The sequence below is a fragment of the Mauremys mutica genome, chromosome 9 (genome assembly GCF_020497125.1).
Source record: "Mauremys mutica isolate MM-2020 ecotype Southern chromosome 9, ASM2049712v1, whole genome shotgun sequence".
Lineage (NCBI taxonomy): Eukaryota > Metazoa > Chordata > Testudines > Geoemydidae > Mauremys > Mauremys mutica.
In genome coordinates, this window is record NC_059080.1 from 103,187,712 (window position 1) to 103,323,045 (window position 135,334).

Genomic DNA, 135,334 nt, shown 5'->3' on the forward strand with positions numbered 1-135,334 from the left:
AGTAACCATGCAATTTTCAGCTTCACTTCTTGTCCTAAGCCCTGATCCCCTCAAAAGTTATGCACTTGTTTTTGCAGCATGATGTGACTAAACTCACTCATTGATAGGCTGTGGCACTTGGCATCTCAGTGTGCGGGCTGCCACTTCACTTCATATTTGTGGGCCAGACAAGCCAGCTTCCCCCAGTCACCATCTCAGGAGACTGATGGGTTCCCAAATCTGTTTAGGGGCCCATGGAATGTTGTCACGTAATAATGCAACTGCTGTGCATTGCCGCTGAGCAAGCCTATTGCATCAGCCAGTCACAACCCAATGGCATCAGCACAGCACCATGTCACCGCCGCATGATGCAAAAACTGCCCATCCCAAGTGTTCAAGAATCAGGCATTTACGAGCCTGGCTTCAAAATCAGCCCCTTTTATTTGCCATTTGTTTATTGTGAGATGTCGGAGTGCGCTTGAGACCCACTGTCCCACTTTTCTCCTCCCCCACAAGGCCAGAAATGGCCTCCTCTGTACACAATGAGAGCCACCTGTGGCACTCTGTACCTTAAAGCAGCACCTTGGAACCCTCATCTTTGCCACTGTCATGTAATTATGATATATTTCATACAAAGCATGCCATGTAAGATATCATACGAAAGGTCAAGATCTGCTGAAACCCATTGTTCTGTCAAAATACATATATCAATAGTGCATATCAAGTTATGAGCTTTTCCTGCATGGCTGTTTCTGAAATATGCTGTAAATTTGCTAGTAACACACACAGCAGGGGGATTGCTCAACCGTGTGACTCAGCAAAGCCCACCAGGGCATGTCTGACCTGGTATTTTCCAGACATATGGACTGAGGGTATAAAATAGGGGACAGTGGCATTGTCCCCTGGCCTTTCTCCTCCTCCCACCTATGCTGGAAACAACAAGAACTCTGGGAAGCCAAAGACTTGAACTGAGCAGATCAGTCCCAGGCTGAAAGGGGAAGGCTGTAACTTAAAAACTGAAATGTCCAGTGGGCTGAGAAAAGTGCTCGGTCCAAATACTGCCTAGTGTCATAAGGGGTAAGCGTTAAACTGTGCGCTTACCTTTTCTTTGGTAACTAAACCCTGACCTTTTAGGCCTACCACTTATAATCACTTAAAATCGCCCTCTGTGTAGTTAATAACCCGGTTTTATATTTTACCTCGCCCAGTTGTGTTTTGGTTGAGGTGCTTGGGAAATCTTGGGTTACAAAGGCTGGTGTGTGTCCCCTCTGCACAGGCAGGGCAGGCGGACGGGTAATGAACGTGCCCTGAGCAGGCTGGTGACTAGGGCAGGATGTGCAGCTCTGGGGTGCAGGGTGGGGGAGCTGGGGGGATGGGCTGGTGCCTGTGTGTGATTCAGGAGCGGCTCAGGGAGCAGTCTCGCAATGAAGTGGGGTGTGGGTAGGGTGACCAGACAGCAAATGTGAACAATCGGGACGGGGTGGGGGGTAATAGGAGCCTATATAAGAAAAAGACCCCAAAATCGGGACTGTCCCTATAAAATCAGGACATCTGGTCGCTCGAGGTGTGGGGCTCCCCAAGCCCAGCGCGGGGTCACTAGCAAAGCCTTGTGGAGCCGGGCCAGGCTGGACCGACCCCCGCACACCCCAGGACACTCTCAGCCCATCCCAGGACTCCCGGAGCCCAGGCCACCCACCCCACAGAGCGGGGACAGCCTGGGGCGCCGCCCCAGAGCCTGGCCGGGCACAGCCGGCCGCACCGCGCAGCCGCCCCACCATGCCCGCAGTCGTAGCCAGGCACCCGGGGCGGCTCTAGCCATTTCGCCGCCCCAAGCACTGTGTCATGCGGGGGGGGGGGGGCGCTCTGCCGGTCACCGCAGCCGCGGGACAGGGGACTCTCCGCAGGGACGCCTGTGGGAGGTCCGCCGCAGCCGCCTGCCGCCCCCCCGGCCACCGGCAGAGCACCCCCCTTCCCCCCCGCAGCATGCCGCCCCTAGCGCGCGCTTGGCTGGTTCTTGCCCCACCGCGGCATCCCGAACTGAGCGGCCGCAGGAGCGACGGGAGCGGCCCGGAACCTTTCTGGCGGCGGCCCGTGTTTCCGGCCCGGCCGCGCTTGGGGACGGACCGCCGCGCCCGGAAGCGGCCGGACGGAGCCGGTAGCGCTGCTCCTGGCTGACCCTGGGCGAGGCGCTGAGGCGGGGCCCGGGCGCACCGTACCCCTGACCCCGGCTCCAGGATGTGGCGGGCCCGGGCCGCGGCCGTTTGGTGAGTGCGGGGCGCGCCCTGGGGCCTGGCACAAGGGGTCCTGGGGGCGAGCGGCCTGAGGGAGCGGGCCGGGCCGAGGGGCTCATAGGCGGCACGGGGGGGTGCCGGGCTGAGGGGCCCCCGGGCGGGGCGCGGCACTGGGGGGGGGGGTGCCGGGCTGAGGGGCCCCGGGAGGATAACGGGTGCGGGGCGACGACGTTCCTTGGAAACCAGCTGGGGACAGAGCGACGCCCCTCGGCCAGGACCCGCCACCACTGGGCGGGGGGAGAAAGGCACAGGCCTGGAGCGGGACAGAGTCTGCCGCCCGTGGGGGTTGGAGGCAGCCGCAGGCACAGTCCCAGGTGTTGTTCAGCCCCGGGTAGTTGTTGTCCTGCTCTGAAGCTGCTCTAGTTCTACAGTTTCTGTCATGAGGTGGGATGGCCAGTACTGCACACAGAGGAGGCTGTACCAGTGAGGGATATAAAGGCATGATAATGTCCCCGTATTATCTGTCCGATTGTTTACACCAGGGGTTCTCAAACTGGGGTCGGGACCCCTCCGGGGCTTGTGAGGTTATTACATGGGGGGCCATGAGCTGTCAACCTCCACCCCAAACCCAGCTTATCTCCAGCATTTATAATGGTGTTAAATATATTAAAAAGTGTGTTTAATTTATTGCGGGGGGGGGGGGGGTCGCACACAGAGGAGGCTGTACCAGTGAGGGATATAAAGGCATGATAATGTCCCCGTATTATCTGTCCGATTGTTTACACCAGGGGTTCTCAAACTGGGGGTCGTGAGGTTATTACATGGGGGGGCCATGAGCTGTCAACCTCCACCCCAAACCCAGCTTATCTCCAGCATTTATAATGGTGTTAAATATATTTAAAAGTGTGTTTAATTTATTGGGGGAGGGTCGCACACAGAGGCTTGCTGTGTGAAAGGAGTCACCATTAAAAAAAGTTTTGAGACCCACTGGTTTACACAGCGTAACAGTTTGATTTTTTTAAATTACATTTGTGTGTTTGAGCAGAGAGGTTTGTCCTTGAGCTTTCCACAGTGATGTACAGGTACCGTTTCTTGAGTATGGTGTTTGAGTGATAACTTTTTTTCTCAAATGTGCATTGCTTTGCATTTATCCATGTTGAATTTTATCTGTCATTGTGTAGCCAATTCCTCATCTCTGAAGTGCCTCCCAGTCTTTTCTGAACTTGGCTAACGTAAATAACCATGTGATCTGCAAATTTTGCTACTTCACTGTACACCCCCCTTTTCCAGATTAATAATATTAAACACCACCAGACTTAGTGCAGAACCTCGAGGCACCCTGCTATTTGCCATAATGAAAAGTGACCATTTATTTCTGCTCCTTGTTTCCTGTCTCTTAACTGGTTTTTGATTCATGACAATATTATGTCTCTCACCCTGTAATTACTTAGGTTCTTTAGTAGTCTCTTCTGAAGGACCTTCTCAAAGGCCCTTTGAAAGTCTAAATAAATGATGTCAAATGATTCTCTGGTTCCATTGCCCAGGTAGACACAATCTCACTTATGCACACAGAGACAGATACAAATGTCAGCCACTCTCCTACCCAGCTTATTTTCACATATGAATTACTTTCTACCATTGTGTTTTCTTTGTGCTTTGCTTAAGAGTTCTCTCTTTCACCTCAACTCCTGCTTGGCAGGTATTTAAGATTTTTGAAATTACATTCCCTATAGTTACTGGAAAGTTCTCTGACTCTTCTCTCCTCTTCAGATCTTTTGGTTGCTGGAAAATAAAAGGGATAGATCTTATCTTCTCTAACACTAGATAATCCTTCTTGAGTTCTGCTCACCCTGTGAGTTCCTCCACTGTCTGCTTCTGCAGCCCATCCAGTAGCTTTCCCAAGCAGTAGCATGAAATTAACACCATTCTTGACTGTTTCCTGATGCCCTCTTGATTCTGAGTGATGGTGAAACTGAACAGTCTTGTTAATTTCATGCTGATGTTCCATGGCAAAGTTGGAAATAGCAGCAGAAACATTAGTGTTGTTCCGCAGCAGACTCAGGAAGAAAATGCTGTCTTTATTTATATTTGGTTTACATTTGGAAGGTTAGCTTTGCAATCATATGAACTAAAAAATTGCTTAGAGCTTAAATTCTATAGAAATTGATTGGTCATGTCTTGCCTCTAGATGCTGGGTGTATTATTTTTCAAACCTTGCTCATAGCTGAAAACAGTATGTTAATGATTGACGTTTTACAGTTATATTGACTTTCATCCCAAGTGCTTAGATATGATAGCAAAGGGTACTGTATAAGATCAGAAAAAGTGCTTTACATGTATCCATACAACACAACTGGATTACAGCAGTTACTGAAGTGGCAACCAGGCAGACACCAACAGTAGAACTGGTTGGGAACTGGAAAGCCAAAATTTCTCATGAAATGAGTATTCAGAAGAAAACTTGAATTGGTGCCATTGATATGTTTAGTTTCTATATAACTTGTGTATTTTATAATAGATATAATATACACTATATATCTGGAAATATCTATAAATATAACACACTCTTAAAATGTTGTAATAATATAAATGTTGAAATAAAATTAAACAAAACAGCATTATTGAAACTAAATGTTTCAGCTTCCCATTAAAAACTTGTATCAATCAACAGGTTCTCACAAAACATCTTGGTTTTGAGACAACTGCATTTTTTTATGGACTTTTTCTGTTGAGAACAGTTCTAACCAACAGTATGTGACAGCTAAGAGGATAATAAAGATCTTGGCATGGCACTGGAATATACCCTTACTTTTATGAGAAGTGTCATGAAATCTTTACACTTTAAAGCAGAAGGGTTTTGATATTTTTGGTATTCAAATGACAATATGATTGTCAACTAGTTCTAGTTGCTGTGATATCTAATGGAATGCAACTTGAATATAGGACGAAAAATAAACATGCAGGATAAATAAAATTTCATTGTCTGATTTTTATTTCAAATCTAGGGTTTTTTTTTTTAAATATGATTTTATCGTATGTCCTTTTAAACTAGGTTCAAACTAACAACTAGAGGTGGCCATCAGATCACTATTTACTATCTTTTCATCTCTGCTGAAAAGATTAAATATTTCTGTACACTGAGTGTAGGCCCAGAAAATGAAAGAGCTAAGTGCAGTCATAAGCTTCCTTATGGATTGACCATGTTCAGTCTCAGTCATTGGGTTATAAAGCAGAAGGAATTAAAATATTTCTGGTGCTGTGGTCATCTTCCATTCTAGAAGCACTTTCATATCAACTATTCCGAAGCCAAAGTTTCTGTTAAAGTCCTAACTGACCAGTTTTAACCCTGTTATGTTTTCATTTCGAGGTGGTGATAGTTGGGAAGGAAGGGATTATGGGACTCATTGATTGTGCCCCTTGCCGGTTGCTAGATGATTACTTAATTATTGAGGCACAGCTTCATAATTTATCAAAATAGAAATAATTACAGGATGTTGGTTCTCAAAGCCATACTGAATTTTAGGAAAGTGGACTGTTGGTGTGTCTTAGCATTTAGTTATCGTCATTGAGAGTTCTGTGCCTGGTGTGTCTGAAGAATTGAGTCCTTAGAGAAGAAAACACTTCCATTCAGCTACATTTAATTCCAGTCTTCTAATCTCATTGCAACCATAAAAGCTCAATTTCTGGTTCAAAGGTCCTTTTGCACCTTTGTCTTCTTTCTAAGGAAAGTCACTTGAGTGGTAATGGGATGTTATGTCTCCAGTAAGAATACATCCATGAAAGGAGCAGAACATCAAATGTTCCTTTTCTAGTGTCCAGAATAATATATTGGCAGATGTTAAATTTAGCCAATTCACCACCACTATTCAGAGAACTAGGTAGGTGAGTATGGAAGGAGTTGGATTTACTCTGGCAATGAGTGGATCATGTGTGTTGTTACAACAGCCTGGACAGATGGATGGAGAGAGCAGATTAATATAAAAATGTGAGGGGGAAATATAGGGTATGCAAAGTATTTGTAAGGAAATGGAAAAATATTGGTTTGGTTCTTTGATGCTTTCTGATATAAAGCATCTTAATATTGATTCCTTTCGTGTTGTGAATAGTTGGGTCAGTGATTTCATTGCTGGGTGATAAGGCATTTCTGCTGTTCTCCATCCATTCCCACTAAATGGAGTTCGGAATCCTGAAGAAGGCTGAGAATAAATAAGTGGTTGTTTCTAGTATTTTAGTATTCAGATTTTGGATTATTTTAAGTGATGTATCTAATTTTCACTGCTGTGGGTATGGCCAGATTGATCGTTCCTTGAAAAGCTTTCTACTCTTCCCTGAGCTAGCAAAATAGTATTAAAAATAGTTTCCATAAACGTTTACAGGTTTGTTTTGAACGTCCTGTAGAACACTCATGTAAAATTAACAGTGAAAATGTATACAGGGCTTTGTTCCATCCCACAGATAGCTACCCTTGATTATAGGCAGCGCAGGTAGTGATGCCTGTACTTCAGGCTGTGTGGTGCTTTCCATGATAAGACCCTGTTTTCAGTTGCTTATGACTTTGCCAAACTTAAACTGTTGATACTGGGTGTTTGCCAGAGACTGAATTATTCTTGGAAAATTTTAGCTAAAATGGTTCAGCCATTTCCAAGCACGAGACATGGGTAAGATAAGTGATTTTGCCCATGTTTAATTAAAAAAAAAAAAAAGTCAACTATTTTGTTGACAAGCTGTAGCATGTAAAACAGTGTGTGGTCGTGTAATTAAAACTATCATAATGCTTATTCACAAGGGGGCCGAATTAGGGTTGCACAGACTGGCATTTTTTAACGTTTGAGTGCTTGACTTTGTGACCTTAATAATGATCTTTTAATGTAGGGGTTTTGAATGCAGTTCTGGGTAAAGGTAGTTAGATAAACTCTCTATTATATGTGTCTTCTCATGTGAAAAGATTTTTCTTCCTTCCCTAAGATGGGAGTGGAACCATCGTAGCTATGTTCCTGTATAGGCTTTCCAGTCCTGTTGAACGTGCACAAAGCCAAGTTCTTGTGTACCTATTCACCAATTTCAGCTACAGAAATTAAATTTATAAGACAGCAGATGTCCTAACCCAAGCGTTGATACTTATTTCTGTCCTTCAAATCCTTGTTAAAAAGTAAGAGGTTTTTTATCCAGTAAGTATCCTTTAAACCAAAGTATTTTTATTCAATTCAACATTTTCTGTAATTAGGATACAAATATTGATGAAGATGATATGTCATTTTAATATGTCAAGCTAATATGGGGGGTGCTAGCAAATGTAGTGTTTAAAGTAACAAAACATAACTATAATTCTGTTAAATAAAAACTTTATGGAATATTTAAGACTTGATTAGAGAGCCATTGCACATTTTTTTAAAGTAATTGCAAATGTTAATTCTATTCAAACGGCTGTAAGCACCCACAGGATCTATGTTGGCTAGTAGCCGGGAAGGAATTTCCTGTATGGTAAAGCACTGTAGCTTTGGAATGATGCTCTACTTTATTTTTCATCCTCTGTAAATCAGTCTCTCTCTCTCTCTCCCCCTCTATGTGTGTATATATACATAAATACACAGTCACAGTCTCTCTCTCATATTTTGTGTGCTGGAGGTAGGATACAGGACTAGTTGGACTAAAGGTGTTTTGAGTAGAGGTGTCACATAATCTTAATTTGTTTCTTTATTTTTCTATTTTCTTTCAGTGTTGTCTGCCAAAGCTTAGCAAATAGCAGCTATGGAGTAAAAGGAAAATCACCATTGCAAAAATTACACCTTGTTTCCCGAAGTATTCATCATCCCCATTATACAAGTTCAAAGTTTCAGAGACCTCCACTAAGGACATCAATTCAACAGTTCTCCTCTCTTAATCGTCTTCCCTTACGGAAAACCAAACTTTTATCTGTAAAATATGGATACTTGTCCCATAGAAATTTCTGGGTAGCTAGACTGGCTTCAAGGCTTCTAAAACTTCGCTATCTTGTACTAGGATCTGCTGTAGGTGGTGGCTATACAGCAAAAAAGGTATTTATTTGCAGAAGACACTTTATATGTTTCATATTGCTTGACAGGCATTTCAGAATAGTAGTTATTGCTGCAGTCAGTAAAATGTAGAGTTCCATCATTTGATCAGATAAAGACAGCGGAGAATATGAGGGTAGAGGGAGGGACAAGTTATTTAAATTACTAGAATAGATTTTATTGGACAGAAATGGGATTGGGTTTTGACGACTGTTTTGTAGATGTTGTGACTAAGCCACAAAGCCAGTGTGTAAGATGACAAGCTAGCGCAATAGATTAGTAGGTAAATTCTTTCAAGTAGAACATTTTTATGCTTCTCTTATGACTTTTTTTTTCCCCTGTTTTTATGTTAGACGTATGATCAGTGGAAGGAGATGCTGCCTGATCTCAGTGACTATAAGTGGATTGTTCCTGACTTCATTTGGGAGCTCGATGAACACATTGACTTTGGTATCATAAAAGCTAAAATATGCTTTGATTGCTAAAGATCAGCGTATGCCATGCTTAGATTTAAGAACATAGGTGTTCAGAAGCTGGTTGCTTCTATACAAATGTTCTTATAACATGATTTTAATAAGATAAGTGCTCAGGGGTGTGTCTTAGGAAGGCACACATCTCATATGTGTATTCTAAGAGGAAAAGATCACATAACATTTGGTGCTGGTTATTCCAACATCTATCCTGCACATAGGTGCATTGCTTGAGACTAGATGAAAAAATTGAATTATGGAATAATTAATCATACACTCTCAGTGATGGTATTTAAAGTATGCTGTCAGCCTGAAATCTTTTTGTTTGCTTGCTTTTTTAAAGAAAAGAATTAAAAGTAGCTGCAGGTGCTATACTTGGCTCTGGGAACCCCTGCAGTTTTTTTGTTGTTATCAAATTCTTGTTTTTGTGAATATTTCTCTTTCTGGTTGCTATGTGAAAGACATACAAATAAAAGGGATATCTGGCTAAGTATGCAGAAGGAACTGTGAAACTGTCTAGCCACAAAATGCTGTTGAATGCACCAAATAAACTGAAAAATAGGAAAATACTGTAGTTGAAATGTTTGTTACAGTAATTGTGTTGTACAGATTCTCTCTTGGTTTCTCGCTTTCATATACATAGAAACATAAACAAACATTAAAATATAGAAAGAGAAGCATTTTGATTCCTGACACAGAAAAATGGAATGAGCATGTGAATGTTTTTATTTGTAGATAGTTACTAAATTTTACAGTGCAAACTATTCTCGCTTACAAAAAACTCACCTTTTTATACTTTTCCCCTAGAAAAACTTAGCAAAGCCCTTCCTGATGCAGAAGACCTCGCTAAACTTCTACCTGACTTTGACAAGATTGGAGAGAGCCTTAGTTCACTGAAGGGCTTTTTCTCACCTGGTGAGAACAATTTTTCAGCTTTGTTTTACTTATGAGAATGTGTATTGTCACAATGTGAGATCACAACATGTCTTTAAACAACAACAAGTAAAAGGTTTGTGGAAATTGTGTGCTGTTTGAGGAGTATCTCATTTGTTTTTTAAAAATAAATTGTGATAAATACTTGGTGAGAACTGAGAGATGTGAAACTGAACAGCGAATTGTAGAATCACAGTCAAACTAAAACCAAATAGATTGAAAATGTAAATGTTTCAGTGAGGTGTAGATGCTGGAGCTATGTTGCCAGTGAAGGTGCGAGGAGAGGTCTAGCCAGTACTCTTTAACAATATATCACTATGCTCATGGTAGGAGAAAAGAATTTTTTTGTTAAAGAAACGTGCTTCAGGCAGTGGGTGATTTTTTTTTTTTTAAACTACCAAAATATCTCCATTTGCGTTGGGTGTAGCATTAAGTAGATGCAGAAGATTTGTCACTGACCTAGTAGTCTCTCAGGGGCTCAGCTGACAATTTTCTACTTGAGAAAAATTCTGATTGAAGTTAGTGGGAGTTTTGGCTGTGTAAAGACTGCAAGACAAGTTGAATGGAACAAAGAATGATGAATGAGCTCTAAAACCCAGATGCTACATGGCAAATGGATGGCCATATTATCAAATTTGCACACCCTATTGATTGTCCATACCCTACTGAATTTAATCTTTAACCATTTTCTCATGTTAACCAAATTCTAAAAAGGTATTCTGGCAGTGGAAATTGATAGATTTTAAGGCCAGAAAGGATTACAGTGGTCATCGATAGTGATTCCTTCTGCTCTTTAGAATCTATGAATCTAGTCTGATTTTCTGCATAGCACATGCCATAGACATTCACCCAACCATTCCTGCAGTGGAGGGAAGTCTCCTTCCCTGCTACACAAGTGAGATATTATCAAGACCCCTAAACTTGTGGCTGAACGCAAGGTTATCTTTTATAAACATATCTAATCTTGATTTAAATATAGTATATTGTATATTTAGAGAGAGATATAAAGATGTAGATGTACATATAAAGTTTCATAGCGATCACATTTTTTTCATGTAAGTGTGCTTGAAAATACTGTAATTGTTCTAGGTCTATTTGCATGTTCATAACAAGCTTACTTGCATTGTCTGAAACAAAACTTTTAATATTATTAGAACGCATAATATATATAAACAACTTTACAGAGAGCAGAATCTAAATGGGATTCAAGTGTGAGGGTGATGAGAAGGGCAATATCAGAAACCAGAGACAAGTAGATGAGACCTCCTATGTGTTGGGGTTTTCTTAACTGGAATGTAATTTTGACTTTGGTGCAAGTTACTTGTTATCCATTTTAGCTGCATTTGTTAGCATACCAAGATTGGTTATGACTGCCCGGTCCCTGAACTCTGAGACTGAAATCCCTCACATCTTTGTTTTGCCATTTGTTTGTATTTATAATTTTTATTTCCCCTTTTTTGCTGGTTTTTCACAGGTTACAATTTGGTTAGTGAAGTCATAGGAGCTTCTGATCTGCTTCTCTTGTTAGGTGTGTAAAAAGCCATTTTTACTGCCCTTAACGTGCCTCTTTAAAATTAATTAATTAAACAATGATACACTAAAAAAAAAAGGAGTGAATAACAATGCAAATGCAATTTATTGCAACAATTTAATCTTGAACTGAAAACATTTTATAACTACTTTAAGAAAACTCAATTCCCACAGTGTCAATGAAAAGCCAATTGCTCACTGTCAAAACACTAAACAGATGCCTATAATTCAGGCATTTTTCAGAAGTTTGTTCAGAAAAATATTATTTACAATATGCAGGAATATTTTGTTTCTCATCACAAATGATAATATAACTTATGTCCCGTCATCTGATGTCTAACACATGCAGTCATTTCATCAGCAAAAATGTCTTCAGAACTTAAATGATCTAGTTGAGGTTTCCTGTTACCTTTTATAGTAGCCCATTCAGTTTGAGTTGGATGTTAGATTGGTACAGTTGTTAACAAATCAGTTTTAAGATGTTTCTGTGCTTATTTACAATAATTTGTAGAATGATTGCAACTTCAGAGACGTTATTTGTATAGTAAATACCTGGGTACTGAGTTGTACTAAAAATTGGACCTCCTATTAGACATAGTTTTGGGTTTTGAACAGGGTACTAAGGCATTTCAGTACGTTTCTGTAATTATTTCCTAGGTTCCCAAGGAGAAACAGCATTCAGAGCTACAGACCAGGGATATGAAAATGACAAACAGTACAAAAAGGTATATTTGAAGAAAGTATTTAGTTATTCAATCACAAAGCTTTTAAAAAGATTAAAATCTGTGTTTTTTTTCTGTAGGAGTTAATTTTTTTTAAAAGGCACTTTAATAACGAACTGTAGATGTAGATTTAAAGAGGCTTGAGAGAGCTGAAATGGTTTAGTATATTGTATAGAGTATATTGTAATTTAACAGCTAGACTAACAGTTAAAATATTTTGTGGGGAAGAAGGGAGTAATATAAAGTCCTTTAACCTTCTGTCAAAATGATATTCTCTAAAGATTTGGGTTGTAATGGGCATGTTACTATAGTCATTCTGTATTCATTTTCAATTTCTATGCAGCCTGAGGGACTGATCCTGCCAACACTTACTGCTTGTAACTGTGACAGTGTTGGCTGGTTCAGGCCTTAATATAAAATTCAAAGTGCTGCATCATGCACTAGCTTCAGTTATACATCTGAAAGTATTGCATCTTATGACCCTTTCCCATTTAGACATCATATATCAAGCTTTGGATTTAATTCTTTTTCTGCTCAAAACTTAGTGCAGCAACTGTTTTTATGGCCTGCTCATTTTCTAGAAAAGGAGGGTTTTTTGTTTTGATCTTAGAAGATGACTTCGCTGTGTGAAATGTCACATCAGCTGGTTAATAAAGTTCATTAGCATGCATGTTCAATTTTTGCCTTGCAAGTGAGGAAAGTAAAGTTCAGCATTACACACTTCTGGATCACAGATCTTATTTTTATTAGTGCTGTTAACCACCAAATAGCATCTCTGATTAATTTCATTTTATAGTCATTTTCATTTTTGCCATTGTACACTTTAAAAATTTCTGAACAAATCGGAATGAAATCTAATACATTCTGAGAACTTCTTTGAAAAATATTTGCCTCGTGTGTGAATCTAATGATCAATACTGTGTATACCTCACAAATGGGAACATTTATCATCCCAGTCTTAGCAAAACTGTAAATAACACTCTTATTTTAAACACGTCGGTGCATGCAGGCATGTATGCATGTGCGCTGCATTTAATGCATGTGCACACTTACTGCACATGCCTACAGTGAAACCGGTACAAGAGATCACCTTTTATTAGGCAACCTCCTTAGGCTGACCAGATAGCAGGTGTGAAAAATCGGGACAGGGAGTGGGGGGTAATAGGAGCCTATATAAAAAAAAGCCCCAAATATCGGGACTGTCCCTATAAAATCGGGACATCTGGTCACCCTAAACCTCCTGTCTTGGACCACCTCAAAGTCTCCACATTTGAAATGGGCACCATTCTGTTTCCCCTTTATTAGAAGCCTACCTTTGCTTAGCAACAGATTTTTGTCTGCCTTGAAAAGGTTGCTTAAGACAGGTGTTCACTGTTGAAAAGTCGAAAGTGTTTCACTCTCGGATTGTGAAGTAAAGGTCTTCTTACCTATTGTCTTAACAAATGATTTATGAAGCTAAGCCAAATTACTTGCTTTCATATATATTTTGTTGAATACCGCACAAGTAGTGAATGCTTATTAAGCTTGGTTTCTAAATGCAAATATCAAGTCATAAAACAAACCAAGGCAATAAGTGGTTTTATAATAAATCAGTCTTAAGAAGAATATGTTTCTTTCATACCTTTTGGTGGAAAAGTCACTTAGATCTGAATGAAACAATTGATTAACTGCCCCGAAATCAGACAAAATGCTATGGCTACTCATCTGAATTCCCAGTGATAATTCTTGCAAGGATCCTCTCTTCATATGCAGAGTTTCTTCACCCATGCCTGTGACTGGCTAAGCTCAGTGCTATATTGCTGGGGACTTGAAAACAGATGAAGAAGAGTGTACAAATCTTTATTATTATTTATTGACTTTTCTGTGGCATTCATTGCCGTAGCATTTGGGTGGTAAACAATGTTAAGGTCACAAGAAAGCATTTTTAAACTTGAATTTGCTGCTTATGGGCCTGTTTCAACTGTCACAAAAGTCCGTGGGTATCTTTTTATTGACTTCAGTGGAGGTTTTATGGAAGGCATTAGGATTTGAATTCCGGTCTCCAGTAAAAGGCTGTGTTACTGCGCTTCTGACCGTCCTTAGTGAGTTAGCAATGGTTTGTTCTGAATGTTTTAATTTTATTGCCTAATTGCTTCCACTTGCTCTTTCCTTTTATTTGTACCCTGTGAGCAGTGGAATTATTCTCATGCTATTTTCTTGTTCACCTTGTCCTGCTTTTCTGGGTACATCCCTCCTGTGCATCTCTGCTCTCCTGTCTCATTCTGAGGCCTAAATTGGCTGTGAGGAAGAGGTGCTGGCTCTAATGAACATTAAAATTGGGGCCCTGTTCATACACTTGTGGAAACGGGAGAACACTATACTGGACCTAGTATAAAACAGTACCTCTGTTTTGTTCAGTGTGTGAGATCTGCTTATGCTGTCAGGCAGAGCATGCTGATAGGCAGTCAGCTGTAGTGCAGGGGCAATAAGCAGTAACACAGCGTGTAGCTACTTTGAAGGTTTGGGATATCAGAAGAGAGAGGGAAAACCCTCTTGTTTTTAATGCATTTACTTGTGACCACAGAACTTTCAGTTTGTCGCAAAACTCATGACCGTACTGCAGAAAACATGGGCCCTGATTAAATCTATGGGCCTCCTAAAGTTCATCTTAGTTTTGTTATCCAGCAGCTCTGCTAATGGAATAGCTTTCTTACTGCAGGGGAATGATGCCTCAAAAGGGAGGGTGAAAGGTCTCATGGGTTTTCAGAACTGTATACTGTTGTGGTGGTTGTGACTGAAACCAGACGTTCACTGATGGATAATGAAGATAGCACAGCCACTTGGTTTATTGACAACCAAAATGTTTTCTAGACAATGGGTTAGATGACCTTTCTTCATACTGTGCATTCCATTTCTTACCCGCAATAGGTTGCATTCCATTTCTAGTCAATATTAGGCTATGTTAAAGATTGAGAGGTAGTATGCATACCTTAATAGAGAAGTCCCTGACCTTGGTTACTTCCCTGGTTCTACATCAACGTGTTTTTGTTCTCATAAGTCTGCCTGCCTGGAGAGCACAGATCTGAAATTATTGTTGCTGATGTCTCTATACATTTCTGTTTTTAAGGGTTTAAAAATTTCAAATTGTATAGGTCTGACAGGTTGTCAGTCTTAAGGTGATTTTGATTTTATTTTTGTACTAATTATTTTAGTAAGTCCAGTGACTTCTGATTTACTTGTCTTCATGAAACAATTCTGACTACTTTAGCACAAAATCTTTTTTTTGGTCAGAGATCTCAACTTAATGTATAGGTCTTCTCTCATTAGGCACTGTGGGTACGATTTTCAAAGGCACTTAAGTGACAAAGGAGCCATAATCCCATTAACTGTCGTTGGGACTTAAGACCTGATCCTGCAGAGATTTATACATGTGCTTAACTTCACCATCGTGAATAGCCCCATTGAAATAATGGAACTGCTGTAGAACCTCAAGAGTTACAAACACCTCGGGAATGGAGGTTGTTCGTAACTCTGAACGAAACATTCTGGTTGTTCTTTCAAAAGTTTACTTCTGAACATTGACTTAATACAAGTTTGAAACTTTACTATGCAGAAGAAAGATGTTGCTTTTAACCATCTTAGTTTAAATGAAACAAGCACAGAAACAATTTCTTTATCTTTTTAAACTTTCCCTTTATTTTTTAGTAGTTTGTTTAACATAGTACTGTACTGTGTGTGTGCTCTGTGGGGTTTTTGGGTCTCAGCTGCTGCCTGATTGTGTACTTTCAGTTCCTAATGAGGTGTGTGGTTGACTAGTCAGTTTGTAGCTCTGGTGTTCGTAACTGTGAGGTTCTATTGTACTCAGGGGAGCAAAGATAAGAATGTGTAAATTTATGCAGGATTGAGGCCTTAGATCGGGGTGGGCAAACTTTTTTGCCCCGAGGGCCACATCTGGGTATGGAAATTGTATGGTGGGCCATGAATGCTCACGAAATTGGGGGTTGGGGTGCGGGAGGGGGTGAAGGCTCCGGCTGGGGGTACGGGCTCTGGGGTGGGGTCATAAATGAGATGTTCAGGGTGCGGGAGGGGGATCAGGGCTGGGGCAGGGAGTTGGGGTGTGTGGGGGGGTGAGGCCTCCGGCTGGGAGTACAGGTTCTGGGGTGGGGCTGGGGATGAGGGGTTTGGGATGCAGGAGGGTGCTCCAGGCTGGGACCAAGGGGGTTGGAGGGCGGGAGGGGGATCAGGGCTGGGACAGGAACTTGGGGTGTGGGAGGGGGTCAGGGATGCAGGCTCAGGGTGGCGCTTACCTCAAGCAGCTCCTGGAAGCAGCGGCATGTCCCCCCTCCAGCTCCTAGGCACAGGCAGCGGCTCGGCGCGCTGCCCTGTCCGCAGGCGCCGCCCCTGAAGTTCTCATTGGCCATGGTTCCAAGCCCATGGGAGCTGCAGGGGCGGCGCTTGGGGCGGGGGCAGTGTGCAGAGCCCCCTGGCTGCCCCTACACATAGGAGCCGGAGGGAGGACATGCTGCTGCTTCTGGGAGCCACACAGAGCCATAGCAAGCCATGGACCTCACTCCCCGGTGGGACCTCCAGGGCCAGATTAAAACATTCGAAGAGCTGGATGCCGCCCCCGGGCCGTAGTTTGCCCACCCCTTCCTTAGATGCTTATGAAAATGGGGCTACAGCTCCTAAGCCATTAAGGTTCTTTTGAAAATGTGGCCCCATATAACTAAAGCCTGATGGATTAAGTTGAGAAATATGTCTGTTAATGTAAACTACTTACTTATGTGTTATGAAGGGGAAGAAAAAGAAAAGGTCATTTGTAATAGTTGGAATCTATGCCGTGGTTCTTCATCATTCCGTGCGATTGTGCATCCTCATTCCCTCTGTGCGATTTGTACCACACACTTTGGCAGCAAATTTGTAAAACTGTCTTGATCTTTATAACAGAAGTAGCATTTTAATGATTAATTCAGTGTTTTTCTCATGCAAAATCCCATGAATAGATTTTAGTGATAGTTAACTTTGTTAGGAGAAAACAATGGCAAGTTCAGTGGAAGGAGGGGTGGTTCTTTGAGCATGTGTCAGTGTAGATTCTCCTGTAGGTGTGCATGCAGTATTAGTCTTTTGACTATCAGTGTCTGTCTGGGTCACGCATGGGCATGCTCCTGTGTGAGGACATAAAGGGTGGAACAGCCATGACCCTCCCTCCATTCCCTCCTACTGCCTGTGGGCAGCGAGATGAAACCTAACACTGTCTGACCCATTTCTCTGTTGTTGTTCTCTATCTTATTTACAAATTTAATTGAAGAATTCAGTCTTCTAGTCAAATTGGCCCTACTTGGACTTTCCCCAAACAAAATATATAAAAAAAGAAAAAGGACATCCCCCCTGTCCAGAGGGGATTGAGGGTCAGCTCTGACCCACAGGAAATGACATCCACCAAACTGGAGCCAAAAAACTCATCCTCAGCTAGTGCCCTTCCCAGCAGACATCCCATGCCAGGATTCAACAGCAAGGAGCAGAGAAAGACGCTGGCACTAGCTGTCCCAACATCAAAGCCCAGCACCAAAAAGCAGGCCAGACAGAGCATAAGTATAACTCCAGGCACCATACCAGGCCATCTCACAAGGAAGGACCTAAACACCAGGTGTCCCAGAAACAAATCCCCTACAGTGTCAAGGGCTGAAGCTGTGAGCTCAACCACCTGCACAGCCCAAGGAAGGAGTGGCCCAGTACCAGCCTCACCACCAGTGCCAGCGTTGGCACTGAGGAGCAGGCCCATCCCGGTCCTGAGACACATACTGATTGAGGATTCTGTATCTCCACTGTGGACATCCTTCACACTGAGACCACTGCCGGCACCAGCACTGAGGCCACACCCACCTACCTGCGCTACCATTTGAGGAGCTGTGCTTGCTGATATTAAGCCAGGATTTGTCTCCCATACTATCAGGAGGGGATCTCACTGAAAGCACTAGAAGCTTCCAGTTCAGAGAGACATCCCAGGCGAAGCACAAGTGGCAGTGGGCTAGTGGTTCTCAATCCTCATTGTAAAATGCCATCTTGGCCCTTCAGGCCATAGTTGGGGCTATCCTCACATGTCCTGGAGCAGATCTCTCTCCCACACGGCACGGAAGAGGTGGAGAGCTCATTCTCCAGTGTCACCATTAACCAGTCTCCCATGCCTGAACCATATGTAGCTCTCCATGAAGAGGTGATATCAAAGGAATTCCAGCAACCTCCTTCTCCAACAAAAGAGCTTCCTTCAGGCTGGCCTCTGATGACTTCAAGGTGTTCCAGTACCCTACAGGCTCTTCAACACTAGCCAGGCTTGCTCTCCCTTTCAATAAGGATCTGCTCAAGCACTCTTCTTCTGATCAGAGAATCAAAAAGAGGCACCAGGTACCATAAAAAGGCTCTAAACATTTCTGTGCCCATCCTAATCCAAGGTACAGAAAAAAATCCAGGTCTGCAAAGGGCATCTCTGAAGAGGAGAACCCTAAGAAATAGAACCTCTTCAGGCAAAAGCATGTTCCTCCATCTCATTGCAGCTCTCTATCATGAACTATCAGGCCCTAGTCACAATACAGTTTTCTTACATGGGGGAGAGTGGCCCTTTTCCTGACACAACTCCCACAGGATTGTAAGGAGAATTGCAGCAGTCTTTGCCTATCCTTCTGTTTAATTGTACTTGGTCTTTTCTTGCCCTATGGCATTGAGGTTTCTTAAAGTCTTATTACATGCTTACCAACTGGTCAGAGACCCCAGTCCGACATGGTCCTCAGTATTGTCCTTCTAAATCTCAGGGAGCCCCCACCCGCACCTTTGAGCCTCTTTTAGAATGCTCTTTGCACTCTAAGATCATCTTTACTTCGTCCCTCAGTTGATCTCAGAGTTCCACCTGAATCAAGCAATTAACTGGCTTGTCTTTGTCCCAAAGCCCCACTATGCACCAGCAGAGGAAGTGCTACACACTCTGGATGTCTTTAGAGCCTTACATGGGCAGAACCCAACTTTACTTTAGACTATCTCCTCATTTATTTGTAGTCATAGACAGCCTGTCAGACTGTCCGAGCAGATAACAGTGTATCTCAACATGTCATCAGATGGCTTGTGTATCTCTTCCACTTAGTGTTAAGGCTCCACCACAGCTCAGTGCCAATATCAGAAATCTATAAGGCAAAAATGTGGGTTACCCATTGACCTTTGTTAAACACTGTGCTTTGGAGTTAGCTGACAGGTCAGATGCCAAGGTCGGGAGAGCACTCTGCAGTCACCGTTCGACTGATGTAGCTGCAACTCCTAATTTTCACCATTCAGAAGTAGTTGCCAATCAACTACAGTGGGATTTACACTGACACATTCGTGGCAGAAAGAATGGTTACTTATCCTACAATAACCGTTTCTTTTGAAATGTTGTCATGAGCGTGGATCCCACAGCTGCCATCTGTCCTCACTTCCAGAGTTTTCAGCAGACATGGGTTTTGGATTGTTAGGGAGTCTGAGGGAGGGTTGCTGCTGTCCACCATTTATGCCCTCTCAAGGGAGGGTGTGTGTGTGTGTGGCTCCGGCTGACACTGCTGTTCAGAAGACTCCGAACTCTCACTCATGAAGAGCATGCACACTTACGGTGGGACTCTCACAGACAGCAGCATCTCGAAGAACCTCTGTTCCTGGCAGGTAAGTAACCATTCCTGCCTTTTGTTGTCTATGCCAACAGAGTTGTTAGTGTGCGTTATGGTATTCAAAGATTTCTCTTTCAATCGTAATGCAGTCATTAAAGACACGAGAAAGCCAGAGGAAATGTATGTGAAATAATGCTATGGGTCTGATTATAAACAAAGGAAAGGAAGTTATATTTAAAACAGTCTCATTCCTTACACTGCCACCATTTCTGCTTTGATGTTGTACTAAAGACAATTACTTAGCCTCAGAAGTTTTTTCCTTAGTTCCTCAGGGAACAGCAGGCCCGGAGAACTGGTATTGCGGCAAGTAATCACAGATTAAACAAAAACTACATTTGAGAACATGGAACAGTGTTACACACTGTGCGACACCTGTTTAAACACTAACGGGCAAGCTAAGGCTTTAATTCCATATGTTCTTCCTTTTGTAGAGTCTGACCCTTAACATAATTTTTAAAGGGACACTGTCAAGTCATTTTGAGAAATTCTTTATTTGGTACCAGTAACAACTTTACTCAGCAGAATTCTAAAAATATGCATTATTTTTCACTTGTTAGCTTTTTTTGTCTTGTTGGACAGTGAAACTTGATGGATCCGTTTAATTTCTGGTTCTCATGCATTAGCATGGTGCATTTGTGTTTGGTTTTCCAGCAGTGCAGAGATTTAAAAAAAACAAACACAAAACAAAATAAAACAACCTCTCCCCTTTGTATTTATTGAAATATAATTATGAAACTGTTTCTCTTCCTACAAAGATGGATAAAGCTTTTTGTTTGTTTGTTTAAACCCTCTAGTTTAGGCTTTATCCTATTGACAGTGTCTGTTTATTTTTTGTATCCATCCATATAGTGTGTGTCTGTACTTATGTGTACATACCTATGTATGTGGGATTTTTTGTGCAGTATATGTATAGTTTGATGATACATGAGCTCTGAAGAACTATTTTGTTTTTCTTAAAAAAAAAAATTCTAATTCTGATATTTGAGGCTTGTTTTTAAACACTAATGTATGTTTTGAAACTGGTAATGCTATTAAATGTTTTCTTTAATGAAAATGTAATGTTACATTTGAGCAGAATATTGTTCAGACTTTTTAGTGTTTTTTAAATAGGTTAATACATTTAATATTAATCTCCAATTTTTAAACCTAGTTGTATAAGAAATTCCAGTGGAACTTAATTCACACACTATTTCTGAACAAATGTGAATTTTTAAGACATGTGGCTATTAATAGAATAATTGGGCAAAAGAAAATCAGGCACTTTGTTCATGGAGAAACTTGGAAATTAGCATGACACATTTCTGCAATTCTGGAGGGGTGAGAGGAACTATGCAATTTAACTAGACACTGCCAAGGTGCTATAGAGCGAGAGCTTTCTCACTCTCTTTCTCTCTCCCTATATACCCGGCCAAAAGTCTTTCATTCCTTCAAGTCTGGAGGTTGAGCAGCAGGGCAAATCCTCTTTTGACAAACTATCCAAGCAGCTGAGGTATTTAAGAACAAAAAACCCTTGTTTATTCTCAGCAAAGTTGAAGGGGTGAACTGTTACACATACAGCTATATGTACAACTTTGTGAAGAGCATCCAAACTTCAGGTCTTTTTTTATTGAACTTCCTTCTACTTGTTTAAAAAGAAAATGCTGATATCTGAAAATACTTTTGAAGTGACTAATTGAGGATGCGGTGCCAAAAATCTCCACAAAGTCTCTTCAAACAAGGCTAGTTTAAACCTTTTTTAGGATTTGGACACTTTTTTTTTAAATTGACTTTAATTCTAAAATGTAGCCTGTTTGTTGTCCTGTATGACCTACAGGCTGGCCAGCTGTTTCCAGTCCCAGTTGGCTAGTAATAGCTGTTGAAATAGATTTTCTTTTTTGTTTGAACTGACCCATTCATTCCTGTCTTTCATCTGTTTTTATGTAACACTCTTTGGTTTAACATTGTTTTCCTCCCACCCCCAATTTTCCCCTTTCTTCTCCTTGTTGTAAACTCATGGCAGGGCCTGCTTGGTGAACTCATTCTATTACAACAGCAAATCCAACAGCATGAAGAGGAAGCACGCAGAGCTGCTGGCCAATATAACACGGGCTCTTCCCAGCAGAAGCGAAAGGTGATGGTTCAAAGGGCACTATGTACTATATTCATATTAACCAAGTACTTCAGCCTCCTTCATTTGATGTAGAAGAAGCTAATTTTAATCTGATCAGAGACCTAAATAATTATTACAAAAATCTTTTTGCAAGAGCCCGTGGTGTTAAACTGATTCTGCTTCCTGTCACTCTACCTGGGGTGCCATTAAATGACTGTGGATATTCTGGGGGTAGTCTTATAAGTAATTTAACATCTGTTTCTGAAACCTTTGTTTTCTTCTAAATTGACCTGTATTTTAAGTTAATATATTTCTAGAAACTGGATTTAGGGAAGCCAAAGAATCCTAGTCAGCCTTAAACTGAGTGCATGCTGATTTAGCTTCCCAATTCTGATCTCAGACGCAGTATTTAGAAAGTATATCTCAGACATATCCTAGTTCAGTTTATTCCCAGTGGGGTGATAATTCTATCTAAAACAACCTGTAACATTGTATTAGGATGAAACCATAAACATTAAACTCCCCGATATAGTTGCAGTGATAAACAGCCAATGACAAAATTAGCAATAACACAATAGTGAGCATTAGCCGGTTACCAATGTCTGATGGCTAATGCCTGGGCAAAATCTGATATTCATAAACATAAACAGGAATGTCAGGAATGCTTTAGATCATACTTAGTCCTGCCATGAGTGCAGGAGACTGGACTAGATGACCTCTCGAGGTCCCTTTCAGTCTTATGATTCTATGAAACCTAGTACACCTCTACCTCGATATAACGCGACCTGATACAACACAAATTCGGATATAACGCGGTAAAGCAGTGCTCCGAGGGGGTGGGGCTGCACACTCCGGTGGATCAAAGCAAGTTCAATATAACGCGGTTTCACCTATAACACGGTAAGATTTTTTGGCTCCCGAGGACAGCATTATATAGAGGTAGAGGTGTATATGTATCTCAATAGCTTTCTCTTGCCTAGCTTCCATCGTAAATCACAGTCCAAGCAATTTGGCTGTTGGTCATCTATACGTTATTTTACGTGGTGCTACAGTTGGATTTTTAGCATTAGCATGTTGCTGACATATTGTTTACTAGATTGTGATGATTTTAGTAGTCATGGGTACTTCAGAGCTAATTTTTGTAGCCAGTATAATCACTTCTGTGACTGTGAAAACACAGTTATCTGTAGTTCCCATGTCCACAGAACCTACAGTTCATTCTGACTTTTCACAATTCCATAGCTTTGGAACTAACCACTGGATACACACCTTTAACACTCTCTGCATCTGAGGTTCAATCCGAGAGAGAGATGGAGAAGACTTGAAATAAAGTTCTATACATAATGTTGTACATAGCCATGGTTTTCACCAAAGGGTCTGAAGAGGTTTAAAATCCTAAAACACGTCACATTTTAAATGTCAGTACTCCAGTCTGTCTCCAGCATCCTTTGTCAAGCTACTGTTAAATGTTAAGCGAACATTCTTTGCCACGTTGCAGCTCAAGAACTACCCTTCCTCCTCCTCTGTACAACTATGGGAAAGATGAGTAGTGAGGGAGAGAGGTATGTTTCTTTATGTTTCATTTTTAGCTCATGTAAGTAGTGTACCTTTGTGGCTTAGAGAAAATTGGCCAGTCCTGCCCTCAACGAGACACCATGATACATAATAAAGATGCTGGAAGTGTAACGCACTGGAGTCTGACTACTCTGAGAACAATTTGTCCAATAGTACAGGGGTGGCCAACCTGAGCCTGAGAAGGAGCCAGAATTTATCAATGTACATTGCCAAAGAGCCACAGTAATATGTCAGCAGCCCCCCATCATCTCCCTGCCCCACCCCCACCCCAGCTCCTAGCACCTCCCACCCACCGGCAGCCCCACCGATCAGCGCCCCCCCCATCGCTCCCTGCACCTCCCAATCAGCTGTTTTGTGGCGTACAGGAGGCTCTGGGGTGGGGAGGGGGAGAAGCGAGGTCATGGCAGGCTCAGGGGAGGGGGCAGGAAGGGGTGGAGTGAGGGCAGGGCCTGTGGCAGAGGCAGGGGTTGAGCAGTGAGCACCTCCCCTCCCCCCAGCACATTGGAACCTTGGCACTTGTAGTTCCAGCCCTGGAGTCGGTGCCTATACAAGGAGCCGCATATTAACTTCTGAGGAGCTGCATGTGGTTCCGGAGCACAGGCTGGCCACCCCTGCAATAGTAGGTTACACAGTCCTTTCCCACTTCCCGTCCAGAGCAGTGTTGCTGGTAAAAACCAGAGATACCTTCAGCAGACTAAACCTGCCTGTTTGTTTACTGATTCCTTTACATAATAAGAGTGACTCCTTCCATTCCTTTTTCAGGTAGCATGCAAGTCTGTATTTAAGCAGAGCTAGGTAGTTTTTTGTCTTGAATGCAATGTGTTAATTTGACTGTGCTGAAGAGACTACATTCTGAAACAGAAAGCACGAACATTTCCACAGAGTAATCCCCACTTTTTTCTAAAGCCTTTTAAGAAGACTTTCTATTTGTGTAGCGTTGGATGTATGAAAACTTAAACAGTTGCTGGAAAGGGAATACAGTACTTGATCTTTAAACTTTGTCTCCATTTTTTGAGGAACTAGCAAAGAATTTATTTTTTCAGGATTAATCTGTTTCTACAGAGAATTTCCCATCATTATTTCTCTTTTGCAACTAATTCCATGGTGTTGGAATTGCAGAAAAGATTTGATGTCTAGCGCAGTAAATAACTTAGTCCTGTAAGGGAAAGTCCTAAATTTAATGTCCCAAATGCTTGATCATCACATTCTTTGCAGAAGTATCAAAGCCAATCGTAACATTTAGATGTGGAGTTTTGTGTGCTTTGATGCATGCCAGTGGCAAGGAATGATGATGTGGTTTATTTTGCTGCAACTAACCCATTTGTTGTGAAACAAATTGAATGGCTGGGTAAACAGAGCACTTGCTGTACACACCTTAAAAATGAGGATGTAATGTAAAGATTCAGTCATTGGGCCAAACTCTGTCTTGGCAGAAACAGGTGCTTCTCCCATTGAAATCAATCAAGTTGCTCCCACTTATGCCAGGGCTAAATTTACCTCGCTTTTCTTTTGCAAGCTGATATCTTACCTGTCTACTTGAAAATATGATTGTTTCATTTCCATTCCTCTAAGCCTGGATATTACTGTTCCTTTCCTTTAATATCTCATTGACATTGTTGTCAGAATGTGTAATGAACAAACCAAGCAGCAGGACTTGCATGCACCATGTTATACAGATCCTCCTCACAGTGATATAAAAATAATTCAACTGCAGAATCTAAATTTCCCAGATTTTCATCTTCAGTCTAGAATGTTTCTATAATGTAGATTGTCTATTTTAGATGGAAATTTATTAAAATATTACAAAAAGGACACCTGATAACTCATCTATCATTTTTAATACCCTCATATGCTTGTAATTCTTTTCCTTTAGATTTTTTTGACCACTTGGCAAATACTATATTCAGCTGAGGGGTTTGTTGTATAGCAAGAACTCGTATGGCTGCATCTCTCTGTGCATTGACATTTCCAGTGATGCCACTGAGAATTGTTATAGCTCTTAATGTTTAACCAAGAGATGTTTGTGGTTTGGGGCTGTTTTGTGATATCATGTCAAAATAGTGACAATCTCCCAGATTTTTAAGGTACTTAGGTACCTAAAGATGCCAATAGGTGCCTCCTGGGATTTTCAGAAGTTCCAGGACTTGGTCCCTATATGGCCCTATGGTTTTTTTTTGTCATTTATGGTTTTTTGGATGAATTGGAATGACAAAAAATTTATCCACAGAGCATTTGAAATAAGATCTAAAACAAGTAATTAATGGATTTGTATGTTTTGCAAACAAGTTGACAGTTTCTTTAGTCATGTCAATTATCATCAGGCATGGGTGACCATGTTATTACTTTGTAATTTGCTGGCAAATAGTGCAATTATGACTAAGGCTTCGTTTTAGTTGTGTGTATTTTTAGTAAAAGTCACAGGCAGATCACGGGCAGTAAACAAAAAGTCACGGCCTGTGACCTGTCAATGACTTTTACTAAAAATACCGGCGACTAAAACTTGGGGGGAGGTGCTGCCTGAGGGCCCCGCTGCAGGGGGGTGGGGCTGGTGGGGTGTTGGCAGAGGCTCCCTACCTGGCTCCGTGCCCCCCTTCCCCCCGAAAGCGGCAACATCCCCCTCGCTCAGCTGCTAGGCTCCCATTGGCTGCCTCCCAGCCTGAACTGCTCCTGAGCCAGGTGCACCGGCCACTGCAAAAGTCATGGAGGTCACAGAAAGTCATGGAATCTGTTACCTCTGTGACAAACTCGCAGCCTTAATTATGACCAGTGTAGAAATGCTTGGGAATATTGTCGTGAATGAAATATTCAAAGTGAAAAATATGAAGGTGCTAACTACAGCCAGGCATAGAAACGCCAAACAAATGAACCACGGAACTTAATGCACATGAATAGTTCCATTGAAATCAATGGGACACACAGGTTCAATGGGAAATCAGTGGGACTGCAGATTTCACTGTAGTGTTCTGCTGGTGCACATTAGGCCTTGTCTACACTACACAGTTAGGTCCACCTAAAGCAGCTAACGTCAACCTAATTATATCAGTGTACACACTACTGCCTTGTCCCACCAGTGCCAGTGTCCTGCTACCCCATCATCGTAACTCTACCTCCACAAAAGGTGTAGAGCTTATGTCGGGTGTAGTTAGGGTGATGCAGCGTCTGTGTAGACACTGCGTTAATTACATTGGCTGTTGGCTGCCTTGTTGTCAAGAAGGCCAGGCAGCTAGAGCCCGGCTGCAGGGAGGTGAGAAGCCTGGGGAGGGGGGAGAGGAGCTGCTGTGCGCCCAGCTGGGAGCTGCATGGAGCCGAGAGCCCTGACTCTCAAGCCTGGTCTACACTGGGGAGGGATCGATTTAAGTTACACAACTTCAGCTATGTGAATAACGTAGCTAAAGTCAATGTACTTCACTCCCCCCATCAACTCTGCCTGTGCCTCTCACTGAGCTGGAGTACAGGAGTCCACGGGAGAGCGCTCAGGGGTTGATTTATCGCATCTCTGCGATAAATTGATTGCTGCCCTCCTATCCGGCGGGTAGTGAAGACATGCCGTCAGCCTCCCACACTGCCCCTTTGCAGTTGACGGCAGCACTCCTTGTGAGGACATGCACCACTGGCAGAAGGAGGGTAGTGTGGACATCTGCCCCCTGCAGTAATTACTGCTGTGGCTGTAAGTCGACCTAATGTGGGTTGATTTAGGGCTGTAGTGTATACGTGTCCTTAGTTCTGACATACGTTACTGCTAGAAGTGTCTCAGTGCTGGGTATTTTCCTTCTGTATATTGTGGCACATCATTAGAGGGCTGCTTTCTAGGAACTAGATTAAGGCTACCACAAACCGCTCCTTTGTGACCGACAGCAGGTTTCATCCTGTGTCTACTGAAAAGAGAGATTAGTGCATTACCTGCCCACCTACTCCTGATGTGTAAAATGCCGTTAATGGAGAAAGGAGAGTTGTGCCCCACTTTGAGAGCATTCTTAGGATTCCAAAAAAGCATTGTTTATTTTTCCTAAAATTCCTCAGGCATTTTCAGTAACCGTTTCAGGGGGAGAATATTGAATACTTGTCTAGATATCAGTGGTATATTTATAGTGAACAGAATGAAAGGATGCCATAACAATGACTGATGTAATCCCCTTCACCGTTTCATTAAAGATTTATCAAACCTCCAGGGAATACTATTAAAAAAAAGCTTTCTTAAATGCTTTTGAGAAGAGGGACATAACTGTTCTTTGGATGTCTGCATTGCCCAGAAACATTTTCTGTATTCCATTTTTTTTCCTGTTTTCCTCTTTTCTTCCTTCACTGTTTTCTTTGCTTCCTGTCCCGGTCTGCCCCATTATATCCCTGCGGTGCTTTCTATTTGGGTGGGTAGATATATCTCTGTTTGTTTGTTTAGACATACCGTGTATTGCTAAAGGCATCAAGCCACCTTCCCTCTGTTGAACTCTTCTTAGTGTCTGTCATATTCAGGTGCTAAGAGAGCATGTTTTCTGTGCTGTTGGTCCACTGGTGGAAACAGAAGGTTGCCCACTTCTAGCACTTTATTTTCAAGGATCAACTAATGAATAAGAAAATAATTGGATATAGAGAGCATTGTAACTTGGCATTGCCTATTGCAAAGTTCATACTTGGTCATGTGTATCTTATAGGTTATGTAACTGCAATAAGCCAGTTGCCATGAAGAATTGGGAATTATTAATCTGCCAACAGTTACTATGAAATTAAAGAGTGACTGCATTGGTTTGTGTCCTGTAAATGACACATTATCCATGCATTAATTGATATTCTCCTTTGATTTTTCAAGCTAATTTGTTTGAATTGCAAATATTTAGAGTGACTTCATTTTAAAGCTGAGTTGAATTTCTTTATATTGATATTATTACTTCATTAACTTTTCATTAATCATTCCTTCTTAATTGTCCTTTAGGCTTTACATTAGTTTTAAAATACGTGCACGATGCCTATTTTTAGTATTTTATATTGAATTTGTGACCTTAATTAGGAAAAAACAGATTGAAAGTTCCATCTGTTTTTACTTTCTTTTATAGATCTACTTTACTTTACAAATTCATTTTTTGAAAGGATTTGACTAGAAATTCCTTCATGTTTGGGCAACTATAGTAAGATCACACTTTAATTCACTGGACACTGAAAAATTTAACATTATTTTCACTCTTCTACATTGTTTCCCACATTTTAATACTGTCTTAATGACTATGCATGCTAATGTAAAGCATCCCATCAAGATTGCATGCTGACAAATTAAAACAATGGAACAGTAAAATATACATAATACTTTTGCAGAATACAGTGTTCCTGTTAGAACTTGGCTACATAAATAAATTAATAAATACAGTGCTCAGTTGTGTACAAGACACAAAGAATGTGATCCCTTTGTCATTTATAAATCTTAAATATAAACACCTGACAAGAATGCACTGCACGATCTATAGGATGCTGATAGTTTAGAAAGATTTTATGTACTGACATACCTGGGGGGAGTAATGTTGAAACCAAATTGATACGAGTTAAATATCAGAGGGGTAGCCGTGTTAGTCTGGATCTGTAAAAGCAGCAAAGAGTCCTGTGGCACCTTATAGACTAACAGACGTATTGGAGCATGAGCTTTCATGGGTGCATCTGACAAAGTGGGTATTCACCCACGAAAGCTCATGCTCCAATACGTCTGTTAGTCTATAAGGTGCCACAGGACTCTTTGCTGCTGATACAAGTTAGTGTTTGCATCTTCAAAGTGCCATACTAATTAAACAAATAAATATTTAGGCCCAGACAATTTGGCCACGTGACTTTCAGTCCCTTGGTGGGGGAGAAATTCTCAGAGGAAGCTACTGAATTTTATTTATCATTAAGCCTGATTTCTCAGAATCTGATCCTGAAGGTGTTAATTTTTCTACTGGCTTGCACAAAGATTTAGACTTCATTGTATAGAATCTTTCTGCTTTCAATGGAACCTTTAGCCACTTTAAATGCCAAATGATGATTTGATTTAAGAATTTGATTTGAATGGAAATGCATGCTTAATCAGTTATTTTATGTTTAATAAAGGTTCTGGTTTGGCATTCAGTTGCACCCTGAGGATAAACTAAACATATGTGCTGTATAACCAAGCAATGGTCGTGATTATGTCTCTTAATGTTGTAGGTCTCTGACAAAGAGAAGATTGATCAGCTTCAAGAAGAACTTCTGCACACACAGGTACGTACTGTAGTCCTAGTAACAAGGAACCAAAATTCAGAGGCCCATACGTGCAAAACTCAAATTTACTAAACAAAAATGCACTTAAGATATAAGACATTTTGCAGAAATTGAAGGAATTTTTTTAAGATTATGTCTGGACCAGAGGCTTCTACAATACAATTGATACTCCATCCTGAACTGGACAATGTGTTAGATTTACCTTTTCTGATTTTAGAGTTTTGTTGATTTGTCTTTATTTTTAATGTTTGTTTAGCTGGCACACTTTGCTATAGAAAGGAAATGGGATTATACATAACAAGATGACATTTTAATCTCTTAATCCGTGAAAAGACATTTCTAGGAGAGACACAAAGCTCTTAAAATGCATTAGACAATCAAGCACCGGGGATCTGAGTGTGGAACAAGAGAAAGTTCTGTAATATTAAAAACCACAGAAGGTAGTGTGCTATTCTGTTTATAGTCATAGTAGAATTCACAAAAACCAGTATGTTTCCATTTCTTCCAGAAGAAGAGTTGCATTGTTGGCATAGACACAATTAGAATATTTGGTTCTCTTATCAGACTAGTTTACGCCAATCAGTAACCATTTCCCTCCCATTTAAAGCTGTTTTTATAAGAGGTATTGTGATATCCTTTCTGTGTGAAAAGCTGCCAATGGCAAAGTTACAGAATGTTTTCCTTGGGATATTTTTGTCCATTTATTGATGGACTTCAGTAATCTGAAGCCGATAGAAGCGCTCAGGAAACTATTTTAAAACCTTGAGCCATGCTGACAACTACTGGCAGAGCTCTTAAATTTTCCACCCTTTTCAGATGACCAGCCCTTTTTAATTTTTTTTTTAAACTATAAAGGCTTTAAAAATGCTCAAAACCTTGATATTTTACAACTTCTAAAACTGCCTTTTTCCCCCTTGTGCTGTAACAATTTAAAATAGCCTGCCTTTCATGTCAGCCAGGAGTGAATCGGTACAGTTGTTCTAGAAGCTGTGACAGGCAGTAGGGCCACAGTGTTCAATTACGGACCTAAAGCGGGCTTCTAAAGCCACATGCAGACTCTGAATATAAGGATCTTTTTCTTGGTGATGGTGAGCACCCACAGCTTCCACTGATATGTTAGTGACATCTAGGGAATTGTGGGTGCCCAGCAGCTATGAAATCCAGGCTGCTCATTTTAGATGTTTAAATATGAATTTAGATGTTGCAAGTTTGAATATTTTGACTTAGTTCCATGGTTCTAAAATAGTCTGATGCCAGAAGTACCTTTGGCTTCTGATAGCTGAAAAATATATTGTCTAAAGCAGTGGTTTTCAACCTGTGGTGTGCATACCCAGGGGTCCACAGACTGTGTCTAAGGGGTCCGTTAAAGGTTGTCGTTACCGTAGAATAGTGGTTTTCAACGGACCATGTCTGATATTTCCAAAGGGGTCTGTGCCTCCATTTGAAATTTTTTAGGGGTCCGCAAATGAAAAAGGGCTGAAAACCACTGCTCTAAAGCATTTTTGTAAAGTGTATGCAATTTGTAGAAGAAATATCAGAGAATGTTGCATTCCTGTCCCTGCTTCCCTCACCATGAAATCCTGCATGGATCATAGTTTGATAACTTCTGGTTTAGACTCTTGTTACATCCTCTATATCTAGATTCACTAAGAATGGAATATCAAATGAAAGGACATTTTAAATAAGGTCTCTCTTTGTTCTCACCTATCCCTGACTTTGATGTGTTTCGAGTGTTTTTTTGATTGTTTACAAATTTTCATTTTATTCATGATGGAAGGTATAGTCAAGTTGGTTCTTCAATCTCTCATTTTTGAATAGTTTTTGCTTAGTTACGTAGGATTTTAACAAGCTTTCAGTGGTTAAATATTTTCTGTGGTGTGGAAGGACTTGTTTGGAGAGTTATTTTTTTCCATTTAATAACATTCTTAGATAGGGAAAAGTTTGCTGATCTGTGCATACTGTTTTCCATGATTACTCTATTTGTATTACTGTTTTGTAGCTGAAATATCAACGAATTCTTGAGCGCTTAGAGAAGGAAAACAAAGAACTAAGAAAGCTGGTGTTGCAGAAGGATGACAAGGGCATTCATCAAAGGAAGCTAAAGGTACTGTATCGTATAATTACACAGTTGTCCCTCAGAAGTGTCAGACCAGAATTAGCCCATGAGCTCCACAGTGCTTCATTAATACTTATTTAGCAATTGATCTTTTAACACTATAAATGGATCTTAACATTATTAGCTATTGATGAGTGGACTTTACATTTAAGGATACTGGTTAAGCAATTTGAATGAACCTCATTTCTAACTGTGCTTTAACTGTATGTAATTACATGTGTTAGTAACTTCATAACAAGAACACAACTGAAGTTACTAAGTTTATCTTGAAGGTTACACAAATTAAAAAGTTGGATTTGTGGTTTGTGTAGTATTATGTAAGTAAAATCTACATTATTTTTATTTAATTATAAAAATATTCTTCTAGCTGTTTGTATACAGTTCTCTAGCACCTCCATGGTTTGAAATAGGATTTTGAAACTTGGCAGAGGGGTAGTTCTGAGATTGAGGAAGCGTCTTTTGATGGCCCCATATAAATCCATGCAGATTTAACTAAGTAAAGAGTTGTTTGAAAAAAAATCGCCATTTTCAAGTGTTTTGCAGAGTATAGTTTGTTCTTCGCTTGCTGTCTCAGGCTCTGAGCATTCTGTCAACACTGTGCATGCACCACCCCTCTGCAGTGTCCCTCATGTAGAGTACTTCCAAACGGGGCACAGACAAAATGGATCTTCCTCTTGGGAAGCAGGAGATCATGAGTTCGTCTCACTTGTGCCGACTGAGGTTATTAGTTATTGGATTCGCAACTCTTGTGTTCGAGCAAACCCTCTACACAAGCTGGAAATTGAACCTAGATCTTTTATATGGAAATCCATCACTCAGTCACTTAATTGCACTATTTCAGAATCTGCCAAGCCTAAGTACTTGGCGTGCTGTCTGTAAAATGGGGCATGTCGTGTATATGTCCCCCATTGTTTCAGTAAGCTAGAAATCCTCCTGCACAAGATATCAGACTACTGCTGCTGCCAGTTATTGTAGTTAATACTTTAGCTAAAACGGAGAGCGCTCAGCTGCGGCACGGGAGGTTTAAGGCTCAAACCTTGATGAGAGTGTAAGCACACAATAATCTTCTCTTCTAGGACTTCAAGGTGAAAACTGTTGGCATTTGGTCTTAGCTCTTTTAACCAGTTGAGTTTTCTCCCCTATATTTCAATTCTTTTTAGAAATCTTTGATTGATATGTACTCTGAAGTTCTAGACATTCTGTCTGACTATGATGCAAGCTATAATACCCAAGATCATCTACCTCGGGTAAGTCAGTGAAGTCTTAAAGGGTTATGTTGCTTCATAGTGTGACTACTATAGAGTGCATGAAAAAGTTATAAGTATTGGTTTGCAGACCCCAGATTAAGTGTTAGGGGTGATTTTAATCTTACATGCAGAAAAAACAGCCTAGACATTTAATCTAAAGACCTTCGTATAACCCAGAATGATAAAAATTAGAGCTAGTCCATTTGCCTGATAATGCAGGACTTTTCCCTATAGTGTAGTTCTGAATGTTTTGTCCATTTCACTTTTAAATGGTTGGTTAAACCAGCAGCCCTGAATATGAACCCCTACAAATGCTGGGTGCTGGTGTCATTTTTGGTTTTGAATTTCTGCATCCATATATACCACTGCAGTTTAGTACTAATTCAGATCCAGATTGAAAAAGGCTAACTTTCCAATTCATATGTGACCAAAGTCTTGCGAGAACAGACCGTGTGGCTTCATCACCATTGAACCAAACCCTGAATTAGCCTTAAATCATAGACAAAGCCTGATCCAGATCCAGACACTGTTACTTTGCCCTATCACTAGTTTTAAATGGCCGAAGTAGAAAAACTTTTGCATGAATAAAATCTGTTGTTAATCTATTAAGGAATTCATTATTTGTGGCAATAGTTTTGTTGTCAAAACTAATCAAACGTAACCAGCTCTAATATGTGTTCCCAATTGGTTGCTACAGAGTATTGTTTAACTAAGCTGTCCTACTGAAGAAACTGCCTTAATTATGAAAAGCCAGTGACGACTACTACTACTTTCATTTAAGGTTGTAGTGGTTGGAGATCAGAGTGCAGGAAAAACCAGTGTGCTAGAAATGATTGCTCAAGCCCGGATATTCCCTCGAGGGTCTGGGGAAATGATGACACGTTCTCCTGTTAAGGTAAGAAACAGTATCCTAACGGTATTCAAAATGTTGTAAAGTATCCAAGTACTATAAATTCACTTAATGTAAGCTAAGTTATCTTTGTTTGAATATCTGATTATTTTAAAAGCATTCATCAAAAATGTGCTGTTGCATTGTTACTACTGATGGGCTAAATCCTGCCAGTTACTTACTATTAGGGTGTAGCAGTTACTAATGTGAATGGGCCCATGGATTTCAACTGGAGTTACTCACACTAAGTAAACACTCTACCTAGATGTATTTGAAGAATTGGGGCTTTAATTTTTAAATGAAGAAGAATAATACATAAATATGTGCTTCCAATGTCTGTACACATTAGTTCTGCCTCATCCTCTGTTTTGATGAATAGTATTTTCCTAATTCCCGAGGTGTTGTGAGGAGAAATGCATTGAAAAGATTATTAAGCGCTGTGCAATATGCTGATGAAAAGTGCTATAGCAGAGATAGGGGGTGTTGTTAGTTGTATTATTATTGTGCAGAGAGCTCCTATGACATCAGTGAAGGAAAGTGAAAAACTGCCTTAACAAAACTTGCTGAAGGTAAAAAGTTACTAGAAACTGATTGTGCAGATGGCAAAAATAGATAGTTAAAAGTATTCTTTATTTGCTTTTTGGATGAAATGCCACAAATATGAAAATAACACCTGTCTGGCTGTTAGGAACCGGCCCAGAGACCAACAGACAGGTGTTAACACTAATCAGCACTCACACCAGAGACACCTGCTGGTTGAATGAGCATGGAGACAGAGCCAGCCTCCTAGTCCTAGAGGTAGTCAGTGCAATCATGGCTGAGACACAGAACTGAAAGCCTCTATAGCCATTGTCCATTCCCAGGCCTACAATTTTGGCATGGAAACTTTTAGTTAATGGCACAGTAGAGGTGCAGGAAGAAAACTAAAAGGCAGAGAAAGGTCACCAAATAATGTATTTTTACCTGTTGTCTTTAACAAGGAAAAGCTATACTTCCCTCCTTTTAAACAAACTGAATCAAATGCATCAAAAATGATGCTTTAATCCTTGTTGCTACTAAGAAATATGACATTAATGCTTTCCTCCCCCGAAAAAATAATTTAAACAGTGACTTTTGTTGTTGGTAGTATGTTTGGTTACAAAAGAAAAGAACTGATGCCAAAACAGTGTACTGTTTTGGGTGGGAAATAACTGTGGATTATATAGTGGGGGTGCTGAAAGGTGAGGCCCGGGAGAGTGGCAGGGAGGTTGGAGAGAGAACCCACCCCTTACTCACCCTGCAGCGGCGGCTCCTGTCCTGCAGGCTGGGTCCATCTCCCCAGTCCAGGCATTGTGACCTGATATACAGTCACAGAGCCACTCTGGTTTAGCATGTCCACCCCTCCGTCTCCATCTGGGGGCTCCAGAATGACCCCACCAGCCTGACGCTCTGCCTCCAGCGCCTGCTGTTCCCCCCACACATGTCCAACCTTCCTGAAACCCCTGATTCCTCTTCCCCCCACCATCCCTCTCTCCCCCACACTCTTTACCTTACCCTCCCTGCTGGCCAGCCCGAGGCCCTTAGGTGATGGATTTGTCCAGATTCCTGGACCTGGCTGGTCCCCGGTGCCAAGAGTTGCTGCTGTCTTGGTTTTGGCAGGTGAGGGCCTGGCCACCATCATGCAGCATGATGCAGAGTGCATCCCACATGGCACATTGCATGTGGCATAAACCAGAGTGGATGCCAACCTGTAGGGCTGGACCATAGCATGTTCCCATCCAGCCACGTTTTAAAAAGTTGGGGGAGAGGATGGCCCTTTGGTTCCACCATTGCTGGTGTCTCTACCAGCCCCAGCCCCACAAGACAGGAGCTGCTGCTGTGGGATGGGCTTGTCACGGACTTTATTCAAATTCATGATTGCCATGAACTCCGTGCCAAAATCTTAGCTTTAGCCAGTTCCAAGAGTGTCTAAAGGATTTCCATTTAGAGAGCTGTCAATCAAGCATCTTTCTTAGGTAGTACATTCCTTTAAATAATAATGGTAAATGTTAAAAACCCTTATTTTGTTTGTTTTTGGGGGGTTTTCTGTCTTGCAAATCTTGGCTATTAAGATTTTATTAGTTACACGTCTCCTCATCCTAAATATTAGGTAACACTTAGTGAAGGTCCCCACCATGTGGCTTTGTTCAAAGACAGCTCTCGGGAGTTTGATCTGACCAAGGAAGAGGATGTAAGTATAAGAAATGTCTGAGATGAATGTAATCTTGATCACATTTTTGTTTGGAAAAATAGATGTCTGTAGTGGATGTTGCCCACTGAGTATAGGGATTAGAAGACTGTTGAGCAAAGAGGGGCACTTTGTTAAATGTTACACTGTGTTTCAGTGTCATTGCTATCTAGAGTTGAATGGCAATGAAGTGGGCAATGCATGTAACAACTCCTGCTCCCAGGTACGCTACTGAGTTTTGCGAGTCCTAGAGCAAATCAGTAAACCTTTCTGTGCTTCCGTTTACCAAACTATAAAATTGATATTCTGCTTACCGGCTTCTCTCGCGTGTACTGAGGCCTAGTCAATGATTGTAACAATGACCTTTGGATAAAGGGTGTTATATGGCTGCTGAGTCATCTTGTTTACCTATGTTGATGTTTGTTCTTGATTATTCAAGTAATATTTGCCCGTGATAAATATCATCTGATATCTTTGTCAAAACAGCTTGCAGCCTTGAGAAATGAGATAGAGATCCGAATGAGGAAAAGTGTGAAAGAAGGATGCACTGTCAGTGCTGAGGTAAAGCTCCCCATTCATTTCATGCAGAGTCTCATTTGTACTTGTCAATTATGAGGCTATGTCCAATCAGTTTGTAGCTATTTCAAGATCTTGAACTGTATAAAGAAATGTATTTATACCATAGCAATTGTTCTGTTCTCAGGCAGCATAGTCATCTGACCTCCTTTAAAAAAAAAAAAAAAAAAAAAAAGTCATACCCCATGGTGAAAAGTTTCATTCCAACTTTGTTTTACAGACCATCTCCTTAAATGTGAAAGGTCCTGGTCTGCAGAGAATGGTGTTGGTAGATTTGCCTGGTGTCATTAGTGTAAGTATAGAGCAGTCAGTTAATATACTTTTACCAAAGGAGAAAATCTTTCATTCCAATCTCTTTTTAAAAAAAAATATGTTCTATTTTTTTTAAGACTGTGACATCAGGTATGGCTCCAGACACTAAGGATACTATCTTTAGCATCAGCAAGGCCTATATGCAGAACCCGAATGCCATCATCCTTTGTATTCAAGGTAAATTAGGACTCTAGTCAATAATCAAAATGGCATTTGCTTGTGCTAATTAAAACCTTGCAGTGTATTCTTTAGATCATTCATCCCGATTTCTAGAAAAATGACCCTGAACAGAAGTCAGTTCTTAATTTCTCAGTGCAGTTTTAGGAAATGCTCTCTAGGTAGGTCATCTGAAATATTGTGGGAATTTGCACTGTGGGCCCCACAGTATACTCTGTGATGTCTTTATTTTTTCTTAAACTCATGACATTGTTTGACCCTTTTGCCACTAATACAAAGAAAGCTTACATTTTTATTTCTTTTAAAATATAACCAAGACAGTGGTAGTACTGTTTAAACTCAAGATTTCCCCAAAACAGGGTTCCTAAGCTAACAGTCAACAGTAGAGAGATTTTTATACTGAGAATTGTCATGTACTTTTTCCAAACAAAATTTTAGTGAATAGTTTAAAGTCTAGATGTATTTTAGTTTTGGTGGAAACTTATTTTTATCATTAGTCACTAGAGGACAAGGATTTTTTGCTGCAAAGAACATACGCAAATTTGCACTGCTTGTGCCAAAAGCTAAATAGTGAGGGACATTCTATCAATAATATTTTTAACTTAAACGATTTGCTAAAAAATAACTAGTGCCCACTGAGTAGTCAGAGTTCAAAATGCTGTATATCATACAATAGTTCTTGAAATGGCATCTTTAAAAATCTTTTCAGATGGGTCGGTGGATGCAGAACGCAGTATTGTCACTGATTTAGTCAGCCAAATGGATCCTCATGGGAAAAGGACAATCTTTGTTTTGACCAAGGTGGACCTTGCTGAGAAAAACGTGGCCAGCCCAAACAGGGTGACTATACCAGCCTTCTGTTCTTATGCCACAGCATAAAGAGGGACACTTGTGCAGAAACTTGTGGTGCAAATACAAACATAAAAGTGCATCTAACTTTTTGGGAAGGTTTTTAAAAGAAAAAGATGTCTGTTAGGGTATCCAATATGAGGTTTTTATTATTTTTAATCTGTCCAAGTTTCTGCTTTTACTGACTTCTGCTACATGACCCTGGTCAAGTAATTTCAGCTCTGTGTCTTATTTTCCCCATCTGTAAAATAGGTATAAGGATATTTACCTTCCTTTGTCAAGTGCTTTTTGATATATGGGAGTAAAGTGCTAACTAACTTGCAATTATAATTTATTATTATTTTTTTAAGTAATATCCAAGACAGTCAAAACATTTATTAGTTATAGGTTCATGTAAGTCTAATTGTTATAAGAACCTGCAATCCAATCAACATTAAATTTCAAGTGGCTTTCTATCTTTTAGCTATGTACTATGCATTTTTTATTACATTTTTCCTATATTTGTGTCTTTCCTTTAACTATAATTTCCAGAGTGCAGTAAAACCTCTCTGTAATCTCTTAAAAAAGTGTTAGTCCTGCATAATCTATCTTTATATATTGTTTAGATATTTTAATATTGCATTAATGAAATGAGAGAAGGGATACAAGATCAACATATTTTTGTACTTATTTGCATAGATACAACAAATCATTGAAGGTAAACTCTTCCCAATGAAGGCTTTGGGTTACTTTGCAGTCGTTACAGGAAAAGGTAATCAAAGTTCTATGTCTGGTTCTTTTCTATTTGTTGATACAGAATCAATGTCTAAACGGAATTGTTGTGGCACTCTTTCCTTTCTCCAGGAAACAGCTCTGAAAGTATCGAATCTATTAAAGACTATGAAGAGGAATTTTTTCAAAATTCAAAACTGTTGAAGTATGTTGCTATTTATACTTTATTAAAGTGAAACTCATCATTAAATGCTAGCATACATTCCCGGGGCTTAACTTTGTTGCAGACTTGTAGCGTGAAAGCATTGTGTGTGTGTTGCAATGTCTGCTAATCCTCAAAGCTTTGGGCAGCAAGAACTATTCTTTCAGACATACAGCTGTGCGGTCCACCTTCAGTGAACTGAAGAGATTCTGCTGACTTAGCAAACTTACACACCTTATCTGCGGAAAGAACTATGATTCATGCTGCTTAGACACTGAAATCCCAAACTTCCCCTCCGGGGTTACAGGGTACATAGTTTTTTTCTCATAATTTCAGGAGAACTCCAAATACAATTATGTACACTGGATATTTTGTGGAGAGAGTCAAGGTTTTAGGATGATGCATGTTCTCGTGTTAATTTGTTCTTCAGTATAGAAAGCTAAGATTTATTCCTGGAGTAACAGCCTTGAAAAGACACTTTAAAAATACTGCTATGTACGGATGTATCTCTCTCTTTACAGGACATGTATGCTGAAGGCACACCAGGTGACGACGAGGAACCTAAGTCTTGCTGTGTCAGATTGCTTTTGGAAAATGGTGAGAGAGTCAGTGGAGCAGCAAGCAGATGCTTTTAAAGGTAATATTGTTTAATGTAATACCCCTGGAGGCAAAGCCTCGTAATATTGGCTAGAGTTAGCCATAATGTGTCCAGGAACTTTGCAAGTTTCCATTGCACGGCTCTGTGAATGATCTGTAATTCCAGTGTTTGGCATCCTCTGGCCTGCACATCTCTCCATAACTCCTTGTATGTAATCATTAATAAGAAATTGCCATGTCATGTTGCTTTGGGGATCTCAGGTGAAGGATAGTTCGTGGCACAAAGGTCCCAACTTTATTAAATAAACAACAAGAATGTAAATAAATGAAGGAGAGAAATGAACATAGCTGCTTGGCCAGAACATGAGTCTTCCCTCATCCTGATTGGCAGATCTAAAGCTCAAAATAGCTTCCTGGCAAAAGACCCCATCGAACCCACCCATGACTGGACATGTGTCTTGCACCAAGCCATGCTGCTGTGTGGGACAGAGTCCAAGTGTTCTCTGCCAGTGAGCCTTTCGATGAATCCTACAGTGCTGGGAGATATCCTAATTACACACTGACTGTCCCAGCCCAAACAGCCGAAAAAATGTATCTGCCTCCAAAACCTGCATCTGCTTCAAAGATGTGACATAATGTAGTGGAACCGGTGGAAACCTGACCACAGTTCTGGCTGGACCTGAACAGAAAAGAGAGCACAACGGAGTGTTAACATCTCGACATCATACCTTCAGCAGTGAAATGCCAGAACAATCTCCTCGAGACGAGAACCACTGGGCATATGCCCTGCCCTTGTTACTGGAGGGATAGGAGGGAAAACCTTGGTGCAGTAGGAGGAGAGATTGAATGGCCCTCTGCTTCTCTTCCAGCTCAGCTAAGAACAGGAACTCTGTCCTTCCCAGCCAATAGTGGTCTGTCTGCACTGCAGCTGGCAGCGAGCCTCCCAGCCCAGCTAGACAGATCTGCACTAGCAGGGCTCGAGCTAGCACACTACAGATAGCAGTGGGGTCATTGCAGGGGACGGGGAACAGAGGGGTTGGATAGGCGTGGGAGTCCCGGGGGGCCTGTCAGGGGGCGGGGGAGTCGGGACAGGGGGGAGGAGGGGGTTGAATAGGGGGTTGGGGTCCCAGGGGGGGCAGTTAGGGGTGGGGGGTCCTAGGAGGGGATGGTCAGGGGACAAGGAGCGGGGGGGTTGGATGGGTCAGGAATTCTGAGGGGGGCAGTCGTGGCGGATAGGGGGTGGGGGCCAGGCTGTTGGGGGAGGCACAGCATACAGTTTCCGAACCCGACGTGGCCCTTGGGCCAAAAAGTTTGCCCACCCCTGCCTTAAGTCCTTGGTGTTGGCTTATTCATTGTCGTTTCCAGGTCACTGTTATCATTGCATCCTGAGCCTCTATAGGCAAGTCTGAGTCTAGTCCCAACATAACAGCCTGATTTGCCTCAACTGTTCTTGTTTCTTGTTGTACTGGAACGGTCTGTTGCTCTGTCAGCAGTGCAGTGTAAAGGCATGAACACAGAATCAGTGTTATGACATCCATTTTCTTTTCCCTGTTACTGGGATGGCTCTCTCTGGTCCTGCACTTCCTCTTTTGTGCTCAGTGTCTCTGCCTATGGAGAAATCTCTCTTTTCCGGTACAGCTGACATGATAGAATTTATCTACTTTTATTTTTTCCTGTTTGATCCTAATTCTGTATACAGAGGAATTGAGTCTATCCACAATATAGTGTGGCCCACTCCATCAGTTACATAAATTGTGTTTCAATACAGCATACGATAGGAGTGTAACCTCATCTCCAATTTCCCAAGCGTTCTCTCTTTATCTTTATCTTGGTCTTTATCAAAATAGGCTTTTGCCTTCCGTTTACTTTCCCAATTTAACAGCTACCTGCAAGTGAATCTGATTAAGATGTTTCTGTCATGTTTGCATATAGGTTTCTAGTTTAACTTCTTCTAACTGTATGGTACTGGTATGTCACAAAAGGTCCTCAGGCATTCACATAGTTCGCCCAGTCACCACCTCAAAGTGTGTGTGATCTCTGGAGGCGGCTGGAGTTGCCCTGAGTGCCAGTAAAATGAGTGGAATCGGGGTATCCCAGTTGTGTCCATTAGCAGTTAGTCTCCTCAAACACTGGTAGATTCAAACCAACAATGCCCTTTAGTAGTTCTGTGCAATAATGTGCTGACTCTGTGCCAGCAGGTCACTATCAAACTCTGTTCCCAAAGCTGGGCTACCATAAGTGATGCCAGTGTACAAACAGCTGCTACTATGATGTTCATTTTAGTTCTGTTGAAAGTCCAACGCCTTGCCTAGTTGGGCAGGGGTGAAAGGTGGGGAATGACTAGATTGGAAAACCTTTGTAAAGGACTTTGATGGGGTGTAGGGTCTTGTGCTTACCCTCTGTTGGAGTGAGTTTCACCCAGTGTTAGTCTGATTCTATTGCCATTGAAGTTGGTGGGAGACTTTTCCTGGACTTTAATGAGAGTTTGTTTGTCTCGACTCTCTACCTAGGGAATAGAATAGAAGGTAAGAAAGCACTACCAACAATGGAGAGTTAAAAACAGTACTGTTTAATAGCTTCTGTTGAAAATAAGATCTTACAACATATATTTGAAATGTTAATAAGCTTCTTTAGATCATCTGAATCGTAAATGACGGGTAAAAAGAAAAATTATAAAACTACGTTATTGTGAAACTGTTTTGATGTTGTGCTTTTTCCTTTTTTCATGTTCCATAACTGTTGCAATTAGTAACTTTTAAAAATGGATTGAGTAATCATGAAATGATAGTTAAAGCCACAGAGAAATCATCTGCTAAATATAAAGTTTCAGAGAAATATATTTGCTTAACATTAAAGCATGGAAGTGAAGGACAAATCTTAGAACTGCTTTGGATAATGGAATTGTGAGTTGTCATCATGTAACCATTGGTCACTAAATAGCTTTATGGTCAAAAATGCCCAAATTTTATTCCCTTTCTGTTATGGCCTTTCAAATTTGCCTGTGCCTGAAGAATAAAATACATGATTTTTCTCAGTCACTTGATTTACTTGAAATGTCAAATGCAAGATTGATTTGTCACAAATAAGTTTCATGGGAATTTAAAGAACAGGCGAGTTCTTGGAATAGCCAGGCATTCTGAACAGATTATAAAGGAGTCTTAATAAATGTATGTCTCTGATTCTTCTTTTTCTTTCTATAGCAACACGTTTTAATCTTGAGACTGAATGGAAGAACAACTACCCCCGGTTGCGAGAGCTTGACCGGGTAAATTCCATTACACATTTACTGATATGTTAGAAAATGTTTATTAAGATTATGGGTTAGAAATTGAGTCTTATTCTCATTTGTACTATGGCTCCTTTGCTTCACTCTGGCATTGTAAAGGGACCTTAAAGATGGCATAATTTACTTTTACATCACTCTTAAGACCTCTTTCAGCTACCAGAATTATGTAAATTGACCTTAGTGTAAATGAGAATCGGGCCTTATGTGATATGAAATCAGTCTCTTCAAAAATTTAGTCATTTGAGTTTCACAAAACATAAATCTCAGTTTTCAAATAGCTGCAGTGCTGTTAAAATCCTATAATCGCTACGGAGTTGATCTACCTGCCCAACTAACAAGAAATGATGTTTCTTTTAATGATGTAGGTTATTGTTCTGTCAACTCTTCTGTCTTCTCTGTCCTTGTAGGAAGACAGGAGCTGTGCAGAAAGCATAGCATGATACACTAGGACAGCATGTTACAAGCATAAATGCTGGCCAGAGCACAACTGGAAGGTTTCGTTTTAGGTTTACAAGCCATGAAAAAGTATTCCTTTGCACCTCATAGAAAATTAGTCTAGACATATTCAAGGTAAAGTCATCATCACAGAGTCTTCACTGACCTTCATGCTTGTCTTTTGCATAGAATGAACTGTTTGAAAAAGCGAAGAATGAAATCCTCGATGAGGTTATAAGTTTGAGCCAGGTCACACCAAAGCACTGGTACAGTAACTATTTACTTTCAAATTTATGCTATATGTCCCTCTTCCAAAAACAGATGAGGGTTTTTTAGTTTATATTACAGATTTTTGTTTAGATTTAAAATAAAAAATGGTAATTATTTCCTAACCTTCTGATAGAATGATTTCCTTTGTCCACCTTTCCACCATAACATGTTTCTTATTCTAGATCACCAAACTTGTTTGTAGTCTCTGGTCAATATAGTACATTTTTCTGCCCCCTAAGAAAGAATTGATATAACACACACTAGACAGATCCAGGAACATGAACAAGAAAAGCAAGGATGCTTTTAAACTATGATAACGACTCAACAATTGGTCATGTTCTCATTAAATATGAATTTTTGTAATCACCCTAATCTTCCTGGTTTGGGTTACCACCAAATATGCTGAGATAACACACGTGTGTGCGCATATACGCAACCTTGAAAATATTAAATTCCGTATCGTCTTTGAGAATCAGAGATTTGGAGTTGAAAGACAAGATAATTCTTAGCCCTAAAGTTGGCTTAACGGTCCCTGTGACAGAGTGCTAGGTATGAAACCCTGAGTCAGCACTCTGTTCACAGCACCTCCTGTGAACAGAGTGCTGACTCAGGGTTTCATACCTAGCACTCTGTCCACAGTCCCATTGAGGATTCCCTTGGCTAGCGCAGAGTCACTGTGCTACATCCTATCCATGTCCTGTCCCAGTAAAACTGGCGAAGCCAGGTGAAAGAGAGCATAGTCCAAACATTCCTACATTCTGGCTTCAGCCACTTTTGCACCCTTTACCTCCTGAACTGCAGCTTAGTCACAGTTTAGAATCTAGGCCAGTACTAAGAGTCCAGTTCATTTAAAGAAAACAATTCCCTTAAAACACATGTAGGCCCATGAATGTTTTCTGTGCAGAAGATTTTTCTGAGTTCATATTCTGGCCTACGATTTCAGAGTTCAGTGCATTCGTTGGGTAATCTGACCCATCACTTAGTTCTTCTGTTTGACCCAGTGTATCACGTGTGTGAAATACCAGTATTGCTATACTTGTGATCTGTCAGAAGTTAATGTGTCACCACCATGTTCCAATTTTATTATAAAGAGTGCACTATAGATGATAGGAAAACTTGAAACCTGGGCCATAAAAATATCCTTGTGTGAGCCATTGAGTGCAGAGTGATCTGCATCAAGTGATCAGTGCATCTGATGTGATAGTGACAAGTTGCTGAGGCCTACACATTTTTCTGTCATATGTTAAAATTTTCCATTATGTCCTGGGTAGGGTTGATTTGTTGATTTGATGAAACTGGCATGACAATAAGGAAGATCTTGAGATTGCATTTGCTCATAGTCACAAGATCCTGCCCCACTTTGTGGCTCATTGTAAGGAACAAACACCAGGCCTGATGGTTCCAGCACTGGCCTAAGCAAAAGTATCATGCAATGTCATCACTCTTAGTGGTGGTGGTGTTCTTGCTCAAATAAATGAGTTTGTTTGAATGATGAAGCAATTACCTTGTTTTGAACAAAAGCTTTTAAGGAAACCATCATTTTTGCCAGAGACAATAGTAACTTTTATTTACTGATAGTAAATTTTCCAGAATTCTTTCCTACTTTTTAAATACTTGTACTTTTTAAGTTCCTATGAGTAGTTGTACAAGCTTTGAAAACCTATTTAAGGCAAAAGGCTTTTCCAGCTTTAAAGAATTGAGTGACTTCAGCCCCATCTATATTGGCTTGGCAGGCAGACAGTTCTGAAGTTGGGGAGAATAAGGTTATTTAATAAAAGTGAAGCACAGATTTGACTTATCATTATGTTAGTGAGTTGAAAGGAGCTGAAGTGACTCTTCTGAAAAAAGAACAGGAGTACTTTTGGCACCTTAGAGACTAACAAATTTATTTGAGCATAAACTTTCATGGGCTATAGCCCACTTTAGTGTACACTAATTGAATCTATTTCCCCATGTTAAGTATCCTCACACCTTCTATGGGTCATGTCGATTATCACTTCAAATTTTTTTTTCTCCTGCTGATGATAGCTCATCTCAATTGATTGGCCTCTTACAGTTGGTATGGCAACTTCCACCTTTTCATGTTCTCTGTATGTATAAATACCTTCTTGCTGTATGTTCCAGTCTATGCATCCGATTAAGTGGGCTGTAGCCCACAAAAGCTTATGCTCAAATAAATTTGTTAGTCTCTGAGGTGCCACAAGTACTCCTGTTCTTTTTGCGGATACAGACTAACACGGCTGCTACTATGAAACCTGACTCTTCTGAAAAATTCCTCAGTCATTCCTCCTGAGTTGGCATATCAGCTGGCCATGAGACTGCTGTGTCCTGAAAATTTTAATGACAACTCTGCCCTCTCTAGCCCATATAATGTTAAATCTTCCAAAACATTTTAATACAGTGTCATCGTAGCCGTGTTGGTCCCAAGATATTAGAGAGAGAAGGTGGGCGAGGAGCTGAATATGAGCTCTAAGTACTCTCAAAAGTTTGTCTTTCTTATCAACAGAACTTGGTTCAATAAAAGATATTACATTACCTCACCCACCTTGTTTCTCTGAAATGTTTTAAAACCATATTTAAAAAAAAATATTTTGGGGGTTGAATCATCACTAATATAGTCTTTATTTTATTTAATTATATATTAACTGTCTGTGCTGCAACACAAATAGGAGAAATGGTTGTTAGCGCCATAGCGACATGAGAAGCTAATTTGACACGTGAACTTTGACATATATTCATGATAAGATGGACTTGCAGGTTGGAATTCTCAGCTACTTTCATCATTCATCAAGTCTATGAATTATGGGTAAAAATTCCAGACACCATCTTTGTTCATTCAGCAGAATGAAAGTAGGGAGAAGTTCATGGTTTGAGGGTTGGTGTTAAGAATAATCAAAGTACAAGAAGACATCTGTTTTGTCAGTCTGTTAAAGTACTGGCCATATAGATTAGAACTCTATGGACTGGAAGTTATCACATATGTTATACCTTTCAATTTAGGGAGGAGATTCTTCAGAAAACATTATGGGAAAGAGTATCTACTCATGTGATTGAGAACATCTACCTGCCAGCAGCACAGACTACAAATTCAGGGACATTTAACACCACTGTGGATATCAAGCTGAAGCAGTGGACTGACAAACAACTGCCTAATAAAGCAGTAGAGGTTAGAACTCAATTAGCTGAATGCAATTTAGTTTTATAAATAAAAATATCTCCTTGCTTTCATATTTACCCCTCTTTATTTTTCTGTTGGAAGCCTGTTAAAAGGAAGGTTACGAGTTGTAAGTAAATGGCAGTAGAGGAGCAGTTCTTCTGATTCCTGATGTCCGTGCTCATGATCATTGCAGCCAGTCACTAGAGATTGGCGAGCTATTGTCATCCAGGTGTGTGCGCCACAAAAACCACTGGAAACATTATTTGGCTGTCTCACTAAATATTTTCCAATAAAAATCCCTCTTAAGTGGCAAAAAGCTGGAGGCTGACTACACCTCTACCCTGATATAATGCTGTCCTCGGGAGCCTAAAAATCTTACCGCGTTATAGGTGAAACCGCGTTATATCGAACTTACTTTGATCCACTGGAGTGCACAGCCCCACCCTCCGGAGCACTGCTTTACCGCGTTATATCCGAATTCATGTTATATCGGGTCGCATTATATCAGGGTAGAGGTGTATATCCATATTTCCCCTCCTCCCAGCAGAAGAATTCACCTTTGTGTTCATTTGTTATTGCTGCTCAGTGAGCAAAGTTTTGTGTTAATTTCTCTGTGAGCCACAAAAGCAAATCACTGAATTCTAATATCTTCTGTTTCTTGGTGAGTGAGTATTGCTGTCTGCATACTTGTAAGATTATGTTAGTGACTAATACATATAGCTGTTCACAGTAATGGACTGCTCCAGAAGGTAACTTTCTCTTATTAATTTTCTAGGTGGCATGGGAGACTCTGCAGGAAGAATTTTCTCACTTCATGACAGAAAAGAAAGGAAAAGAGCATGATGATATCTTTGATAAACTGAAACAAGCTGTCAAAGAAGAAAGTATTAAACGACACAAGTGGAATGAGAGAGCAGAAGACAGCCTGGTATAGTGTAGTATTTGTTCACATGGCTGCCAAACCAGTTGCCTTTGAAATCATTTTGATTTATGATGAATGTTCATTGGGCTTGCATTTTTTTGGTTAAATCCCTAATAGTGTTGGAAGAAATCATAGGAAATGTATCTATCTCTGCTTTTGAATGTCATGATCTGAATCAGTGGTTCTCTTTGGTTTATTATTTTATTTTATTCTTTATTACCTTTCATGGACCAGCTTACCCTCCCAGTATTCAATAATCTCACTATTTGGTTCTCAGAGGTTTTTTCTGTGCCCATGGACCACAGCCTGAAAATCACATCCACAAGTAACATGAATTAATAATATAAAGCCTAGAAGTGTGGTAAAGTAATAGCATTTTCCTGCCCCTCTGGTAGGTTGGTTCCATGCTCCAGTGGGATTCAGTGTTGACATTCTTGACATTGTATGCAGTGTTGTTGTAGCCATGTTGGTCCCAGGATACTAGAGAGACAAGGTGGGTCAGGTAATATCTTTTATTGGACCAACTTCTGTTAGTGAGAGAGACAAGCTGATCGGTGCATTTCTTGTGTATAATTATCTGATCAGCCTCAATAATGCAATCCTACAAACAACTATATAAGAAACCCACAGATCTCCACAGGTACCTTCATAGCTACAGTAACCGCCTCAAACACAGCAAGAAATTGGTTATCTACATCCAGGCACTCGGATACCACAGAAGATGCTCAGAGGAGAAAGTCTGGCATATACACCTTAACTCACTCAAAACTACCTTCACCAAACAAGGATACTTTATCAGAGAAGTAGATCACATCATGGAACGGGCCCCTCAAATACCCTGAGAGAACCTGCTTCAATACAGAAATAAAACCCCCTCTGACCTCACACCGCTAGTTGTCCCCTACTACCCCTCACTGGAACCCATACAGGGTATCATCAAACAACTACAACCCATACTTGATGGGGATCCCATCCTGAAAGAAATCTTTCTTGAACCCCCTCTTCTGGCCTTCAAACAACACCCCCACAACCTCTCCAAGCTCATCATCAGAAGCAAGCTCCTCACAGACCAGGACGCACCAATTCAAAGCGGCACCAAACCCTGCCAGAACAACAGATACAAAACCTGCAGTCATATCTCCACTGCTACGGTGCTCAGCAGCCCCCTCAACACACCTTTTGAGATCCACGGATCCTACACGTGCCTGTCACAGCATGTGGGGTATCTCATCCAGTGCACTCAGTGTCCCAATAACAACTCTGTGGGCAAAACCAGACAATGGGGGAGGGATAGCTCAGTGGTTTGAGCATTGGCCTGCTAAACCCAGGGTTGTGAGTTCAATCCTTGAGGGGGCCACTTACAGATCTGGGGCAAAAATTGGTCCTGCTAGTGAAGGCAGGGGACTGGACTCGATGACCTTTCAAGGTCCCTTCCAGTTCTAGGAGATTGGTATATTTCCAATTTTTATTTATTTATTTATTTATAATCACTGCGCTCTCGAATGAGCTGGCACAGAAAAATGATAAAATATAAAAATGCCATATCACTGTTGGTGAAAGCTTTTCATAAAGCCATCGCTCTATCAGTCCTCATCCTCAAAGGAAAGCTGCACAACGTTTTCAAAAGACAAGCCTGGAAGCTTAAATTAATTACTCTGCTAGACGCCAAAAATCATGGACTGAATTACAATAATTTATAACCCACTAACACTCTTCCCCCTGGCTCACCCAGTTCCTCCCCCCCCCTTATGATTGGGTGGGTGTTAACAGTCCACTTCACCTTAAGTGGTCTCTTGAAACATGCCTTAACTACTTATGCCAAACAATCTGTCCCACTTTGTATTTAGTTGTGACACTCCGAGTATGTTTCCCAGATGTGAAGAAGAGCTCTGTGTAGCTTGAAAGCTTGTCTCTCCCACCAACAGAAGTTGGTCCTCACCCACCTTGTCTTTCTACTACATGATAGTCCACATATTCGCCTCCTGTCAGCAAGACACAGCAACATAAGGGGCTGAACTTCAAGGCAAAACATTGTTAGGTGATGTGCAGAAAGTTTCCCTTACTGGAGTAACACACAGGGTAAGTGCTGTGTCCACAGAGATGTTCTAAATAGCATATACTGCCAAAACTGAGCTGTCTTCAGAAATCACTTTTGAGTGGGGCATATTTTCATTATAAGAAACAGTGTTCTGAGTTTGACTTTTTGTTTGCTATTTTCTGTCCTGAAGGTAGGTTCTAAATATTAATTTATTTGGCAATTAAAAAGATGGGCTGTAAAACCTAAGATTTGTTTTTTGCATTGCCAGCGAGTGATACAGCACAATGCTTTAGAAGATCGGTCAATATCTGATAAACAGCAGTGGGATGCAGCTATTCACTTCATGGAGGATACTCTCCAGAGTCGCCTCAAGGACAGTAAGTGCTCACACTTTATATTCTATGATAGGAAAAAGTTATCTATGCAGTGATGTATGTGTATGTAATCTCAGTTACATTTTGTGTATAGTACATTTCAGACTCCTCACTGATGATATAGTCCTAGCACAGTTAGTTAAAAAATTGATGAAAGATATGTTTCCAGAAAGCCTTTGACAAGGTCCCTCACCAAAGGCTCTTACGTAAATTAAGCTGTCATGGGATAAAAGGGAAGGTCCTTTCATGGATTGAGAACTGGTTAAAAGACAGGGAACAAAGGGTAGGAATTAATGGTAAATTCTCAGAATGGAGAGGGGTAACTAGTGGTGTTCCCCAAGGGTCAGTCCTAGGACCAATCCTATTCAATTTATTCATAAATGATCTGGAGAAAGGGGCAAACAGTGAAGTGGCCAAGTTTGCAGATGATACTAAACTACTCAAGATAGTTAAGACCAAAGCAGATTGTGAAGAACTTCAAAAAGATCTCACAAAACTAAGTGATTGGGCAACAAAATGGCAAATGAAATTTAATGTGGGTAAATGTAAAGTAATGCACACTGGAAAAAATAACCCCAACTATATACAATATGATTGGGGCTAATTTAGCTACAACGAGTCAGGAAAAAGATCTTGGAGTCATCGTGGATAGTTCTCTGAAGAATGTCCACGCAGTGTGCAGAGGCGGTCAAAAAAGCAAACAGGATGTTAGGAATCATTAAAAAAGGGATAGAGAATAAGACTGAGAATATATTATTGCCCTTTAATAAATCCATGGTATGCCCACATCTCGAATACTGTGTACAGATGTGGTCTCCTCACCTCAAAGAAGATATTCTAGCACTAGAAAAGGTTCAGAAAAGGGCAACTAAAATTATTAGGGGTTTGGAGAGGGTCCCATATGAGGAAAGATTAAAGAGGCTAGGACTTTTCAGCTTGGAAAAGAGGAGCCTAAGGGGGGATATGATAGAGGTATATAAAATCATGAGTGATGTGGAGAAAGTGGATAAGGAAAAGTTATTTACTTATTCCCATAATACAAGAACTAGGGGTCACCAAATGAAATTAATAGGCAGCAGGTTTAAAACAAATAAAAGGAAGTTCTTCTTCACGCAGCGCACAGTCAACTTGTGGAACTCCTTACCTGAGGAGGTGGTGAAGGTTAGGACTATAACAGCGTTTAAAAGGGAACTGGATAAATTCATGGAGGTTAAGTCCATAAAAGGCTATTAGCCAGGATGGGTAAAGAATGGTGTCCCTAGCCTCTGTTTGTCAGAGGATGGAGATGGATGGCAGGAGAGAGATCACTTGATCATTGCCTGTTAGGTTCACTCCCTCAGGGGCACCTGGCATTGGCCATTGTCGGTAGACAGATACTGGGCTAGATGTCTAAATCCCCTAGACTGCTTTGAAAATTTCAATCATTTGAAAAGTGAATGTGAAAACTTTTTAATTATTGAATTGCTTTGAGGGTTCCATAAAAGAGGAGTTAGAAGTCTACTTTTTGATCATACTTAAGGTTTTGGTTCAATAGACGTCTTACCTAGTAGCATGTATTTTACTGAGTGATATCTAATATCTTGTTTCCTTTTCTAGCTGAATCTGTTATTGAAGACATGGTGGGCCCAGACTGGAAAAAAAGATGGCTGTACTGGGTAGGCCGCACTAAAGAACAGGTAAAAGCAAACAGAAATATTGGATGTCTTGCAGCTGCATATTCTTGTGGTGAGCATGGTGATTATTAATGACTAAATTTTAAAATTATGGACCTGTGCACTCTAGTGCTTTTGCACATGCCAAACAGTTAATTGTGTATACAGTTTGCAATTTCCCAGTGATCATTTCTAAGCTTTGTAAATGTTAGCCCAAAGGACATGATTTCTTTTGGATATCTGGCATGTGCATAATATAAGCAATTGTAAACTTGTTTCCTTTCTACTTCATTGGAATTATGTCTTTTATTGTTCAGTCGTTAAACTGAATGTTTGTAGGAAAGTTCTTCTCTTGGTAGATAAACCAATATGTAAGCAGGATGTTAATTAATTTAGTCTTTCGCACCACATAATGTAGTATCCCACCATGGCTAAATTATGTCATTTCAGTAATGAACTACAGTATTATAGGTGGCATGTTACTGATAGCTATAGTTAATGTTGCCTGAACATTTCTATTCTAACCCACTCTTCCAAGTTATGAGCAAGTGAGAAACTTTCTCCCAATGAATTTAATGTGTCTGTTGGGTCTCTGCCCAAAAGGGAGTTATTTTTAGAATATCTGTATACAGTCAAACCTCAAAGTTACGAACACCAGAGTTCTGACCGGTGAACCCCACACCTCATTTAGAACCGGAAGTACTCAATCAGGCAGCAGCAGAAACCAAAAAAAAGCAAATACAGTACAGTACTGTATTAAATGTAAACTACCAACAAAATAAAGGGAAAGCAGCATTTTTCTTCTGCGTAGTAAAGTTTCAAAGCTGTATTAAGTCAATGTTCAGTTGTAAACTTTTGAAAGAACAACCATAATGTTTTGTTCAGAGTTACGAGCATTTCAGAGTTGTGAATAGCCTCCGTTCCCCGGGGTGTTCGTAACTCAAAGGTTCTACTGTAGAAAGACCTAGGAGGGAGGACCATGCTATAACATAGTACAGGTAGGAGACTGAATCACAAATAATATTTAACAGCATCAAGATAGATTGAATTTTGAAGATTTCCCAAAAGGGGTGACAGAGTTAATTGATGCATTTTCTTTCCTTTGATTACTTTCTTTGGCATTCAAGATCCAGGATGATTCAAAGATAGCTGGTTCTGTGAAAAAAGTTCAGGCTGAATAAAGAGAGACATGGTACTTTGTCTAAGAAGGAGATATCAGGCTATGAAGTTACAATGCAGCTAAGAGCTGATTTGAGATTAGATATCCAAAGGTGAACAGAGAAGAAGTTGAGGGACTTGTTGAGTTGGGTGGCAGCCATGTAGAACTGATGGTCAAGTGATTGTCAGCTAGGTGGAGTTTTAAATGCAGACCTTAATTAAAACCATTACTGTCAAGCAGTCTACACTTCAGCCTTTTTGTCCATATTGAGTATGTGATATATTTATTATTACTACCTAGACTACTACTACGTAAAGGTTTTTGTAGTCTGGGCTAATGACATAGACAATGGTATGCTATGCAAGTTGAGTGACATCAAGCTGGGATTCTTACCTTTGTGGCTCTTCACACGAATGGTGGTGCTGGGAAACTACCAACTATAAATAATGTGGGAATGTCTGTGTTTGAATTTGAACCTCTTCTTTTTTTTTTTTTTTTTGAGACTATTCGCAATGAAACAAAAAATGAACTTGAGAAGATGATCAAATGCAATGAAGACCATGCAGCTTACCTTGCAAATGACGAGGTGACAACTGTCCGAAAGAATCTTGAAGCAAAAGGGGTAGCAGTGGACCCATGTTTGGTAAGATGTAACTTTGTAGCAGAATGTATGGAAGCTTTGTATGGTCTTTCTAGCTATCATAAAAATAACTGTCTAAACTGAATTTGTAATCCAGATGTTTCAGAATAAATTAGTAAATGAATGCTTGCATGCAATGCACACATTTTTGTAGGGCCTTATTTGTTGGCTGTCAGACAACTGTAGTACAGCACTTTTGGATTTGACAGTGGAATCAGAATCTGCTAAGCAGATACATTGCCTGTGATAGAGGCCCATATTGTGACATGTCTACCCCTAAAGTAATATTATCCATACAGTGTGTAGTGGAGGCAAACCTTCCACAGGGGACAGAGGAATGATTAAACCTATTCTGTGTTATTTACAAAGACTTTGTGAATTGTAGTTAATTGTATGTGCAGTCGAGTTTGGCTGATTCATCTCATGGATATAAACAGATGAACTTCAGTCAAAGAGATTGAAGTTAACTCTATCAAAAGGGAGCATCTTTCGTCAGGGGACTGTGTCACTGGGGTGAAAATCTTTTGAAAATGGTTTACAATTCTAACCATGTAAGGTTCTTAAAGTAACCAGGCACTTCATTTCATTAAACATGCAGTTTAAAAACTAGTTGTATAAGAAAATTCAAATATTGTCAATATTAGGTACATGGAGATTTTCTATAGTTCTGTGTTGTTTTTGTAGTAACTTTGGCCCCAATCCTACAAAGACTTATGCACATACTTAACTTTACTACCATGAATACTCAAGCTAAGTACATAATAATAATAATACTTAGCTTTTATACAGCATTTCTCATCAGAGGATCTCAAAGCACTTTACAAAAGGAGGTAGTAGCATTATCTCCTGTTTAAAGATAGGAGAAACGGAGGCAGAGAAGTGAAGTGACATGATTTGCCCAAGGCCACTCAGCCAGCCAGTGGCAGTCAGGAACAGAATCCATTTCTTCTGAGTCCCAGAACAGAACAGTGCTTCATCTACTAGAACACGCTGCTCTAATAAAAAACCAGAGTACACACATAAGAGTTTGCAGGATTGGGGTCTAAATAAACCTAATGAAGAAAAGTTCTAAATGTGTGTGGTTTCTTCATAAATCTAAGACCCACTAATGTACTTCTCTGTGCCCTTTTCTGGCTAAACAGCAAGTTAACTAATGTATGGCATTCAAAGTGCTTGATCTGTTGTGCTCAAATGACAGTCTTTGCAGACTGTGACCTGTAACTTGCATTTAACTCAGAATAACAGTGTGCCATTTACAAATGCATACAGTGTCTGTACACAATTTAAACTTCTGGAGGATGCTGCGAACATTGAAGAATAGAAATGTAAACATGCTATTTGACAGAATCCTTTTTAATGTTTGCCTTGGATTCAGTTAAGATGTTGATTATATGTTTTATAGCTTTCATTAATTTACCAACTAATAACCGCATAACATTTAAACGTATACAGGGAAAGGGATTGTGCAAATCAATTCTGTACTTTTTTCATGTGCTTATGGTGAAATGTGATTATTAAAATACATAAAATATTAACTGGAGAATGCTTATGCAGTTTATCCATGAATTTTAACTACTTTCTTCTTAGATTAAAGACACGTGGCACCAAGTTTATAGAAGACATTTCTTGAGGACAGCTTTGAGCCACTGTAATCTGTGTCGAAGAGGCTTTTATTACTACCAAAGGCATTTTGTAGACTCTGAGGTAAATTGAGGAACATATGGATACTGCCGTTTGGGGAATGCGAACAGCCTCAATGTCTACAAAGATCTAGCCAAAAAGAAAGCAACCATTTTTATATTAATCTGTTTCTTTATATGCTTTAAAATATTCAGTATGGTATTTATAATCCCAGCTGGCTATGTCTGCTTTCAATGGACAAAATTCCATTAAGTGGTAATTACACAAAATGTCCACTAGATGTCAGTCATCAACTAAGCATCTCTGTTCCTGACTCTGTAGCTCTTCAGTGTGTTATGACAATTTAATGTTACAACAGCCCTCAGGACTATTGGCATCTTGCTGGTATCCACTTATTTGCCCCCACTTCTCCCATTAATGTCTGCTTTCCTTATTGACTTTTAGATTTCAAAGCTGTAGTGGAGGAAAAGCCTTAATACTAAGAGAATGGCTTTTCTGTGACGAGGGTGGAGCAGTAGTGTTAGAAACAAAAATAAAAGTTAATATTTGGCACAATAAAATGTGGGCCATATGCAAGTAATTTTCATTTTTAATAATCAACCACAAAGCTAGCAATCAGGCCTCCTCTATTGAACCTTTTAGTGTATCTGTGGAGCCTCCAGTATTTGTAAATGGAAGGTTTAGAGAGAAATGGCAGTTTTGATCTGATGCAAACAGTGTTTTGGAAATCTGTTTTTGATCCTGATAATGGACGTCATCCCTTGAGATATGGAAATGGCTCAATGCGTATCACAGATTTATACTTAAAATGATGGGATGATAAAGATGAAGAAAATGTCCAAGATGTTTAGAGAGCCACCTTTTGTAACTTCATGTATGATTTGTATTTTAAACAGTTGGAAGTTTGATGATTGCAGTGCTGCCTGCAGCAGTACAAAGGGAAGGGCTTGCTCTTTAATCAGTGTGTTGAAATAAAGAAGAAACTGCCAAAAAAGCTAAAAATAAAGGAATCTCCCTATGATTAAGGGAAAAAATCAACATACATAGTCCAAAATCCTCCTCGTCCCTACCACAGAAGCCTCTCTACAGGACTGCTGTAGTTAGGGCTCTGTGGCACGGGATGGGGTCTCAGAGAGGAGCTGGGAGCTGCCATCCTGTGGCACCAGGCATGCAGTGAGGAATACAGGCAGCAACCCAGCTGGAGTTCAAATATCAACTCCTCCTCTGTGTTATACCCTCTTTGGAAACCCCGCTACGAAGCTGGAGCTTTCGGTGGGCCTGGGGTATCTCCTGTAAGCACTTGTGCAAGCCCCTAACTCCCACATGTTTTTCATAAGCTTTTGTCAGGCAGCAAGACAAAGTTTGGAGTATGTCTGTCTCCTTCCAGCCAGTATAATACAGCCTTGAGAGCACCATGTGCCCAGACCCAGTTTGTATGTAGTGCCTGCAGGTCGCTTTCCTGGGCTGTCCCTTCATGACCCTTCCCACTGGAGAAAGGTGAACAACTGGATGCAGGGGGAGTGGGAGACCTATTTAACAAGACTGGGAGTGGCCTTTGGCATAGGAATTTTGGGTATGTTTCTTCATCATGCACAGCAAATCTTTTCTATATGTTTTTGCATAAGTTAATGCGTACATGCTGTAGTCACTGTGTTCAAGAGTGTATGTCAGAGCAACCTCAGTTTTCTATTTAAGGGACTACACGGTTCGTTGAACCTCCCGTGGGGAAGGAAGGAAAGGAAGCGCTAACACCTTCCTCTACCTGTTTCAGCTTGAATGCAATGATGTGGTTCTGTTCTGGCGCATACAGCGAATGCTGGCGATTACAGCAAACACACTGAGGCAGCAGCTTACTAACACTGAAGGTGAGGCTTATTGCGACTGCCCTGTTTGCAACACAGTGCTAAGGTTAATAAGCTTCTAGTGCTATCCCATTCGGATGTCACTTTCTAGTTCATTAGAATAGAAGGCTGGTTTTGGTTTCATGTTTTGGTGGGTGACGAGGTGTCAACTATTAAACTGGGCTTGATGCAGGTAGTATGTTAAATATTTTAAACCCATTAACAACTATTTTCAGGTGCTAGCTTGTTATACAATGCTGAAAAGGTTGAACTTTGCTCTGAGCAAGCAAGGAGGATGCAGGAAGAAATGAGCACAAGTGTATATGGTATAATAAAATGCTCCGTAAGGAATACAAGGAGAACCATGACAATACCTGAGTGTGGCCTGAGGAGATTATCACAACACTAAATTACTTGATTCCAGAGCTGGAGTTCTCCTTCCACTGATTCCTCTCGGAAAGAGCATCCTAAGCCTACTTGTTTAACGTGTTTATTATTTCTGATGTTGGTGATGTATATATGAGGCTATTAAAGCTGCACTGCCATCATCCTGTTGCTATCATCCAGCTCTTGACATCTCATACTTCCTACACCGGAAGTTCTCTCAGCTTCCCAAGCATCTGGTCTAGATGAGAACTAATCGGCTAAGACTGTGCCCATGTAAATCAAGAGAGCCTGAGGAAATGGTGCAGGGAACATCGGACCCTTACACTTCAGGAGCTTTTCTCAAACAGTTTGCAATCTAGTGGTTCTTTTGGCTCTAGGATCCTGTTGGATGCCCAGATAACAGTGGCACCCAAGAGTACTTTTGTCTACCTTCACTGGTTGAAAGAGATTGAGGCTTTTTCTTCTGGGCATTTCACACACTGAGCACAATATCCTTATGCTCCACAGGATTCTAACAGCCTTCCTTGGGGGAATCCAAGCTATAGTCCCTTATGGTTAGGTCCTGTGTATTTTAGAAACAACCTCTCTTTATGCACCAAGCCAGCACTGGAGATCAGCTGAGCCATTGGAAATGACTGTCACTAGATTTGTCTATTTAGGGATAAAATCTGCTATGTGGAGAGTATGTTGATTTTTTTTTTCAGGGCAAATGGCAGGGTTTATCTGTTTGCTCAGGCTTTCCCTGAGAGGCTGTTTGAGGGGAGCCTGTGACTCATGGCTGGAATTTCATTATTAGTAGTTGTCATGGAATTTATTGATTAATGCACAAATGCGAGTTTCTAGGGAATACCAGGATTTGTAAAAGTGTCTAGATACCACGTTTCATACACTAGAAATTAAGTGCAATTAATATTTTAATACCAAATATGTAGGTTTTATGAAACTTCTGGCAAGATCGGCTTGGGAAGCTGAATGCATTATTTAAATTGTCATGCGTGAACTCAGCCTGCCCATACCTCCCCACAAACTTCACAAGTCCAAAACACCAGGAATTTTTCTTTTCTTTTTTGGAGGGGATGAAAAAAGTAGTGTTTGCAAAGAAGAAAACACATTCCTTTGATTTTTAAACGGTTATGTGCCAAGACTACATCTACCCCTGCCTTTCCTACCAGCTCGGAGCCCCAGCACCCCGTCCTGCTGAGCCAGACACTCCCGTCTGCTCCAACAAAGACCCAGGGTCTGAATTACTTGTCCCAAAACTGCAGGTTTACCTGAAAGCAGCTCACAGAAGTGTTCTTGTCTTTAACACTCAGATGCCCAATTCCCAGTGGGGTTGAAACCTAAATAAATCTGTTTTACCCTATATAAAGCTTATGCAGGGTAAACTCAAAAATTGTTCACCCTCTATAACACCGATAGAGAGATATGCACAGTTGTTTGCTCCCCCAGGTATTAACACATACTGAGTTAATTAATAAGTAAAAAGTGATTTTATTAAATACAAAAAGTAGGGTTTAAGTGGTTCCAAGTAGTAACAGACAGAACAAAGTATATCACCAAGCAAAATAAAATAAATGGCACAAATCTATGTCTAATCAAACTGAACACAGATAATCCCAGCCTCAGAGATGCTTCAGTAAGTTTTTTCCTCAGACTGGACCCCTTCCAGGCCTGGGCACAATTCTTTCCCCTGGCACAGCTCTTGTTCCAGCTCAGGTGGTAGCTAGGGGATTCTTCATGATGGCTCCTCCCGCTTTGTTCTGTTCCACTCTTTTATACATCTTTTGCATAAAGCGGGAATCCTTTGTCCCTCTCTGGGTTCCCACCCCCCCTTCTCAATGGAAAAGCACCAGGTTAAAGATGGATTCCAGTTCAGGTGATGTGATCACATGTCACCGCAAGACTTCATTGCCCACTTGCCAGCACATACAAGTATACAGGAAGACTTACAGGTAAAACACAGCCATCTGCAGACAATTGTCCTGGTTAATGGGAGTCATCAAGACTCCAAACCACCATTAATGGCCCACACTTTGCATAATTACAGTAGGCCCTCAGAGTTATATTTCATATTTCTAGTTCCAGATACAAGAGTGGTACATTTATACAAAGAGAATGATCACACTCAGTAGACGACAAGCTTTGTAATGATACCTTACAAGAGACCTTTTGCATGAAGCATATTCCACTTACATTATATTCACTCATTAGCATATTTTTATAAAACCATATAAACTGCAATGTCACACGCTTCCCTATCAAAGAATTCACTAGTCTTTTAACATGTATTTTTCACAGTCAGACGTTTGGAGAAGAATGTTAAGGAAGTGCTGGAAGACTTTGCTGAGGACAGTGACAAGAAGGTTAAGTTACTAACGGGCAAAAGGGTCCAGCTGGCGGAGGATCTCAGTGAGTAGCTGTTTTACTAGTATTTCACATACAACTTGAAAGGAAACAGATAATGCGGCCGAGCCCTTTATCACATGAAATTTTGATGCCTATTTGCTGACAATACGAAATGTTAGTACAGATCCTTACCTGTAGGCCAGAAGGTCTGGGTCTTACCCAAAGTGCTGACAACACCATGCAGTGCTGGAGGACTGGTGTGTTGCTTAAGGTGGCATCCTTCTGATGAAACTGTAAACTTAGATCCCGTATACATGTGTCTCGGGGCTGTCAGGATGGAAGTTTTAACATCTGGCTTTTGCTTATCGGGGGAACAAAAGCTGCCTCTACTTTTAGGCTGCTTAATGCTTCAGATAATAATAGATTCTTACAACCCTTTCTGAAGCACCCTACACTCTATTATTGCAGCAGGCCTTTCGAGTATGGCACAGGGATGGTCCTGGTGTCAGGGAAGTGCCTTTTGCTGGCCTCATGAAAATCTGCTCAGAATTGGCCTAGTTACAAACTGATGAAAATTGCCATTGCCCATCTGTTTTTCACACAGCACAGCTTGGTTTTTTTGGCAGCATACCAAAATCCTTCAAAATTTCATGAGCACTGCGCTCGCCGTGCCCCCGTACCTCGCTCCAGCAGCCTACAAGCAGAGTAGAACCTCCAGAAGGGAGGAAAATGTACTGTGCAAAAAAGTCTGATCACATAATTGAAGACTGTGTCATAGTGCACATGCACAAGGGGGCCAAATTCAGGTCACAGGAAACGTTAATTTTGGCATTTCCTAACTTCGCGTGCTGGACTTCGCAACTACATAACTTTCTTTTAACATAGCTTTTGTGTAAGTAGTGTAGGATATCGAGCGTGGCCTAGCGTGCTGGTCAGCGTTCCCTCACTCAGTCAAGCAGTTCTACTCTTGTAGATAGCTGAGCATATAATTGCTGCCGTATTTTCCTAGTATATATACATTGTTTTTCTTTAGCAAAAGGTTATGATCGCTGACAGTGCTATATAAAAACAAATTCTTTATGCTTATTGTAAACTGTAGGCTACACCACCAATCCATATGATTACATTGAGAACCTAGAGTGTTGTCTTTAAATTAAAAGTGTAGATAATTTTGGGGGGGAGGGGGAGATTCTGTAGAAGGTGTTGCTGTAGGATTTTAGGATTACAGAGAATGAGAACTTTTATTGGATGTTGAAGTGGCCTAGTCGAGATCTTTTTAGTCTTTCTTTTTCTTAGCATCTGTGTGAAATAGCAGCGATCTGGTTGTTGGCACCTGGCTATCAACACAAAATATCAGTATTGCTTCAGAAGACCCCTGTCAGTCCTGCTGTAATGTTACTCTTAACGTGAAACGGGCTTTAACCAGGGCTTGCCCAGGTTTCTCCTCTTTGTCTTCATGCTGTGTAAAGAAAAACAAAGCTATTTGGTGTTTAAACTAAGAGTAGAGTATGAGTGTTTAATGGAGAAATTATTTCCTTTATTAGCGAGGGGGCCTATGCATTTTCTGTTGGTAAATGTTGTCCTTTTAATTCTCGTTTTGCTGCTTTAATACCTATACATTATTTTTCTTGTTTGCAAAAGCTTTGGCTCATTGCATGATTCTTTGCTAGCACTGGTTTATCCTTCAGTATTCAGTGCTGTAAAGCTGATATTATTTTTTAGAAAATAAACAGTATTTATGTAAAACTATAATGCTTAGATAGTTTGGTAAATTAATGCTGCAAAGAAGAAGAAAATTGAAGCCTTGAAGAGGTGACACTGGCAAAGACTCTTGTGTATCTCGAGGAACGAAAGGAAGATGACTGTTAATGTTAAAAAGATTACTGAGGGAAGCAGACTCTGCTGTTAGAAATCAATAGACACAAACTTATGTGCTTTGGTCATGTGAGGCGTAGAGATGGAAATAACCTCAAGAAAGTGACCAAGGAAGTTATAGTAGCAGGTCATCGTAGTAGGGAACAGCCAGTGAGGAGATTGATGGATGATGCGAGATCACTGGAGGCCAGCTGCTGAGCGCTCAAAGCTAGCGAGAAGGCTTCTGAAAATTCTGCTCTGATGTCACCAATATTCAGAGATGAATCGGTGGATTTTTGCTGATTTACATCATGCTTAGAAGTGAAAGCAAGATATTATGAAATCTAAAAGCTTGGTACATACGACAGCTATGGAAGTTTAGTAGTGTAAAATATCTCAGACCATTCTGGTTTCCAGTTCCATTCACCGGACACAGCCTTAATAGACTGATGTTTCTTGCCACAAGATATCTGAAACAGAAAGCAAGACTTGCAGTGAGAGAAGGATGAATTGTGGCCATAGCAATCTTCTGTATAGGGCCCTCCCAAATTCATGGTCCATTTTGTTCAATTTCACGGCCAGAGGGTTTTAAAATTAGTCCAATTCACAATTTCAGATGTTTACATCTGAAATTTCAGTGTTGTAACCATGGTTCAGAGATGGGCTCTGAAGGCAGCAACCACTGAGCTTCCTGCAGCTAGCGGAGGTTCCTGGAGGTGGAGGTGGGTCTAATCCCTCTGGAGCTGCTGGGAGTGTCTCAGCTGGAGGCTCCTAGCTGCTAGTCCTGGCCAGTGGTAGATTAACGCATGGGTCCTGGCCAATTTGAGGGGGCCCTGGAAAAATGGGGGCCCTGAGCCATTGCTGGAGCTTTGGGGGGCAGAAGCCCCGGTTGGTGCCGTGGGGGCAGGGGTGCGGAACCCCCAAGCCCAGCTCCGGGTCTGCTGCAGCACAGAAATGGGCTGTACCACCCTCACTTCTGTGCTGCCTCTGGAGGTGGTTCTGATCTCCCCACCGAGAGCAGGAGAAGGGAAACTCCTGTCCCTCCCCAGCCCAGCCCAGACTAACAGCTAGGAGCCCCCGGCTAGGGCACTTCCAGCAGCATGCGGAGATCGGATTTCGTTGGGCAGGGCTTATTTCACTGTCCGTGACACTCAAGGCTTTGGAGCGGAGCCCAGAGCTGGAGTGCGGAGCTGCTCCAGAGCAGTGGATGGAGCTGCAGGTTTTTGCCTGGAGCTGGAGCGGAGCTGGAGCTCCAAAGCCCTGCTTGAAATTGGTAGGGCCTTACTTATATATTATTAATTCAGTTCATGAATAGCAGTGGGTATCCAGTAGTTTATATTCAATAAAATAAAATGTAGCAACAAAAAATTCCCAAGTGTGTTTCTTGCAGGTCTCAGACACTAACCACAAGTGGTTTTTTTTATTAACTAACCCTCATCCAGTGCACAGTTACAGTGAAAGATGATGTATGCTGACATGTTCTGTTTTATTGTACCTTTGGGAAGATTTTAAAACCATCAGTGCTTGGCTCTACAGTCAGTTCAGAAATATTCTCCTCACTCTCGTGCATGCTTTTATTGCTAAGTGGTACTAATTTTATGAACAGATGATTGAGAGAAGATTTCTTGGCTTTCTCCTTAGTGTACAGAGAATGCTTTTCTTTGTTACAATTTTTATACACCTGAGAGATCCTTTCTGATAACACTGGGCATTGAAGTCTCAGTGGAACCTACAAGTAATCTCCTCCTCAAGCGTGAAGTGGCAATTAGAACTCCGCTACTTCAGGAAAGGAAATCCTCACTCTCGCAATCCACACTCATTAAATGTTTGGATTTTAATTCACCAGTTGAGATTTAGCTTCCTAGTTTTAAGCTCTACTTGTAAACGAAGTCTAGATTATTTAAATGCCCTTGACTTGTCAGGACTTGTCTCCTGATAACAAAAGTCAAGCAGTGTTGCTATGCTATGTCACATTTTTAACACCAAAGCATTGAAAGTCTTTTATTGTTTGGTTTGTTTTTGCCCTGAGATGCCAGTTGATGGCATGTTAGGTATTCTAGATTGGGTGACACAGCCTCATAATGGGACTACATATAAATCACAACATTTCTCATTTGATGCATGTTTTTATTGCATGTATTCTAAATCCTGGAATGGAACTTTTAATTCTCCATGTGTTTCGTTAATATCACTTAGGCCCTGAATCTAACACTTTCACCGTATGTTACTTTCCACATTTTATTTATAGACGTTCCAAAGCCTGTTCATAAACTGATTCCTTACACAGCTTAGCACAAACTGTATAAAATATAGATGGTTCTGAAGGTTGTTCTGAAGATCTTTTTAGGGGGGAAAGTATGCGTGTGTGTGCGCACGCGTGTGTACATGTATTTCAGAGAAATGCCAAATAGCCATATTATTTATCATGTAAATAGTGTTACGTTAATAACGTGAAGTCCTAGGACCAGAAACACCTGAAAGAAGGGGACAAAGAGGGAGAAAAGTAATTGACTGGGGGAAATGTGCTTTAATATAATGTCTTTTAAAAATGCCTTGTATATAGATGGACGCAGAAGTTTGACTTGTGTTACCTTGAACAAAACACTAACATTATTTGCCACCGGAAAGCCACAGTTTTAGACATGCTCATTATTTTGTGTAATATTTGCAAACAGGAGGAAGCTGCATGAGTTGTCTAGGTCTGTCTTGTTCCCTGTCTAATTGGGCATTTATGATGCTTCTGGATTACAGATTCAGCAGGTGGTGGGACCTGTTGTCAACTCACTTGTCCCCTAGCTCCTTAACAACATGATTGCGATTTGTAACATAGATAGGACCTTACCTGTGTTCTGTAGCCTGACTAAAAACACATCCAAATCTTTAGCCTTTCTGTAGGATGCTGTTGAAGTCCCGTCTGTTACCAAAAATGCAACTGTCTTGTAATTGAGTCCTCTGACTTGTTTGTATTTGTAGTTCAGATGGAGCTCAAGTGGCACAGTAGTAAGTTTCACTTATGAAACACGGATTCCATAGCGACCCTTAGATTCACACGTGACCGCTTCTTAAATCTGTACTTTATATGCAGGATCTACTAGCATCGGTATGGAGGGGTAGGAATTAAAGCAGTAATGTTTAAAAATGTTATATAAAGTACATTTTGCACTCATAAAAGTGCACCTTGTCAGTCTCTTCCTCCCTCCCACTTTCGCCTTCATTTTTAAGTCTCTGCTTTGGGCACGAAAGGAGTCCTGTAGCATCTATTGATAGCAAAGTAAAATCCATACTAATGCCTACGGCCGCAGCTGCACAGAGAACTTTTGTGTTTACTGTTAAAGTTCTAGCCTGATTTCTGCTGTTTAAGTGAAGAAGAGCTGACATACTGTTATCTGTACGGTTACAGCATGGAAAAGGGCTAATCTATGAATCTCCTTGAATAGAATATCTATCGTATATACTCAATCATAAGCCGGTTCGTTTATAAGCCGACCCCCCCCCAAGATGGATAAGTAAAAATGGAAAAATTTTATAAGCCGACCCTATAATTCAGGGGTCAGCAAACTTTGGCTCCCGGGCCATCAGATTAAGCCGCTGGGGGGGCCAAGATGGTTTGTTTACCTCAACCATCTGCAGGCACAGAGGTAAACTTAACTAAACAAAGTGTCCTGGCACGCAGAGCACCACACCGGTAGCATCTGACAACAGCTGTGTCCCACCTCTCCCTCTCTATACCCATTCATAAGCCAACCCCCTTCTCTGGTGCTTAAAAATTCAGCTTATGAACGAGTATATGCGGTGATCTTTTATTATGTTTTACCCATACATAGTGATTTCTCCTGCATTTCTACTTTATTTTACTTTCATTAAAGTAACTAATGCTGTACACGTCAGTATTGTTTCCCTGTTGGCCTTATTGAACTTTACGTTAAAGTGAGCAAATAACTACTCAAAATGTTAAAACTTGTAGGCCCGCTAGTGTATTTTTGTCCTTAGGGAGTTGTTTGTGGTTAGTTGGTTACTGGGTCCAGTAAACGTGGTAAGTAATTGCTAAAGGGTCTGACGCTTGGTGCAGGCTTTCAGACCTTTTCTGCTGGTTTAATTAGAAGAACCTGTATCTCTGCAGTGCTGTTGTCCAGAATCAGACCACAGGTTTGTATCCTACATGGTAAAGAAAAGAATGCAGGTGAATGACTTTGATCTTGCACTGTAATGCAGAATTCCCTTGATTTTGTATTTTATTTCCTAAAACAAAATAAATGACAATTACTTTAGCAGACACAATCTGTAAGTGTACAGAAGATCAATGCTGTGAGGGTGACTTTCATCTTCCAACAAAACGCTTCCTGACATAGACGTTCTTTGTTGTTGCGCTTCCCAGTGAAGTGGGTCCCAGAAATATTTAACTGTTTCGAAAGTTCCACTCTGTCTGACTGAGTTCTTTTAGAATTTCAGTCAAAATAATTCAAAATATAAAGGGCCAAAGTAAATTTCCTGAATAACATGAACTTCATGCTGCAGCTAAGTTGCTGTGCAGCTTTCTAACGCAAGATGGCAACATCCAGCCTTTGTGGCAGCACTCAGAAGGATCAGCAAGCAGGAGTCGTGCCATTCCAGGCGTCCGGTCTCTGTTTACTATTCTTTACTGTTTGATGCCTACGCATTGTCCAGGCAGCAGGCCTGTTTTCTTGGATGTTAGGTTTGTTTCCTTTGGGAGGATACAGCACTTGTCTGGGCTTGCCTCTTATTTTCTTCTCTCTTTCTTACTCAGCAGTTTGCACTGCTTAGAAATGACGGTGAAGCTTTAGCTACGTGGCCAAATTCTTAACCACAGCTGGATTGCAAGGTTTGACTTTACAAAGCAATTTCAATAAGTAACTATTATAAATTATTATTATATTATAAATCAAAAGAAAAAAAATCTTGCAAATCATTTGGAAAATAGCCACACAGAGCAGTGCATGAGGGTCTCTTTCACTTCTGAAGCTCCGTAAGCGACTATAGACATATATTGTAGTAGCACCCACAACATGCTAAGTGCTGTCAATGCAAACAGGAAGATACGGAGTGAAATCCTGGCCCCATTGAAATCAGTGCAAAGATTTCACCCCGGTCTCTGCTCCAAGAAACTTAATATGGATCTCAGGGTGTCCTTTCTTTTAAAGAGCTTAACTATGAATGCTGCTTAAAAAAACCCAAACCACTTTTCTTCAAAATCCAGTTTCTGCACAGTATATGTGCATGTAAGAATTATATAATATGCAAAGCATCTTCCTGCAGTACTGTGTGTGCTATTCATCCAACATTCTGCTCTCTCATAATTCAGGTATTTTAACAAACAAACCCTAAAACAGAAATAACCCCCCATGCAGATCCTATTTGTGGAGTGGGAGTAGTGGCAGGGAGCACAGAAGGAGGGCGTGGGATCAACAGAATACTGAGGGAAACCTGACTCTTAAATAACTAAGTATGACTGGAAGGGTCAGCCCCCAAGTCAGTTTGTCAGCACATAAGGTATTGACACCTGTGCAGGTGTCACAGACTAGTCAGGACTTCTTTCTACACAAAGGCCTATTGAAATGGAGGAAGGCAGTTGAATGTGCAGAAAAAGAAATTCCTACCTTAGGGCGATTTTCTTAAATTCTGTCATAGTTCTAAAATGTAATCTTGATGCACAGAATTAGCTGTAATTATTTTCTTCTAAAGGTCAAAGTGTATCAAGACTAACTAAACTAGTGTTCCGAAAAACTCTTCTGCTTTTTATATCTAAGGCTAACACTGGGATTTGTTGCCTGTTGAAGTCAATGTATTACATTTTTACTATGTTGTGAATTCATTAGAATTGGATTTAAGCCTCTGTTTTATTTTATTTTGGAAGTGTCCTTTTAGTGTGCCTGATTTATGTTGGTTGAATATTGGATGTCCTTTGCATGCCATCTTAGTTCTGTTGCAAATCTATGTACAGTTTCTCACCAGATTAGACTGCTAATTAAAATACAGAGATTGTTGTGGAGCCAGTATTTGGAGTTTATGGGTCATGTATGGCCATTTGTTAGATTCCACTCAAATAAGGGTGTTCCTGGGGTCTGTGGAATGTCTGCTTATAGCAAAGTGTGGTTAAAGACACACCTGTTTTTAATGTCATACATTTAAGTGGAGCTGGGTGCCAGAGTCCGTTAGCACTAATTTGGGGGCCGCTGTAGCATAGTATTGCATGGTGACATTTTTTTCTTCATTGCTACGAGCTGCAGAATGAAAATGCTGCATGAAACTAATTTTAGAGTGTGGAGTTGTCTATCCCATATTTGTGTTTCACTCCACTGAGATGACTACAAGGTTTCTAGTGACCTCTTCCTGATCACACCTCATGACCTGTTGATCACATATGTTCCTTAAAATCCTGTCCTCCCTTGGCTTTCTTGACTCCGTTTGCTCCAGATTCTTTTGCTTCTAAATCGGATCTTCCCCGTTTAAACATAAGGACTGATAAAACTCTAGCAGCTCTACTGGTCACAACCATGGGGGAGGAGTAGACTCTCAGGGTGGAAGGGTCCAGATCAGTAGGGCAAAACCAACACCTTAAAGTCCACCTGGAAACCAATAGATAACCAATGCAGATTACAGAGAGTTGGCCACTATTATTTTTATTTTGTATTGGTACTTAAAATATTTATTGCCAACAATATGTTTGGATTCTGCATGACTGAGGTAAAGGGTCTAATTCTGTGAGCACTTACTGTGGGGTCCCAAAGTCCCCAGAAGAGACTCTAAAAGATGGACATGAAGAAGATGTGGACTTGGAAATCCAGAGGAAGGAAGAACATACAGGGATCTTTAGAACTAATTAATATCATGGAAGAAGTGATATTTTAGAAGAGATTTGAATGAAAACAGGATGGTAACTTTGCAACCAGTGAGATACACCACTTAACGAGGGGCAGCTGCATTATGCACAGGTTTCCTAATGGCCCTAAGGTATCCTCCTAAGGAGCATCTTGCTGTAGTCTAATCTTGAAGTGACAAAAGCAAGGATAATAGTAGTGATAGCTGCATCTGAAAATGTTGTAACCTTATGAACAGGTGCAGATCAAACAGCAGTCCTGGCTGTCCCCGCTATCTGATCATCTAAAGCAGCTGAGGAACTAAAAAGACCTGCAAATTCAAGTCAGATTATGCCCTCAATTATGGTGGCTGTTATCTTCCACTCGTTCCCCCTCAGTCTTTTCTGGATTTGTTCCTTATTTGTGCACCTTCATCTATGCCCCAGTCTCAGCCAGAAACTGAATGCTCACCTACACCATCTGTATCTGATAAGGTGGAAATGTTAGAGGCCACATGACACGCTTCGTCACAACCCTCCCCATATGCATGCTGAATTGTGGGGAGGATGTGTGTGCGCGAGAGAGACAGCATATGTATAGTTTGTACATGCACACTGAATATGATTGTTATCTTTAGGATTAAAATATATTCATCTATTTTTGTTTAGTGTTCCTACTTTGTTCTATTCAGTTATAGAGCAAATAGCTATTATTTTTACCTAGTCACCTTTGCCTTATTTTTAATTCAGTGTAGCCCAGTGCATGAGCCCATCTAAAGCAAATGTACTTTATGGTAGTGGAGGCAACTTGAATTTAACAGTTCTTTGTTTTGGACAGCTGTGTGAAACTGACAAATTAAAGCAGTTGCTAGAGGAATGTGTAGGATTGTTTGTGTCAAAGTGCAGATAAGGTAGCTCCTGCTTTGTGTCATGGCAGAAAGGGCTCTTCTCAAAGAGGGAAGTAATCCTCAAGGGAGAGCATACATCAATTGTAAACCTCCTCTGATGGAGCGATGGTTTTCTTCACTTCAAAATCCCAGATGGCGAAGATCCGAGCGCTGTGGTTTCTTAATGTTATTGATGAAGAGCCAGGCACTAATATCCAGGTTCAAAAACGGATCCTCGCAAAGTTTAGCACATTCTTCGCAGACCAAGACCATCATTTAAAGTCAACATAGAAAGATAATGATAAATCGGTGTAGGACTGGGCATGTTTGCTGCCTATTAATCTTGTCTGAGTCCAATGATCTATCCTTTGATGCATGTTGTTCTGGTGTTATATTTACTAAATTTAATCTCTTCCTGAAATTTACTGCATGTTTCAAGGATGGAAACAGAATGTTGGGTGCTAGTTTAAAAAAAAACTGATCGGTTATATGTACAGATACCATATACATCATTAATGGGATCTTCATGTAGAAGTAGTAGTGTTTGTAGAAATGCAAAATTATTGCAGGTAGATGAATCAAAGGAAGATGAATCAACCACTACCAAGCTGTGACATATATTAATCAGACCCCAAAAGACCTAAGAAACTAGGGTCATTGGTATTTCTTTACCAGCTTATTTAGTATTGTGATGGTGATTTTTCACCTAGCTTCCAAGATGGAAGGCAATATAAAATAAGAAAGCAGTATAGTAATTAATATGACAATACAAACAAAAAAGAAAATGAAGAATAAAGTAACATCTTCTCTTTCAGAGCAGGAGCACTTAAGCAATTAATCTGTATTCCTGACAAGCAGAGATGAATCATGGTATCAGTCCTATCTCTAAACATTTCTCTTGTTATAATTTCAGACAGACATTTTCTCTTCTAATGATGAAATTTAACATGAATGTTGTTGTAGATAGATTTTACTGATTTGTGGTCCAAGTAGCTATTGAGTACAATCTTCCTTTGGTTTGAGGACCAAAATGTATCAATTTCTAACACTTAGTTTTTATAAAGATCAATATTCACATTTGTGCACTGGGATTTACACAAGTAATTGCCTTTCATAATATGGTTAGTCATAGAAGTTGTCTGTGCATCAACTGGAGGAATTTAAACCTTATATGTATTTGGTGGATGAGTCATCACATAGTGTTCATGGTCTGTTTTTAGTTTGTTTTTCACCTATTCCCTCCCCAGTTAAGGGCACGTTACTCTGATACAGTGAATGAAAAGACAGGTTTCCTTCCACAATTAAATCTTTGCCTGATTGTAGAGCTGATTCAAGGCATTTCTATGCTGTGTTGGTTCCTCATCACTGTACTATCTGGGCACCTTCCAGTCGTACATTAAGCAATGTGACTAACATCTATTGTGTGCTCCATTCGGTCTCTCATTTTGGCAGTTTTAATTGGAAATTCTATGCTTAATGAACATTTTGAAACCGGTGCTAGGCTCTGAGCGCTGTTTATGGTAGTGCTGTGCCATTAATTACCTTCCCTTTTATAGGGATGTGGGACCTGACACGTGACAAGTTCTCAAAAACGTAACTAGTGTCAGGTCAAAAGTCTCAGTAGTTGTCATTTTTGCCTCAGCCTAGCGATCTCAGCTTTGATACTGTGCTCCTGCATTGTCAGATATGGGGCGATAACTTCATGTTTGCCAGTCTGTAGAGCCCTGGGGACTGCTCTGGGAAATACAGTTGGCTTCTGTTCTATTTGATTGGGGAGGGGAAAATGTGTTGCTGGAAACAGTTTCATTAGCTGAGAAGGGCTCATGTGCAGACCTCAGGCTGGTGTGGGTCAAGACGTTGATTAATTAGTAGCCTACACTTTCATCAGTACAATGCACAATTCATGTTTTATGGTGGTCTTTTTTTCTAAGAGAATTTTTAGCTATGTTAAAATAAAATGGCAATGCTAACTACTTGTGAAACTATCCTTAATGTCTACAGACATGCTGGCTTTCTTACTGCTGGTTTTGCTCCATCCCCTAGCATGAAGTAAAGGTTGGGCTCATCTTAAGTGGCGGTTGATACTTTATCCTCAAAGCATATTTGAGTAAAGTTATCATTAATGCTGGTAGCTAGATTGACTTGAGTGATGATGATTATACATCTTCCAGTTAGACTCTATTCCTAGCATCAGTTTCTTGCAGTGTTTCCATGGTTCTCGCTTATAGCATGTTAACCATACAAGCTGGGGTGTCTACATTTCCCTTAGGTGAATCCTCCCCTGAAACAAGAAGGAAAAGAGAGAGATAGATTCTCTGTCTATGGTGGGGAAGCAGGCTCCCCTGATGTTTTTCCTGTTGTGGTTTAGTTAAACAAAGTACTTGGTCAGTTTGCCATCAGGAGGTCATAGAAGAGCTCATGTCCATAAAACTAGGGTGTGTTAAACCAGCTCCTGGAGATCTGGCTATATTTGGATATATATAAAATGGATGTGCTAAATATTTTGCTTTTGTTTTAGGGTTCTAAGAAGATGCTAACTATTCAAAGAAAGATCAGTAATCCATCATTATAATAGCATCTCACTTGTTCTATCAGCCACGCAGAGCACCTCCTCCCACCACTCCCCATACCACCAAGAATACCAGGATTCTAGCAGCACCCAAAAATGAACTGCCTGTTTTCAAGGACTGGAAAAGTGATTTAGTGCAAAAACGGATTAAGTTTTGCCAGTAGCTCTGGGCTCCAGCTAGTAAAACATCATAGTGCTGTTTTTATCTTCCTAGCTCTGTAAAGCAAGTCTTATACACACATGTGATTAATACTTTTGTGTCATGATTATCCAGTCTCAGTGAATATACTTTGAAGTTCAAAATTTACAGGAAGTATTCATTTAACCTTGCCATATATTTGCATCTCTTGCATGGTACAGTAGATTTAAGAAAAATATTTGATAACAGTAAAAGTTAGTTTTACTATGATGTTACCTCGGTTAGCAGTTTTGTTCGTTCTATGCTGGCTACCAGTAATGAAGTGGTACACTAGCTTTTCTGCAAGCTTGCATTTTAAGCCTGTATATGGATTTACAATATGAACTATTATAAATTCCATTTAAACTTCTCCAGTACTGTAGTGCTTTTATTACACTAATGAGCTAATTGTTTAAGAATCATTCACATGATTCATTCTCCTGTTCTGCCTTTTTTTAAAAACTTCAGCCACTGAAGGGCTTTTGACAAACCAATATTTATAACAGTTTGACAGCAGAATGAAGAACAGCGTTTGTCTTTGTAACAGCTTGAAGAAAGGGCCTTTCCAGCACCCAGCCATGCAGTTACAATCTTGACCTCTTTCTTATGCTGGGAACATACATACAGCACCTCCCATGAGTTTTCTTGACCCTCTGACTGTCCATTCACTTCCCATCTGTTTTGCAGTCTTAAAGGAACAGAGGGGGCCCTCTTCTTATAAATCTGTCTTTACAGGTGATAAATGATGTTCTGTCTCTTTAAGAGCTGCCTGGGTGGTTTTTCCTTTTTTCTTGAAGTTTTAGCTTTCCTGTCGGACACATCCAGAGGAAAATATGGTATGTGAACAGGAGGAAACTGGCAAAAAAATGTGTTGAGCCAATGTCCAAGAATTTTTTAAAATTCAGCAGGACATGATCAGTAAATTATAGTAGCTCTTAGCCTTTTGAGATTTGGGAGTTGGGAGAAGGCATGTTGATGCAAGTTTTGTAAGTTGTGGTTACAGGGGTTGTTTTGGACAATCTTTAGAACACTGCCCCCACATTGTTTTAGCGAAAACTGGAGTTTTCTATGGTCCTATAGAATATGGAAGAACATGGCACAAAGGGCTGAACCAAGAAGAGATTGTGTCACTTAGCCCCTTTTATATTTGTTCAGTGTGGTTTTGTATATGTAACCGGGATAATGTGCTGGTTAGCCATAAGTAAAAATCCCACTTCCTGCAGTGGACTGTGGATCCATATTACCAGATATGAAGAGTATGATGCTGAGCATTCTAATCAATCTGACTATAGACTGGATTTTCTGTTTACTGAAGGAAAGATGATGTTTTCATAACAGCAAATGAGCGATTTTCCTAAAGGAGCTGTAACAAGCTAACTTCTTGTGTAGAAGGAATTCAGGGAAAAGAATGGAGAAAATTGACTTAGGAGGAAAGATTTAAAAGCACTAAAATATAAACGCCAGATAAAAGGAAGAACGGATCAAAACCTATGAATATCAGAAGAGTGTAAACCCTCAAAAAGGAGAGGAATTATTTAACAAAGGACAAGAAGCCAGAACTATAGGAGTTATACATGTTGTTTCATAGTGCCCCCTCGTCTACAAGGTGCTTCATCAAAGTTTATAATAGAAGATATGTCCCTATCGTCAAGGAATTTATAATCTCAAACCCTGATCCTGCAATTTGATGTCTATAAGTGGGCTCCATTGACTTCGGTGGGGCTCTGTGCAGATCAGACTGTAGACTCAAACCGTGAATGATAGACTGACGGACAAGTGAGGATGCAGCATACACCAAAAACGGGAGTGGGGAGAGCAAGGAAGCGCAAGGGTCAGAGGCCTGCCTTTTGTGGTCACTCAGTTCAGGCATGCATGTCATGGCTGTGCAAATATTTCCTCCTCTTTTTAAAGAATAAACTTTTTTTGTAGGTGATGGTTTGATACTGAGTAAAAGTTTCAGGCTGAAACTTTTTGACAGAGAGAGGTGTTGCTCTGCAGAATAGATTCCTACAGCATGTTCAATGCCCCAGTTTCTTGGGTTGTTTAAAAGTAGCCTGAACAAAGAACCAGACACCATCCTGCTGGGAGCAATCCTGTATAGGCAAGGAAATGGACTAATGACCATCTCCCATTGTCTAACTTGTAAGACTGGGAGGCAGCATGTCTTAGTTGCAGAGAGGACATTAAAACTCAGTTTTTCTGCCAGCCTTGTGCTCATTCCTCTAAGGCCCCAAATGAGAAAAGCATCTGTACTCAGGAACGCATTTCCACCTGCTCGAATGCTTACCTAAACAGAGATCTAAATGTCTGATTGCTGAGCAGATGACTTGACCTCTCTGCCTGAGTTTTCCTGTCTGCAAAATGGGAATACTAACGGTTTCCTACAAGACAGGGATGTTTGTGTGGATTCCTTCTTAATGTTTGCAACATCCGAAGTATTATGATTTAGTTCACTAAGTACAGACAACTCTAGCCCCTTTCCTCCAATGTAACTGTTCATCTGTAGATGAAAAGAAAAATAGTTTGTGAGGGTTTTTTCCCTTCATATTCATCTCAGTGTCAGGGAACAGAGGTGTACAATAAAGAGTAAAGGCTTGTCTACGTGAGAGAACTTTACTAGTATATTTACAGCAGTATAACTATACCATTTTAACTCGTCGTATGGACGCTGTCTTATTCTGGAATAAGAGTGTTTTTTTCAAATTTGCTTAAACCCCTTCCAAAGCAATATAAGCTTTGGAAAATGAGAAAAAATGACATATATTGCACATATGTATATATATGTGTGTGTGACACGTATATTCCCAGCCAGGAGCTGGGAATGGTGACGGGATGGATCACTTGATGATTACCTGTTCTGTTCGTTCCTTCTGGGGCACCTGGCATTGGCCACTCTTGGAAGACCGGATACTGGGCTGGATGGACTTTTGGTCTGACCCAGTATGGCCATTATGATGTTATGTTCTTATGACACTATTGTATTTAGTGTCCACGTGAGGCGTTAAAGTGCTGTAACTATAGCAGTTTAAATTCACACATTATCAGATGACAGTATAACTTCCCCATGTAGATAAGCTCTAGGAGGTTTCTTGAGTCCTAAATATTATTTCAAGGCCAGGATGACAACCTTCTTCAACCGTGCTGCTTCTGCCATATGGATAGTCTAGTAGAAAAAGTTTTAAACTGATACTTTGTTGAAGGGGAAAGGTTACCTGCAACTCCTCTTGCTGCTGCACTACTTGATATACGTACATTCGTGTGTGTGTGTGTGTGTGTGTGTGTGTGTGTGCGCGCCCTGAGAAGATCTTGTGTGTGTATGAGAAGATCTTGTGTGTGTGTGTAAGTTTTTTGGATATAATTCATAGATCTGTCTTCAAGTTGCATTTCTCCATCTAGGAGTTTGTGGCACACCTCAACATAGCATTTAAGCACCTATTATTCTGAAAAGGCAATCTCATTGCCAGTGATGTATAGCTGTGTTGCTTTTAATGTTAGATTAAGGCAGAAGTGATCCTATATTTAGTCAAATGTATGTATTTTGAAAAACTAAACAAAAATATAGATTTATATCATCAAAGAGAAGAATTAGTAAACAGGACATCTTTGTCTACAGGGCTACCTCTGTGGAAAATTTCTAGCCTCTGAGGAAACTTTTACACCATTTGTTTTCAGTCATGACAGAAATGTCTTGCACTGGAAAGCTAAATTCCTCTTTTAGAAAAAGTCATTTGATTATAAAGCTGATTATTTTTCTTACTCTTACAGCATTATATGAAAAGTTTCTTTCTGTTTTATTGCTTTAAGTTATTCACCCCCACCTCATCAGCTTTGCTTGGAAGGTAACTGGCTTCAATTTTAACAGCAGTGCTATTGCACTCAATGCAGTGGTTTTACGGGTGAGGCACGTTAATAATGTAGCTATAAAGTTGGGACCAGTAAGTAGACAATCTGTCTTTATGAGACTGAATATTTTTGGTTTTTTTTCTCCTTCCTAAATTGATGTTAACAGCAAAAGTAAACCTTATCCTTGGCTGGGTCTTTCTGTATTCACTGTGAATTCAGATCCTAATTACAGATCAATTAGTCTGGTTTTGAGCCTTTTAGAGTCCGTATTAGAGGATTAATGAAAAGAAAATGAGTGGGCAGCGGTATCATTTCATGTGGAGATAAAGAGGGAACAAGCATGAATGGGTCTCTCAAGCCGTCTGAATAAAGAATTTCTTCATTCTGTGTCAGTGGAGGTTTATGGGATATTGGGAAAGGATTATGGGAATATTCATGACCAGATCAGGAGACATAATGAATTGATGTATGGAACAGCTCATCTTTTAGGTAAACATTGGGTAAATGGAAAGTAGAATGGGCATTCATTGCCTGTAGGCTGTGTGTTTCATTGTTCCAAAGCTAGAAACAAGGGGTTTGTTATAGTTTTCCTACGCTGGTTTCGCTTAAGTTTTGATCACTGTTTAACAGGTGGTGTAAGAATCATCCATTCATAACTCCAAATCTGTATTAAAACTATCAGAGTTATGAGCAACACTCTAAATATAAACTTCAGAAGTAAATTAGAACTGTAGCATTTGGAAGCCTGATGTGATATTGGAGCATTGGATAGTAACTCAGGAGAAAGTTCAGTGTGTTAGAGAAATACAGACTTGTTAGCAGGTTAAAAGTTTATCTCGTAGTCTGTGGGTTATTTTTACTTAGAATAATATAATGTTGCAACATAAATATCCTCAATATGTCATAGGCATCTCCTTAATGTGTACTCGTATGAAGAAGTGTCCTGGTTTGAAACCCAAAGAGACTATTGGGTTTTTTGAGAAAGTATTCATTTGCAATATTAAATGTATTGAAATTGTGCTGTTTAATTGGAGATGGGCTCAAGCCAAGAAGCTTGGACCCAGATCTGGAGCAGAACCCCTGGAAAATGGTGGGTGTGGGGGTGTGTGTTTTGGGGAAGGGACGAATATTAATCTATCTCACAGCAAAGTGTGTTGGATCCAGAAGCAAACTTCCCCAAAATTTGAGGCAGTTAACATCTATAGTTTCTGTTTGGGTCAATTATAGTTACCGTCCTGTTGTTTGAATTTAAATGATGTGAAGTACTGACATACTTACCGTAAAGTATTCAGTCACTGCACTATGTTGCTCATCAAAATAAGTATCTTCAAGAATTTAAAATTACCATCTTACTAATCACAGTTGTGTAAATACGCTTTCTGCCATTATGCTAAATGAAAAGCAAACTAAATAGCAGGGTACTATTACTGTGTGCTGCATTGTGGATTTTAGAAAGAAATACATTTTACCTGTTGATTAGTATCTGTTTCAGTGCAATAAGCTGTATTCCTATTGCAAATACAAAGCTTCGTATGACTATATTATAACTTCTTGACAGACTTTGTAACTGTTTTATTTAAGAAAGTTTTTTCCGAAGTTACTTAAAGACCTCATAATTATTGCAGTTAAGGAGTTACTTCAATTCTATCCAGGTATAAAAACTAATAAAGTGCTTATGATAATGATGGAGGCAACTTTAGTATGTCTGTTCTCTAAACGTACACAACTGATGGACTACATTCTGGTGGAATAAACATTGGCTATCCTGTTACTTTAACATGCCTTGATTGAAAAATTAAAGTAGGTATTGTTGGCACAGATAGACAACCCCCACCCACCCCCTTTTTTTTAAGTGTGAACTCATAAATTATGGATTTGGTTGATGTGAATTTCTAGCACTGGACTATTTCACTAACCAAGGGTTGAGCAGAAAAAATATTGGCATTTAATGTTGTTAAATCTGTCTGCTTTCAATCAGACTAATAGCTTGATCAATATAAAAATCATATTTGAGGAAAGAATGTTGGACTGAATAGAGCAATCCAAACCAAAAATAAATAGTTCAGAATTACATTACTCCCCAAGGTAAGATGTATATATCATAATTACAAAAATAATTGTGACGCGTTTGTCAAATATAATACGAAATTAACCTTTGAAAGATATAGGTTGTGCGGCGCACCCCCTCTCTGACCCCCCCCCCGCCCGCAGAAACAAGAAAACAATCTTTAACCAGTTTTGAATCCAGCAGCAGCATGTTGTCTTTAGCAACATGGCTTTACTGAGGGCTCATCTCTGTTATATTTTAAGTCTTGGGGTGAAATCCTGATCCTACTGGGACTTGTGCTATTGACTTTAATGGGACCAGGAATTTACCCTTTGTCCATATCTGCAAGACTAGAAATTATCCGGACCCAGAATAGCTAAAAAATTGTCTCAAACTTCAAGACTTTGGCTGCCCTGAATAGCACTACTCCTGAGGAATGCATATGAATGCACTCAGATTAACAAAACAAACATACATGTCATTTCCCAGGCAGGGGGTGGGAGGGATTGAAGAGGAAGCTGCACTAGAAAAGCATACATCTCATTATTTAATTTTTAGCTTTGGAAAACATTCAGACACCACAGAGATGAACATGGTCTAGGACGAGTATAGACTAAGATAGCCGATGTCTTTAATGCAGTGCTTCTGGTATTTTTAGCCCAGTGTAGGGTCGCCAGGAAGACAGGTCAGCACACACTATCACTAAGTTCGCTCCGGTGTACAGATCCTTTCTTTGCTCATTAGAATGCCCCATGACAAAGTTGGTCAGGAGACTAAACTACGTCTGGCCTTCAAGAGGGTGGTCCAGCCAACTTGAGTTGAGGTCATGGAGAGACCGAAGCGAGAGCTGCCTGCCCATGCCTGGCATGTGGACAGTAGAGTCAAATTCCCATTTCTGCCAGGCTGTTAACAAAACACCAAGAAACCCTGAAATAAAGTTGACTGCCTTGTTTTACTGTATCTGTTTCAAATGCTAGCCAATTAATGTTAACAGCTTTGTTTCAGTTGCAGAATTTTTCTTTATTATTAGAGTATATTTTATATCACTCTTTAAAATCTGGTCTGCTGAAATGTCCTTTTTATCCTAAAAAGATAAATTTATTCTTGTTTCTGAAACACACTTTAGTGCAAAGTATGAGGATTTTGTCATTTCATTGTTAGATGAAACGATTATTTCTCCTAGCTACCTCCTACGAACACTCCCTTGGGTGATCACATTTGGTGCTTGCCCCAGCTGCGCACGTATCCCGTTCGATCACGGCTAGAGTGTACTTTGGTTTTTTACATGTAATAAGTAGCCACGAAAACTAATGGAAGATAACCACAAGTGTCCCTTATAACCTCACAAAGGGAATCTGGGGCTTTGTCCCAGATGATATGCTTAGCTTGCTAAAACTAGATTTGAACGTTTGTGCACACATTGTACCTTTTATTACGCTTAACGCTTGATTTCCGGATTCTAAGTACAATGATCCACTTCTTCCCTTTCCTCCACACACTTAAAAAGGAGTAACTGGCTCTACATAGGTTTTACAACAGGGGTTCTCAAACGGGGGGTTGTGACCCCTCAGGGGGTCGTGAGCTGTCAGCCTCTACCCCCAAACCCCACTTTGCCTCCAGCATTTATAATATTGTTAAATATATATTTTAAAAAGTGTCTTTTAATGTATAAGGGGGGTCGCACTCAGAGGCTTGCTGTGTGAAAGGGGTCACCAGTACAAAAGTTTGAGAACCACTGATTTACAAGAAGCAGCTTCAAGCAGGAGCAGAAAAGCATGCAGTCTTTTCAATCCCATTAGGTTTTAAAGTCGGTTCTGTAAGTCACTGCAGTTTACATATAACATGTAGACACTCCAAGATCTTGAGGGGGAGAGAGGGTCACAGTGATGGTAAAAAAAAATTAAGGGTTTGGCGGTTTTTTTAAATTTCCTACTGACATTTTGTTTTCAGTAACTGCACGTAGGTTTGTCCTGTGAGTGGTTTTGCTAATGGGGAAAATGATTCCAGATTTAGAGGTTTTGTGGAATACAATTCTGACTGCATCCTTTTGGTCAGTGCTAAGATGCAAGGGACCAAGACTAGATATATCATTGAATATTCAACTCAGATAGGATTCTTTGCTCCAAGCACACTCTCTCTTGTACCAGGTGTGTTGCACGTTGAGGTCTGATTGCTTGCAATTCTACCTGTTAAGTCACTAGCTTTTAACTGTTTCTTGAATGATAAATGGTGTTTGTGCTACTAATGTGGAGAATAATAATATTGGGCTAAAAGAGAGAGGGATTAGTGCACTTTACTTAATGGGTAACAACTCCCACTGTATAACAATGGGTGCACAGTTGACCTGATGTATGTGAACCAGTGGAAATCTAAGCTTTTCAAAACATAGCTATTTCAGTATCAGATTGCTTTGCTGCATTTTGGAATTATTAAATTAGCATTTATGGTAAAAAGATATCTACTTGGAAAAGTTCTTTAAAGAAAAAACAGGCTTAATAGAGAGTCTGTTAATTTTTGTCTGATGCAGGAACTGTTCACAAAGGCATTCAGTGCATCAAACATTTAGGATAATGATTGCTTACAGAATTGGATTTTGCTCTGCTTTATAGTTGAGTTTTTTTGTATCTATCCTCAGTAAAATAGCTAGAAATTTGAATGGCAATCTTTTTAATCTTTCTAGAAAAAGTTCGGGAAATCCAGGAAAAACTTGAAGCCTTCATTGAAGCCCTCCATCAGGAGAAGTAGATTGTTCAAGCAGGTACAATGTTCTTACTGTCCTATACACACAAAACAACCCATCACACACAATGCTGAAGGAATTGTTTCCTGAAAATCCATTTCATTTTACAGCTTTCCCTTGCTTCTTTCCTTTTTGTTTCCAATTTTCAGTGCCATGATTCTAGTCTTTATAACGGCAAAAGAATGTGAAGTGTAGTGTAAGTGCTTTTAGGTTATAGAGACAAGGTGGGTGAGGTAATATATCTTTTATTGAACCAACTTCTATTGGTGAGAGCAACAAGCTTTCGAGCCACATAGAGCGCTTCTTCAGATCTGGAAAACATACTCAGAATGTCACAGCAAAATGCAAGGTGGAAAAGATTGTTTAGCATAAGGAGTTAACACATATTGTAATGGACCATTCAAGGTAGAGTGGCCTGTAAACACCTCTGTAGTCATAGAACAAAAAGAGAGGGTTAGCAGGTTACAGATTGTTGTAATAAGCCATAAATCCAGTATCTCTGTTCAGGCCATGATTTTTGGAATCTTGCTGAGTAATTAATTTAAGCTTCAGGGCTCGTTGTTTCAAAGTGTTATGCAGATTTCCTTTGAGGATGAGGACTGAGAGATCAGATATAGAGTGATCACTTTGTGAAAAGTGTTCACCTGTGGGTGATAGGGTGTTTTTGTCTTTTATCATTTTCCTGTTTGAGTTCATTCAAGGGCATAGTGATTGTCTAGTTTCACCCACATCCTTGTTATTGGGACATTTAGTGCACTGGATGAGGTACACCATGTTTTGATAGGCATGTGCAGGATCTATGGATCTTGAAAGTTGTGTTGTGGGGAGTGTTGATGAGTGTAGCAGGAGAGATATGACCACAGGTCTTGTATCTGTTGTTCTGGCAGGGTCTGATGCCACTTTGAGTTGGTGTGTCCTGGTCTGTAGGAAGCTTGCTTCTGATGATGGGTATGGAGAGGTTGGGGGGTTGTTTGAAGGCCAGAAGTAGAGGTTCAAGAAAATCAAGTATGGGTTGTAGTTGTTGATACCTTGTATGGGTTCCAATATGGGCTGATAGGGGACAACTAGGGGTGTGAGGTTGGAGGAGGTTTTATTTCTGTATTGAAGCAGGTTCTCTTGGAGTATTTGGGTGGATGATACGATCTACTTCTCTTGTGGTATGTTCTTGCTTGCTGAAGGCGGTTTTAAGTGTGTTAAGGTGTATATCTCAGACTTTCTCCTTGGAGCATCTTGTGTGTTATCTGAGTGCCTGGCTGTAGATAACGTAGTTCTTGGTGTATTTGAGGTGGTTACTGGATCTGTGAGGGTAGGTATGGTGATCCGTGGGTTTCTTGTATATAGTTGTCTGTAGGGTTCCATTGTTGAAGCTGATTGTGGTGTCCAGGAAGTTGATGCTCGTGGAGAAGTGCTCCAGAGAAAGGTTAATGGATGGGTGGTAGTTGTTGAAGTTGTGGTGGAAATCTATGACAGAGTTTAAGCTGTATGTTCAGAAGATGAAAATATCGATGTATCTCAGGTATATTATTTGGTGTCAAGGTGGCCCATGAAGAGGTTGGCATATTGGAAGCCATCCTAGTACCCATGGTTTGGACAAAATATTTGTTGTTGAATGTGAAATTGTTATGGGTGAGGAGGAAATGAATGAGTTTGGCAATGTGTTAGGAGTGGATATGTGAGAGTTGTCCATTGTCTTGTAAATATTTGAGGCAGGCAGTCATGCCGTCATTGTGAGGGATGTTGGTGTATAGAGAAGTGACATCCATGGTGGTGAGGATGGTGTTCTGAGGGAGCCTGTTAATGTTGTGGTGTTTGTGAAGAAAGTCGGTTGTACCCTGAAGGAAGCTGGCCCTTTGTGTGGTGAGTGGTTTGAGGTTGGTTTGTATGAGTCCCAATATTCCTTCAGTAACAGTGCCGTGGCCAGGTATGATGGGTCTGCCTGGGTTCCCTTGTATGTAGAAGGTATTTGGGGAATGAGTTTGTGGAGTTTGTCTTGGAGGTGTTTGAGGAAGGATTTGATGATATCCTTCAGTTCCTGGGTAAACTAGTCTGGGGTCATCTTTGAGTTCTTTATAGTAGTTGGAGTTGGAGAGTTTTTACTGTGATACTGAGAGTTCCTTTTCCAGACCTGAGGAGGAGCTCTGTGTGGCTCGAAAGCTTGTCTCTCTCATGAACAGAAGTTGGTCTAATGAAAGATATTACCTCCCCAACCTGGTCTCTCTCATATCCTGGGACCGACACAGCTACAACTCCATTCTCTAGGTTAGTTATTCAGGTCTCATGAAACAACTCTAAGATACACTTTGAGTGCACAATTTGTATCAACATTAAAATGTGAGATCAGTTATAGCCCATTGTAATCAAAATGTGACAATACCTCTGTTTTTGTAAAGTATTTTGAGATCCTTGTATGAAAAGTGCTAGATAGTGCACGTGAAAATTATTATTGTCAGCACTCAGATCTGAGTATCATTTTCAGATTTCATTCATGTCCATCACCTAATTCCTGTGTTAATTCTCAGAGTATATAAGGCATTATGACTGAGCTGTATAATATGATTGCACCTGTTGTTAATTACATTAATTGCCTTTTTATATTTCAGCTGAACTTTTACCATAAGAATACAGGCCTTTCCCAAAATGCATTGCACAAAGAAGACAGAATGAAATGGCTTTGCTGTCCCATTCGTCTTCCTATCGTACCTTTTTGAAGCATCCTGTGATGTCAAAGGGGTGAGGGAAGTAATTTCTCACATGGGATTGAGACGTATTGAACAAAACCTCCCATTTGAATTTTTGAAGCAAGACAAACATGACAGCAAAATCCAGGTTTTGTTGTGTTGAAATGACAAGATGAGGGAATGCCAAAGTTGTCCAATTAAGTTCTGTTCCTGAGAGGAAGGAGAGACTTTTATTTCTTGGCTGTGGTCTAGTATGGCAGGACTGGAGCAGATTCATAAAGTGGTTTTATCCAGTGTCAGTTTCTTGCCTGCAAATAATCCTGGGAGTTTGAAATAAAGATGTATCATTTGTACATACATGAATTAACACCCTTCTAACTAATATTGGTTGTATCCCTATACGGTATGTTGAAACATCCTCAATCGCTAGGGTACACCTCTAATACACTGTGGTGAGAAGGGAGATCTGAGAGAGAGAGGCTTTGCTTAAGCACTTGAGCTATTGTCATCAAAGGAATTCTGCCAGTTCCTTTCATTTGAAAAGTACAGGCTGTCATTCATTGACTCCTTAAAAAGTTTGGCTCAGGAAATAATGTCAACAGCTGCTCATTTTATGGCTGCTTTCCTACTAGATGATGTTACTCTGAATCCTAGCCAATCACATTTCATTTTGGGGGTTGCCTGGACACTAACTGGGTTTCCTGTTAACTTTCCCCATGTCCTGTTGGAAAGTAAGCTAATTATGTGTGTGGGTAATACAGAAAAATAATTTAACAGTGTAACTCACTTTGTTTGACCCTCTCAAATAAACATTTCAGAAAAAAGATCAAAACCAGATTTTTTTATATATATATTTTTTCTTTTTATTGGGGACTTTAAGGCCAAAATTGCTTTAAAGTAGTGTAATGCACAAGATCCCTTCATAGCCACTTGCTTTGTGTCGTTTAGAGTCTAGACTGATGTAACTGTTCAGTGGTGTTCATTTCCTTCAGTCTCTCAGATTACCCCCAACGCAGTCTGCAAGTGACATACCAGAGCTTGGTGGATTAAACCAATATTCACCAATTCTTTGAGGTATCACATAGAATTTTGCTTACTTGATTTTACTTGTTTCCTCTGTTATCTCGTCTGCCAGTTATACATTTTGTATAATATAAGCCCCAAATAAATGAACATCATCTTTTTTTACATATCTCGACTTAGCTACTATTGCTGTTAAAGTTGTCAATGAGACAGATTTAAGAAAATGATCTAAATACAATTTCACCGATGTCCAGTGACTTTTTTAAAGCCCCTTTTTATTTTTCTTCTGACACTCTTAATACAAGTGTAGTAATCCAGCTAGAATTGACCAGTGGTGCTGAATACTTGAATACTGCCCTGGAAGAGGATGTTAGACAGGTTCAAAACAGTTCCTTGTGCAATTATCCCAAAATGTAGGTTAGGAAATTGAAATAGGCTTGTATTCTTCCCTCTGAAAGAGGCAAATGATTTGAATTACTGGTAATTGAGAATAAGAAGGAATCAGTATGTAAGAACATTTATCATTTTGCTTCTGACACAGAGAGCAACACTAGAAGTGGAACAGGAAACCCCTAACATTTGATAATCAAAAATAAGACTTTAAGCACCATTGTGTAAAAAAACTGAAGTGTAGTTTTTCATACAGTGGTGCTTAAAATTAAACGTGGCAAGATAATCGAACAGATTGAGCACTGGGGCTTATTTTTTCTTAAAACCACCTGATTACAGGAAAAGGAGTGCATTTTAAAAAAAGGTAAATTGGTTTATATGGTCTTTTGGCACAGACTGTGGGTAACTTCAGAAGTTTAAGTTGCTTCCACAACAGTGAAGGAAAGCAGATTCCATAGATTGTATATCACATGAATGAGTCTGTACTTGTATGAAATCTCTCTCTGTACAAAAAACCTTTTTGTGTTTACTTGACATGATCACTGTTTGAAATCTCTGTGTAGTGTAAATGTTGCAAAATGTCGCATCCAATGGTCCCATATGCACCTTTTTTTCAGCATGGTATCTACAGTCTTTGGTTACAATTTCTCTATTGCTGATCTGAGTCTTGGCATGGTGTGTTCCTTGAGAGCTGGGTATTTATTGAATGCAGATGTAATTGAAGGGAAAATAATAAAATTCAGGCTTTGAACACTAAATGTTCATGTCATATGCACAGTTTAAAAGTTACTCAACCTCCTTGTGGCTCTGTTTCCGCATCTGCAAAATAATGATAAAGGTACCCCACCTTTGTAATGTGCTTTGAGATCTAGGAACATGGAGCATTATGCAACTGCTGAATATGGCTACTCTTTTAATATATAAATAACACCCTTTGGTTCTGTTTATCAGATTTTCCTGAAAAATTCCTGCATTTTGAAAAAGCCGGGATTTGGGTTTGACCTGTTTTAACTCACATTCTATCCCCTCGCAGAATCCCCACTGGATGGCACGGCACATCTGCGGAGAGGAGGGTAAAGGCTGTTTGGTGGCTGCTACTGTGCAGAGGGAGAGGGAGACTGGCAGGGAGCTGGGTCCCAGGAACTGAGAGGGGCTCCCTGCCTATCTTGCTCCCCCAGAGTTGGGCAGGGAGCCAGGTGACCACTACCTGCCGGAGAGAGCCCCCTCCTGACTTTCAGCATGGCCCCATGCACAGTGGTAGGGAGTTGGGTCCTGGCAGCCAAGAATTAGTGACAGCTGCAGAGCCAGGCCCACAGGAAGTGGAAGGATCCCCTCACCTCTCTCGCCCTCTGGCCCCTCCTTTTTGTTTTTATACTGATTTTCACCTGTTTTTTTTTAATGTTTTTTTTAATGATAAATTCCCAGGAAATTGTAAATAAAATAAAAACAAAACCCAATGGGCCTTATATATAAACTACAGTATTTCTCCGTTAGTGTTAATATAGCACTATGTATAGGTGTCGTGCTTTACAGATAAACAAGACATGGTCCCTGCTTGAGAAGCTTATCAGCTCTCTCTCCTGTTTTGGTAGTGCATAGATCTTTTTCTCGGTGTAAGTGAAATTCTCTCAGGCTTTTACACTGAGTACCAGGCTTTAATGTTTGTTAGGTTCTCTTATACCACACAGATGTTCAGTAAGACAGTGGAATTGGGAATTATGATGAAATGGAAGTCAACTTATTAACAGGTGCATTCTGGAGTGCTAAACCATGCCTTGCAGATTCAGGAAATTGTTACAAAAGCAATAAAAAAAACCAACAAGTAAAACTGATATTAAAGATGTTGCTTATCCATTTTGCAAAGCCCAAATAGACACAGAAGTACCGGTACCAATAAAAGGTTACATCTTTTACTATTTTGATTTAATGTCCGGCTTCTAGTAACTAAACATTCTTCGAGTGCTTGCTCATGTTGATTCCATTCTAAGTGTAAACGTGCCCACGTGCGCGTGGGTGTTGGAGTTTTTTGCCTTAGCGGTATCCGGAGGGTCAGCAGTGACACCCCCTTGAGTGCCACGCTCATGCGTTGGTATATCAGGTGCTGCCAGCCCTACGCCCTCTCAGTTCCTTCTTACCGCAACGGTCAGCAGGCAGACTCAGGTGTCGACAGCCCCACTGTGGTCACTGGAAGGGGATTCCTCTGGCATGGAAGGGAAGTTCAACCCCTCACCCAGACCCCATCGTCGCGATTGGGCACCCGAGGCCACGTCGACATCGGCGCTGCCTCGGCAGCATGGCCAGTGGCCAGCGCAGTGGCCTTATTGGAGTGCGTGGGGCGTGCTGGTCATGATGATTCCCCCTTTGCACCACTCATCTGCCACTGCCTCGGGGCAACATTTGGCTGCACCAGCGGCACCTGGCTTGATGCATGAAGCACGCTCAGAGGTCGAGGCAGAGGAGACTGCACCCACCCCTAAACCTCCCTCCCTTACAGTGGACAATGCCCCAAGGCCTGCCCCGGTGGTACAGTCGTCATCTTCGCCCCCGGACGAGGTGGTCGCAGGACCCTCGAGGGCTAGTCCACCAGACGATTTTAAAGAACACTAGGCCCTGCTTTGACGGGTGGCCAAGAACTTGGGCCTAGAGGTGGAGGAGATGGCCGAGCAGGCAGACACCGTGTTCAACGTCCTCTCAGCCTCTACCCTGCTCATATCACACTACCAGTGCATGACAGAGCCCTCAAAATTGTCAAGGCCCTCTGGCATACCCTGTCGTCCATCCCTCCCACCTTCAAAAGGGCCAAAAAGAAGTACTTAGTCCTGGCCAAAGGGTGCGAGTATCTTTATACTTACCCTTCTCCAGGCTCGCTGGTTGTCTCTGCGGACAATGAAAAAGACAAGCTGGGTCGCAGCAGCTCAACTCCTAAAAACAAAGAAGCCAAAAGACTTGACTTGTTTGGGAGGAAAATGTATTCAACTGCCAGCCTGCAATTCTGGGTGGCAAACCATCAGGTAGATAGGATTTTAACTTGTGGGACTCCCTCCATAAGTTCAAGGAGTCCCTCCCACAGGATTTGCCACCTGGTGGAGGAGGGTACCACAGCCACTAGGTGCTCCCTCCAAATGGCATGGGACTTGGCTGACTCGGCAGCTAGGATTGTCGCATTGGCGGTAGTTATGAGGCGCAGCTCCTGGCTTTAGACTGGCAGCCTCTCACAAGAGATGCAGACCTCGATCCAAGACCTTCCATTCGATGGGAGTGGTCTTTTTTTGGAGCAGACTGATGCGAGGCTGCATGGGCTAAAGGACATTCGGGCCATCCTTCGCTCGCTGGGCATGCATACTCCGCAGTCTGCATGGAAGCCGTTCTGGCTGCCCTCACCGCCAAGGCCTTGGCAGCCTCGTCTGGGGTCTGCAAGCAGAAGGGATAGGGACATAAGTTTCAACTGCTGCTGTCCCTCCTCCTGCTCACCTGCGCGGCCTGGCCCGGCAAAGCATCCCGGAGGCGAGACGCGCTTATTTTAAGGGTGCACTCGAAAGCAACACCCCAGTCAACTCCCAGGATCCACCCCGTTCTTTCTTCAGCCCTACCATTCGGCCTGGTCATGGGTCACCTCGGACTGCTGGGTGCTGGAGATAGTGTCACAAGGGTACACCCTGCAGTTTTCAGCCACATCTTCCACCTCCTCTCTTCCCCATCCTTCAGGGACTCTTCTCACAAGCAACTCCTCGTTCAAGAGGTCGAGAATCTGCTGCACCTGGGGGCAGTGGAGGAGGGCCCTCAGGACATGACAGGAAAGGGGTTCTACTATTATTTTCTAATCCTGAAAGTGAAAGGCGGCCTCAGACCCATTCTGGACCTGCAACACCTCAACAAGTATCTCAAGAAGTTGAAGTTTTGCATGGTCTCCCTGGCCTCCATCAGCCCCTCCCTGAATCCGGGAGACTGGTACGCCGCCCTTGACTTGAAGGACACTTATTTCCATATTCCAAAGTCACAGATGTTTCCTCCATTTCAAGTGGGCGGACACCATTTCCAATTCACGGCACTCCCCTTTGGCCTCTCATTGGCCCCAAGGGTCTTCACAAAATGCATGGCACCAGTGGCCACTTAGCTGAGATGTCAAGGGATCTGGGTCTTCCTGTATCTCAATAATTGGCTCATCAAGGGCAGGTCTCGGGAACAAGTGCAGAGAAGCCTCTATCCGGTGCATTCCATCTGCCGCGACCTGGACCTGCTGGTAAATGAGAAAAAATCCACCTTAAAACCAGTCCAACAAATAGAGTTCATTGGGGCAGTTCTCGACTCCATGCAAGTCAGAGCCTTCCTTCCAAACGCATGTTTTCAGACCATGTCAGACCTGATTTCCCATGTGAAGAACTGCCTGATCACCATGGCTCACACCTGCCTGCAGGTGTTGGGCCACATGTACGTACGTGGTCAGCCATGCCTGGCTTCATCTCCGGCCTCTGCAAGTGTGGCTGGAGTCAGTTTACATCCTCAACAGGCACAACCTAGACCAGGTAGTCAGGGTGCCGGATCACATCCTATCATCTCTGCAATGGTGGACGAACCCTAGGTCGTGTTGCAGGGAGTTCCCTTCACGGCCCTGGCCCCATCACTGACCCTGGTCTGTGATGCTTCGGACTTGGGCAGGCTCAGCACGGCCGCTGGCTGTGAGACGATCTGGCCCTCCATATCAACGTCCGGGAGCTCAGAGCAGTTCGCCTGGCCTGCCAGGTTTTCTTGCCCCACCTGAGGGGCAAGGTGGTGCAGGTCCTTACAGACAATACTGTCGTGATGTATTACATAGACAGGCAGGGCGGAGCCAGGTCTTCGGCCCTTTGCCAAGAAGCTCTCTGCCTTTGGGACTTTTGTGTGCGGCATGCCATTCATCTGGTAGCCGCACATCTGCCCGGGATCAGGAACGTGTTTGCATATTGCCTCAGCAGGACCTTCTCGTCTCGCCATGAGTCGTTGCTCCATCTGGAGGTGGTCAGTATGATCTTCCGGAAGAGGGGGACACCCCAGGTGGACTTGTTCACATCCCATGAACAGGAAATGCCACATGTTCTGTTCACTCCGGGGGATGGATAGGGGCTCCCTGTCAGAGGCTTTCCTGCTCCCATGGTCGGGGCCCCTGATATATGCCTTCCCACCACTTCCATTGATCCACAGAGTCCTCGTGAAGATCAAACAGGACAGAGCGAAGGTTATCCTGATAGCCCGAGTGGCCTCGCCAGCACTGGTTCAGCATGCTGCTGGACCTTTTGGTAGCTGCTCCGCTGTGGCTGTCTTTCCTGCTGTCCCAGGACCACAGCAGTCTCCTGCACCCGAACCTTGTGGCGTTGCACTTGACAGCATGGCTACTGCATGGCTGAATGTGGAAGAGCAGGAATGCTTGGCCCGGGTTCAACAGGTGTTGGGTAGTAGAAAGCCATCCACCAGAGCGACTTACCTGGCCAAGTGGAAAAGGTTCAAGTGCTGGGCTTCAGAATGACGTATCCAGGCCTCTCTCCAAGTGATTCTGGATTATCTTTTGTATCTCAAGCTCAAGGGCTTGTCCCTGTCATCGATCAGGGTCCATCTGGCTGCTATTTCAGCTTTCCACCCTCCGTTGAAAGGAAGGTCGGTCTTCTCTCATGACAGCCCAGTTTTTGAAAGGTCTGGAGCGTCTCTACCCTCACGTCCGGGACCCTGTCCCTCCCAGACTTGAATCTCGTGCTGTCAAGGCTCATGGGGCCTCTCTTTGAACCTCTGGCTTCCTGCTCTCTTCTCCTTTTCTCCTGATGCGAGGCTCCTGAAGGTCTCGTTCCTTTTTGCAGTAACATCTGCTCACAGGGTGTCTGAGATCAGGATACTTACTTCAGAACCGCCCTATACGGTGTCCTGCAAGGATAAGGTCCAGCTGCGGCTGCACCTGGCATTCCTGCCTAAGGTATTTTCCCAGTTTCATACTGGCCAGGACATATACTTACCTGTCTTATTCTCGAAGCTTCATAAATCGGAAGAGGAACACAGGTTGCATGCCCTGGATGTCAGGAGGGCGCTGGCCTTCTATGTTGACAGGACAAAGGTGTTTTGCAAGTCACTGTAGCTGTTCATTGCGGTGGCAGGCAGGATGAAAGGTCACCCAGTGTCTGCTCAGAGGATTTCATCCTGGATCACAACCTGCATCCGCTACTCCTATGAGCTGGCGAAAGTGCTTCCACCAGTAATAGTCACGGTGCAGTCAACTAGAGAGCAAGTGTCAGCAGCAGCCTTCCTAGCTCAGGTGCCAAGCCAGGAGATCTGTAGAGCTGCTACCTGGTTGTCCCATTATCTTTACGTCCCATTATGCACTTACCCAGCAGGCCCGGGACGATGGCTTCTGCAGAGCAGTGCTGCACGCTGCCAGACCGTGAACTCCGAGCCCATCTCCATTGACAGTACTTGTGAGTCACCTAGAATGGAATCGACATGAGCAAGCACTCGAAGAATAAAAAACCAGTTACCTACCTTTTCATAACTGTTTTTCTTTGAGATATATTGCTCAAGTCCATTCCATTACCTGCCCTCCTGCCCCTCTGTCGGAGTTGTCAGCAAGAAAGAACTGAGAGGGGGTAGGGCTGGCAGCACCTCTCATACAGATGCATAAGCGTGTCACTCAAGGGGGCGCCACAGCTGACCCTTCGGATACCGCTAAGGCAAAAATCAACAACCGTACATGTGGGTGTGCGCACACCTAGAATGCAATGGGCATACGAGCAGCAAATCTTGAAGAAGAACTCCGAAGAAGTGAGCTTTAGCTCACGAAAGCTCATGCTACAATAAATTTGTTAGTCTTTAAGGTGCCACAAGTACTCCTGTTTTGTTACAAAAAGGTAGATCACCATTTTTTACCTGTCCCCAGTGAAGTAGTTTAACACAATATGGTGTATATACAAGGCCCTTCATTGTTAGTTTGTGCTGATTTTTACTGAAAAATCCCTGGGTTTTATAAAAACTATTTTGTTTGTACTGATTTTTTTTTCACCCAAATTTTGGGCTCACTCTAGTGCATGAAAATACTGATGATGTTGGAAAAATCCAGTCCCTTGCATTAGGTAGATGTGTTTATGGTAATGAGTTAGTCTAAATGTAAATGTGAGGTTGTCTGTTAAAGTAAGGCAGTGTAGTGGAAGGTACACATGTGTGCATTATGTGCACAGACTGTTAATGTACAATTTATGAAATACAACCATAGCATTAATCTGCTTTTCTTTTCAATACTCTGACTTTTCTCCATGTGTTGCTTTTTTTGTCCTCCCGTCCCAAAATATTAACCTCAATATTTACCCAGAAAACTGCGAAGTTAATATTTTGCACTGATTTTCATCCCCTTTTTATTTTTTATAATGAACACTCATAAATTCCTGGTAAATTTTAAACAAAATAAAACTGCAAATGAAGGGCCTTGAGTATACAGTACAGATTAACCGCTCCCTCTGATAATTGAGGACATGTCAATTATATTAAACAGATTGTACCTTGCTAACAATCTCATTGTAAAATTAAATGACCAGATGAAATACTGAAACATTCAGAAACCAAAACAGGTGTGAAGAATTTACTTCCTGATCTGTGCACGTTCACCAGTCGGCTTTGTGATCCTGCCCCTTTAAAATTCCTCTTGCCTTCAGGAAGGTGATGTTTTGTCTTTTGTCAGGAAATTAATGTTCAAAGGAATTCACACTGCAAGACAGTAGAAATTTGAAAGGGGCAGAATTGTGCCAGTTATTACATTAATATGCAATTTTAAACGGATGAGAGAACGACCTAGATCTGAATTCACTGAAAAGATGCTTGATTGTGCCAGTGTATTTTGAGTCTTAGACAATCAGAAACCAGCCTACCAGTTCACCAGAGCTGATTTTATGTTGATATTTTGTTAGTGGTTTTTGCCTGGGGAAGGAGTTGGTATTTAGGAGGAGGTTGTGCTTAACTCTTCAGTAATTAAAGATTAGCCATTCAGCCGCATAACCAGACGAGACAGATTACAGTTGGTAAAATACCAGAAGTTAGACATTTATGAAGATCTCTGAGTGCAAAGAAAATGCTTAATGGATTTTTCCTTTTAATTATCTAAAACCAGCATAATGAGAGAGATTTGCTGCCTACATTTATCTTGAAACTATATTAAAATAAAATTACTTAAATTACCAGTCTGATTTGTACAAGGGAAAGAGCAAATTATCCAAAACTTCATTATGTACTTTAAAAAGTCAAGCTAGCCAACACAGTATATTTTGTGACTAGTAAAACCAGTATGGCAAAGACTTAGCAGATAGATGGGAAAAGACCTTGAACTGTGACCTTTTAAGTCCCCAGCCCTTTATATTTAGGATTGCACTAGACTTGTAAAAGCATGTAATGTTTTTACATTAAACGGGACACCTTTCAGAGTCTGTGTAATGTAACTGTAATTTCTGCATACTTCAAGCAGTAAAGATTAAGCCATAACATTAGTGCAGCTTTTTGAGAGATTATATATTTTCATTCTTTGACCCCTCAACTGTCTGCAGTAGGTGTGATTTCCCTTCCAATGCACAGCCTTTGCTATCGTGTAAACATACTACCTGACATTGGCGTTTCCCATTCATGTAGTGGTGAGCAAATATACCCAACTTTCTCTGGAATTTCTTCAATGAAAAAGTAACAAAAGCACATCAGAAATGTTGCTTATTTTTCAAGTACACTGACTGCTTACTTCTAGAGGTTATCTAGAGGTTCAGATACAGGACAGATGAAAGACCTAGAAATGTGCTGAAAGCAAAGCGTTCAGAGCTAGAGTGTAGTCAGATTTGAAAAAAGAAACAAGTCGATCTTTTAGCCAGCAAGAGATGAGCTGTTACATATTTGATCACCTGGGCATTTGTATTAGCTATTACTAGTTGCAATTCATCTGATAGTTTAGGTGAACACAGCTATGGCTGAAAAATATATAAAGTTCATGTAATATATTTCTAGCGGGTGAGATATGCAGAGTTTGGGACACAAACCTTACAAGGGTATTCCTCACATGTTCACGTGTATAATAAAGCTCACTAATAAGTTTTCATTGGTCTCTTGTTGGGAAATGGAAACCCTTCTGGAATGCCAGGCCGCTGGGCTTCATTCAAAGCCCTTTGAAGTCAGTTCAGAACTACGGACCTCACCGGGCTTTGAGTCCGGCCCTTCTGGTGATTGTTACGGAATCTTTTCCTGTGACAGAATTCATTACACTAAGATCTCAGCTGTGATGGTCTCTCTCTTTTTGTGAATGTGAAGTGTAAAATGGAGTTTAGAAGCACGAATGTGCTTCGTGAACGATCAGACCTATTCCGTTTATAGCTGGCCCCGCATCCTCACTAACTAGTCTCTGTGGGTCTTGGGATCACTGACAGGGAACCTTATAATCCCTGCACTAATTTGTAACTAACCAACAAGCTGGTGTGCTGCCTCCCCGGGCATACTTTTCCTTTTCTCAGGAAGCAACTGGCTGCAATACTTCATTTATCAAGGTCTAAAAACCAGTGCGTTTCCAGATGAGCAGACAAAGATTTTAGCTACAATCCTTGGAGAATCTGCTCTGCCTTCCAGCCAACTTGAACCACAGTTAGTGCACCTACTGCTGCCTCCATCTTACAGGAACTGCCCCAGCCAAGATGTTCCTTGATTTTAAGGCTGGAAGAGATTATTATGAACACGTATCTGGCCTCTTGCATAGCCCAGGCCATAGACTTTCACCCCATGAGTCCTGCATCCAGCCCAATAACTAACCGTTGATTTTAGTGCCATTCTCCTTCAATCTTTCTAAATATGAGGGAAGTTCTACAAGAACAGTCTACTCCAGGTATTTCAGAATTCTTAAAACAGCGTTTTGCCAGATCTCCAGTGTGATGGCCAGCGGCGCTTGGTGTTTAGATATGGCACATTCATTGCAGCTCTCTACAATGGGTCTGCTCTGGTTCATGTGAAAATCAACATCCTTTTTTGTGTAACTGCCTGACAGGATGCTACAATACTATTAGCATTTGCAAAGGGTTTGCTCTGTCTAATAGTGCAAGCCCCAGATCTTGGGCTGCTCAGTTTGTGTTTCTCTATTATGCGAAAGACACAAAGAAGCTGAAGGCTGGCAAAGGCCTGTCAAATCTTGTAATGTAGCAGCCAACCCCAAAGCTTCATTCTGCTTTATAGCATCCCTTGTTCCCTGTCCCACCCCTTTGCCTGAATGGGCTCTGAGGTAGGTAAATGAATTCAGCAGTATGGTGGGCGGACGAGTCCTTTCTGACCTCATTCCTGTACCATTTGTTTCCAGGCTTGTCGGAGGAAAAGGGACATCTCGGAATCTTTTGTTTCCCATCATTTTCCTGCAGGTTGGGGAGTTAATGCAGCCCTTGTCTGAAGCCGCCCAAGCCGAAAGCATCTGGGTATGAGCTGGGATGTGCTCGGCCCTTTCAGAATGGCCAGATTAAAGGGGGAAACTGCTCTCAGGAGTCCTTTCACATGTGGCCACGTTAGACACCTGGACACCTTTTTTTCAGTGCATGGGTGTGTTTACATCCTCATACACTCTTGCCTGCAAATGTTTATCTTCAGAACCCGTGAGCGACTGAGTTCATCCTCCAGTAAAGCGGAGGCAGGAGCTAATAAACCACTGCCTGGAGAGGGATGTTTGAGACTCTTGTTATAGCTGAAGACGTGTGCAGAGGAGCTGGGTCTCAGGCAGGAATGAACAGAGCCATCTCCAATTGGGGGCTGATGGCTGCCTTCCGTTTTGGATAGTTAGAAGAAAAGGAGCTGATTTCTCATCTCCTGAGCAGGGCATTGGGACCTATGCTCAGAGTGTTCCCAGGACGAGGCCTCACTCCCTGAGCAGGAGAGATTCATGCCACAGGAGGGGCGGAGAAGGGTGGCCTGTTGCGGGGGGGCGGGGGTGGGTGGCTGCCACCACACCTGCTGAGCTGCAGTATCCTGGCATGTGTGGTTAGCTTTGTATATTTACCCTCTGTACAGTCAGGGCAATGAAATTTGTTTTGTGGTCAGTCTTACCTCATGGTCTAGGCCTCAGACTGGTACCAGCACCCAAGTGTTATCTGCTCAAGCAGCAGGGGCCTGTCACAAAGGGGTGTTAATCGGAAGTACCTCGACAGTAGTTGAGCCACTGAGAGATCAGAATCTGGTCATGGACACACACGCACATGGCGCACGCACACACACACTCTTTCTTACTTTGCAGGAGGACATTGTCAGGCTGAATGAATTGGCCCTGGGAGCAGATCCTCAGCTGCTTTATTACCCCCCTGCAGGCAGTGGCGCTGAGACAATTTCCACCTGCTGAAGCTCTGCCCAGGGTATTTTTTTAGACACACAAACTTCCCTCCACGCTGTTTGCAACACAAACAGGATGCTGTTCGTGGAAGGCTGGGTTCCTGTACAGAACCTGCTTTGAGCAGAGAGTGGGACTAGATACCTCCTGAGGTCCCTTCCAACCCTGAGATTCTATGATTCTATCATACAGTGATTTAAGGCTGCTGAAAGCTACTCACCTGAAGTCGCTCTGCGTGACACATTCCCTACGTTTCCGTGGTCAGTTCAGTGTGAGCAGTTAGCGCAATCTCCCTCCACGCTGGCCCCCGCCATCCCTCATCCACTAGCTTAGGACCTCAGAAGGCAATGCAGTCTCTGCTCCCATCAGTATTTGGTGCCTCTGCTGAGACCTGCCAGAAGCGGGGGTAATTGGCCTGTTGGCTTTTGGAAGGTGAACACCTGGCAACTGGACGTAGACAACCAGCTCCTCTCCTAGACGCCACCAGGTAGCTGGCAAGGGTTTTTAACTGTTCCCTCTGTTTGCTCTGCTGCCATTACAGTGACCGGGGGAGCCCATGTATGATGCTGTTGCAATAAGCAGCACGACCTTTCTTGACCAGTCGCCTCCTGTTTAGGGCTATGACGTGCCCAGGTTATCCCCCACCCGTCATGTCCAGCGGAGTGGGGTATGTTTGAAACCACTCTTTGCTTGGGGAAAATCCCCCTCCCCTCCCCCCCCGCCGGCCAATCAGTGCCCAGGAGGCTGCGACCGCATGAAAAGCCCCTGCTGGCCACGTTTAGAATTCTAGCTGGGAATGAATCGTTGCCAGTGAATGGAAATGCAGCTGGTGAGAGGGTGACATTAACTATCCTCCCTGCCCCCTGCTTTGTTACACCTTACACACTCCGGGCGCCTGCTCCAGCACGCTTCTGCCCCACCGGTATGTGAATTGCACCAGCTCTGGGTAACAGTCTCTGGCTTGTTATGCAGGAGACCAGAATGGTCCCAGCTGGCCTGAAAAATCGATTCAAGTATCATTTACTCTGCCATTTACACCACTTCTGAATGTAGCTCCTGGTGTCTGATTTGCTGGGGTGGGGGGTGTCTGTCTGTCCATCCCCGCACGTGTATCCAATGGAAAGCTGGTTTAGTTTGTGCCTGGTGCTGCAGAGATCCCGACTTGCTGGCTGTCCTCTGCACAGCAAGAATAGAATTGACTTGGGCGCCTAATCCAGTCTGGAGAGTAAACAATATTAGTAGATGAGCAGTAGAGAAGAAACGCTGCGGCCTGGCCAGTGGCAGACGCTTACTTTCGTGTGGAGATGAGGGGATGCTCTGGCATACACTGGTGCGCAGAACAACCTCTGGGTGAAACCTGGCTTTGGGGTGAAAGGGCTGCTGGGCTTTGGGGCCGAGCAGGGGGGATTATGAGAATATTCATGACTCTTGAGGATCAGCAGGTGAGACCTGGAGTCCTCACAGCTCATCCCTTTGGCAAACAGCGCACAAAGGCCTGGTTCCCAGGATGGCGGGATAGCAACCGAGCGCCTGATCTCTCTCTCTCTCTCTCTCTCATTCTTCTCTGAACAGTACGGCGGCGGGTTTGCCACTTGTCCTGAGCAGCAGCACGGACTGTTTCTCTCATTTCTAAAGAGTGACTGTGTGGCCAGACCGGAAGTCTTGTGACATTACTTGAGAAACAGAATGGTATCTTAGCATCAGAGACCCCTTTTGTCACCCAGAGAAAAGCCTTTCTTACAGCCTAGATAAGCTGGAGAGGAATCTCCATGACACATGTTCATTGTCTTAGGACAGCTAGGGATGAGGCCAACCTGTGTGACTCAGTCCCAAATCATCCCAGGGACTTTCATGCATATTCTGGTGTATTTACTAGGCTGTGGCCCTTGGCACATCTGGAGGCCTCCTTGTGTGGGGACGAGCAGCAGCAATCTAGATGAGGCAGGACGCTGGATAGGGGAATGGGGGGATGAGTAGGGGATTCACGTACACAAGGACGGCCTGTATGGGGGACCCTGATCCAGCATTTCACAGTAAAATGTAAAGTGGTTTATTGCCGATTAAAATTATAACTGCGGCCCAGGGCTGATTTCATCTCTCAAGGGCTCGGAGAAGGAAAAGTGCCCAGGAAAGAGGGTTGACACAGTTGGCAGGTTCTGCTCAAGACGCACACTGGCCATGGCTTCAAATCCTGCCAAATCGGAGGTGCTCTCATTTTTTATATCAGAGGAAAGGCTTTGCAGGATGCTGAGTGACGTCTCCCAGTCCTGTCAGTTGTCCCAGGACCGGGGGAGCTGGATGCCGCAGGCTGGGACAGAGAAGGCTGAATCTTACACAGACTGAACTTTATGCACTGTGAGACGTGCGGGGCTGATTCTCAGCCCCTACAGTTCCGCTTGTGCACATGTCTGTGCAGGGTCGGAGCTAGGGTGACCAGCAGGGCCGGCTCTAGGCACCAGCATTCCAAGCATTTAAGGGGCGGCTCTGGAATTTTTTTTTTTTTTTGCTTCAGCGGCGACACTCCAGGTTTTTTTTGTTTGTTTGTTTGTTTTATTTTGCTTGGGGTGGCAAAAAACCTGGATCTGGCCCTCGTGACCAGATGTCCCGATTTTGGGGTCTTTTTCTTATATAGGTTTCTATTACCCCCACCCCCGTCCCGATTTTTCACGTTTGCTGCCTGGTCGCCCTAGCCGGGGTCCTGGGAGCCCGTTCGGGTTTTATTGTAACCAAACTCCGTACGGCTGGGCGCTTTCCCCTGGCCAGGCAGCAAACCCCCTGGAGGAAGCAGCAATGGAACCTGCAAGTCGGGAGAAGTGGGGGGACTTGCTTGGTGACGGTGCTATGAGCTCTCCTGTAACCTAGCACAAGCCAGAGCTAAATTCAGCGCCACGTTCTCATGTGCACTGAAGTTAACTGCAGTCAGGCAGGAGAAATGATTGAACTATGACCTGAGCCCTGGCCTACAACAGAGCTAGATCACCGCAAGGCAGCTCACGTTGACCTAACTCAGTAACCGTCTGCATCAGAATTCTGCTCCCACCGATGTTACTCGCCCATTGCACCGACTTACTAACTGCAGCCCTGCGAGACGCGTAGCCCTGCGGCTGCTGTAGTGGGGTTGACGCGGTATCTGTGTAGACACTGCACTGCTGGCATTGACTGTTGCTGCTTTTAAGAAGCCATCGCTCAACGCTCTGCACTGGCAGTTAATTCGCTTCCAATGAGGGTATGCACTGCTGCCACGAGAAGTGTCGTGTGGACGTGTAAAACTGGTTCACTCACTGCGGTGGATGTACATAGACGTAACTGAGGTCAGCTTCATTCTGTAGTGTAGACTTGCCCTGGCTGACATCGCGGTACAGCCACACAGTAATGACATTGGCTTTGCACGTCCACACTAGGCTGCTTGTTTTGGTGGTGCGCCTCCTTACTCGGAACCTTTGCACCGATTTAGCTGCCAGTGGGAGGCACTGGGGGACAGCTTCTGAAAGGCAGCAGTGCAGTGTCTACGCTGACCCTGTGTTAACCTAACTGCAGCAACCTACGTGCTCCGCCTCTCGCGGGGGTGGAGGTATTAGGTCGGTGTGGCGGGCGAGTTACGTCGGTGGGAGCGATGCTTTAGTGTAGACACTTACAGAGTTAGGTCGGCGTAAGCTGCCTTATGTTGACCTAACCCTGCAGTATAGACCAGGCCTTGGTCTTTAAAGAGACGTAACTAGCTAATTAAATCTGTTCTCCTCTCTCCCGCTTATTTCTGCAGGCCAGGCTACACGGCTAGCCCTGCGCAGGGCTCGAATGTGAGGAGAGGGTGCCAGGAGCTTTCCCCCTTGTGTGCTCTTGCATGGACTGGGTGTAAGAAGTTTGCTAGTCTCCCCTCCCCAGCAGTTCTAGTCTCCCCGAAAGGGATGAGGTTAAGGCAGGGCCATGCTGGGAGCAGCGCTGCCCAGACACAGACAGCAGCACATGCTTCCCCTTCTCCTGGGGTGGGGAGGGGTCTCTGCCGCTGCAGCCCACGCTGCCCGCGAGCCCCCAGCAATGGTTCTCGCTGCGTCAGCTGCTCCCCAGCCCGACCCTGCACAGGCTGAAACTTTCTCATCTGATCCTGAATTGGATCAGGAGTGTGACTTTTATTTGCAGAGCCTAATGAATGATCGGTCCGGGTTCCCAGCCGCACCAGTGCGGTGCTGTCTGCAGGCACAAGGTATCGTTAGGTACAGATGTGTTAATGAGCTTTAGCAACTGCTCACTTTTCTGCTTCAACAGCAATTCTGGGCCCCAGGGCAGAGCAGTCCCTGGGCCCCCTAGAAAGGGATGGCTGCTGGAGCCGGGTCCCATGCTGCTGCCGGCCTGGCGTGGCGTCGCCACATGGGCACGGAGCTGGACCACGTGCGGCGGCTGGTGCACGCACGCACAAGCCACCTCCGCACAGACACGGTCCCCCTGACATCTGGGCGGTGCTGTGCCCGCGCTGCCTGGTGCCTAGTCAGCTGCTGCTGGGTGCACTCTTCCGGCATGGCCAGGGCTTCCACGTGCCCCCGGCTGCCTTTACTGCCGGTACCACCCCGCACACGCCTAGGAGTCCTGCGGCCCGCCCGGGCCACTGCTCCATTTGCCTCCCTGTCCCCTGCCCGCCCGGCGGCGGGTCTGGCTTCATCCACGTTTGCTGAAGCCCCTAATTCCAGCTTGCCAAGCGCCACCGGAGAAGCGGAGTCTGACCGTTCTGAAAGGACGTTCATGGAATTCTCGGGAGCATCTCACCCTTCCCACGAAGAGGGTTTGCAGTGAGTTTGAACGAGCCATTTGAACCACCGCTTGTCATTTCAATCTGCCCCCTCGGAATTGTCCAGCTTTGCCAGCGCAGCTGCATGTGACGTAACACGGGCATTTGTGTGTTCGAGCCCAGGGCCAGAATAACAACTACATTTAGACTAGTTTCCTGTTACACTGAGTGTAACTCCATAGGATCTAATGCTGGGGCTGGAATTTGGTCACCAGCCGTTGAAACTGAATTCCCGTCTGGTCAATCTAGTTTTTCTAGTAATTGATGCATCTCAGTCAACAGACTGAGCAGACACTACTCACTTCGCCTCTTGGCAAATATTGAACTAAAGTCTTCAGCACTGTAACGCTGTTGACAGATCATGGCATTGTCCCCTTTGTCACCGTGAAGTGCGACTTGGCGTCGGATCCTGGTATAACTCCCTCTGTCAACAGCAGGGATGTTGTGATCTGGAGTCCCAAGTGTTTACTCTGCCGATGTAAACCCAGTCCCTGCTCTCTGGAGCTAAGCAGCACCCCTCTGCCATGGTTACTTCAAACTGCCCTGCAAACAAGCCCCGCTTCCTGCAGGCACTGGAGAGCATTCACTAAGCGGCTGTTGAAGGGGATATTTACTGTACTGTTTATCATCATCTCTTATTCTGTTGCAGGGCTTGGCTGGGAAATTTCAGCCTGGGGCTCATAACCTCACCACGGATGATTGGCAGGTAGCATCTTGCTCTGGGAAAGTACCTGCCAAGGGAAATACCCCGTTGCAACGGAGGAAACCGCTATGGCTCGTCAGAATAGCCTGACTCGGTACCTGCCCCGTCCAGCCAAAATGCAGCTGTTAAAACGATTTCCATCACTCTGACCATGTCGCCCCCACGGTGAGGGGTCCCTTGGCTCCCTGCCATCCACCACATCGGACTTTAACCTCGTGCCCCTGGCTTCCAAATCCCAGTGTAACTTACCCTCTGCCTACATCGCAACCTAGTCTTATCACACTGCCCCATCCCCTCTGCTTCCCCACTTCTCCTCCTAAGGCAGAGCCTGTGTTTTCCCCACTGCTGCCCTGCATGCAATGCCTCTCTGCCTGGGTCATTAACCCCTCACCCTTCCTGGTGCAAATTTCTCCTAAGGCTGCAGGGCCAAGGAATGGAGGCCCCAGGCGAGGCGGAATGGAGGCACCTCGTGCGGTTTCCAAAAGTCCCTAAGCAGGACTGGTGTCTTTGGACAATGCTCTGGGCACCTGTCTGTGTCTCTCTCTCTGCTGAAGATCTGGCCTGTAGGGTCTGTACTGCCCTCAAGCAGTGAGTCAGGGAAAAACCAATGGGCCATTTAAAAAGAGCAAACCTACATCCTAGTTGTTTCCTCCTCTGAGCCTCCCTACACTCCCTGCCGCCTCCTTGTCTGTCTCGCTTACGTTTTCCTTGCCCTGGGGAGTTTGCAGTTGATCCTGTGCAGAGCTGAACACCTTTCTGGTGCTGAGCCAGGGGACAATCTTAGCAGCATGTGAAATGCCAAATATCTCCCGAGAGCTTCACAAAGACAGAGGGACTCGGATGCGAGTGGGGCGAGAGATCCAGTGTGGCGTCAGCAACTGAGAGCACCAGCAGGGATGCTGCCATGGCCGAGTCTGCTTTGCATGCTCCTCGCCGCAGCTTCCCTGCTGGGTTCACGTGTAGGCCAGAGCTGAGGACAAAGGCTGCTTGGCTCTGCTGATGCTCATTATTGATTGATGAAGTGTAACTTACCCTCTGCCTACATCGCAACCTAGTCTTATCACACTGCCCCATCCCCTCTGCTTCCCCACTTCTCCTCCTAAGGCAGAGCCTGTGTTTTCCCCACTGCTGCCCTGCATGCAATGCCTCTCTGCCTGGGTCATTAACCCCTCACCCTTCCTGGTGCAAATTTCTCCTAAGGCTGCAGGGCCAAGGAATGGAGGCCCCAGGCGAGGCGGAATGGAGGCACCTCGTGCGGTTTCCAAAAGTCCCTAAGCAGGACTGGTGTCTTTGGACAATGCTCTGGGCACCTGTCTGTGTCTCTCTCTCTGCTGAAGATCTGGCCTGTAGGGTCTGTACTGCCCTCAAGCAGTGAGTCAGGGAAAAACCAATGGGCCATTTAAAAAGAGCAAACCTACATCCTAGTTGTTTCCTCCTCTGAGCCTCCCTACACTCCCTGCCGCCTCCTTGTCTGTCTCGCTTACGTTTTCCTTGCCCTGGGGAGTTTGCAGTTGATCCTGTGCAGAGCTGAACACCTTTCTGGTGCTGAGCCAGGGGACAATCTTAGCAGCATGTGAAATGCCAAATATCTCCCGAGAGCTTCACAAAGACAGAGGGACTCGGATGCGAGTGGGGCGAGAGATCCAGTGTGGCGTCAGCAACTGAGAGCACCAGCAGGGATGCTGCCATGGCCGAGTCTGCTTTGCATGCTCCTCGCCGCAGCTTCCCTGCTGGGTTCACGTGTAGGCCAGAGCTGAGGACAAAGGCTGCTTGGCTCTGCTGATGCTCATTATTGATTGATGAAGGCGTTAATTCAAGGCAGGTCTCTGGCCTGTCGAACAGGAGGTCAGACTAGATGATCAGAGTGGTCCCTTCAGGCACTACCCATGAATTTCTGTTCGTTCTGGGGATGGTCTTTGTTTAGAGAGACGCTTGCTGGGTAAAGAGGCAGAAAACCTAGAAGAGGATGAAACTGTTCAGAGGCGTCTCCTTTTCATTTTAAATACATCGATTGTGTGACAGCCTGAGAGCCTACGGGACAGAGACCCCACGGGCAGCAGCAGTTCACAGCTCGTTCTTTGAGGAATGAAAGGACCATTCCCTTTCCCTGGCAGCATGGCCCGGTGGGTAGAGCACGGGAGTGGGAGTCACATCGGAGTTCCATTCACAGCTGTGCCACCTGCCTGCCAGGTGATGCCGGGCAGATCACACCTCTCTGTGCCTCAGTTTCCCTCTCTGGAAAGTGGAGATAATGCTACTGACCCAGCTATGGAGCCTGCTTTGAGGTCTAGGGATGGAATGAGCTCAGGACTCATATTCTTCATCCCAGCAGGGGGCCAGCACAGGGTTGTCTGGTGTTGGTTGTTGTTTTTTCTGCTCTGAACATACGGCCACTGGGAACAAGCAAGACACTTTCCCACCCCACCTCATTTCACACAGGCCATTAAACAGCTCCCTGGCCAGAGCCATTGTTCAGTGACAACTGCTCTTGGTCTGGGCTAGTAACCTGAGGGAGAGCAGCTCTGGGTCATGGTAGCCATCAGGTTTGGGACAAAGGTTAATGGAAAGTGAATTTAACCCAAACCCAAGGAAATGCTGCTTCGCCCAGTGGTTTTGGGACATCCACAGTTGTAATCAACTGTAACTGAATTTAAATGGGAGCTGCACGATCCTGGGCCCTGTCGTGTTTGTAGCTAGATGGGGTCAGATTAGCGGGGCGAAACAGCATCTTTTCCTGAAGGACAGCAAGTGACTGACTTCAATGGAGTCACTCCAGATGTAGGGCCCAGTGATGAGTTCCTGCAAATCAATAGGTGGAAGGTGTCAGCAGCTTGCGGGATTGGGCCCTTCCACTGATGCAGGCTAAAATCCAAGTACAGCTCTTGATATCCCCCATTGGCATCCAGAGGCCAGGACTTGCCCAGCTCCTACGCGGTTTGGCTGCCAACCTTGGCTAACGATGGTTCCATTTTGTGTCCCCCTTTCTCTGTGCATCAGAAAAATCGCAGCCTCTTTGTACGTCCTATAGACACAGCTTGTAAAGAAGTCCTGTGCTTCAATCAGAAGAATAAGGCAGAAGTCAGCCCTCTGCCCAGAGCTGGGTGGTGGGATGAGCTGAGGCTCACGTGGTGCCATCTGGAGGTTGCAGTGTTGTCTTGGGCAATCTCAGAGCAAGGGGTTCACAACTGCGCAGAGAGGAGGTGGGTGCTCCTCGCGTCGGAAAGGCCACTGTAATTCTTCCTGTATTAATACACCCCGAGATGCTCATTGATCACGGGGCTGGCAGCCTTTGTGGCTGATGTCAAATTACCACTTTTGGGGATGATTCACCAATTGTCTGGAATGTTTCTTTGACCACAAAAGCAGCTGCTGAAGCCTGTATATCCTGGGAACAAAACCCGCGTCTCGAGCTTTCAGGGGAGAACAAGGCCTTTACTGTGCTGAACTTACAGCGACGAGGGAGAGCGGAGCCCTGTTGCTTTCGTCTTCCTAAAACAACAATTCCCTTTTTTATGTCACATTTTTTACACTTCCCAGCGTCTTACAACAAAAGCTGGGGATGTGGCCAGAGGAAATCAGTAGGTTTCAAATTCACGAAAGAAAAGGACCCCTGTATCTTGGAAATTCTCCCTCTGCTTGTACATCGTAACTCCTGGCTTGGGAGGGCCAGGCAGTCAGCCCAGAAATGAGCCACTGATTTTCCTGACTTTCCCATTGATTGTGCAGCTCAGAACATGGCACCCTTGTCTCTGCCCCACTGGGATCCCGTGAGGCAGCCGAAATGCAGTGGGGAATCCCTCTTGGGCGCACACAGAGCAGGGACATGAGCTCGCATGAGAAAACATGCTATAAAGCAGGTCTCTGAAGCCAATGCCGTCATTCCTGGGCTTTACAATACAATGAGGTGGGAGAACCAGATGCTGTTGAACTCAAAGAGCTCGCCCAGCCGTCGGAGGTGCTTCCGGTGACAGTGACTCAAAGCCCCGCCATAGGCTGTCTTGAGTTCTGGCGTTGCCCAGCTGCTGCGTAGAACCCTTTCCGGATGAGTCGTTCAGTCACAGAAAAACACACTTTGGGGGCAACAAAAACTAGGCGTCAATCTGTAGAAGTCGCTAAATAATCCTTGGATTGGGGCCCTGGATTTGAGTCTCTACTCGCCCAGGTGAAGGCCCAAACCACCAGGACAGTGAGTCGTTCTCATTCTCGCTGCCTGGCCCAAGAACTGTGCGAGTATTTTATAGCCGTGAAACAGCTTCAACAGGAGAGGTTGAGAGACCTGCCCAGAGTAGCCACCAGCTGACTGGCTAGGGCACCTGCCTGGAGGAGAGAGGCCTGGCTTCAGGGAGGGCCGGCTCCAGGGTTTTTGCCACCCCAAACGGGGTGGGGGGGGGAGACGCGATTGCGATCTGCGGGAGCTCTACTGCTGCTGCTTCAGTCTTCAGCGACAGGTCCTTCGCTCCGAGAGGCAGTGAGGGACTTGCCGCAGAAGAGCCGGATGTGTGGCCCCATCCCTGTGTCCGCCCCAAGCACCTGCTTGCTGGGCTGGTGCCTGGAGCCGGCCCTGGGTTCAGGTCCCTGACCAAGAGTGGGGATTTCAACTGCATCCAAAGGGAATGCTGGAGCTGGTGGGTAACAGGAGGCTGACCTCCTCCTCCTGCTGATTTGTGAATCTAGCACTTTGTTTCCTTGCTTTTTATCAAACAAGGTTAAAACGCCCACAACCAAAAAGCTTCATTTGACTCAGAACAATTTTTACTTTTTTGATTTGCCAAAACTTTCAAAAAGTCTTAGAAATTCAGAACTGCCACAAACTGAAAAATCAGTTACTGGCCCAGCTCTACTTCTGGGCATTTGAGTTGGCAACCTTGATTGTTTTTAGAACAGGTGTGTGTGTGTGTCTGTGCGTGTAATTGCCTACATTTAAAAAAAAAGAAAACTGGAGAAAAAAAAAGGGAGAAATTCCATCATGTGATGTCATAGCTACACCCACATGGGTGATCAGGCAAGGTTGGATCCTTCAGAGCCACAGCACAGACCTCTGCTATCTGAGCTAACAGAGTGGCCGATAGCAGTAGTAGGTTATCATCTATGGCTATGTCTACACAGCATTTTGGAGCAAGCCTCCAGCGCAGGTCAACATACTCGGCTAGCAGGGCTCACGCTAAGGCTCTAGAAATAGCTGTGTAGACGGTGCTCTCAAGTTGCAGCTCAGGCTCTGAAGCCCACACCCCTCCTGGGCTTCACAACCCAAGCTCTGGAGTGAGCCACAACTTCAAAGCAGCTTCATCTCCCTCTACTGGCCGGTCCACTCTCACTCTTCACTGAACGTTACTGGTGGGATGTCCAAATGTGCACAGTGGACTTTAGAGTCATGTCCCCTTAAAAGTCACTGGGATGTGTGCTCGTAAGTCTCCTGGGTGCTCTTGAAAAATCCCGGGTGCTTTTGAAAAATCCATAGACATTACTGTCGAATGTGCATGTCTGTTACAATAAAAAATAGGTGAATGTCTGAACTAATGTGGCTAAACTTTGAGATATGGTGGCCATGAAACATGGGTTTTTTTTGTTTTTAGAACAATTTTTGGCATTCGTTTTATGGTATGCCTGCTTCATCAACACCCTACATCTCTAACGATAGCAGCACTTGTGTGACAACTCTGCTTTAAGCAGTCTTTCGCTGACCAGCCCACCATACTACCCGAGCTAAACAGGGCCCAAGTTGACCAATGCCTGACCCTGGACTTCCTGGCTAAGAGACGCCGTTCACGTGCAGCCAAGCAAAACCACGAGTCCTGTGCAAGCGCCAGGGAGAGGAAGCCTTTTGATGGAGTGGAGAAGCGGCTGTGGTGAGACAGACCTGCAGAGAGGAGAGAATAGGCCCTGGCATGCCACACTGAACATTGACACAGGGAACTTCGGGACCTTGACAAAGACCTGGAAGAAGCTATTGAGTTTTAATTGTGAAGACCCATGTGGCTGATTAGAAGAACAAGGGTGGGTTCTGAATAGAATTTTAAAATAAGTGCTGTGGTGTGGTGTCAATCAGAGGCCTCGCTTTCTGTTTTTATAGCACTGCTTGAATCACTCCGCTATGCTGGGGCTGAATTCCTCTTTTCTGAGAGTTCCCGGAAACAGCTTTCTGGACTTGAGGCCTCATTTACGGTAAGGTGACAACAGGATTCCCATCAAATTGTATGATACTGAAGTGCTGAGAGATGGTTCACAGGATGTGACTAATGTACCACAGTCACAATGAACTTTACAAAGCCAGTGGAGCTGCAGCTCCCTAATACCCAGGCGCTCATAGAATTCCTTGGTTTTCAGTTAATAAATGGACCATGATTCCTCCAGAAATCAGGTCACTCACTCCTCCTATGTGCAGTTCACATTCGTTATATGTTGTTCAGTTATAGCTGCTCTGATATTGTACCACAGTGTTTGCTGGCAATTACTCTAATGAAGTACGGGGGGTGAGAGGATGCAGTGAGAAATGGGCATCCCTGATAAATGGATAAGTTACGTGGCTTTTTAAAATGCTGGTACATAATGATTTTGGGTGGCTGGTGGTGGAACTCTCAGGCAAACACCAACAGCTTAGAGAAAACTGATTCAGTTTATGAATAGGACAAAAACGTATCTCCGGTAAGGTCTGTATGAGATTAATCTGCCATGAGGCGTCTGGCTGGTCAAGAAGGGAGAGATTTTAATTTCTACCATGTAACATGCTAAGATGTAATTGTATTTGCAATCTATGGTCAACAGAGCTTAGTCAATCAAACCCTGTTCTGAGTTAATGGCCTATATGCAGTTTGATAGCACTGAGACACAAAGGTTTTCAGGGCAGCTTGATGCACGTACCAGTAACTGGTGCAGCTGAAAGTCAGCCAAGTGATCCCACAGATGCTGGGCATGGACAGTAAAGGAAGTTTGTGAGTCCCTGAAACAAGGCAAGCCCAGCTTTTCGTAGTGCCATATGACACAGCAGGGGGAATAAATTCATTGTCAAAAACTTATCTGATGAATTTTCCCTTTATTTTCTCTTCACAATTTGGCCTGGGCAACTTGAAGTGATTCAGTGAATAATGGATGTGCAGCCTATTCACAAGCGGTTTGCTGTAAGAATGTGAAATTTCTACCGTATCAGTTATTTAGAGAGTTATTTATTTATTTATTTATTGAGGCCTGAAGGAACATTCTAACCATCTGGTCTGACCTCTTAGCATAACGCAGGCCAGAGACTATCACCAGGTGGTTCCTGCAGCCAGCCTATAACTTCTGGCTAAGCTAGAGCAGGTCAGTTAGAAAGAGATACCCCATCTCCACATGACAGAGAGTCCAGCCCATTGACAGGTAAGTTGTTCCAATGGCTAATTACGCTCACTGGTAAACATTGTCATCTTGTGTCTAGTCTGAATTTGTCTAGCTTCAGCTTCCAGCCAGGGGATCACCATCTGCCTTTGTTTGCTAGATCAAAGAACTGGCTAGTATCAGAAATCTTCTCCCCAGGTAGGCTAGTTTTGATTGGACCCAGAGGTCACAAGTCTTTGTTTCTGTTCCCTCAGTGGACGGGTATCTCCCGTACAATCAGGTTTCCAGTGTGACCCCCTGTGTTTGCAAGTTCTGAATTTGCTTTTCATGAATATTCTCTGACGTTTGCTTAAAATGTGGCTGTTTCTGTGAATTGTCGGTAAATAAGTTCACTAAGGTAGTCATGGAAAGGGAGCACGCAAGAGTCAGATCTCAGCTAAAGCCAAGTCACTCTTTTATTTGTGTAAATGTTCCCAGAGAAATAATTGCTGAGATGTTCACCTCACTGTAATATTTTATAGAATCATAGAAACGTGGGGCTGGAAGGGACCTCAGGAAGTCACCAAGTCCAGCCCCCTGGGCTGAGGCAGGACCAAGTAAACCTGCACCAGCCCTAACAGGGGTTTGTCCAGCTTGTTTTTAAATGCTTCCAATGGTGATGATTCCATGACTTCCCACGAGAGTCTGTTCCAGAGCTTAGCTACATTGAGAGTTAGAGAGTTTTCCCTAATATCTGACCTACATCTCCCTTGCTGCAGATTAAGCCAATTGTTTCTTGTCCTACCTTCAGTGACATGGAGACAGGGCTGGCTCCAGGCACCAGCGCAGCAAGCAGGTGCTTGGGGCGGCCAATGGAAAGGCGGGGTGCCACCTCCAGCTCTTTGGTGGCAATTCAGCGGCGGGTCCCCCAGTCCCTCCGAATTGCCGCCGAAGAATGAAGCGGCGGAGGTAGAGCTGCCGCCAATCACGGCTTCTTTTTTTTCCCCACCGCTTGGGGCAGCAAAAACGCTGGAGCCGGCCCTGCATGGAGAGCAACTGATCACCGTCCTCTTTAGAACAGCCCTTAACATATTGGAAGACTGTTATGAGGTCACTCCTCAGTCTGCTTTTCTCAAGGTTCGAAAGTGCTGGAAGGTCTCACTAGACAGTGTAACTTCATGATCCGAACCCGGCAACGCAGCAAAACGGGAGAGAGCTGAATCCTCATGCAGCTTTTTGCTGCATCTTCCTGGTGAGCCAAACCTCGCCGCTCGGTCAAATCACCCATGGCAGATGCATCCTACCTCTGCAAGGTGCACCCCAGGGGGACCAGACTGACTGAGCAGGGGTGAGTGAATGTGAACATCAGCAAACCTAGGCTGTGACCTGTCGATGTGATGTCGTCATGCCATGAACTTTGTCAGAATCTTGCCATGCAGTATGATGATACCAGCAAGTGCAAGGGGATAGAGTACAATCTGTAGGAGTGGCTGGCTGGCTGGCTGCATGAAAAAACAGCTAGCCAAAAAATTCCCTGGCCTCTGGATGCCTGATCTGAGTGAGGGGAAGGGGCAAAGATCTGTCTGCTTTCCCACTCACCCAGCCCTCCACAATCAAGGGCGGGCTCCTGAAATATCGGGATCTGCAGGAGTGGCTCTGTCCCCAGACATCACAGCAAGAGACGCTGTCATCCCAATGCAAAATTAAAGCTGTTTCCCAGTCTTGTGCCTAATGCACAAGGAAGGGGGAGTGACTGAGAGCCAAGGAGAACACATGGAGAAGGAGGGAGGGATCTAGTTAGATGACGATTAGACGTAACACTTTGTCTTGCTGCTTTTTGAATAATCAGCACTTGCAAAGACTCTGATCCCCAATTTACTGGTGGGGAAACTAAGAAACTGAGACATCAAGTGAATCAGGCAGAAATGGAGCCCAAGCCCCTGGCCAAAGCACAAGATCCCCATTGCACGTTCAATAGAACTCTAGCTCCATTGTGACCATGCCAGGTCAGTTACTGCACAGGGCCTGGGCATTGCCTGTGAATTCCTGATGGCTGGTGAAGTCTTTGGTGCACTAAATAAACCCTGCATGGGACTAACACTTCCCCTAAGGCTGCTCTTGTTGCCTGTGGGCACTTGGCAGGTGTACCTCCTCCCCCTAATTTCTGGGGGTTTGGCCACGCGTCTTTCCCTTTGGGGCCAGCCCAGGAAAAGCAGCAAAGTTGGTTTGGAAATGGTCACTCAAGTATTTTTTTTTTCAAGTAGAAGTTAAAATGGCCAGATGGGGGAACTTCTAAAAAGCAGGAATTTCATGGAAAAACAGTGTAGTCCATGAAGTTCCCCTTGTGAACTTTTATGGGGACAATTATTGTTACTAATGAAAATGACCCTCCCATAACTCGAATTAATGGGAGCCACGCTGGCTGCTGCCAGGGTAACCACAGTCTTTACAGCTAGTTTGGAAAGACTGAAATATTTGACTGTCTAGGTTCCCTTGCCACAGGCTTAGACGAAGTTAGCGTATGCCCTTCCCGAGTCCTGCTCCTGTCTGATCCCAAATGCCTACCACAACCGAGAGAAAGGGCGGGCCCCCAGTGGCAGACAGTGGAAACCCAGGGAACTCTCCTAAGCAGGGAGATTCCGCTTTTTTCATTTTGTAAAGTTTCATCAAATGGCAACAACGACTTTTTTTAACTCAGCGGCACGGCGGGTTGGAGGGGGTCTCGGTGCTCTGTGACCTTGCCTGTCTGTCTCTGCTGCTGCTGCCGCTGCTCTTCAAAGTGCAGCTTAAGGGATCTGAAGCTTCTGTGTGGCCTTGATGTGATCTGCTTCCCTGGTGGAGGTTTTCATTAACTGGCTCTTTGCTAAGCCTGCTGGGGCTTGCACGGTTCCTGCTGCGGGATGACCACTGGCCCTGGGGCTGGCCTGACCCTGGCCACTGGGTTTAATAAACCAGGGCTGCCTGTTGCCATGAGCATTCTGTTCCTATCAGACGCTGCTTCCTGGCCCTTTGAATGGCCTCTCTTTATTCCCTCCCCCCACCGTCCATCCAAGCCTGCATCAAAGGCTCCCCAAGAGCAAATATTTTAAAAGTACAGTTGGTTGGAAACAGCAGTGTGACCGCGCGGCAGGTTTGGCCAGCGGCATGACACTTCTGCGTGCCCCTTTAACGTCACCGGTGCAGACCTGCGCCTTTCCCGGGGAACTGGGTTTTTACTGCAACTCCCACCGTGATGTCTCTTTTCCCTACAGTCACAGGGAGAGGCCTCTTCCAGCAGCGATTTTACTTTTTCACTGTTTATATTTCACAAACCAGGAAAACAGACATTATTGGGAACACGTAGGTCACTGAAGGGGTTCCCCAAATTGGGGACACACCATGGTGACAGCTGGCCAGGAGCTGATCTGGAGAGAAATGCATAGACGTGTGTAAAACACACCCAGGCGACCAATGGGCTTCTCTCTGGGCTGCCCTTGACCAATGAGAAGAGAGTGCTTGTTGTCTGCCCGGGCCAGGAATAACTTCCTGAGTCTTTGGCATCGTCCTGCAGTTATAGGAGGGCGGGGAAGGATTGTGCTTCAAGGCCTAGGGCCGCGTCTCCCCTGTGGTCCCTGGGCAGCCCAGGATGAAATGACTGGAGCAAACAGGCCCCTGTTGTGTCTCAGTGCGGCAGTCGTCCCTTTGGCGTGGCAAACTGACCCAGCAAGTCCTTGCGCGCCTGGTCCCGACTGGCCAAGCCTCCTCAGGGGCCCATCCTCGGATCTCCCTTGTTCAGGTGGCACTCGGCTGTGCGGCCAGGCTGGGCAGCACCAATCGATTCTGAGCCAGAGTCCCTGGGAAAACCCATCCAGCTCCTTTGTCCTGCTCAGCTTCCCTTTCAGACTCAGCTGGCTCTGGATTCCCGTGGGGAGCTGGACAGCTCACGTCTGTTCCCCATTTACCCTGTGCACTGGAGTGGGGAGATACGGGCCCTACGGTCAAGTCCTCACCAGCTAGAGAGGATCCTTCTATTCTAGCCCCCCGGTTATTTCATTGCCAGCTGAATGCCTTCTGTCTTCGGCTCCTTTATTCCCAGTGGCACCAGAGAGGTGTGAAACACAGGGATACCTTTGAAATGCCTGGCTTTGCTTAGAGCACTTTGTGCAAGGGGCTGGCCGGAGCAATTACCAGGACTCACCGAGATGCCGGCTATGTTCACTGAAGTGTTTTTCTTTACAAGGTGTCAATACAAACCTCGAGCCATTTTTCAGACTTTGCCAATGGCTATAATTGAAAAGGCATGAATTGCCCTCAAGAGATTCCCCGCTGCTCTGCATTATCATCTGCTGGATGGCAGCTCTACAGACTTGCAATGGGCCATGTATCATTTTTTTCAAATAACCAGTTAATTACTAAATAAAACAACCCAGTTTTCAAGCTGATTAGCCCAGATTAATGGCCAGAAGCATGTTTCACTCTCCTCGGCAATTTATCATGGAAAAGAACTACATCTTTAATGATTTCGCTACCTGGCCTATTGAGGCTTGCTCCAATCTGTACAGCCTCCAATTTGATTTAATTGCTCTTCTTAGTTTGTGACCTGGAAAAAACCAAGTGACAGATTCTATTAGCGAAGCCCAGCTTGCAACTGGCTTGCCCTGCTACAAAGGCTCACGGGGAGTCTTTCTCTGCTGACTTCATTAAGAAGATATATAGAGGTCAAGTGTCACTTTGGCACAGAGCAATAGCACGTCGTTCATCAGCGGAAACAGGTTGAATCAACCTGTGTATTTTATTTTATTTTATTTTTCTCTGGCTCTTTTTCCTCCTCTAGTTTTTTAATCATATTTTTAGAAGGTTCTTGGTTTTGTGTAAGCTCAGTTGGTGTTGCAGACCAGACTTAACGACAATAATGGCAGTTCATTTACTGTTGTTTCCGCATGAAATGGGAATTACACTCCTTTACCATTGTTCATTAAAAGACCCTTTGTTATATTTTCTGGTATAAGACTCTTGAATTTGCCTCCTAATTAATATTCGATTCCATCACAGTTCTACTTGTAGTACAAACGCTTATTTCCCAGAGATGCTGCTCTGAGGGCACATTGAATGTGTCTTCAAGTACATCCCAAATTAGTGACTTCTTAGTGGGTGAAACCCCTGAAAACTTCACTCCACTGAAGACAATGGGACGTTGGGAATTGGCCCCTCATTAGCTGAGCTCCAGCAGATCCCTTGACAATTCTGTAAACTAATAAATCATGGCTCCTGCCCCCAGGAGTTCATCATCTACTTTAGACAAAGCTTACACCAAAGGGAGAAGACGATGAGCATTCTGAATGGGAAGTGGCATCGGGCCTAGACTGGTTCTTCCCGGGGTGCGTGTTGAGAGGAGATGGGAAGTTGTTGGAACACGGTTGGCTGTTAACATTGTCCATATAAAAGAGTTGGTTTCAGTGCAGGACGAGGCCATGGCAGCTGGCACTGGTTGGTCCCTCCAAGATGGTGCTGAGGCTCATGGCTAAGCCTGTGTGGAGAGTTCCCATTGCAAGTATCCCTGCTGGGCCTCTTCCATTTGACAAGGGCTTCCCAACATGGGGCAGTTGGCCTGACGCTCGGTGAAACTCCCACCTGGGCAGAGGGGAAGTCCTGGGCCTGTGCATCCCTCCTGGGGGATTCTTGGGCCCTCACCGGTTGGAAGTGACCCCTCCCTCGTCACTCACTCCTGACCCCCCTCTCCTCACTGGTTGGGAGCGACTCCCCCCCTCCCCGCTCACTCTTCCCCTCCCCTCACTGGCCAGGAGCAAACCCCACCCCCATCACTCACTCCTGACCCCCCTCTCCTCACTGGCTGGGAGTGACTCCCCCCTCGTCGCTCATTCTTCCCCGCCCCTCACTAGCCAGGAGTGACCTCCCCCTCGTCACTCACTCTTCTCCCCCTCCCCTCACAGCCAGGAGTTGCCCCCCCAAATGTGAAATGGCGCCCCAGAGATAAGGAGGGTAGGTCAGCACTAGCTGTCCTGATTCCCTCGGCCTGTGAAAAGGACGGGGATAGCTGGAAACCCTTCTGAATCCCAGTCTTCAAAAGGAAGCTGCTCAGTACTAACAGCCCGGAGCAATGGCCACCATCTGTAATGGAAGCACAGAGGAAATGGTGGGTTCCTCAGACAGAGAAACCAAATGACCCCTTTCATAGCCAATGTCTGACTTCTAGGGATGCTGAAGAGGCTGGTCAGGTTCCACAGTGGCCGTGTTCTTGCAATATAGAGGCCAAGGGCTCAGGCCTGCCCATCATCCTGGGATGGAGAATGGACCAAGCTCTCCATGGGATCTCTGCCATGGTACCAGCCAATCCCCAGCACGCTGCAGCATGTCCCCGCACTGGGCCTTCCTACGCTCGGTGCTCTTACGAGGCACAAGGAAGGCCAAGGAGCGCTCTCTAGGGATGAAAACTCGCAAGCACCAGGGCTCAGAAACGCCACCAGCTGGCTTGGCCTCCGCTAATCGTTATTAGCCTCATTCTCTGGGCTACCCAGCCTGCCTGGGGGAGGCCACTCCAGATTCTCAGCTCTCTAAGGCTGCATCTGCTCTAGAATTCCCTTCAAATCTCTCTCTCCCCCGTCCCCTACTGCTGCCAGCAGGCAGCAACAGCTGCTCTTGGGAGGGTTTTTGTGGGAAAGGCCCTTGTTTTACACTGGCTTCCTCCAGAACCCCCTCTCCCCATGCTGAGGGCAGTGGATGGTGTGAATGGGCCAGAGTGACCGAGGAAAGCTAAGGCAGGGCCTCGTGGAAGGCCGATGAAAGAACCATGGTCTTGTCCACAATGGGTTTTTTTGTTATACTTGGCCCCGCTGCACTCAAGCAGCAACGCCGCTCCACCAGTAGGGGCGCTAGCGAGACAGGGCACAAGTGTCTTTCTCGCCAGGTCAGGCTGGACGTACGATAGCCAGCGACAGGTCCGCACCTCCTTGTGGTCCTGGCCTCTGTCACGCAGAGCTCTGCAGCCAGCCTGGGTGGGTGAGACTTTCCAAGTCCCGCCTCCAGCAGCAGCAGTTCCCCAGCACTCCTTGTCCCATGAGCGCTGCAGAAGCATGGAAGTCCCTTGGGGCACCACCACCCCGTGCGCTTGGAAGGGGAGCCTGCAGCAAATAGCCTGCGCAATGGCCTGTGGTTGCATCCCAGGCGAGTCCCTGCTTTAATCACCTAGTAACAGATGTGACACTTCATCCCCTCCTGGCTGTGTGAGCTGTTTGATCAGTGCTCAATTCACACTGTGACTGAAGAGGAACAGCTGAAAAGCCCCTTGCTAATCCCCACAGCCATGCACCCAAGCTCTGCGGTGTGCTATGAACCTGTGCCTCAGATCTTCATTTCACCAGGCCCTAGCTGCTTCCTCACCCCCTCCTCCCGCCCCATCCGACTTGCTGTCTCTAAACACGTGTTCTGGTTGTCCTCGCATAGCCGTTAAACCTCCTAGCCCTCTTGCCCCCTCCCTCATGCTCTCGGGTTTGTTGGGGACCCAGGGGTAGCTCATTTCGCTGGGGAAGGAAAGCCGGGCCTTCTTCTGAAGTGAATATCATTGTCCCTTTTGCTTGTTGGCATAACTGACATGTGACACAGCCCACAGCTGCTCCAGCTGCTGCCCACGCCAACGTGAGTGGCACAGCAAAGTGGAAGGCTTGTACGGTGTCATTCCAGGCCGCCTGGAGCCCACATGTGGGGCTTTTAAGCCAGGATCAGTGTTGAGTGATACAACCACCACCCCAAGGATCTCCCATTTCAAACCCTTTCATGTTGCTAATGAAGAGCCAAGAAATAAGGCAGGAGGCATTTTTCCATTGAGCTTTATCTTGTTACGCTGTAGATCTTCAATCACCCCCCAGCTGCTCTCACCACAGCTCCTGCAGAAGCCACTTGATGCCATAAATAGCTTAAGAAAAAGCCGTGGCCCAAACAGGAGCACTTGAGAGGAAGGCTCTGCCTTGCTGTTCCCCAGGGTCACACTGTCGATCACACACCACGCGAGCTTGTCAGCGTTTCCTTTCCCTCGGAGCTGAATGAATAACTTGCCAGGAATAATGTATCCGGTGAGCTTAGCAGCTCTTTCTGCTCCAGGAATATCTGCACACACAGAGCACCTTCTCCAAGCCCTTTGAAATTATGGAGCGTGTTTTATCCCAATTTTTACCCTGCGGCTGGATCTCAGACAGTCGCCTGCAAGGACCTGAGAGCCAGTGTGCGCTGCTTGAGCTGCCACTGGTCAGCTGGCCAAGCAAAGCGAGGTCCTACGTTCAATCTGATGGCATGTCTGTCTTGGGACGGTTGATGCAATGAGGGGATTTTTGTTTGCTGCATCTTATAGATTCCAAAATTTGAGCCAGCAGGGGGAAAGGAGGGACACACTGAGCCCCTGGTAGTTGGTTGGCAGAACCACCGCTACAAGCACCTCTGCAATTGTCAGTATTTCAAAGAACTGGCTGCTGGCCCTCGTTGCACTAGAGGGGGTAAGAGGAAGGCACATGGGGAGGTTGTGACGGGATGGAGAATGATGCCAGGAGTCCCTGGAGTATGCAATGTACCTGGCTGCACAAGAAAGAAAGAGGACATCCCTTAGTTATGTTACATGGTATTGTGCGCCCAGCTAGCCAGGAGCAGAGACAAGTCTTTCCACCAGTGTGAACGCTTGCGCATGTCAATTTAAAATTCAGCTTCTGCTAATGCTTTTCCATGAGAACATGGGGGCACAAATGTAGCTGGAGCACATTTATTTTGAGATGATTTCTCCTGGACAAATTTCTCCTGTCTCCTGGACAGACATATTGAGTGATTTTCCCCCTCACTCGATATGTCTGTCTCTATGTTTTGAACCACAGCCGTTCACGCGCAACGCGCAGCATACCGTCAGCCGGGCTCACCGCTGCTGTCACATGGCATGGAAAGAGGCGGGTTTGTAACAGGCGGGTTGTAGTCTGTTATTTCTACTCGATGGACTCATTCCAACGTTGTGAGCCACACGCATTCCCCACCAGGGGTCTATCTGAAATACAACTGGTCAAATGTAGGCTAGAAATATGATTCCCTTGATTATTTGCACTGGGTTAGCGCCTTGCAGCCAAAGAGCTTCTAACACTGATCAGCAGTGACCATTCCAGTGTATCTCAGCGTTGGGGAACTTCATTTCCCAGATGGAACCTAGAAGAGCAGAATCAGGGGGAACAGACATGCTACGGCCAGGGGCTCAGGAGGCTTTCTTGACTGGTTTCCTGAATCAGGGCCTGAGAGTCTCTCTTCTCCCTGAGAATACAAACCCCCTCGGGAATCTTTCTGGGGGTGTTGGGAGCAGCCACCCCAATATACAGAGTAGCCCTGAGCACTCTGGCACACACTAAGCTGAACCTGCATGCCCAGGCTTTCATCACTGGTGCGATATTGATGTTCAGCTTGCCATGCGGAGCAGGTGTTAATGGAAGGTCACTTGTGGCTTGACCTCCGCATAATTACTAGGCTGTTTCCAGCATTACCTTCCATGTTAACACAGATCAATGCTGCAAATTGTCATGAGGCTTGAAGTGAACGTGTGTGCGGTGCTGCCCCGCTGTCCACCTTTCTCCAGGGGGGTTGTCTCATTTATTAGATTTCTAAAAACCTGCCCCATTGCGTAGGCCTCTGAGTGTGTTTGTATCAGTCACAGCATGACAGTGTCTAAGGAGCAGGTTGTGTTACCAGCGACTGGCTGTAGGAAAAAACAGTCCCCATGTTTACCATCCTCGCCAGCCCTGCTGGGTGTTCGAGCAGACTCCTGACTTGTCTCTGGGTCCGTTCCCACTCCCAGAGGCGGCACCGAGTGATACTGCAAAGTGGAGAAGAAATGACAGTGCCGAGCTTCTCCGACAGGGCCCCAGAAGCAGAGCGTGACAGGAGACGATGGTCTTGGGCAAGGAAGGGAAGGATGCTGTGTCTAGTGGCTGTGGGGGGATGGAAGGTTGTTGGCGCATTTTAATTACCTGAGTTGGGCTGAATCTAGGGACTTCTAAATGTTGTTGAAGAAATCACTTCCTTTCTTATCACCTCAGGTTTGTTCATGCCTCTTCTGTCCGTCTGTCTCTTTGTTCGTGCCTCTGCTGTCCGTCTGTCTCCTTGCTCACCCAGCCGACACCTTCCGTTTGTAGCTCAGCCATATCTTGTGGGACATGGGAACGATCGTGAGTCATCTCGCGGTTCTGTCCCCACACTGCTAAAGAACAGTTGTGTGGCTGCATTCCTACACAAGCCTGGAGCATCCACGTCATCCCAGAGATGATGGTAGATGCACATCCACTGCCTGACTGGGCTGCAGGGGATCTGTAGCTGTAAATAAAAGCCAGTCATTGTCTCTCTTAGCCATGCAGGACCTTCATCCTTGTACAGGGCTGTTGCAATAGGGTCAGCTGGCAGCTCACAAGGCTCAAGCCTGCATCATCCTGTTGTGCTGGCTGAGGAAGGAGTTTTTCAAGATAGCGGAGAAGGTGACAGGCAGAACAGCCCCAGTAGAGTCAGCATCTACAATTCTTGCTTGGTGGTAGGTGGCTTTGGGGTTGATATTCAGGAAATCCACTTCCCTCCTGCTGTAACTTCTGTTAATTTCTTAGGACTGGATTTCTGAACCAGTTCTGAACTGCAAACCAAGCACTTCTGAGGTTGGCAGCTTGTTTCATTTTTATATTCTCTTTCAACTCAACTAATAACAGACATAGTCCCAAACACCACCAAGCTTTGGGTACTTCTGGATTCAGGTCCAAGTGCAGCAGATGCCTGTTCCCTCTCTTTCTCTAATGGATGAAACCAACAGCCGAGATCCAGCCACTTCAGGGGGAATTTGCACCTGAGCATGTGGCTTCCACTAATACTCTATATTACACTTACCAAGGTTTGAAAACTACTGCATGCTAGAGGAATGAGAAGCACCACTTTACTATCCGGTTATTACTTTGTGGCTTTCCACTGAGTTTATTCTGAATTCTTCCTTGCAGTATTTTAAAGTCAATGGGCAGAATTCTGATTTTTTTTTTACATTAAATGCTCATTACTTCACTGGAGTTGCTCCTAATTTACACTGGTGTAACTGAGATCAGATTCTGGTCCAGTTTCTGTTCTACCTCTAATGGCAGCTTTGTGGGATGTTTCCTGAGTGATGATCAGAGAACAGAATCTGTGCTGGAGATGATCAGATACTGAAATTGTCAGTTCAGTTTATTCAGTAGATTACACTTAGTGTGCGCGCGTGTGTGTTACATGTACATACACACGCTGTACAAGGGAACAGCAGTCTACAATAATGGCCAAAGTATGTTGGTTCTTTGCAGCTTTCAGAATTTTGTAGTGTGGGGTTTTGTTGTTGTTTTTAACAAGGACAGAAATGGCTTTAAAATAATATTGGATAAAAGGTCAGGCAGAGAAACCCGTGGGCCTGATTTTCCACTGCTCTGCTGCTTGTGTTGTCACTTAGACCAGTGCAAGACAGGTGTGAAATGCCCCCATTCTGACCTGGCAATGTTTTATTCTCAATCTACACAGTAGATGATGACACACAGCGCTGGACAGGGGGATCCGGACCATATGTATCTAGCACAATCAGCCTCAGCCGCCCCCCATCTAAGGCCTGATCTATACATGGGTTTGTACTGATGTAACTATTTTGGTTAGAGGTGTGATTATTTTACTGAAATAGTGAAATAGGAATCCGCAATATCAGCATATCCAGTGGTACCTTAAAGACTAACAGTTTTATTAGGGCATAAGCTTTCATGGGTAAAAAACGCACTTCTTCAGAAGTGGTTGCATCTGAAGAAGTGGGTTTTTTACCCACGGAAGCTTATGCCCAAAGAAATCTGTTAGTCTTTAAGGTACCCCCGGACTCTTCTTTGTTTTTGTGGATACAGACTAACATGGCAGCTACTCTGATACTCTTTCAGTATAAGCACCTTCGTAACTGTATAAAGGTGTCCACCCTTGGCGGATCATAGTGCCACAACTCTGCCAGTCAGTGCTTTACTGATACTGGGGTCTGCTCTACCAGTATTGTTCAAGCACAGTTCTTGACTGTCACCAAGCCCTGAAATCTGACTGCCCTGCTTTGTTTGTCTTTCATTTTCTGTCCTCTCCCAACTGAATGCTCAAAGCAACGTCCTCCAGCTCGAGGGCTTTCGTCCACCAGCATGTTAACTTTGTTGACAAATTTGGGTGTCCCAATGATGCACATCTTAATTCTTTGTGCAAACTCTCCAGCGCGGCGCATCCCTGACTCGACAGCCTTCTCCTCTCTCTCCTCCGAGCTTTGTGTAGGGGGTGCCTGTGTTATTGTTTGAAACAGTGTCATCTTATGGGAATGAAAAACACACACAAACTGGAGGAGAAAATACTTAGGGTGCTTGGTGATTTTTAAAAAAACGATTCCCTTTCCTCTGGCAGCTATAATTTTTCCGCGGCAATGTTGCCATAGAGATGGTGTCCAATCTATCTGTTGATTTTCCCCTTTATGAAAGGCAATGAATAGGCACTGAGGTAGGTAAATGTATGCAGTGACACTGAGCGGATGATTCTATTCTGACAAATTCCTGCAACGTTTGTTTCCAGGCTTGTCTGAGGGCTGGGACACAGTGTTGGGCTTTTTGTTCCACGTGCTGCCCTCACAGGGACGGAGTTAATGGAAGCCTTGTTCTGAGCTACTGGGGCAGAAATTTTTTTGCTGAGGGAGACAAAAGCTGAACAGGCCACCTCAGAGGTTGCTTTGGGAAGGCCGTCTCATGGGGGCTCTCAAAGGAAATAGGAGATAACGTGCAACCCAGGAGACTCATCAAACGTTTTCAAGCACCCTTCCTGTCACCCCTTTCTTACACATCTGCCTCCTCAGGCTTCTTTGGTGGGGAAATAGGGGGCTTTTCTCCATCAAGGGTATTAATTAGATTTGCCTTTTTTCTGCCTGCCAGGGGAATAACATAGGGCTCTTTGCAGCAGGCCCAGGAGTTCAGCTCAGGGGTGTGGCCACGGTGGGATGGCTGGAGCAGAGCTCTCCTCTCTCGGAAAGAAAAGGATTCCAATATGCTGAAATCCAAATGCAGGGAGCGAGGGGACTTTGTACCATTCACGGCACAAAGGATGTTCAGGCCAAACCAACAGTGATTGTTTAGGGATGGCACAAGAAGGTATAATGGGGAGTGATAGCATGCGACTAAAAAAGCTAAATTTAGGCTGAATAATAGAAAATGCAACCTAACAGCAGTGTTGCCAGCTCTTGTAATTTTACCCTAAGGCTGTTGATATCTGTTTTCCTTTATAGCCCCAGCTCCTGGAGTCCTGTGATTATGTAAGAATCTCAGCTTGCAATTTTTTTTAAGGTTCTAGCCCAGTGGTCCCCAACCTTTTTCGTCTGGTGGGCACCAGACGACGAGCCACAGAGGACCGTGGTGGCGGATGAGCATCTGCTGAAATTCTGCCGACAGGCGGCAACATCAGTAGGTGTCGCTGCCAAAATGCCGCCAACAAGCAGAGTCATCCAGAAGCATCGCCGCCGAAAATCGGCGGCATTTCGGCGGCGACGCCTCTGGATGTCGCAGCTTGTCGGTGGCAGATGCTCGTCCCCCAGCCAGTGTGTGGGTGCACTTAAATGCCCCAGCAGGTGTCATGGCACCCGCGGGCACTGCATTGGGGACCCCTGTTCTAGCCCTTGTGGTTGTAGAGAAAAGTCTGAGAATGGGAAGCACTTGCAACCTAGTGACTCAGAGAGCAGAAGACAAAGAAAAATAACCTAGCAGGTCCTTATGTCTCATGATTTTTTAAGCCATTCTCAGGACTTTTCAGATCTGACTCTTGTTTTTTAAATGCTGGGGTTGGTGACGCACTACCTGGAAGTTCTACTGGGCTGCAGAATAACCTGTCAAGGAAAGAGATGGGAAGCCTCAGTGCTAAAGACTTTTGAAACTAAGCAATGCATTAGAAACCTGCACAGCTGGGGGTGTTGCTGTGCTAAATTTCGCTGCTCTCCTCCCCAGAGGTGGCTTCATTTTAGCAGTGGGAAAATGTATTCAGCTTTAATTTTGTAAAGCACATGGGATCCATAGGAGTGAGAAATTATATATCAATGTAAAATATCATCTGTATAAGCTGCCTATATATACTAGCATGGAGAGAATGGTTTCCAGTGACTAATTTAATAATTTAGTCTCTGTTTCTGTCCACCAAATGCCCATAAGTATTTCTTCAAATGCACGTAATGAATTTTTTTTAGACTTACTGTGTTGATGACTCTGGAATGACTGCAGTTTGCTGCGAATTGAGCTTGCAATAGCTGATATTTAAGCTGTCTTAATTAGTTGAGATGGGTTCCATAAATCACATGGTATTGTTTCTGTCTCCTGATTGGCGGAGAGTAATTCTTTTAGTGCCCAGTCCTGCAAATGCTTCAGCATCTGTAGATACCCAAGCAAGCCTATTGGCCTATATGTATCATGAATGTATTTAGATATTATATGAGATCATTTGACTGAGACCCTAATGATCAAGACCAGACTGTCTGCTCTGAGGGATGTGAAAGATCTATGTCAGTTTTTTAAGAGTATGACTTTGTCTTCTCGCTTGTTGGTTGCTGCCATCTATCCCATGTATAATTGCATCTTCAACTATGCTGTGTGGATAGAAGACTTCAGCTCGCAAAGACTTAAGCGGGTGAGTAACTTTATTCATGTGAGTATCACATTTAACCCAGGAGGGCAACTCCTGTGCTTGTGTGTTTGCAGATAAGGCCGTAGCTTGTAAAGTGCTTTGGGATCCCTTAGGATGAAAGATGCTGAGGAGATGTGAATTCATAGATTCCAAGGCTAGGACTGTTGTGATCCTCCAGTCTGATCTCCTGATAACACAGGCCAGAGACCGGCCCCACAATAATTCCTAGAGCAGATTTTTTTAGACAAACATCCAGTCTTGATTTTAAAATTGTCAGTGATGGAGCGTCCACCCGACCCTCGGTAAATTGTTCCGATGGCTAATCACTCGCACCGTTAAAAACGTGCACCTTATGTTTAGTCTGAATTTGTCTAGCTTCAACTTCCAGCCGTTGGACTGTGTTGTACCTTTCTCTGCTAGGTTGATGAGCCCAGTATGAAATACACATAGGTACTTACAGACTGGGATCAAGTCACCCCTTAACCTTCCCTTTGTTACGCTAAATAGATTGGCCTCCTGCGGTCTATCGCTATAAGGCAGGTTTCTAATCCTTTAATTATTAACATACATAAGAATGGCTGTACTGGGTCAGACCAAAGGTCCATCCAGCCCAGGATCCTGTCTACCAACAGTGGCCAATGCCAGGTGCCACAGAGGGAGTGGACCTAACAGGTAATGATCAAGTGATCTCTCTCCTGCCTTCCATCTCCACCCTCTGACAAACACAGGCTAGGGACACCATTCCTTACCCATCCTGGCTAATAGCCATAGATGGACATAACCTCCATGAATTTATCCAGTTCTCTTTTAAACCCTGTTATAGTCCTAGTCTTCACAACCTTCTCAGGCAAGGAGTTCCACAAGTTGACTGTGCGCTGTGTGAAGAACTTCCTTGTATTTGTTTTAAACCTGCTGCCCATTAATTTAATTTGGTGACCCCTAGTTCTTGTATTATGGGAATAAGTAAATAACTTTTTCTTATCCACTTTCTCCACATCACTCATGATTTTCTATACCTCTATCATATGCCCCCTTAGGCTCCTCTTTTCCAAGCTGAAGAGTCCTAGCCTCTTTAATCTTTCCTCACATGGGACCCATTCCAAATCCCTAATCATTTTAGTTGCTCTTCTCTGAACCTTTTCTAGTGCCAGTATATCTTTTTTGAGATGAGGAGACCACATCTGTATGAAGCATTCAAGATGTGGGCATACCATGGATTTATATAAGGGCAATAATATATTCTCAGTCTTATTCACTATCCCTTTTTTAATGATTCCTAACATCCTGTTTGCTTTTTTGACCGCCTCTGCACACTGCGTGGACATCTTCAGAGAACTATCCATGATAACTCCAAGATCTTTTTGCTGATTCGTTGTAGCTAAATTAGCCCCCATCATATTGTATATATAGATGGGGTTATTTTTTCCAACATGCATTACTTTACATTTATCCACATTAAATTTCATTTGCCATTTTGTTGCCCAATCACTTAGTTTTGTGAGATCTTTTTTAAGTTCTTCACAATCTGCTTTGGTCTTAACTAGCTTGAGCAGTTTAGTATCATCTGCAAACTTTGCCACCTCACTTTTTACCCCTTTCTCTAGATCATTTATGAATAAATTGAATAGGATTGGTCCTAGGACTGACCCTTGGAGAACACCACTAGTTACCCCTCTACATTCTGAGAATTTACCATTAATTCCTACCCTTTGTTCCCTGTCTTTTAACAAGTTCTCAATCCTTAAAAGAACCTTCCCTTTTATCCCATGACAACTTAATTTACGTAAGAGCCTTTGGTGAGGGACCCTGTCAAAGGCTTTCTGGAAATCTAAGTATACTATGTCCACTGGATCCCCCTTGTCCACATGTTTGTTGACCCCTTCAAAGAACTATAATAGATTAGTAAGACATGATTTCCCTTTACAGAAACCATGTTGACTTTTGCCCAACAATTTATGTTCTTCTATGTGTCTGACAATTTTATTCTTTATTATTGTTTCAACTAATTTGCCCGGTACTGACGTTAGACTTACCGGTCTGTAATTACCGGGATCACCTCTAGAGCCCTTTTTAAATATTGGCGTTACATTAGCTAACTTCCAGTCATTGGGTACAGAAGCCGATTTAAAGGACAGATTACAAATCATAGTATCATAGAATCTCAGGGTTGGAAAGGACCTCAGGAGGTCATCTAGTCCAACCCCCAAATCTTAGTTAATAGTTCCACAACTTCACATTTGAGTTCTTTCAGAACTCTTGGGTGAATGCCATCGGGTCACGGTGACTTGTTAATGTTGAGTTTATCAATTAATTCCAAAACCTCCTCTAGTGACACTTCAATCTGTGACAGTTCCTCAGATTTGTCATCTACAAAAGCTGGCTCAGGTTTGGGAGTCTCCCTAACATCCTCAGCCGTGAAGACTGAAGCAAAGAATCCATTTAGTTTCTCTGCAATTACTTTATCGTCTTTAAGCGCTCCTTTTGTATTTCGATCATCCAGGGGCCCCACTGGTTGTTTAGCAGGCTTCCTGCTTCTGATGTACTTAAAAAACATTTTGTTATTACCTTTGGAGTTTTTGGCTAGCCGTTCTTCAAACTCCTCTTTGGCTTTTCTTATTACACGCTTGCACTTAATTTTGCAGTGTTTACACTCCTTTCTATTTAACTCACTAGGATTTGACTTCCACTTTTTAAAGGAAGTCTTTTTATTTCTCACTGTTTCTTTTACATGCTTGTTAAGCCATGGTGGCTCTTTTTTAGTTCATTTACTGTGTTTCTTAATTTGGGGTATACATTGAAGTTGGGCCTCTATTATGGTGTCTTTAAAAAGTGTCCATGCAGCTTGCAGGGATTTCACTTTAGTCACTGTACCTTTTAATTTCTGTTTAACTAACCCCCTCATTTTTGCATAGTTCCCCTTTTTTAAATTAAATGCCACAGTGTTGGGATGTTGAGATGTTCTTCCCACCACAGGGATGTTGAATGCTATTGTATTATGGTCACTATTTCCAAGCGGTCCTGTTATAGTTACCTCTTGGACCAGCTTCTGTGCTCCACTCAGGACTAAATCGAGAGTTGCCTCTCCCCTTGTGGGTTTCCATACCAGCTGCCCCATGAAGCAGTCATTTAAAGTATCGATAAATTTTGTCTCTGCATTTCGTCCTGAGGTAACATGTTCCCAGTCAATATGGGGATAATTGAAATCCCCCACTATTATTGAGTTCTTAATTTTGATAGCCTCTCTAATTTCCCTTAGCATTTCATTGTCACTATCATTGTCCTGGTCAGGTGGTCGATAATAGATCCTTAATGTTATATTCTTATTAGAGCATGAAATTTCTATCCATAGAGATTCTATGGAACATGTGGATTCATTTAAGATTATTACTTCATGTAGCTCTTCTCTGACTCCTCGCCAGTTTATCAACATCCTTGTTGGATTGTGGGCAACGGAACGGGACACAGGATTCCCGGAATGGCCATAGGCACAGTACCAAAACAGAGATAAAATTACCTCTCTGCTCCTACTCAAGATTCCGCTGGTTATGCATCACAGCATCGCATTAGCTCTTTTGGCCACAGCATCACACTGGGAGTCCATGTCCAGCTGATTATCCACCACGACGCCCCAATCTTTCTCACAGACACTGCTTCCCAGGATCAAGTCCCCCCAGATGTAAGTATGGCCTGCATTCTTTGTTCCCAGAGGCATATGTTTACATTTCATTGTATTTAAATGCATATTGTTTACTTGTGCCCCGTTTACCGAGCGATCCAGCTTGCTCTGTGTCAGTGACTTCTCTACGTTATTTACCAATCCCCCAATTTTTGTGTCATTTGCAAACTTTATCAGTCATGGTTTTATGGTTTCCCACAGGTCATTGCTAAAAATTTAGGATCCCACTGGAAACACATATGCTCAGTGGTGATTCCCCATCTACAATTACAATTTGAGACCTATCAGTTGGCCAGATTTCAATCCATTTAATGTGAGACGTGTTAATTTTATACCATTGTAGTTTTTTAATCAAACTATCATGCAGTAACAAGTCAAATGCCTTATAGAAGTCTGAGTGCATTATGCCAACACTATTGCCTTTATCAGCCAAACTTGTCATCTCATCAAAAAAAGATATTGAGCTAGTCTGGCAGGATCTATTTTCCATAAACCCATGTCATTTGCATTACTTATATTACCCTCCTTGAATTCTTTGTTAATCGAGTCTGGCATCAGCCGCTCCATTATCTTACCCGGGATCAATGTCAGGTTGACAGAGCTATAATTACCTGGGTCCCCCTGTTTACCATTTTTAAAAATTGGCACATTAGCTTTCTTCCAGTCTTCTGGTATTTCCCCAGTGCTCCAAGACCCAGTGAAAAATTAAACTTCCTAGGATCATCTCGGTGTAAGTGCAAACAGGAATGTAACCTCAAAGGAACTGTTTGCTGAAACATGTATGATCTAGAAAACAGATGAAAATATCTGGGCATGTTTCTAAACTTGCCACAGACCAGGGAACCAGGAAACAAGCCAGCTTTGATTCTGAACTAGTCTTTTCTTTTTTCATTTGATTAAAATTTCCCAAGCTAGACAAAACCCAGACACTTGCATGTGTGACCTTTACACACCGGAGTGGTCCCCGTGAACTCAGTGAGATTATTCGCAAGCAGATGTATGTGTTTGTAGAATCAAGGCCCTTCCTTGGCGGTGTTAGTCCGGATGGCCAATGACTTTCCTTGGACCAGGTGTTGCACTCCCACCTTAGTGAATGATGCTGATTTCTCCTACCTTGAGCCCCACTGGTGGAGCTGAGAGGTGAACTCAGCTTGCTTTTTCCTGTAGTTGTTTAAAGTGTGTATTCTCTCTCAATGCATAACCTCCATGCACTCTGCAATGCACGGGAGAGCCTGAGGACCCTTTTTCTGTTGTGCACGATGTCTGACTCTTTTGTAATGAAAACCTGGTAGAAGTGGAGCTAAGAGCACCAAACCCTGGTCGCTTACAACATACAACCAAAAGGGGCACCTCTTTCAATAGCAAGTAGTAACATTGCCAACCCTTATAAATAACCCTCTAAGCCACACAACGCTCGTAGGAGGTAGGTCTGTCAGGATTACTAGAAGGTGCTGTGCTTTATGGAGAGCACTGACCATTCTGCAGCCTAGAAAAAAAAATCTTCCAATATAATACTGCCATTTAAGGGAAATCAGACCTGAAAAGCAGCTGTCAAACTTTAATTTCCTGGCTAATTAATGGCTGAGAATCCATCCTTCAATGACTCTTGACCCTAGAAACAAAATTTATTAGTACTTTCAGATTTTGCACAGTAGTGCTAAATGGGGCATGTAATGTACTAATTTAGTGCCTCTTTAGCATAATCACACCCCACATACAGAGCTACATTTCCTTGGCAGGCAGATTTCACGAGACCTGCAAAGAACTTACGTAGGACATTTCACCCTATTATTCATTTCACTGATGCCTGGGAATCGATAAATGTGATTCTCTCCCCCCCACCCCGTACTTCCCTATGAAAAAGTATAAAAACACCCATTGATCTTAATGGAGATGATTAAAATGCAGACAATTCAGTTCTCTTTACTACTAGCCTTGGGGAGACATTTCCTTTTACTGTATGTCTAATCTGTGATTCTAAACTCCACAAAAATGATGACCTAGGAGATAAATTCTACTTTCCAGAAGGAAGAGTCAGACTCGCATGTTAGCCACAGCTCTGACTGTCTGAGTCAGAGCTATATTTAGAGCATGTTCCTTGAAACTGTAAAACAGACACCCCACCTCCAACTTGTAAATATTTCTACAGCACTGAAATTTTGTTAAAAACCTCCCTTTAAAATTGAACTTGGACCCACCCCCAGAGGGAAACAGCCCAGTGCAGTGTGTGTAAAGCCGTTTAACCTGCTGATTAACTACCCAACCTTGTTTTTCTGGCTCCTTGGGTTGTGGGTTAGAGCTCTGGCCACAGAAAAATAAAGCCACTTGTCTTGCGCATCTGCATGCCAGTAGGATCTCCTTAAACATGCTCTTAAAGTGGCTGTGCCGGGGTTCTGTGTCACACGCAAAGCACTCCCCAGTTTTATGTTTTTGCTTTTTTTTGTCCTCCGTCTCTGGCAGTTCGACCATGTGACAGTCATTTTCAGAAGAAGTTTAGTTATTTTTCTAGCTGTTTGTTCAAAGAATAAGAACATCTTGTTTTCAGTGAAAAGGAATAGAAATAGTCTGTTTTGAATTTCTATTAATAAAATCCATTGTAGAAAGCACAGCCCCCACTAATGTTAGGCTGGGTAGAGCTCGCAATGCCTGCTGGGGGAAAAATGTGTCGAGGGTGGTTTTGGGTAACTGTCATCATTCAACCGTCACTCACAAACGCCCTCCCTCCCTGAAAGCGGGCGGGAAATCTGTTCGCGCACTTTTCTGGTCGGTTACAGCGCGGACGCCACAGCACTGCGAGCATGGAGCCCGCTGCGATCATCGCTGCACTTATGGCCGTTGTCAACTCCTCGCACCTTATCGTCCACCTGTGCAACAGTCAGCTACTGAGAAATCGGGCGAGGAGGCTCCGGCAGCGCGGTGAGGAGAGTGGCGCAGACCTCTCACAAAGCAGGGTACGCCGGGCAGTGGAGATCATGGTGGCAATGGGTCAAGTTCATGGTGTGGAACGGCGATTCTGGGCCCGGGAAACAAGCACGGACTGGTGGGACCGCATAGTGCTGCAGGTCTGGGATGACACAGAGTGGCTGCGAAACTTCAGGATGCGTAAGGGCACTTTCCTTGAACTCTGTGACTTGCTGGCCCCTGCCCTGAAGCGCCAGGACACCCGGATGCGAGCAGCCCTGAGTGTGCAGAAGCGAGTGGCCATAGCCCTCTGGAAACTTGCCACGCCAGACAGCTACCGGTCAGTAGCGAACCACTTTGGCGTGGGCAAATCTACCGTGGGGGTTGCTGTGATGCAAGTATTGAGACTGCTCTCAAAGGGGCCCACCAGGCCAGCGAGTACATTAACCGAAAGGGCTACTTTTCTGGTGCTGCAAGGACTAGTGGACCATAGGGGACGTTTTACCAACATCAACGTCGTGGCGGGCAAGGTTCATGACGCGCGTGTGTTCAGGAGCTCTGGTCTCTTTAGACTCCTCCAGGCAGGTACTTTCTTCCCGGACCACAAAATAACGGTTGGGGATGTGCAGATGCCTACAGTGATCCTCGGGGACCCAGCCTACCCGCTAATGCCCTGGCTCATGAAGCCCTATACAGGCGCCCTGGACAGTGAGAAGGAACTCTTCAACTACCGGCTAAGCAAGTGCAGAATGGTGGTGGAGTGTGCTTTCGGACGTCTCAAGGGGAGATGGCGGAGCTTACTCACTCGCTCGGACATCAGCGAAAAGAATATCCCCGTAGTTATTGCTGCTTGCTGTCGTGCCGAGAGAATATCCCAGCGGGAAGCGCTCTGTATCCGGGAGGCTTTGAAAGCAAGTTTCCTCGGAGATCAGGGTAACCTATGACTCTCCACTTGCTTTCAAGAGAAACTGACCCTGGGCCTGTGTCAGTTTGTGTCGATTTGGATCTGCGGCTACATGCCTTGTTCTCCAAGTTTCCCCCACTTCCAAAGCACGTTTAAGCAAAGTAATTGTTACACTCATTATTAGTGTAGACCAGGCCTTAGTCTCCTTCCAGAAGTGCTTTTAACTGGACAAAAATGAGAACAGTTCATTAAATAATATGGGCTCTGCCCTCGTATCAGCCTGCAGCCGGCCAATACTAATCAATACCCAGTCCTGCAGTGAGTCCTTTGACAGGGCTGGGACAGGCAGGAGGAGGGCCGAATATCACTGATTAACACAGTGCATGTTTATGGCCCAACTCTGCCCTCAGTCGCGGTGGTATCAATCCGGAGAATGCCACCAAGGTCACGAATTACTCTGGATTGGTGTTAGTGAAAGCAGGCCTCACACTATTGACTTTGGAGTGACTCTGGATTTACACAGTGCAACTGAAAGCAGGATTGGGTCCATATACGCCTTTTATCTGAGGATCTTAAGCCCTTTGCATGGGCAGTGTTGCTATCATCCTCCCCGCTTCACAGAGGCAGAATCTGTGGTGCAGAGAACTAGGGTAAATCCGAGGACCCATGGTACATGTCTGGCAAGGCTGGGACTAGAACTCTGGTTTCCTGACTGGGGGCCTAGTGCTGTGAAGTGCTGAGCCCCCCTTTGCCCAGCTTCCTTTGCCATCAGTTGGAGATGAGACAATTCAGGGCTTTCCCTCCCCTGTTCCCACCTGCTCTTTGGAGTGAGCTGTGTAAGGGAAGGACGAAACGGAGCTGAACCATGTGAATCTACCAGCTTTCAGACTGCAGGATGCTCGTGTGTGACAACTGAGTCCCACTGTGCTCCCAAATCAGACCAAACTTTGCCTGACTGAGAAGCTGGGGATGGCTGCAATATAATTTCTTTTGGCCACTGTTCATTCATGTTTCTAAGTGAATTTGCTTCAGTGGTGTCTGCAGCTCTTTGGATAGCTGAGAAGATGCCTTTACTGGCATGAGTATTGGCAGTTTTTTAGAAAGAAAATTTCACCTTCATAATCACAAGCATTCATGGTAGAAACCTGATCCTAGGAACAATGCTTAACCAAGCAGAGGGGAAAAACGATACCACATAACCTGCAATGTGTCCGGTCAAAACAGCTGAAATTTCAAAATTGGAATATTTGCAATGAACAAGCTACAGCCCAAGGATGATTTGCAGGAGTTATTCAGTTTTTAATAACAAATGCATGTGAAGAAATCCCAAGCAGAGAGAGAGAGGCAAAATGAATACAAAGATTACTAGTTAGCAATCTTTCACCCTGCTCTCGTAGGATAAGTAATTAATATTGTCCTACCTGTCAGGGAGATTACGATTTAGCTAGGTACTATGTATACAACATTTGGAGGGTCTCATGTGGAAGGTACAAAATAAGTGTAAGATATTATTACTAGAAATAATAGTTAACCACAGGAGACGTGTGGCCACTGTTTTCAAAGTGTTTTCATATAGTGTCCACACACACATTACAAACAAATATCTTTGCTTTAGAAATAACAGACCAAACCCGCCACTAGAGTAAATCAGCATCATGCTATTCACTTCAGTGGAGTTACAGATTTATACCAGCTCAGGAGGGGAGGGATAGCTCAGTGGTTTGAGCATTGGCTGGCTAAACCCAGGGTTGTGAGTTCAATCCTTGAGGGGGCCACTTAGGGATCTGGGGCAAAAATCAGTACTTGGTCCTGCTGGACTCACTGACCTTTCAGGGTCCTTTCCAGTTCTATGAGATAGGTATAAGGGGCTTGCCCACTATATTAAATTTTTTATGCAATGCATTTCTTACCCTAGTGTCTGTGTGCCTTAAAATATGAATGAATGTAGCCTTACAACCTCTGGTGAGGGAAGGAAGTGTTCACGACACAGAGGAACGTGAGTGTTAGGAGCTTTGGCTCCATGGGTTTCATATTAGTCCATGGAAGTTTCACTCATGTATCTGAGCACGGAGCTGGACCCCAGGGGAGGGAGGCCATGCTTCAGTGTAACTGAGAACAGAATTTCATCCCTGAAGTTTGAACTAGGGTGACCAGATGTCCCGATTTTATAGGGACAGTCCTGATTTTGGGGTCTTTTTCTTGTATAGGTTCCTATTGCCCCCACCCCCTGTCCTGATTTTTCACATTTGCTGTCTGCTCACCCTAAGTTTGAACAGGCACTTGCCAAACTTGTATGGACTTCAGTGAGCTTTGGATCAACCCTTGATGAACTGAGCTGAATACAGTAGCTGTCTCCAGCACCGCCCCATGCCCTGCTTCAGTTTCATTTGTACACCAAAAAGAAATGCAGAGCCATCTAGTAACACCTCCACCAGACGTGTGTGGTGCTCATGGCCAAGCCCAAATCTCTTCCTCTTGTATTTCCCTGAGTTACGTTATACCTGCCACAGCCTACGGCTGAAATTACATTGATGCGTGTGGGTGGGATCTGTGGCAGAAGGGAACCCCAGCGCACAAGTCCCAAACTGTGGCTATCGTTCTTCTGAGTCACTTGTTCTCCCCTGCTCCAGCGGCTATCTTTTTTCATGCCTACAGAGGGAGCCAGCAGTTCTTGCTAGCACTGGACTCACCGCTTAAGCTCTTAGCTGCAGAACTTGCAATGGGAGAGAGGACAAATCTGAACTTCTTAATACAATTTGGACACATTAGAAAAAACAGGCCTTAAAAAAACACCTCCCCCCCCCCCCAAGCCTCCCTGAGCTCTGGCAGCTGCATGTGGCAGGTTTGTGGCTTGCTCCCAACCAACGTGCTCAGTTCTGTGGTTTGGGGCAGGGACGCTGTGCAAAGGGCAAAGGTTTCTCTGGCGCTGCTATTGCATTAGTGCCTGCAGCCAAGGTTTGACATGCACGGTTGCTGGGAAGGATTTAATGACATGGCCCTGTGGGTTTTTGTAGAATAAAACTAATCTCTCTCCTCTCCCAGCCTATGGGACCCAATCCTGCAATCCTTCACCAGACAAAACCCCAGCGAACTAATGGGAGCGTCACTAAATGAAGTTGAGCAGGGTCATGCATTTGCTGTCTCAGCACCAGGCTGGGCCTGATTCTCCCCTGACTTACACCAGGGTTTCTCTGCTGCTTCTGTGGAGTCACTGATCAGTTACATCAGCGTGAACTGAAGGACACTCGAGCAGGAATTCAGGCACTTCAGTCCTAGTCTCACCTCTGCCACGGACCTCAGACAAGTACCCCTCCTTGCCTCAGTTTACCTACCTGTGCTCTTTGCCTTGACAGGGTGCAGCACAGCTTGATCTCTGTTAGAACCGTGTTCCATGGTTTCCTGACGAAAGCTGGTGTGGAAGTCCCAGGCTTAGTGTACTTTGTCAGAACGTTCCTATCCAAGCAGGTAAGCAGCAGGTGCCACTGTTGTCAGGGACCTTTCTAGATTGCTGTGCCAGGTTGTGGAATACACCTGGAGAAAAATCAAATGAAATGCAGACAAAAGTATTGGATTTCTCACACTTCTGAAGAATGTGTTTGTTTAGCAGAATACGGTTACCTAATGGTGCTTTGAAAGCAATAACGTGCCCCAGTTCGATTCCCATTTTCCGCCAGGCAGCACACGTCGGGAGGGAGATAATCTCTACCCTGACCCTGCAGTTTTTCTACCAGTTTTCCTTTGTTTCAGTTTAATTTGAAAATTTCTGAGTTGATTTAAAAGAGGGGACCCAGTTCTGCAGCTCTAATGCACAGGAGCCGTCCACTGGTTTCAACCGGTTGCTTACTAGAGTAAGGACTGCACACTCCGTGGGATCACTTGCATTCGTACACTGCAGGATCATGCCACAAAGTGCATGTAAGAATCTTTCAGGATCTGCTGTCGGGCCTGATTTTGTGCAGCATTACTCACCTGAGCAAGCCTCTTGATTTCAGAGGGGTTATTTGCATGAAAGTGGATTTACTTGCATGAGCAAGGGTATACAATATTGGGACCATTGCACCCCTAAGTTATAAGACTGAGAGTACCTGTGTGCCTTCCTCTGCAAACGGACGTGTCCTACGTTTTGAAATACACACTACAGAGGTAAGCAAAGACACGTACTGTGCCAGGTCAAAATGGTTTATGAACCAGTTTCTGGCCAGGTCTGTTAAAACATTTAATAGTTTGGCTGCTTGCAGCCAAAACACAAGCTAGTATTTAAAGGCAGCAGTAAAAGTTCCTGTGTGAGTCAGAAAGTCCAACAGAAATCCTGCGAGTGAATTTCCCTGTGATAGCCTGCAGGGCTAGCTGGAAAAAAATACCACAAAAATCTGCTGGTATGAAATATTTGTTAACAGGTCTTTTGGAGCTGGCATGGAATGTCCCTGCAAAGCTCCTGAAACTGGATCCCAGGCGTGCAGCGCTGGAGCAGCAATCTCCCTGGCTTTTTAATTACTGTAGCTGCAAAATCCTCTTTTATTCCTGGGGACCCACAAAAGAGCCAGTTTGAAGTGTGACCTTTCTGTGGCATCTCACTTGTTTAGT

The 135,334-nt window shown here is 43.4% G+C and overlaps 1 protein-coding gene across 5 annotated transcripts; it reads left to right on the plus strand.

Moving 5' to 3' along the window:
- The first annotated feature begins 2,092 nt into the window (after positions 1-2,092).
- On the plus strand, positions 2,093-85,252 carry OPA1 (OPA1 mitochondrial dynamin like GTPase). Of its 5 annotated transcripts, XM_045030634.1 has the most exons (31): positions 2,093-2,243; positions 7,927-8,245; positions 8,596-8,692; positions 9,520-9,627; positions 11,120-11,173; positions 11,833-11,900; positions 21,561-21,671; positions 29,388-29,441; positions 31,441-31,545; positions 32,718-32,804; positions 33,586-33,699; positions 35,822-35,902; positions 36,386-36,460; positions 36,696-36,767; positions 36,865-36,964; positions 37,674-37,804; positions 38,492-38,564; positions 38,657-38,729; positions 39,248-39,363; positions 42,524-42,588; positions 43,234-43,310; positions 46,315-46,480; positions 47,247-47,399; positions 49,700-49,808; positions 51,402-51,481; positions 53,119-53,259; positions 54,844-54,960; positions 56,669-56,762; positions 59,424-59,534; positions 80,344-80,421; positions 83,004-85,252. In XM_045030634.1, exons 1-30 carry the CDS (start codon positions 2,215-2,217, stop codon positions 80,406-80,408), a joined length of 3,045 nt encoding a protein of 1,014 aa, XP_044886569.1. In that variant the 5' UTR covers positions 2,093-2,214; the 3' UTR covers positions 80,409-80,421; positions 83,004-85,252. The 5 variants fall into 5 exon arrangements, with proteins under 5 accessions (XP_044886569.1, XP_044886572.1, XP_044886570.1 ...); XM_045030637.1 differs by lacking the exon at positions 21,561-21,671; XM_045030635.1 differs by lacking the exon at positions 11,120-11,173.
- Positions 85,253-135,334: the final 50,082 nt, after the last annotated feature.

Excerpts from the sequence above, each read along its gene's own strand:
- OPA1 (XM_045030634.1), top strand. The coding sequence starts at position 2,215 with ATGTGGCGGGCCCGGGCCGCGGCCGTTTG. Across the intron at positions 49,809-51,401 it reads CCAGAGTCGCCTCAAGGACA|CTGAATCTGTTATTGAAGAC; the intron begins GTAAGTGCTCAC and ends TTCCTTTTCTAG. Across the intron at positions 54,961-56,668 it reads GGCATTTTGTAGACTCTGAG|CTTGAATGCAATGATGTGGT; the intron begins GTAAATTGAGGA and ends TACCTGTTTCAG.